The following is a 104,327-nucleotide window of genomic DNA, read 5'->3' on the forward strand; positions in this document are numbered from 1 at the left end:
GGATTTAACAGATGGGGTACCGGGGGGGGGGGGGGCTATGACATCACTCCCTGCTCTTTTCGATCTCTGCGTTGGACCGCTAGCAGACCTCATTCGATCCGAGGCGGGGTCCGCTTCCAGATGCGCGCCGGTGATGATCGGCTGTATCTGCAGCTAGGCCCCAATGGAGAGGAAGCGACCGAGAGTCGATCAATAAACCTGTCAGGCCACACCGAGATCTCAGGGATGAAATTTGCTGGATGTACCCTCTACTCGCCAGGCATGTGAAAGGACATTTTCTATTGATGGGCCCCGGCTATGGAATTGCGGACTCAGGTTTTAAAACCTTGTTTTGTTTTTTTTTAGGCAAGCTTTTTGGTCCTGGTGAGGAGTAAGCTAGTTGTTGAACTGTACATTTGTGATATTTGGCAGCACTGTTTTTGTACATAAAGAGCATTTATTTTGTCTTTTAACTGATTACATGTAGAACCACAGATAGTGTGGGCTAGAAATGTTTCAAATAAATAGCTGCCTTTTAAAAATAGACACCTGGATGACGGAACCGATAATGATCTCGCAAAAAAAAACAAAAACCCCCCAAACAGATCTGGTAACTCTTACTCACTCCCTTGTCACTAATAGGCTGAATTGTTGCAATTCGCTTTTGACTGGTTTGCCAAAACAACATTTAGTAAACTACAGAATGCGACATCCTGCCTCCTATTGGGATTCCGTCCATGGGGCTATGCTTCCCCAGCATCACATTTATCACACTGGCTTCCCATGGAATTCAGGAGTAAATTAAAGATTTTTTTTTTTTTTTTCATTTGACATGGCCAAGCACCCAGCTATCTGATGGATCACGTCCACTGTTACTTCCCTTCCACATAGTTACAGCCCTCCAATGAAATTTTACTATGCACCTATTCAGCAAATGTTTTAAAACTGGTAGCTACTAAAACTAAAGGCCTTTCCTCACACAGCTTCAAAGCTAGAATGGAGATGTTGCTTCATAACAAGTTCACAATTATCTAAGGCCAGAAAACTGTGGTTGCTGAATTATGTTGGTACCCTAGGATCGATGTGTTAGGTGAGAGAGTGCTGTTCAGATTTGAGGGTGTTAGTTTTATTGTCACTGTATATTCTTTTTCTAAGTTGCTGTAAGTTGTTTGTAATTATGTTTTTTAAATGTCTGTAAAGGGTTACGCGCGTAACCCTTTAAAAACCCGCCTGCGCGCACCGAGCCTATTTTGCATAGGCTCGGCCACGCACGCAAGCTCCGGGGCTTGAAAAAATGGGTGGGGTGTGGCCAGAGGCCTCGCCACTGCTGCTGGGCCCGAGGATTGCGTGCCGGCACGCGCAACCTACGCCTGCCCAGAGACAGGAGTAAATAATAAAAAAACAAAGGGGGGGGGGATTTAGATAGGGCTGGGGGGCGGGTTAGATAGGGGAAGGGAGGGGAAGGTGGGGGGGGGGTGCGGAGGGAACGGGGAAAGCCATCGGGGCTCCCCTAGGGCTCGGTGCGCGCAAGGTGCACAAGTGTGCACCCCCTTGCATGCGCCAACCCCGGATTTTATAACACGTGCGTGGCTGTGTGCGCATGTTATAAAATCGGGCGTAGATTTGTGTGCGCCGGGTTGCGCGCACAAATCTACGCCTGCGTGTAGGTTACGAAATCTGTCCCATTATTTGTAATGATGGCTGTTTGGAATCATCATACTGTATTTATATTTTTGTATGCTGCTATGGGCATTTTTGGTATCACCATGATTAAATCTGAATAATAATAATATGTTTGATTCCACCCTCCAGTATCCCGGATAAAGTTTATTTGGGTTCATTACACACCTCAGCACCTGCTGGTATCAAGTTACTCTACTCAGATAAATGAAAGCCAATAGCCAGTAGCCAGTTGTTTCCTTGCACGCTCAGATATTTCGTGGCTCCTGGAATGCCTCTGCTGTTATTGAATCCCAGTTTCTAAACACCAGGCTCTGTATTCTCTTTTTTTTTTTCCTGGAAAAGACGCAGGTTCATGCATGACTGATAAATGGAGATGCTTAGAATATAACTAGTAGGCAGAAAAATCTAATAAACTGCCGCCAAAAAAAAAAAAAAAAAAGATAAGGAACAATGTTCTAATTACAGAGAAAAGGCTTGTGAGTTTCATGTCCAGCAAGGGGAATTATTACTGACAGTCTTTTCACACAGGAAGGATGCTCGTGTATGTGGTCGAGGGCGAAACGAGAAAAGAAAAGGCAGGAGGTCTTTGCAAATGACTACTGCTCACACGCAAACAAACAAAAACAAGGGGTAACTCAGAGCGAGATAAAACAAAAAAGGCGCCCCCGCATAGCAAATCTTTCCAACGCCATGCGAACACATTTTCAGACGCCCTCCTTGCTTTGGAGCAGTTGGCAGTCAGGCCGTTTGTTCTCTACGTGTGACCCTGCTCTTCCTCTGCTGCTGATTTAGTTGGGATAGTGTTATCTGTACCCTTGCCCAGGGTTGCACCCCATGCTACCTGTGCACTGCTGGTCATTCAGAGGTGCGGTTTTGCAGGCCAGCTCTTGCTTTCTCCCTGTCTTTGAGTGACCCACGCTCTTCTCTCTCCTCTGAGGTTAGAGTTCTTCAGTCTGTCTCTGTGCAGCTGTGCAGCATCAACACTTCAGGTTTGTCTTCAGTTCTGGGGGACTAGAAAACAGAAACATGTCATAAGCCACAGCCAAGGACTTCAGTTTACCCCCTTTTTTTTTTGGCTTTCTTTGCTGTAAGCTACATCATCATAAGATGTGAGTCCAGTCCCATCCTGTCCAGGCTGAAGAATGATGACAATCAGAACAGCGCATCAGGGTTCTAAGAACTGAAGATAATCCTGATTTTATCAGGAGTCAGATTAGTGGCACTGATTTACGTTACGGGTATCAGTCATTCTGCTATTTCAGGCATGAAGGCCTTGGGTGAACATGGTGCTTTGTTTGAATTTACTAGGCAATAGCCACAGACTATCGGCCAATCCCCACCCCCATGGGATGTGAGTTTTTACTGAATGCTTTGTTACCTACACAGCACTTTAACCTCTGCTGTACCTTCACATCTGACGTCCCTAGCAGCCACCTCTATGTAGGTAGTTGAACCTATTTCTGTAGCTGGTTTTCTTTTTTTTTTAATTTTCTCTTTATTAAATTTTTTCAATGTTACAAATTTGTAAACATTTAAGGAAAACTTAGAGAATACAGTTCAATCTGATCAACATTTAACAAACAGGAAAATAATATATTTACTGCCTCACACAATATAGCCCACAATAAAGTCGGAGAGATCCTACACATGAAACGTCTTAGAATAAGGAAATTGACATTTTCATTTTCCCGTCGATAGCAGGGCTGAATTAGCCATGCTGTCATGGGATCTGTCAATCAGGCCCGGGAGGCGGAGCTTGTCAAAGCAGAGAACAGAGCTTTGCTCTCTGCGGCTGCGCGTGTGTTCCCGCGCAGGAAAGTAACGGACTCTCCTCAGTCTGTTTTTTCCGCGAGCGGGATCGCACGCGGAGCTGATTTCTCCTCAGTTTTAAAAACAGAATTTAAATATCAAAATCGGGTTCAAACCCTGTCACTACGACCGCTATAATAAATGTCTCGGACTGACTCATAATCGAGACAAAGGTAAGTTCGCTCTAAGATATCATCTAGAGCATTAATCAAGCGGCCACCGGCTTCAGGACCTAGTCCGCTAACTGCATCGGCTCCAACGGAAGAAAGAAGCTTTGCCGTCAAATCCTAAGTCCTCCACTCTAGGAGGTAAGGGAAAGGCAAAAAACAAAGGCCAGTGGGTTCTTGAAAATCCCCAGTGCCTACAGAGCCGCAACATACCTCATCGGAGGTGGAATCCTCGGCGCCGATGATTTATGCGCCTACGGCACCGTCCGCGCGCAGACGAACATACCGGCGCCGAGGATGGAGTCTGTGCGTAGCTCATAGCTCCAGGCGCGCATGGTGCAGAGAAAACCACCGCGCCGAACAAATACGCGCATGGCGCAGAGAAAACCACCGCGCCAAACAAATACGCGCATGGCGCAGAGGAAACCACCGCGCCGAACAAATACGCGCATGGCGCAGAGAAAACACCGCGCCGAACAGATGCGCATACGGCGCCGGAAGACCCAGCGCGTACGGCGCCGGAAGATCCAACGCGTACGGCGCCGGAAGTACCTGTGCGTACGGCGCCGGAAGACCTTGCGCGTACGGCGCCGAATACAAACCGGATTATGCGCAAGGCGCCGCCTACAAAAGGCTTATGTGCATAAAGAGGCTTATGCGCACGGCGCCGAACACATCGGCACCGATAACCCATGTGCGCGCCACATAAAAAAGATATGCGCATACAACTAAAACTGCGCAGAAATTTAATTCCGCGCACAGATTACAAGTGCGCATAAGTTCACCGTCGCGCATACGCGCATACCGCGCATAACTCTACATCCGCGCATAAACATATCTACGCGCATATATCTAACTCAGCGCAAAGATCAACATCTGCGCGTGGAATCCATAATTATTCACCTTACAAATAAATAAATAAATAAATAAAGATGAGCTGAAAGCGGAATCAATACCCTTCACACAGCTAAATTTCCAGAGACTGAAGTCACAGATACTGATACATCATCTGATGACTAATATAAGTATTTAAGTCACTCCCACCGTAATAAATTACCAAAGAGGAGTGCATCATGGGAGATAAGTCCCTCGACTTCTATGTTATCTCGTAAAGCAAAAAAAAAAAGACAAGGAAGAAATGAGAATTTCTTCCTCGAACACTTCTTCAGATTCGAAAACTTTTAAGTATTACTTCTGATAATAGACTACAAAGAGCCCGTGAAGTTTCCACAACTTCACCTCAAACAGGTATCGCACAAAAACAAGACAGTAGTATGGTTATGCCCTCTCATATAAGAGAAGCATTTTTCCAACTGTCTCAATCTTAACAGTTTTTTACGTGATACTTCCATCATCATTTAAATACCTAATATTGCTACTAAACAGCAGTTGGCACCGACATCTCCCATGTTAAACCAACCAGCCTCACCAACTCATGTCCAGGAGACATCTTTGGATTCTCCTTCAATACAAACATCCCCATCACCATAAGTGGGATGTTTCTCAAATCTGCAAGACCACATTCGGGAGTCGTATTCCCCTCCTGAAGACCTTACATACCCAAAATTGGTCTTCTATAAAATTGATACTCAGGTGGAACCAACATTCTTCCACCACAAGATATCCTGCATTCAATCTTGCAAAATCCTGGAGGCTACCTTATACAATAACAGCCATTTCCAGGAAAACTGACGTAAATTTCCTATGAAGAAAACGTCACTATATACTCTATCACAATTGCATCATACATCACTTGTAGTAGAGTTGGCGATGCAAAGGTACAAGGAAATAAGTTGCATACCACTTCCCCACCGGGGAAAGACAACAAAGATTTAGATGAGTTTGAAAGGAAAATATTCCATAACTCGATATAACCGCAAGAATTATGCAACATCAGTTCAACATGGTGCAATATCCATATGAGTGCATGCAAGCTATAAAAACTACTTATTCCTCTATGACGGAACAGATACCTCAGCTTCTTCATGGCATAGTAGAATGCTCTCGACACCTCTTGAGGTCAATCTAAGAAGCACTTGAAACATCATCCAGGGCATCTGCAACAGTCATTGCAGCCCGCACACTAACATGGTTACGTTCAAGTTCGATATGTGAAGACTTACACGAGACACTATCAAACCTCCCATGTACAGGAAATATCCTGTTCGGAGAGAAATTCCAGGACGCAGTAAGTAAATTAAAGACAAAGATCTAGCAGTACAATCGCTAGCATCGCATCCTATTTATTCAACTACACGTCGTTATGTCGGGTCTATCCGTAGGCAACCATTTGCCAGAAGACCCTATACATTTAAAGTTTTCGTACGCAGCCATGCCTTGCCTACCAACGTCCTGCTCCACATACCTCAAATCAACAAAGGGGTAAACCACGTAACCAAAGACAGCAGCCACTACATACGGCTACTGCAGCAAAACGACTTCGTCTTTTAGTTACTCAGCCGCCACCACAACAACAAGCTCCTCCAGGCAGAAGTCGTGCTTACCTGAGAGTCTGGAAAGAATAACATCAGACCAATGGGTTCTGCAGATAGTACGTCAAGGTTACCAACTCCAATTTGTTACAAAACCAATCTTGCCTCATCTTTCCGCACTCAAGACTCACAGTTCTCATACACAACTGGGGTGGGGGAAATTGCTTTACTTTGCAAACAACATGCAATTCGATAATCCACCCACACCCCAAACTAGCAGCATTTATTTCCCGTACTTTCTCATACCAAAGGAGTCTGGGGGCCTTCGCCCATACTAGATCAAAGGAAATTGAACAAATTTCTCACCAAGGAGAAATTCAAATGGTATCGTTGAAGTCAATTCTTCCTCTCATTCAACCAACGATTCGATGTGCTCCATCGATCTGAAGGATGCATACACACACATTCCAATCCATCCATCCTTGTGGTTTTACATGTGTTTTCGATACAGACATCAACACTACCAGTACAAGTTCTTCCCTTTGGACTAACGGCTGTACCCAGAAATTTCACCAAATACGTGATAGTGGTGGTAGTTTATCTCAGGAAACAAGGTATAACCATCTTTCCGTATATGTACGACTGGCTCATAATAGCCTCAACTCCGAACATCTTATAGTATCACCTCACACGGGTGATACATTGCTTACAGCAACTAAGGTTGGTGATAAAATTTCAAAATCACATTACAACCAACACAGCAATGACAGTTCATAGGCGCATGCTTGGACACTATGTGCAACAGAGCATATCTCCCAGACGAAATAATATCACATTTCCGTCAACTCCTGCACACCTTGAAACATATTCAGAGGCCGTCAGTAGAGAGTCCTGGTAAGTCGACCACGTGACAGTGACAAATTTCACGATTCCCAACACCAGGCTACACATTAGATTCCTTCAATGGGGTCTAAAGCGCCAATGAAAACTGCATTCACAACCAGTGACGCAGAAGGTTTCACTGACCGCAGAAATGAAAAAAGATATAGCATGGTGACTCCTAGATTCCACCCTATCCAAGGAGCATTGTTCAGCCTCCTCACAATGCAGTTCTAACCACACATGCATCTCGCAGGACATAGGGTGCACACCTCGAGATTTACGAAACCCAAGGGTTATGTACGATCTCAGAACTGAATCTACAAATAAATCTATTGGAACTCAGAGCGATTCGCAACGCCTTGTGAGTCTTCCAAGACCACCTGAAAGGACGCAGGGTCATGATCTACACACACAACCAAGTAGCAATGTTTACATCAACAAACAAAGAGAATTCGGTTCATGGCCCCTCTGCAAGGAGACCCTGACAATCTTCGAACACGTTCACAAGAATTGCATACATCTACAAGCAACTTACCTACCGGGAGTTGCGAACACAAGAGCGGACAACATAAGCCGCATCTTGTATCCCTGCGAATGGTCACTCAATACAGAAATAGTCCAGGACATATTTCTGCAGTGCGGGACACCTTCCATAGATCTCTTTACAACAGAGATCAATTCTCAAGTTTCCAACTTCTGCCTGATAAGACCGAGCCATTTCAGGATCGCTCATGAAACCTTCCTCATTCCATGGGAGACAAGCATTCTGTATGCCTTTCCTCCCATACCTCTCATAACAAGAACCATTCAGAAGTGAATAGAGGACAAAACTCAACTGATACTCATAGCCCCGGCATGACCGAGGCAACCATGGTACAGTTTCCTACTTCGACTATCCATCAAGGATCCAGTTCTATTACCGAATCGTCAAGATCTTCTAAACCAAGATCAAGGAACACTCCTACACCCGCTACACTCATCTCTGCACTTGACAGCTTGGAGATTGAAAGGCTCCTCCTGACAGAACAAGGAGTTTCCACTTCAGCACAATTCATCTTGTTACAATCAAGAAAATTCTCAACCAGGAAAAATTATAGCTATAAATGGAAACGCTACTCTACCTGGTGCACTTCCAAAGGTGTACCGCCATTGGACTGCTCCCCGGAATTGCTCATTGATTATCTTCATTCTCTATATGTAGTTGGACTAGCAACATCATCCATCAGAGTTCATCTCAGCGCCATAGGCGCCTATCATAGACCAATCAATGACATTCCTATATCCAATCACCCATTATTGACTCGTTTCATAAAGGGGTTAACACACATTCGTCCTCCGGTATCCAAACCTCCAGTCCCTTGGAACCTCAACATAGTTCGGGAACAGCTCATGCTTTCTCCATTTGAACCTATGGACTCAGTACACATGAAATACCTCACTTGGAAGGTGGTATTCCTGGTTGCAGTAACATCAGCACGAAGAGTTAGTGAGTTACAAGCTTTGGTCCACTATCCTCCATACTTACAATTTCATCAACAAAAGGTAGTTCTACGAACTCACCCATCCTTCCTACCAAAGGTAGTTACCCCATTCCATCTCAATCAGTCAATGGAATTACCAATATTTTTCCCTAAACCTCATGCAAACGATAGGGAAAAGCTACTGCACACATTGGATGTAAAAGAGCTTTAACACACTACAAAGAAAGGACGAACTCGGACTCCCGTGTTTCTCAACTCTTTGTTTCCTACGACCCGAAGGCTCCTGGACAGCCAGTAGCCAAGCGCACCATCTCCAGTTGGATAGCGCAATGCATCAAATTCTGCTATGACAAGCAGAATTTACATTTACAATCTACTCCTAAAGCTCACCAAGTCAGAGCAGTAGCAACATCCTTAGCACACCTGAAGAATGTGCAACCCATTGACATTTGTAAGGCAGCTACATGGTCATCACTGCATACCTTCACATCTCATTACTGCCTTGACCAGCAAGCAACCACGGATGCGAAGATAGGGCAAGCAATACTGCACTCTCTATCCTCCTGTCCACAGTGACTGCCACACTGTCAATGATCACGTCCAACCACATATGTCATATATGACGTGATCGGGAGCTTTGGACTCCCATGACAGCATGGCTAATTCAGCCCTGCTATCGACGGGAAAAAGCAAGTTTGCTTACCGTAAACGATGTTTCCGTAGATAGCAGGATGAATTAGCCATGCTGACCCACCCTCCTCCCTGGCAGTCACCTAGTCTTCGACTACACTACAGCTTAATCACAGACTGAGGAGAGTCCGTTACTTTCCTGCGCGGGAACACACGCGCAGCCGCAGAGAGCAAAGCTCTGTTCTCTGCTTTGACAAGCTCCGCCTCCCGGGCCTGATTGACAGATCCCATGACAGCATGGCTAATTCATCCTGCTATCTACGGAAACATCGTTTACGGTAAGCAAACTTGCTTTTACCACCACTAATAATTGAAAGCATTAGAGAGAAACAGTTATTTTTCCATTTGAACATTATATCCTTACACGAGGTTTATACAGGAGCTGCATCTGAATTATCTTCTGGCAAGACATTAGTTCTATCTTGTATAAATGTTTCTAGCTGCAGTGGTTGAAAGAAATAATAAGTTAAGATCTTTAATCTTTATGAGACACAGGGGAACTTTAAAAAAAATTGGGCTCCCATTTTGACTGCCCCCTCTCTCAATTCTAGAAACTGTTTCCTCCTGTATTGTGTCTCCTTTGCATAACCAGGAAATATTAATACTTTCAAACCACAAAATAACTACAATTTATTGCAAAAATACTGCTTTAGGACCCAGTCCCTGAGTTGGTTTTCATACTGCATGCTCAAGGCTGCTACTCTCTTACAGGCCGATACAGTACAGTGCGCTCCGACGGAGCGCACTGTTAACCTGCCTTTGGACGCGCGTTTTCCCTTACCCCTTATTCAGTAAGGGGCAGAAAACGCGCGTCCAACCCGCGGCACCTAATAGCGCCCTCAACATGCAAATGCATGTTGATATCCCTATTAGGTATGCCCGCGTGATACAGAAAGTAAAATGTGCAATCAAGCCACACATTTTACTTTAAGAAATTAGTGCCTACCCAAAGGTAGGCGCTAGTTTCTGCCGGCACCGGCAAAGTGCACAGAAAAGCAGTAAAAACTGCTTTTCTGTGCACCCTCCGACTTAATATCAGGTCCTGAAGAGTAAAAAAGTAAAAAAAAATTTGGAAGTTGGCCTGTGGCTGTCGAGCCGAAAACTGGACGCTCAATTTTGCCGGCGTCCGGTTTCCGAGCCCGTGGCTGTCAGCGGGCTCGAGAACCGATGCCGGCAAAATTGAGCATCAGCTGTCAAACCCGCTGGCAGCCGCCGCTCCGGGTCAAAAGGAGGCGCTAGGGACGCGCTAATGTCCCTAGCGCCTCCTTTTGCCTGTTTCTACCGCACCACCTAATTTAAATACAGAATCGTGCGCACAGGCGAGTGGCCGGTGCGCGCGCTGGGAGAGCTGGAGTTCGTCCGCTCTCCCGTGGACTTTACTGAATCGGCCCGTCAGGTTCTATGCTGCAAGACAAAATGCCATTGAAGGTTTCACGTTTGGAAAATGGAGTGGCACAGTGGGATTTCAGGGGCTGCTGTACACAAAGACAAGCAAAAGGCAGAATCACAGCTAGGATGGGACTGTATGGACTGAGGTGGGCACTCTGGGGCTGGACCTTTTGCAAGGCGTGCCCTGCAGGGTCAGGTGGGACAGCGGAATTGTTCCTTACCTTTTCTGTCTGAAGGACTCTGAGACCAAGGCGAGCAAGAGAACGAGGAAGAGGAACTTGCATAAGAGGATGGGGCCAAAGAAGGGCAAAATGATACCATTACTCGACTTCGCTAAGAATAAAAAAACAAAGAGCTTTATGTTTCAATCTGTTCATTGAAAGCTGTAATACAGCACTTTACTGGTTTACAATATCTTATCTTGGAAGCAACAGGAGTAGGCCATTAATATCTGGAGCCTCTACAGGGAGTGTGGGCTCTGCTCCTTCCCGTCGGGCATGAGCGGAGAATAGCAGTCCAGGATTTTACGTACTTTTTTTGTTTCAGTGTAATGAGTTTCAAACCCCACCTTTCCTGAAAGTTCATCTAGTCACATTTTGGAATGCATCAAACACAGAATACTAATACAAGTTTCCAAGTTATTTATTCGAATCCAGTTTCGAGCTTTAGGAGATAAACCTTGCCCATAACTGTCCCGTGTGCTCGGGAAGGTTCTGCTTTGCTTAAAGGATGAAAAGCTTGCCGCATTCTCCATTTGCAACCAAAAAATATGGAGGGTCCAAATCTCTCCACGCTGTTAAAATCGACTTTTTCCTCCTCAAGAACCCCATCAAGAATGAACAGGCGTTAAACAAAGAGCTTTAAATGCCAAAATAATTCAAATGAGACTGTAGATGACCCAAGTGCCTCACTTCTGAGGCACTTGGTCATCAGAGCAAGAGCTCTATGCTTTTTTCCGTTATGTTGGGCTGTGAATAATAAATTGAGCTACAGCCGAATAAAGTAAAACATGAAAGGGCAGGACCCAGGCCAGGTGAGTAAGCAAATTACAAGGTGGATGCCAGTTCTACACTAACTGCCTTTGCTAGCACCCTGGAAGTAGTAGGAAAACTTATCCTTTGGCAAGATAAAGGCACAGTTTTCCAAACTGCAAAGGAACTTGACTTGCAGGTTGTTTGCACTTATTTTTGCTCAGAACTTAAATGTGGCTCAAAGCCAGACCAGTTCTCCAGTTCATAGGTTTTAGAGGGTGCCTGTCACCTTAAGGTGCACCCCACCGCCAGAAGAAAAGCAAAACTGGATCCAGAGGAGCATTTTAAAAGCATTTTTTAAAAGTTATATTTAGGGGGGTTTTTTTGTTTTGTTTTTTTTAAACGTTTGCCACAGTTCCTGGTAGTAGGTTGGTTTCCAGTTTGTCACGGGGAGGTTCTGCCCTGGTTCAATGAAAGGGGTCTCTTCTAATATCACATCTAAGGAACTTTGTAATGTGAGCAAAAAGAAAAAAAGATTTTAAAGCCATGACTAGAACCTAAATGTTCCCAAAGAACATTTGTCCTTCACGTCTGTTCTAAGCATATTTTATAGAAAAGCAGCATATAAATGCACATAAATACACGTGGAACGAATCTCTACCAGCCAGCCCCCAACTTTAATAATGAATTAATGTATTTATATGCGAACATTTGATAGTCTGCCTTTAGCTAGGAATATCTCAAGGCGGATTCCAATCAAAGGTATAAATGAAATTACAATTACATTTATTACAGTTTACAATCTATACAGATATAATGAGCAAAAGGAAGGTCAGAGGTACGAGGTAGATTGTGTGTGGTCATCAGTGATGGTCACCAGTGATGAAGCAGAATGAATGAGAATCTCGTTCTGCTTGATAGGTATAGTGCAGGGATAGAGATAGGTACAAGAGTGCAGATGCATTAAGATACGGCAGGCATCTAGTGAGAGGAGTAAAGAGTCATAGATAGGAAGCCAAGTGGTAATTGTTGGTGTGATGTCATGGACAAGAGCTCTGATGACAATGAAGCTAGATGAAGACAAATAACCTTCTTCCAGAAGGTAAGGTAAGATGTTTCGAAGTGTAGGGGTAGTGGTTACTTGTCCTATAATTTTGGGGCATAGTAGCTGAATGCACAACGTCTTGTACAGGTTAATCTGACAGACGCCAGAGGAGGGGAGGATAGGAAGGCCATTTGGGAGGATCAAACTTCTCTTGTGAGAGTGTAGGAGGATAGAAACTGGGAGAGTTACTCTGGGGCTAGTTTATTCACACATTTGAAAACTATGCAAAGAGTTTTGAATTGTATCTGGCTTTCAACCAAGAGCCAGTGTAACTGATATAGAATTGGCCTTATGCGGTCATTTGTTTTGACCCCCATCAAAATTCTAGCAGCCCATACTCTGTAAGAGCTGGAGCCTTTTGAGGTTACGTAGAGATATGCTGTTATATAGAGAATGCTATAAACAGTGAACCAAGGAGTGAAAGAATGAAAAATATAGCCCAGAAGTGTGATCTCACTCAAAAAAATTATATATCTTGGATAATAGGTTCACAAGTGAAAGATTATAAGTGACCCTCATATAGCACTTGGATTCTCACTATTGCTAAACGTGAGCTAACAGTACTAATTTTTATATATATTTTTTGTTTTGCAAATTAAAGCTATAAATAAGTAGATTTATCTTGAATGTGTAGGATTGAAAGATGAAGGCAGTAAACTGTGGGCGCAGGTGCACCTTTGCAAATCAAATAATATATATAAAAATTAGTACTGTTGGCTCACGTTTAGCAATAGTGAGAATCCACACAGTGATCAATGATTATACCTTAGCACATCCACTGATCAGGAACTCGAAAGTTCTTCGTGCCTGTTTGGTCACTTATAATGTTTCACTTGTGAATCTATTATCCAAGATATATAACTTTTTTGAGTGAGATCACACTTCTGGGCTATAGAGAGAACTGTAGTAGTCAGTGTGGCTGGTGGTTGACCCATGCATCATAGCAGCAAGGCTGTATTTGTTGAAGTTAGTTGCATAAGTGGCAGATCTGTTGCATAAAGGAGGTCCTTACCACTTTTGAGATGTTAGTGTCCATTGTGAGGTTATGGTCAAGTGCAAGTCCCAGAATTCGTACTGAGTTCCTAGGTTGTAAAGAGAGTTCCTATAGGGAAGGCAGGGACAGTAAGGTGGTGTCTTGTCAGTTTAACAAGAGGACTTCTGATTTGGCGGGTTTTAGTTTGAGTTTGTGGTTGCTGAACCGTTGGGCTACTGCTGCAAGACAATTATTGAGATTAATGTCTTTCGAATTCTGAGTCAGTATCAGGGGTGGTGATGGGAGGAACGTCCTGTGGTTCTTATGGCCTAATATGCCCTGCATCTACTTACCTGTGATGACATAAACCATTCCTGATGCCCCTTCTCTCAGAATGGTGAGGCCCTCTGCAGACACACAGCAGGTATAGAAACTGCTCTTCCTCACGCCGTGGACAGAAAGGACCGATTGATTCTGGCCTTTCTCCCCGAGCATTATTGTGCTCTTGTTCCTTCCGGCGGGGTCTTCCTTGTCACAGCTAATGTTTCCCATCATCCACGAGATGACTAGATTGCCCAGGTGATCTGCTGGAAAGGTTATCACGCAGGTCAGGTTCACTGAATCCCCTTCTGTCACCCAGACAGTCGATTTCGATATGCTCACAGCAAACTCTGAAGGGGCTCAAATGAAAACAAATGTCATTATCACATCATATTTCTGCAGCTTTAATAATAGGATAAGAATCCTGGAGATCCTGAAGTGGGAAATGGGGAACACTCTATTGTTTTAGCAGCTGGGTTTTAGCAGAACAATAGGGAAGAAGCATAAGTCCGGATATTTTAATCTTAAATTTTAGTTTTAAATGTGGGAGCAAACTGCTAGGAAAAGCAGAGTGTGTTGAAAGGAAGAAGTTCAAGGCATAAAGTGGGGCCTGTATAGTCATAAGGTAGCATTGGTTGGGGAGACCTTGGATTCTCAAAAGTTTCTGACATGAGTGGATTTCACTCTCCGCAATGCTCAGAAATTACGTTAGACTGAATATGTGTGTCTTTTCACATCGCTCAACACAGGAGGGGTGGGGAAAGGCAAGAGCATAAGAAGTGCCATGCTGGGTCAGTCCAAATTCCATCCAGCCCAGCATCCTTTCTCTGGCAATGGCCAATTTGGATCATTAGGAAGTACTTGGCCTTAGAGATGTGAATCGTGTCCTCGATCGTCTTAACGATCGATTTCGGCTGGGAGGGGGAGGGAATCGTATTGTTGCCGTTCGGGTTTTAAAAATATCGTGAAAAATCGTTAAAATCGTGAGCCAACCCCCTAAAACCCACCCCCGACCCTTTAAATTAAATCCCCCACCCTCCCGAACCCCCCCCCCCAATGCTTTAAATTACCTGGGGATCCAGCGGTGGTCCAGAACGGCGGCGGTCCGGAACGGCCCCCTCAATTGAATCCTTTTGTCTTCAGCCGGTGCCATTTTGCAAAATGGCCACCGCAAAATGGCGGCGGCCATAGACAAAAACGATTCGACGCAGTAGGTTGTTCCGGACCCCCGCTGGACTTTTGGCAAGTCTTGTGGGGGTCAGGAGGCCCCCCCAAGCTGGCCAAAAGTTTCTGGGAGTCCAGCGGGGTTCAGGAAGCGATTTCTTGCCGCGAATCGTTTTCCGTACGGAAAATGGCGCCGGCAGGAGATCGACTGCAGGAGGTCGTTCAGCGGCGGCCCCGCTGAACGACCTCCTGCAGTCGATCTCCTGCCGGCGCCATTTTCCGTACGGAAAACGATTCGCGGCAAGAAATCGCTTCCTGAACCCCGCTGGACTCCCAGAAACTTTTGGCCAGCTTGGGGGGGCCTCCTGACCCCCACAAGACTTGCCAAAAGTCCAGCGGGGGTCCGGAACGACCTCCTGCGTCGAATCGTTTTTGTCTATGGCCGCTGCCATTTTGCGGCGGCCATTTTGCAAAATGGCGCCGGCTGAAGACAAAAGGATTCAATTGAGGGGGCCGTTCCGGACCGCCGCCGTTCTGGACCACCGCTGGATCCCCAGGTAATTTAAAGCATTTGGGGGGAGTTCGGGAGGGTGGGGGATTTAATTTAAAGGGTCGGGGGTGGGTTTTAGGGGGTTTTAGTGTGCCGGTTTTCCTGCCCTCCCCCTTCCCCCGATTTACGATTTTTTAACGATAAATCGGGGGAATTGGTATTGTATCGTGGCCCTAACAATTTTTGACGATTTAAAATATATCGGACGATATTTTAAATCGTCAAAAAACGATTCACATCCCTACTTGGCCTATCCCAAAGAGAAGCTCCAGTTTCCTTGCCCACTCCCAGGGTTAGGTGTTGGCTTTCCCCCAGGTCTTCTTGGCTAATAATTTTACACTAAGGGCCAGATTTTATAACATGCTCGCGGGCGTAGATTTGTTCGCGCAACCTGGCGTGAACAAATCTATGACCGATTTTATAACATGCGCGCGCAGCTGCGCGCGCATGTTATAAAATCCAGGGTCGGCGCGCGCAAGGGGGCGCACAGTTGTGCAACTTGCGCGCACTGAGCCAAGAAGCCTTCCTCCGTTCCACCCCCCACCGCACCTTCCCCTATCTAACCCACCCCCCCCAGCCCTAACTAACCCCCCCCCCCCCCCCGACCTTTGTCGAAGAAGTTACGCCTGCCTTGCGTGCGCTGACTCTCCATCCCCCGGCCCGGTGGTTGTTCCAAAGACCTCGGTCCCGCCCCCGGGCCGGCGCCCCGCCCATGGCCCCGCCCCAGGAACGCCCATCTTTTCAAGCCCCAGGACTTACATGCGTCCCGGGGCTTGCGCATGCCGCCGAGCCTATGCAAGATAGGCTCGGCACACGCAGGGGGAGGCAGGGGTAGGTTTTTGGGGGTTACGCGGGTATCTTATGCGCGTAACCCTTTGAAAATCTACCAAGAGCACAAATCATACGCAGCATCTCTATGAATCTCTTCACCTATTTGGCTAGCAGCACAGCGCAGCAAATCTTTTCAGACAGAGAGAGAGAGACCAGGTAAAGCTTGATAGGTCAAGGCGTAGATGAAACAAGACAGACTGTGCAGATTAAATAAAGGCTCAGGATAGCTACTGTAATATATCCAAATGTATTATATGTAATATCATTAATTATGTTTCTCTTTGGTCTCAAATATCTGCCTTCTCTATTCTCCCTCTCCTGAGGCTTGCCACATGTGCAGAGAGAAATGTGCAGAGTTATCGGTGTGCCCTGTAACCTCAGTGCATGACTTTTCTAGATCCCCTTTATCCGTACACACTTGGGACTGCCCTATTTTAAGGATTTCTTTTTTTGCACTTTGGACAGGACACGTAACATTACTGTTGCACACTGCATTAAACTAGAGCTGCTGCACATCTCCTAATGAGACTAGCAGAGTCAGTCAGTCACCAAACTTGGTTGGTGATACGTTGCCTGTGTTACTTACCAACCACCACTACTCTGATAATATGGCCTATGGCGAAAGGCATCTGAATAGAGGGACGTTTGGCTTGGCATCGGTATCTCCCACTGTCTTCTTTGCTAGCGTTTCCCACGATGACCTTGGTGGTGATGGTGGCATTTTCCGTGGTAGTGTATGCCAGGCGATTGATGTTCTCATGAATCTCTGGACAATTTGTAGTGGTCAGTTGTTTGCACCAGTTAATCTGGACCTTAAGGTTTCTACAAGAATTGTACGTGCAGGTGAGGGTGAAGTTCCCATCCACTTTCACAAAGATAATGCCTGGGGTATTGTCTAGGTGGTCGCAGAATTTCCCTTGCTCTAAAAATAAACATCAAATATACATAAGAAACATAAGAACATATAATATAGCAAATAGCTACAGAAAGGCCTGTCCAGTCTACCCGTTTTTCTCTGTCTCTTGTAATATGGCCTTTGATACTGTCAAACATGGGCTGTTTCTTCAGAGACTCCAAGAGACTGGGATCGAGGTTCCCCTCATTTCTTTGCAAGTGAAATGGGTGAATGAGTTATTCAGTCCTAAATGACTTTCCTGGGAATCCATCTTGTCCTCCCTGGCTGTTCAACGTCTTTCTTGCAGCCCTTGCAGAGTTTATAGGCTACCCTTGTTATTTATACAGCGGACAGCATCCAGGCTGTTCCATATTTAGATGCCAGCTCAACTGGATCACATTAAGGAATGGTTAGATATGCAGAAGCTACAAGTAAATCCACTGAAGTCTGAGGCAATCTGGATCCCCAGGAAGACATCCTGCCGCTTCTTCTTTTGAGCGCTATGGCTGCAACTGTGACAGGTGCAACTCACCTCCTCCCTTCCCCGAGCTATTTTGCACCCTACACCCTTGCCCCCTCCCCCCCTTTTTTTTTATACTGCTCCTGCGAAAGGAAACTCAATAACAAACTGTTGCTCAAGAAAGAAGCTATTTATTGGATGCATAGGTCAGCAACATACAATTCAATCAATAAATACAAATACCATCTAACCTCCTAAAATACCTGCAGGGTGACCATACCCTCATCTGCTGTATTTCAATTCATAAGCACGCAATAAGCATCACGACAAGCATTCAATCAAGCATCATGCCGCTGCAGGGCTGGTCATAGAAGCTGGCCCCTCTACACATTTCTCAGTCTAAGGACGCAGGGCCATAAAATCCTTGCCCCTCACAACTGGCCTGCAATTGGATCGTTGGTTGCAATGCAATGCTATCCTGGTCTGTAAAAGATCAGGATTCACGTAAGAGTATATGACATAATTCTTTGGGTGGTGAGCAGGCCAGTCCTGCCTGTGAAAGCCCCCACCCAAGCACCATAGACACTGGAAGGTATTCCTTGTCCAACCAATTTATAAATTAATGTTTACTGTGAGCCTTCTGGACGTAGGCAACCCTGTGCCATCCCATGGGCCTATGCCGCGAAAGGTCGAATTTCTCCCCCCACACCATTCCATACATGGATCACAGGAAAGTGGGTCTAACCTATTGAATGAGTTGGGTGGGAAAACTGCCAGAAGAAGAGGATGGTGGTAGGCTGACCCATACTTATATTGTGGTTGCTGGACCACCCCATCCTTCCCTCCCTATCTTAACTTCCATCCTACCCTCAGCCCCTGTCCAGGACCTTCTTTGCTTGGTGTCTGGAGGTGGAGCACTGTCCCTGTTGTGTCCTCCTCAACCCCATATGAGGGATGGGTCATCTCCTTATCTAACATCCTACTTATGCAGTTGATGTCTCTCCTAGGGGTTCATATTGACTAAGATTTGTGTATAGCCCCACAAATTGCATCAGTTGTAAAGAAAGCATTTTTGTTTGTATGGTACTTAAAGATTGCAACATTTTTGTTATATAAATATGTTCTAAAAATCTTGGTGCATGCTCTGGTTGCATCTCAACTTGATTAATGCGGTAACATATACTTTGGTATTCCACTGACTCAGCTAAAAAAATGTCAGTTGCTTCAGAATATACCTGCTAGGCTAATTTTATTTTTTAATTCTTTATTTATATAAACACAGTAAGAAAATAGACATTGTGGTTCATGGGAAAAAAATCCACAAAGACTTGTATCAAAACAGAACAATAATAATGATGATGACATTAGACTAGTCTTGTTGGCCTACAAAATCGAATATAAGAGAAATTCAAAATAAATTCCTAAACAGACAGTGAAACAGTAAACATATTTGCTAGTAATCATTCTCAGACCCTCCCCAGTCTATAATATCTTCTGTAACAATTCCATATGTTATCACATTTAAATGTCTCACATTTCAAGGCATATCAAAGCTACTCAAGGTCAGAAACAATGCAACATTGTTTTTTCCAATAATCAAAACATGGAGTAAATTTCCAGTAGGTTGCTATTGTAAGCCTTGTTGCAAGGAGAAGTTGCGCAACTAATAGCTTGTGTCTAGGTGGAATTAATGACCCCTCCAACCTTCCTAGCAGCCCTAAACGTAGTGTCATATTCACAGGCAAATCAATGATGTCTGAAATCTTTTGTGTTACTTTACTCCAGAAAGCTCTTATTCTAGGACAATGCCACCACATATGTATATATGTCTCTTGTTCTTCACAACCCTTCCAACAAGAAATATCAGCTCCAGGGAATAGTCTGGAAAAATAAACCGGCGTTCAATATGTTCTATGTAGCAATTTAATAGACACTTCTACTCTAGTGGTGCAAATCAAAGCTCCATGTACAGCTTTACAAATTGTCTTCCATATTTTGTCATCAAAATTAGTCCTAAGGTCCTCATTCCATTTTGATTTATCATTAACCACAACCTTACCATATTAGACTGGAGGATACCTGAATATATATGAGAAATCCCCTTATTTTAACATCTAGATTGTTAAGGAATTCTTCCATACCATTGAGTTACCGAAGAGGTCTGTGTAAATTAAAAAAACACCCATTACCTCTTTCAACTTACTATACGCCTCCTGAGACTGATCGTCCAATTTATACTCTTCTTGAAACATTGAGAATGATTTAAACCCCTCATCATCCCAAAGATGTGTTAAGACAGAAAGTCTTTTATCTCTCCAAGTTTCAAAAACTGGCCGAAAAGTGCAAGGAGCTATAACTGGATTTTTATAAATAGGCGCCAAGGGAGAAAGGCCCTCAGTTCCAAGACCCAGAAAACAATTCACCTATCTCCATATTCCCACTATATGTGCCAAAATGGAACTGGACCTACATACCAGCTGACTCAAGCAATTATTAGCTGGTAACATTAATAAAGTTGATAGTTCTACCACACCAGCCTGTTCATGTTATGTTTTTGTAAGAATGTGAACCCTGGGCTGAGATGAGAGGTGTCTCCACCCACAGGGAGGAGCCCTGTGAGTCTCACCATCAGCAGGCGTAGTTTCAGTGGCGTGGGACACAGCTAGAAGTAGAGACTTTATTATGAAGGAAGGAAAAAGTAATGTCCACAGAGTTGGAGAGATAGTAGTACACTCCTGAGCAAAGGAGAATACCCAGAGCGAGACCACAGATGAGAAGATCCAGTAGTGGCCTGAGGAGCGGGATACGCCGGGGATCCTCTGATGAGTGTAGGCACCTCAGGAATACAGGTCCGGTAGTGGCCCGCGGAGCGGGGCATGCTGAGGACAACTGTACAGTAGATGTTGAAGTATGGTAGAGATGCTGGAACCCGGAAGTGGCTCCTGTAGTTGAAGTGTCGATACTCTGCAGTGCAGGAAAGCTGAGTAGCTTCTACTGAAGAAAGGTGGTAGTGGCCCGAGGTTCGGGGTAACCGCGTAGAATCCTCGATACTGTTTGTATAGTAGAAGTCAGTAGAGGTACTCACAATAGATGGTTCCTGGTGAGAGAGAGAGACTGGAGAAGCAGGTCTAGAAGCAGGCAGGTAGGCCCTCCAAGGAGCGGATAGCTGGGAATGCAGGGGAGCCACCGAGAAGCATGTACTCAGAGCATTAGATGCCAAGATCAAAATCAGGAACAGGAAGTCCTTGAATGAGGTGGATTCAGCAAGACGGAACTCCTTGCTAACTCGAAGAAGGCAAGGGCTGGTCAGATCAAATACACTAGTGGGCTGACATCATCGGGAGGGGACGCACCTGAGGTTCCCGCCATGACGTGTTCAAAAGAGACACTTGCGCATGCCTAAGTGACTCCGGGTCCAAGATGGCGGTCGGCAGCGCCCACGTTGTCCCGGGAACGCCGGAGAGGTTGGTGGGGATTAGCAGAGACCGCCATTCTTCCCAGACTTGACGGAGCAGGGAAAAAAGAGGTGACCATGATAAGTCGCAGCCGTCTGCGACCAACATTTGTAACAGTTCACTCTCAAGGGAAAGCCATGCTTCACTTTTTATTAATAAACCAGGCTTTAAAGCACACCAATCAAACTTCCCAGTAATATAACCTTAAATTAAAGGCAACCCGCTCTGGTATTTGGGCATCCATAACTGTCTTAATTTAATCCATAAAACTCTAGCCATTATTCTATGCAGCTCATTAAAAACTAATGTTGGGATTGTACATTGAAGATGTTGAAATAAATATACTAATCTAGGTAGTATATTCATTTTTAACAGATTACACCTACCCATCCAAGAAATTGACAGGTCTGCCCATTTATTTATATTCCCCTTTGCCTTTGTGATGAGTGTACCATAATTCAACTTATGTAAGTCAGCATGAGACCGCAATACATAAGTATTTAAACCCACGCTTAACTACCCTGAATTCAGAGAGGTTAGGGTTGTTGGTCAATTTGTCACTAATGGGAAATATTTCCAACTTGTCATAATTCACCTTATAATCAGTTAGCATCGCATAAATTGAAAGGTGATCCATGAGTGCTACACCTGATGTGGTGGGTTCAGTCATGTAAACCAGGATATTGTCAGCGTATAATGAAATCTTATGCTCCACACCCCCCAATCTTATCCTGTGCATGACTACGTTCTGCAGTATAGCCACAGCCAGGGGTTCTGTCACAAGGTCAAAAAGAAGTGGAGATAAAGGGCATCCCTGCTGTGTAGCTCTAGCAATGATTTAAAAAAAAAAAAAAAAAGGGGGAGGGTGAGAGATCCTTTAATCAGCAATTTGGCTCGGGTTTTTTTGTATGTAGCTTTAACCATGTGTATGAACTTGACAGGTATTCCATACTCAGACATCACTTCAAACAAAAATGTCCATGATATCTGATCCAAAGCTTTGTCCATATCTAAAGAAAGGGCCAAGCCAGGTACACCTATCTTCTTTGCAAGATGTATAATGTTAAGAAGTCGCCTTGTGGAGACTCTCCCCTTGGCAAAGCCAGTTTGGTCAGCATACATTAAAGAGGAATAAACAGTTTCCGGTCACCTTTGCAATATCTTGACATATATTTTTACAAGCCGTAAAGCCCGTTAAAACGGGCTACATCCCTCTGTCTCTCACCTCCCCCTCATTCTCTCTCCCCTCACTCTTCACCACCCCCCTCCCCCACCCACTCCTCTCCACCCTCCCTCTCCTCTCACTCAGTCCCCCCTCTCCCTCCCTCCCTCCCACTCACTCAGTCCCCCTCTCCCTCCCACTCACTCAGTCCCCCTCTCCCTCCCTTCACCCACCTCCATTTCCTCCCGGCGCCGTAAGCGCGACTTCCCGCAACCCTCACCCGGCTCCATTAACTCCTCCCGCTCCTGCCGGCAGATCTCGGGGGGGGGGGCCGCGGGAGTGACACCCCCCCCCGAGATCTGCCGGCAGATCTGGGGAGGAGAAGCAGCGGCACCGCGCGCGCGCGCGGCGCCGCTGCTTCTCCTCCCGCTCCTGCGGCCCCACCGCCATTTTTTTTTTCTGATCGACATCCTTGCCCGCACATGCGCAGTAGAGCTGCGCTCTACTGCGCATTTGCGGGCCGTCTGTCACAGGCCATTTATAAGGTAGATATTCACTTCAACTCTGACAAAACACACCAGTCTCATTGAAGTCAGTCAATAAATATAGAGCCAACGTATATGGATGTTTTTTGAACAAATCCACCTGTTATCCATCAGGGCCCAGGCACTTTCCATTTGGCAAAGCCATTACAGCAGAATAAATCTCACTCAGTGTAATAGGTGCTGAGAATCTCTCTTGGGGTTTAGTGATTTCAGGAAAATGTAAAGAATTCAGATATGCCCTTATGTTTTCTAAATTTCATGATACCCCTTCTTCATACAAACTAGTAAAATATAAAAATCTCTCCTCAATTTGTGCAGGAGCCATGAGATTCTGTCCAGTTGTTGACTGGATTTGTTAAATATAAGCTCTGGCCCTTTTCTTTTAACTGCTCTAGCTAAGAGCAACACCTGCTTTGTTACCATGTTTGTAAAATCTGTGTCTTGTGTGCTTTAAAGATTTTGCAGGATTAATTTATGGGGCACATAAGTTCAACCACGTTGGAAGAGTGCCATTGATTGCCTTTTGTCCCTAGAATCAGGTTTAAAGCTTCTTTGCCTGACCTTCAGAGCTTTGCATTTGGTTCTCTTGCACTACGTGGCTAAAACCTTCTTGTTCTCCATTAAACTCAGAGGATATGTCGTCCATCATAAAAAGAACTGCTGAGATGATCTCCTCCAGTAAAAATTAGGTTGGAACATATATGACAATCAACTTTCAGTTACCAAGTGCCCAGGCTTTGGAATGCCTTTACCCAGCAATATCCAAACTGAAATTAATTACTTGAAGTTCAGGAATCAGGTTTAAGGCCTGGATGTTTATTCAGGCATTTTGTGATTTGTTTTATTTCTGTATTGTAGTAATGGCTATTGAATTTTAGATTGCCTGTTAAAAGGGGCACTTAGAGAAGATAAGGCCATCGCGGAAAAGATTAATTGATTTCTTTGCTTCGGTGTTTACTGAAGAGGATGTTGGGGAGGTACCCGTAATGGAGAAGGTTTTCATGGGTAATGATTCAGATGGACTGAATCAAATCACGGTGAACCTAGAAGATGTGGTAGGCCTGATTGACAAACTGAAGAGTAGTAAATCACCTGGACCGGATGGTATACACCCCAGAGTTCTGAAGGAACTAAAAAATGAAATTTCAGACCTATTAGTAAAAATTTGTAACTTATCATTAAAACCATCCATTGTACCTGAAGACTGGAGGATAGCAAATGTAACCCCAATATTTAAAAAGGGCTCCAGGGGCAATCCGGGAAACTACAGACCGGTTAGCCTGACTTCAGTGCCAGGAAAAATAGTGGAAAGTGTTCTAAACATCAAAATCACAGAACATATAGAAAGACATGGTTTAATGGAACAAAGTCAGCATGGCTTTACCCAGGGCAAGTCTTGCCTCACAAATCTGCTTCACTTTTTTGAAGGAGTTAATAAACATGTGGATAAAGGTGAACCGGTAGATATAGTATACTTGGATTTTCAGAAGGCGTTTGACAAAGTTCCTCATGAGAGGCTTCTAGGAAAAGTAAAAAGTCATGGGATAGGTGACGATGTCCTTTCGTGGATTACAAACTGGCTAAAAGACAGGAAACAGAGAGTAGGATTAAATGGGCAATTTTCTCAGTGGAAGGGAGTGGACAGTGGAGTGCCTCAGGGATCTGTATTGGGACCCTTACTGTTCAATATGGGGCGGATTTTAAGAGCCCTGCTCGCGTAAATCCGCCCAAAACCGGGCGGATTTACGCGAGCAGGGCCCTGCGCGCCGGGAAGCCTATTTTACATAGGCCTACCGGCGCGCGCAGAGCCCCGGGACTCGCGTAAGTCCCGGGGTTTTCGGAGGGGGCGTGTCGGGGGGCGTGTCGGGGGGCGGGCCCGAACCGCGCGGCGTTTTCGGGGCGTGTCGGGAGCGTTCCGGGGGCGGGTCCGGGGCGTGGCTACGGCCCGGGGCGGCCTGGGGGTGTGGCCGCGCCCTCCGGACCCACCCCCAGGTCGCGTCCCGGCGCGCAGGAGGCCCGCTGACGCGCGGGGATTTACGCCTCCCAGAGGGAGGCGTAAATCCCCCGACAAAGGTAAGGGGGGGTTTAGACAGGGCCGGGCAGGTGGGTTAGGTAGGGGAAGGGAAGGGGAGGGGAGGGCAAAGGAAAGTTCCCTCCGAGGCCGCTCGGAGCGGCCTCGGAGGGAACGGGGGTAGGCTGCGCGGCTCGGCGCGCACCGGCTATACAAAATACATAGCCTTGCGCGCGCCGATCCAGGTTTTTAGCAGATACGCGCGGCTCCGCGCGTATCTACTAAAATCCAGCGTACTTTTGTTTGCGCCTGGAGCGCAAACAAAAGTAGGCTATTCGCGCTCCTTTTAAAATCCACCCCTATATTTATAAATGATCTGGAAAGAAATACAACGAGTGAGATAATCAAATTTGCAGATGACACAAAATTGTTCAGAGTAGTTAAATCACAAGCAGATTGTGATAAATTGCAGGAAGACCTTGTGAGACTGGAAAATTGGGCATCCAAATGGCAGATGAAATTTAATGTGGATATTGCAAGGTGATGCATATAGGGAAAAATAACCCATGCTATAATTACACGATGTTGGGTTCCATATTAGGTGCTACAACCCAAGAAAGAGATCTAGGTGTCATAGTGGATAACACATTGAAATCGTCGGTTCAGTGTGCTGCGGCAGTCAAAAAAGCAAACAGAATGTTGGGAATTATTAGAAAAGGAATGATGAATAAAACGGAAAATGTCATAATGCCTCTGTATCGCTCCATGGTGAGACCGCACCTTGAATACTGTGTACAATGCTGGTCGCCGCATCTCAAAAAAGATATAATTGCGATGGAGAAGGTACAGAGAAGGGGTACCAAAATGATAAGGGGAATGGAACAACTCCCCTATGAGGAAAGACTAAAGAGGTTAGGACTTTTCAGCTTGGAGAAGAGACGACTGAGGGGGGATATGATAGAGGTGTTTAAAATCATGAGAGGTCTAGAACGGGTAGATGTGAATCGGTTATTTACTCTTTCGGATAGTAGAAAGACTAGGGGGCACTCCATGAAGTTAGCATGGGGCACATTTAAAACTAATCGGAGAAAGTTCTTTTTTACTCAACGCACAATTAAACTCTGGAATTTGTTGCCAGAGAATGTGGTTCGTGCAGTTAGTATAGCTGTGTTTAAAAAAGGATTGGATAAGTTCTTGGAGGAGAAGTCCATTACCTGCTATTAAGTTCACTTAGAGAATAGCCACTGCCATTAGCAATGGTTACATGGAATAGACTTAGTTTTTGGGTACTTGCCAGGTTCTTATGGCCTGGATTGGCCACTGTTGGAAACAGGATGCTGGGCTTGATGGACCCTTGGTCTGACCCAGTATGGCATTTTCTTATGTTCTTATGTTCTTATGGTTATGAATTTATAGAAGCAAGTTAGATAATGATTCCATAATTTATGTGTGAATAGTAAGAAAATATGGGCATATTCATTATGGTGTATTTTAATGTCTATTGCTGAGTGATGTTATTGTGACTTGTCTGTCTTGAGTGTTTATTTTTGTTGTATGCTTATTTTAAGAAATTATGTAATTTTTTTCTATGTAAACTACCTAGATTTTTCTATAAGCAGTTTAGCAAGTTCGAATAAGCTTAAACATAAACTTCTGGTAGGGGAAAATAATTTCATATGGGGGGGGGGGGAAAGAAATTGCACACAGCCGATACCTTCTGTCAAAAACACTAGGGGGGACTTGCCTGATCCTTAAATTTAGCTCTTAGATGCAAAAACTTCCTTAAGCTAAAATTGAAAAAAATATAATATTATTATTATTATTTAAAGTTCCACAATGGAAATTTTGGGGAGGGGGATGGTGCAATTTTCAGCCCAAGATTTATCTGGGCAGTTCTTTAGTTGCCTGAATAAATCCCTTTGAAAATTCTCCGCTCTGTGCATAACCTGAATAGCAGGCTGTTTCTGCACATTTTATTTATTTATTTATCGGGTTTTATATACCGTCATTCGGATTCAGAATTATAAATCCATCATAACGGTTTACAACAAATATGAAGGTTACAATAAGGCACATGACTTATGCACCCCCTTTGGTGACTGCTCACATCACAAGCCGCATATGGCAGCCCAATATTCAAATTCACCCAGGCAGACTGGTTTTTGGTATGCTTGGAAATTTATCCCCAGAAGTCCTTCTAAAGGACAGTGACAGCACTAGCCAAACCCGGCTGTCCATTACCTTCCTCCTTATGTTTCCTCCCATTTCTCTTACGCTCTAGCTCACGTTTTTGTGTTTTATTTTACACTTTTTCAGAACAAGAAATGCACCTCTTATTCTGGCCACATCCCATTTTATAACATCTCCTTTCCTGACTCTAGCTGCCCCTGCTCCATGCATGCTTTGCATGCACCAGTGTGATGCCTACGTGGGGAGGTTCTATTGCTGTGCTGTATTCATAATTTACATGGGAGACTGTGATGTCTGCCTGGGTTTCCGGTGAGATTTACTAAAGAGTAAATACATTTCCTAAATCATCCTGTGTCTCTTGTCTAGACTCTAAGCTCCATGGAGCAGGGACTGTCTCTTTGTACTGTTATTTAGACATCTTTGTACTGTGTTGCCTATGTCTAGTAGTGCTACCGAAATGAGTAGTAGAAGGTCAGCCCGGCAGTGACCTTGATTTACTCAGGTTCACACATTTGGGATAAGTAACATGAGCAAGCAGGACAGCTTCCCCTCAGAAAATAAATATAAATCAGAAACAGAGGGACAGGAATGGTTTTGTTCATCTGTTTTAACTCTTTATTTATTTATTTATTACATTAAACAAGAGGTAAAAACTTGGGGCAATGGAAAACTGGGATCAGAGCAGAGTGAATAAAATAATAGGCTCTTTTTTAAGAGCCAGAGGTTAACTAGTTAAAGATCTAAGTGCATAGTGCTTTAACTTGGAGTTGGTAAGAGGAAACATAATTTGTATTGATCGTGTGCATATATGGGTTATTGAGCTGAGAGCTGGAACAGTTAGTATGTAGGGTAATATAAGGGAGATCATCAGCGTAAATGAAAAGCTTGTTCGAACAGTCATGTTTTGAGTCTCTTTTTAAAAGTAATCGGACGTTGTTCTAGCCGGGGTTCTGGGGGAAGAGAGTTCCATTGTGCGGGGCCAGATGTGGATAGTGCACGCTTTCTTAATGAGGTATTAATGGGTGGGGCCAGGAGAGTATTTCTATACGCAGATCTTAACGGTCTAGTGGGAATATGAGGCTGGAATGGAATCTGTAGCTCCAGTGGAATGAACTTGTGAATAGTTTTGTGTATGATTGTTAGAACTTTGTACATAATTCTGAACTTAATTGGGAGCCAATGCAAGTTCATTAGGATGGGAGTAATATGATCTCTTTTGTTGGTCTTAGCTAGAATCCTGGCTGCGGCATTTTGCAGCATCTGTAATGGTTTAATGGTGTTCACTGGAAGGCCAAGTAGTAGTGAATTGCAATAGTCAATCTTTGAAAAAATGATTGCTTGCAGAACTGAACGGAAGTCTTGGAAGTAGAGGAGAGGTCTCAGGCGTTTTAGTACTTGTAGTGTAAAGAAGCCATCCTTAGTGGTGTTATTGATAAATCTTTTTAGGTTCAATTGATTGTCCATACAGACTCCGAGGTTTCTAACTTGTGGAGAGAAGGATGGTAGACTTGAAGGGATCGCGTTGGACACTGTAGGGTTGCTGTTCTCTGAGATGAAGAGAAGCTCCGTTTTATTAGTATTAAGGATTAAGTTAAGGCTTGTGAGGTGGTTGTTGATAGCTATGAAACAGTCGTTCCAAAATCCTAGGGATTTTTGTAGTGATTCAGTAACTGGAATAAGAATTTGCACGTCGTCCGCGTATATGTAATGCGTTAGTTTTAATTTAGAGAGTAGCTGGCAGAGCGGTAATAGATAAATGTTAAAGAGGATAGGGGATAAGGAGGAGCCTTGAGGAACTCCCAGAGAGGAACAGACAGGGTGCGATTCTTTATTGTTGATTTTGACTTTGTAGAATCTGTTTTGGAGGAAAGACTTGAACCAGTTAAGAGTGGTGCCTTTGATACCGATGTCCGATCCAAGAGTATTGAGTGGTTCACCGTGTCAAAGGCGGCTGATAAATCGAAGAGAATGAGCAGACAGGGTTGTTTTTTTTCAAGATTCAAGAGTATTGTGTCTGTTAATGAGATTAAAAGAGCTTCGGTGTTGCGAGCTTTATGGAAGCCAAACTGTGAAGGGGCTAAAATTTTGTTGTCGTCCAGATAATCTGATAGTTGCTTGTTGACTATTTTCTCTAAGATTTTGGAGATGAAGGGGAGGTTAGCTATGGGTCGGAAGTTGGCCGGGATGTCAGGTGATAGATTGGGTTTTTTCAGAATTGGTTTTAGTATTGCCAGTTTCAAGGGGTCAGGAACAAGGCCTTGCGATAAAGAAGAATTAATGATCTCTGCAATTGGTTTGGAGATGGTTTTTGGAATGGATATGAGTAGGTTGGAAGGGATCGCATCCCTGGGGTACGAGGCTGGTTTGAGCTTCTTTAGCATTGTTTCAATCTCTAAGGAGGACGTCAGCTCGAAATTTTCCATGCTTGTGGTCTGTTGATTGGATGCTGAGTAGGAGGGAGGAGGAAGATGACCTTTAATGGCTTTTAGAGGAGTGATCAGATCGATGATTTTATTCAGATCGATGATTTTATTCATCGATCTGAATAAAATCATTGAATAAAATAAAATAATCAGATAAAAATAAAATAAAATAATAATAAAATAAAATAAAATAATCAGATCGATGATTTTATTCTTTATTCAGACATACAACCATCATATTTTTTTTAAAATGCTTTTGTTTATCTTTTAAGTGCCACACCTGAAGAAAGAACCTAAAGGAATCATTTATATATTTCTTTCGATATTTTTACTCATCTTATTGAAAAAAAAAACCCCCACCCAGACGGGTTACAACATAACAATCATAATAAATACATACAATTGATGAATTCATATACACCATAAAACATAAAATCAAAACAAACAACTTGTATGCGGTACTATATAGTCCACTAATTTTTTTTTTTTTATATAGAAACCATAAAGGCAGAGGGGGACAAGATGGCCGCCGCCTGAACACCACGCTAAGAAGGGCTCTGCCGCTACCCTGAAATTGCCTCTTAATTCAAGTACTTCTTTTTGATATGCCTCACACAAAAAGGAAGGCTCGGTGAGGGAGATCTTGAGTTCGTCACCGAGCATATGTAACAACAGCGGATAGAATCCTTTTTCATGGCACCCTTACCAACAATGTTAAGAGCTGCTGCGGAGGCGAAAGTGGAGCGAACAACGCCTTCCTTGGCCGAAGTGATATCCTTGAGTCCCGGCGAGCTGTGTGCTCCCCCACCGCCTTGTTTGTTGAATTTGGAATTACTGCAAGGAGCAACTCCAGCCAGTACTGCCCTGAGAAGGGGAAATTTTTTCAGACTCCCCTTCGGTGAATCCGCTGTCTGTGGATTCCAAGGGCCTGCTCACTCTACCATTTTCTCCTGATGCCAAAGAAAGTGGAGGGGCCCCCGAGAAGGAAAGAACAGAGACAGACCAGGTATGCTTACCTTTAAATTTATTTTCCAAAAAAACCCCAATGAAATAACGTTGGAAACCGTATGGAATGCACTACTCTCGGTGGAGAAAGCAATATCGTCATTAACAGAAGCATTGATAGAAAATAATCGCCGTGTCTTGGTTGCTGAGCAGCAAATTAAACCTTTGGAAAATAAAGTTACTGAAATGGATATAAAGATGGCAAGAATGGAATTGGTACAACATAACTTGGCTCAGTCAGCTTCAATTTCTTCAAAAAAATGTGAAAATAATATGAGGTTGTTAAATTTAAGAATATTAAATGTCTCCTGTCTTCAGATGATATCTGCTAAAGAATTATTTAGGAGTTATTTAAAGCAAACTCTTAAATTTCCAGAGGAGACTCTCCCTGTTATAACCAGAGCTTTTTACTTGTTTCAATCTGAAAGAGGGGGTCGCTAAAGGCCCCCAGAGTTCTGATCCCTGCTCATCAATGAATATTACCCAAATTGTTGGAGTTATCACACGAAATGAATATCCAGGAACGCGCTACCCTCTTGGTATCCTTTGCCTTTCTTTCTGAGAGGAATTCGGTGCTGAAGTTCCTCTTTCGCAATCGTCAGCATCTTTATTATGGTCAGAAAGTATGAGTTTTCCCGGACGTCACTAGAATAACCCAGGACCGTTGGAGGAAATTCTTGCAAATGATAGATGAAGTTATAAATAGATCTGCAAAATTCGATTTAAGATACCCTTGTAAGTGCCTGATTAGGAACCAGGACTCCAATTATATATTCTTCAAACCTGCTCAGTTGAGAACATTCCTGGACTCTCATTCCTAAAATCCTCTCGATGGGGTTCGGCTTAACCTTAGTACGTAAGGGTTTGTTTCAGGCTTTATATTGGACTCTATAATTTTCTATTACTATTTCCCTCATATACAAAATCGATCCCCCTTCCCCTTGTATTGTACTCATAAAGGATGACAAAGATTGAAAATTTTCTTTAGGTTAATTTGATTTTCTTTGAATGTAATATTAACAATTGTCAGATTTCTGTTACAAGTGTACTTGTGTTACATATGAAAATTTAATAAAAAAGAAAGAAACCATCAAGGCATAAAGTGGAGGAGTAGCCAAGTGGTTAGAGCAGTGGGCTGGGACCCAGGGAAACCAGGGTTCAGCTCTCACTGTCGCTCCTAGTGACCCGGGGCAAGTCACTTTACCCTCTGTTGCCTCAGGTACAAAATTAGATTGTAAACCCTGTGGGATAGGGAAATACCTATAGTGCCTGAATATAATCCGCTTTGATATACACTTTGAAGTGTCAAAAAGCAGAATGTTAAAAAAATTCTATAAAAAATCTAAATCCAGTTTCAGTCCCTCCCTGAATGCTTGAAAAAAAAAAAAAAAAGTCAATGCATCTTACCTTTGTCAGCCCTGGCTGCCCAGATGAGAGCTGTAAGGCAGCCCCAGCAGTGAAGAAGTCCCATTGTGCTGACCTCTGAGCAGCAGCAGCAGCAGCTTGTCACTGTGTGAACTACGGCTCAGCAACACAGAACAGGATGCCTGTAGCTTTGCCAGTTGTGCTACAAACCACCAACCAGCCCACATCTGGAAGTGCGACAGATCTGAGCACAGAAAGCAGCATTTTGTTTGCCTTGAAGGAAATGAACGTTAGAAGGTGATATCTGGGAAAGCAGCTTTGTGATGGAGTGACCCTGTTTCCCCTCTTTAACTTGTGCAGGACCAGGTATTTAGCCTGGCCCACCTTAAATCCTATAGAGGGAAAGAGCTCTGTGGGCGGGTTCCTGCTGGGAGGGGAATAAGATTGTGAGCCCAGCTGGGATCAGGAGGGCCCCAGGGCTCCAGGAGTAGGCAGCTCCTGGACCCTCTCAGAGAAGGTGTGCTGGAAATATACAGCAAAGGTAGGTAGTTAATGTTAGTATTATTTTTTTGTTTCTGTTAGTAAAAGTTGAAAGTGCAAGAGAAAAGGCTGGAGTCAGCGTGGTTCCTGCTCCAACTCACAAGGGCTCGCTCAGTCATCCTCATAAGCTCCTTTATCTGCTGGAGCTGCCATGCTGCTAAAGGAGCCAAATGTGAACCTGCCTGGCACACATGGTATTAATAATTTATTTGCTCTTTCTGGGTACTATTGGAAGAAAGATTTTGGTTACCAGAAAACCAAAGGCTTAACAAGAGGACATGATATGAAAATACAGAATTGTGGATAAAATTATGCCCAGAGGCAAACCAGGCTTGTCATGGCTCCAGTATCATTTAGTACCTGGCAGCTAGGTATAGTCTAGTGCAGGACTATGGAGTTGGCAGCGCTGAAATTGTAATGGAAGGATGTGTAAAAACCTCCATTGATTATTATTGACTATTATCATTCTTTCCCTTTCTGGTAGCAGCTAGGGACAAAACCAATGCACTTCGGCACCTGGATACCCCAAGGCAAATTACCACTGGCAAATCTGCAGTTGTGCCCCTGAATGCAAAGTTGCATTGTGTATTTTAAGCATGCCCAAAACATGGATGGTTTTTAAATACAAGGTGCCCGCCTAAGTTGCACTTGAATCTTGGGTTGCCATGCTGCTAACTGTTCATGCAATTTTATGCGTTTCAAGTCGATGGCATCAATTATTTGGTGTTTCACTTGCACTTCTCGAGAATGTCTAAGTTATGTACATAGATTCAGAGCAGTCCCCTGAAACGCTTCTATTTTATTTTAATGTACAGATTTAGGTGCGGTGCAGGTTTATGTGCTCAGGTTCAGGGGACTGAAAGTACACTAATTTATTTATTTAAAAGTTTCTTCTACACTGCCTCCCTCATGCAAAACAAAACACATCATGAAAATGAGCCATACTGCGAACAGTGCTGACATCTATAATACACATAAGATGTCTTCCACCAGGGATTCTTATGTGAAGGTAGGATAACATCTGTATGTTCTGCATCGGCTGTTATAAATAGTTCATCTAAGGATTATTTTTGTTGGACTTTAATTTATTATGGCATTTAAATATTTTTGTATTGAAGACTATGCTATTTTGAAAGCTTGCACTTTTTTATACTGATTTGAAATCATTGAATATGCTCTAATAAAAGATGTATTATTTTTCCATTAGTGTTCTGCAATAATAACCTTTAATTCTATAAGAAGTTTTGAATCCTTTAGGATTTTGTTTGCTAGTTTTTTTGCTTTACTGTATATATATATGTTTTCATGTATGGCTCATTTTCATGATGTGTTTTGCATGGGGGAGGCAGTGTAGAAGAAACTTTTAAATAAATAGATTAGTGTACTTTCAGTTGCCTGAACCTGAGCACATAAACTTGCACCGCAATAATAACCTTTATTTTTACATATATATATATATATATATCCAAAAGACAAATAACCAATTTATACCATTCTGCCTCCCAGACTAAGCATTGATTCATCAATGTGTGCTAAAAAAAAGATAAAACAAAGCCCAACCTAGGAAATCCTGGATACTCCAAATATTCCCTTCTCAACCTCAAGGAAGAGCGGTAATTCCAATCCTATCAAATCTCAATCGGAGCTCATTCCATAGCACAGGTGCCACACCCACGACAGAAAAGGACCTCGCTCTTATCCGGGCACATTGCTTCAGTCAGTGTGCATGCGTAACTCCTCGTTTTACCTACACAAGGCCCAACTAAGCTTTTTAAAAATGTGCCCCTCTATTCCAGTGAGGCCCAGCCCTTCTGAAAACCCGCCTGGGGAGCATATTGACGAGTGATCCCAAGATAGCTTCTCACACGGGGATGGAAGAAAGTGATCAATATTTACATTTACAGCATGTTGGGAGGGGGACTCAGTCAGTCAGATTGTTCGAGAGTTGTGAGATAGATACACAGGAAATGGCAGGGCTGAGAGTGAGAGAGAACACATGGGGATTATTATATGTTACTGATGTGAGAAACTTTCCTTCCTGAAGCTCTTATGGACTTGAAAGTTAGCAAACCCTGAATAGCAATCAACTGTGAAAATTCTGAACACTTGGATGCGGAGTAAAATGGTTGCCTATGTCCTTCTATATGACTATTTATTTATTTATTTTATTATTTGCTCTATTGCTAGAAAACTGTGCACAAAGCAAGCTACAACCAAATGATCCCAAATATAAAAATACCAATATCATCCTATTAGAACAGTCAGGAAAACTACAATTAATTAACAATTGCCAGCCTCACCATTAGGAAAACTTGCACTTGAATTGAAGAAGAATCACAAATATTTGTCATTTTATCAGGTCACACAAACTTTCCATTAAAGTTGTGTCACCCCAGTACTGTTTCAATGCTCATCCCTTGAGCCAGTGATCAGTCTGACAGTACCATACAGATAATGGTGCTAGCCAGCCTGCCCAGCTGAGATTCCTCTGCTTTGGATAGACGAGCATACATATTCTCACATCAACTTCCCCCCACTATCTTGTCTTTTCTACTTGATATCACACCCCTTTACCACAACTGGTCTTCCAGGACCAATGAACGTGATATTAGGTGTCCTGGCAAAGCTCCCCAGGCCTTCCCACGCACAACTAAAAATTATGCAGTTATAACAGATTTTACATGGAGAAAGGACATTCAAAGTTCAGTCTTCTAAGGTAAAAATATGACTTACAACATGTATATTACATTTACTGTTGTGGTCCAACCAGAAAACTCACGCTTGTAACCCATATGGAATTAGGCTTATTGTAACGCATGTTGGGTTTTGGTTTGGCCCTTAAATGAAATTTCAATTATAATATAGTAAACTTCCCATTCCGAAACAGCACGAACCGCCAGCACTCAAACAGTAAAAATCCTATCTATGAAAAGGCAACACTGCAAATATTACTCCAGGTCCTAAAACACCAATACATCCCCTATTAAGAAAACTGAGCAAGCCAAGCTGCTATAGATCTTTGCACAGAAACTTCACACTAGCAGAATACCTAACCTTGGTCACAAGTGGAGAACACAGAGGGACCCTCAGCAAATACAGAATAAAGTGTTTGCTGAGGGCCCCGACTTTTACGCTCTGGGGAAGTGATAAGCATGTGAGTAACTTGCTGGTGTGGCAGTTACTACCCTTAACCAATAAGCCTTGATGCTTTTGATGCAATTCCAACATTGCTCTCTGCTTCAACAGCAAGGGGAAAAGGGAATTGGATTCAGGCAGCAAACAATGAGGGCTCTGACGTTTACAGTCTGAGGAACTGATAAGCATGGGGGTGACCTGCATGGAGCAGTAGTTACTACCCTTAACACTATGTTTATGTTACTAAGTGACCATAAAGTATAAATAGAAATGTAAAATGAAAAACTGAACTGGAAACCCCCAAAAAGCCAGCTCTGTATGCAGTGCAACAATGGAAAAATAAAATCTTTAAACTTTATTAACATTTGTGAATCGCTTAGGGGTAGGTTTTAAAAGCTACGTGCATGTGTCCATGTGCGCACGCTTCCCAGCGCACACACATGGATGTGCTGATTTTATAACATGCATGCGCTAGTGCACATGTTATAAAATCCGGGGGCCGCACACACATGCACCCCGGATTTTATAATCCCCGCGTGCATGGGCATGCAGCGTGCTCAAGGAGGGGATGATTTATGCTAATTTCGCACGACGATGCATCCCGGCCTTCCCCAGTTCCCTCCCAGTCCACTCCAATTAAGGAGTGGAGCAGTAGCAACTTGAGCGCGCCTTCAGTATCTTCCCTGGTACAGCGCAATGGCCACTGTACCGGCTGCCTTCAGCCCCGTCCCTCCCCAGACTGCCCCTTTTCTTTGGCCTGGCACTTCTGCGCGTAATGGGAGTTACGCGCATGGCTGGACCTCTTTGAAAATGCGCACGGCGCGCTCAAGGCCTAGCAAGCGCGTAACCCCCGTTTTTCACGTGCGCAGCGTTTTGAAAATCTACCAGTTTATGTAAATCTAAGCGATGTACAAAAGAACAAGCATAAAAGTGGTGACTCACAAAACGACGCATAAACATAAATCTCTGTATCAAATCTTACGTGTCACTCTGCTCTTAAACAAGATTAATAATAGGTCTGCTTAAAGAAAAGCGTCTTTAACAAAGTCTTAAATGTTTTTAAACTGCCTGACAGGCGAAGAGCCTCAGGCAAAGAGCTCCAGAAAATAGGGGCTGCAACTGAAAAGGAATAGTCCCTTGTTGTATTGAGCCAAGCATGTCGTAGTGATGGAATATCCAGCTGACGGGAAGGGCAATACACATGTAGCAGTGCATTGCACCAAGGAGAGGCTAAGGGAGAAATCAATCTGAAAACTGTGGTGCCAATCTTATACTGTACCTGTTGGATAATTGGTAACAAGTGAAGGTCAATTAAAACTGGTGTAATTTGGTCCTTGGGCTTGTTACCAGATACTAAGCGAGCAGCTGCATTCAAGAGTAGCTGCAACGGTTTTTAGCGTCTTTGCAGGGAGACCTAAGCAGGGAGACCTAAGCAGATAGAACTGCAGTAATCATCAAGGGGGCAGATTACAAGTCTGCACAATCGCCCAGAAGTCAGACTTTTCCAGCAGATGTTTTAGACGACATAGTACACGTAGCTTGTAGAAACCCGATTTAGTATCTGCTTTGACTTGCGGATGAAATGTTAAAGAGGAGTCACGAAGTATACCTAGATTTTTTTTATATTGGGGCTCAAAGGAAAGCTCATATTCTCTAATGTAATGATTGTATGTTGAACTTTAGAATGAGGTCTCTCAATTAGTAAAAATTGGGTTTTGGAAATATTTAGCGCCAGTTTATTGTAAAAATGCCATTTCTGAATGGTTGACAAACAAATGTGTACCAGCTCAGCTCTTTCTGACCAAGATGGATGGACATGAATAAAGAACTGGATATCGTCAGCATAGAGTTTATATCCATCGCAAAGGCTGGCAAGAATTTTACATAGCTAGGTAAAGGTTGAAAAGCATTCTTGATAAAGCCGAGCCTTGCAGAACCCCTGTAATGATATCAGACGAATTTGAACAATGATTGTTGAACTTGACGTGTTGAGTACTTTGAGAAAGAAAAGAGTTGAACCAGTGCAAAACAGAACCAGCTGCACCGCATCCTCTCAAACGGTACAGTAAGATGGAATGGTCGACTGTGTCAAAGGTGCAGAGATGTCTAGGGAAACTTAAAGATAGCTGTTGCCTGTGTGAAGGCCTCTCCTCAAAGTATCTAGCAAAGATAAAATTACAGTACTGTGAGATTTCTAAACCTGTACTGGTGGGAATCAAGAACCTGTTTATCTTCTATGAAATCTGTAAGTTGTATCAAGACCACGGTTTCAATCAGTTTTGCGGAAAAACAGCAATGAGGAAACTGGTTGGTAATTGTTAGGATCAGACGGATCACGCCACACTTTTTTAAAAGAGATCTTACAGCGGCTCTCTTCCATACAGCTGGACATTTATCTTGAGATAGATTGACCAAGTCATACAGAACAGTGTAATGATGTCCTTAGCTGTTTTAAGAATTGGTATACTTCAAGGATTCAATGATGTCTCATTTTGAAATTTAATTTTGAAATATTTTGAGTAATCTCAGTAATGGAGATCTTGTCAAACTCATTCCGAGTGGAAGTTTGATCAATGTTCTCATTTAAATTCAAGGCAGGAACTGCTGCAAAACCAGCAGTGATCTTTGAAACCTTAGATTTAAAATGCTACATGAAGGCCTCGCTACGAATATTGATTGCTGCAGGGATAGATTTCGCAGTTAAGCTGTTCGGATCAGTTGTCAATTTCTTTGCAATGCTAAACAGTTCTTTGGGGTTGTAGCCAATTTCTCTAATGCATTTAGAGAAATATTCTCGTTTGGTCTCATTTATCAGAGAATGATAAGATTTCAATAATAAGAACATAAGAAATTGCCATGCTGGGTCAGACCAAGGGTCCAAAAAGCCCAGCATCCTGTTTCCAACAGAGGCCAAACCAGGCCACAAGAACCTGGCAATTACCCAAACACCAAGAAGATCCCATGCTACTGATGCAATTAACAGCAGTGGCTATTCCCTATGAAAACTTATTTAATAGCAGTTAATGGACTTCTCCAAGAACTTATCCAAACCTTTTTTGAACCCAGCTACACTAACTGCACTAACCACATTCTCTGGCAACAAATTCCAGAGCTTAATTGTGCGTTGAGTGAAAAAGAATTTTCTCCGATTAGTCTTAAATGTGCTACTTGCTAACTTCATGGAATGCCCCTTAGTCCTTCTATTATCCGAAAGTGTAAATAATCGATTCACATCTTCTCGTTCAAGACCTCTCATGATCTTAAAGACCTCTATCATATCCCCCCTCAGCCGTCTCTTCTCCAAGCTGAACAGCCCTAACCTCTTCAGCCTTTCCTCATATGGGAGCTGTTCCATTCCCTTTATCATTTTGGTTGGCCTTCTCTGTACCTTGTAGTGAGCTAATGAGTCATCATTTCGTAGTTTACCCCACTTACACTCACTTCTACGAAGTAACTGTCTGTGTGTCTTAACTACAGGAGTCAACAATGTAAGAAATTCTGACTGGGACTTATGTTTCATCGAAGAGGAGCAATTTTATCAATTGTCTTAGATAATATAGATATAGAAACTCCAGAATCAATATCATCTGGATGAAAAGAGCTGACTTCTGCTCCTATCAGATCTGAAAATTCCTGGCTGTCAACATAGCCCTTGCAAAGAACAGGGTCACAAGAAGAACTATTGAATATATGAGCTGCTTTGGAAAGTGGGCCGTGAAAAGTAATAAGGGAATGGTCGGACCATGGGACTGACTGAATTGTGAAAGAGCTCCTACATCTTTTGATATAGACTTGAATAAGAAATACAAGGTCCAGGATATGACCATGCTCGTGAGTCAGTTCTTGGATAAGTTGTTTCCATCCTAGAGAAGATAGGATATCAAGTAACAGAGAACAGTGTGCTAAAATATGATCAAGGTCAATATGTAAGTTGAAATCTCCAAGGATAATCATATTATTCAGATTAGCCTTGGAGGAAATCAACTGTTCAAAAAAGGGGGAGAGATCTTGTTGCAACAGGAAAGGAAGTCAATATATTTATTTATAACTTTTCTATACCAAAGTTCAAATAACAGAGTTAATTATCACTCCGGTTTACATTGCAACCATAAAAAACAGTGACAAAGTTGTCTTACATAGAACAGGGGGAGAGAAAAACTTGGATACAGCTTAAGCATGGGGAGTAACGTGTCAAAACTGGTAAGAACTGATAAGAGTTGGCTTTTTGGGGTAACAAGGGATATATATAATACAAGCCGTTAAGCCCGTTAAAACGGGCTACATCCCTCTGTCTCTCACCTCCCCCTCTTTCTCTCTCCCCTCACTCTTCACCACCCCCTCCCTCACCCACTCCTCCCCACCCTCCCTCTCCTATCACTCAGTCCCTCCCTCCCACTCAGTCTCACTCACTCCCTCCCCCCTCTCTCCCTCCCTCTCACTCACTCAGTCCCACTCACTCTCACTCAGTCCCCACTCCCTCCGTCCTCTCCCTCAGTCCCACTCCCTCCCTCCTCTCCCTCAGTCCCACTCCCTCCCTCAGTCCCACTCAATCCCTCCCTCCCCCCTCCCTCTCACTCACTCAGTCCCACTCACTCTCCCTCAGTCCCACTCCCTCCCTCTCTCTCCCAGTCCCACTCCCTCCCTCAGTCCCCCCTCTCCCTCTCACTCAGTCCCACTCCCTCCCTCTCACTCAGTCCCTCCCCCTCACTCAATCCCTCCCTCCCACTCAGTCCCTCCCTCTCACTCAGTCACTCCCTCCCACTCTCTCTCTCCGTCCCTCCCTCCCACTCAGTCCGTCCCTCCCTCTCTCTCTCTTCTCCCTCCCTCGCTACCGCCCGCTACCGCAGTCGCTACCGCCGCCGCTCGCTACCGCCGTCGCCGCCGGTACCGCCGCCACTCGCTACCGCCGTCGCCGCCCGCTGCCGGTACCGCTGCCGCCGCCCGCTGCCCGCTGCTGCCACTGGACGCCGCCATTTTTTTTTCTTTCTGAAGCTGCCTCAGAGCGACGTGCTCGCCCGCACATGCGCGGTAGAGCTGGTCTCTACCGCGCATTTGCGGGCCGTCGGTCACAGGCCATTTATAAGGTAGATACCAGGCATAAATTAAATTCATTCAAATGAAGAACTAGCATTTCATAAGGCAAATCACCACTCAGGTCCTCATGGGCCCACTTCTTCCAATGTTCCCTGTAAATGACCAACAGACAACCACCTCGCCCTCTCTTCCTTGGTTGGTGGGAAGCAATTAGATATCCAAAAGGACTAATTTGATTAAGAAAAGCAAAATTGAAATTTAAAAGCCAGAACTCTGTAATGCAAAAGAAATCAGGTTTGTTTTTGCTGATTAAATCATGAATAATATGTAATTTTCTTTTAACAGCCTGAGCATTTATCATCATTACTGAAACATCTGCCAGGTAGGAGGGAGAGACCATACAGGAGCATTGAATATGAACTAGGCAAGATGGACAACGAGTTCTCCATGGATGGCCAATGCTATGGAGGTTGCCAAAGCTCCCTTGATTCATAATAACAGAAATAGAACAAACACGTAATACATACATAACTGAAACCAAACAGTTTGAAATACGATCTACGTTTATAAAGCCTACAATATTTATGTTGACAATCACATGAATCTTTGGAAACTATGTTAAACATCGAAACTTTTGTAAACCGTTGTGATGGCAAAACCGAACAACGGTATATAAAACTCGACAAATAAATAAAATAAATAATCTGAATATTTAGATGGGCACATTGGTAAAATTTCTGGCTCACTGCTCTTCATCACATATGAAGGAGCAAACACAGAAGCTCCTTTGTCATTCTCCTTCGTGTGACAGAAAACATGCACCACTGCAGTGCCTCTGGCATCGACCACTGGCTCTTGCCCCCCCCCCCCCCCCCGCACAGCTGACATCAACGGGGGTAGGGGCGGGCTGAAGCCTGATGATGGATTAGCCAGCGGGAAGGTAATACTGGAACCAAGGCAGTTTCTCTCACTAAGGAGGCAGGGTAGTGAAAGCACCAATGGTCCAGAGAGATTGAATAAAAGCACCACCATTCCTCACAAAACATCAAACAATAAAATCAAGAAATTTAAACATCAATAATAACAAAACCATAATAAAAAGGAATAAATACAGTATTTCAAAATAGCTGTCAAATAAGAACATAAAGAACATAAGATATGCCATACTGGGTCAGACCAAGGGTCCATCAAGCCCAACATCCTGTTTCCAACAGTGGTCAATCCAAGTCACAAGTACCTGGCAAGTACCCAAACATTAAATAGATATCAAGCTATTACTGCTTATTAATTAATAGCAGTTTATGGGTTTTTACTCTAGGAACTTATCCAAACCTTTTTAAAACCCAATTACACTAAATGCCGTAACCACATCCTCTGGCAATGAATTCCAGAGTTTATGCACTGAGTGAAAAAGAATTTTCTTCAATTTGTTTTAAATGAGCTACTTGCTAACTTCATGGAGTGTCCCCTTGGCCTTCTATTAACTGACAGGTCTATCCTGTAAAGTGCGGCCGCGTTTACCCTGCTCCTAAGCCGCATTCTACTCACTTTCCGGCCGCGTTATCCCTTCCTGCGATCCCGAATCCCCTTTAACCTACTCCTACCGTGTCCTAAAATCCCCGGCCAACCCCTTCCGCATGCGGCATGTATATTGCATGCAAACGAGTGAATTAGCTATTCCCTAGCATCCCGTAACCCGCGCCCCGACTATCGCTATCTTTCCCTGCCGTTTTGTCGCGCGTTTAACCTGCTAACTTACCGCCTACCCTTACCCCTGCAGTAGAGGCAGGGGTAAGGGTAGGCGGCAAGCTTTCCCCCAGCCCCCGCTCACCTGCCCCGGCCGCGATCATGGGTGCCGGTCTCCGGGGCAGCCCCAGTCCTCTCCCCTCCTCCCAAAGCAAAAAAAAAAAAAAGCGAAAAAAACGTTACTGCAAAAAGTAAGTCGCTTCGCCGCTTCACACTGTCAGTGTCTCTTCTTCCCTCCTCCCGGAGCAAGGCTGCTTTTCGCGCCCTGCTTCGGGAGGAGGGAAAAAGAGACACTGACAGTGTGAAGCGGCGAAGCAACTTACTTTTTGCAGGCGTCCATCGGGCCTCTCCTGCCTCCCGCTGCGCGACTTACTTTTTTTGCAGCCCTCAGGAACGGATCGTGGCTCCCCTGCCTCCCGGCGAAGACGGACGCCTGCACGGGGGAAAGTGGCCCCTGTGCCTGCAATTGGCCGCTCAAGACGTGACGTCACATGCCGCGACGCCAAACGTCGTGACGTCACGTCTTGAGCGGCCAATTGCAGGCACAGGGGCCGCTTTCCCCCGTGCAGGCGTCCGTCTTCGCGGGGAGGCAGGGGAGCCACGATCCGTTCCTGCTGATGGCCGGACGGCTGCAAAAAAAAGTAAGTCGCGCAGCGGGAGGCAGGAGAGGCCCGATGGACGCCTGCAAAAAGTAAGTTGCTTCGCCGCTTCACACTGTCAGTGTCTCTTCTTCCCTCCTCCCGAAGCAGGGCGCGAAAAGCAGCCTTGCTCCGGGAGGAGGGAAGAAGAGACACTGACAGTGTGAAGCGGCGAAGCAACTTACTTTTTGCAGGCGTCCATCTTCGCGAGCAGCTGGAGGCAGGAGAGGTCGTCCGATGTCCGGAGGGGGGTGCAAAAAGTAAGTCGCTTCGCCGCTTCGTACTGCCAGTCCCTTCTCCCCTCCTCCCGGAGCAAGGCTGCTTTTCGCGCCCTGCTTCGGGAGGAGGGGAGGGGGGACTGGCAGTCCCGACTTCCTGGTATCTGTCATTTCAAATGGCATTTGAAATGACAGATACCAGCGTTGGGTGAAGCGTTAGGCCCGCACACCCAGGATACTGTATAGGCGCTCTATCCAGTAAAATGGGTTGCGCGGGCCTAACGCTTCACGGATCCTTCTTAGACGCGGTTTACATTTGCATTAAATTATAGTTCAGGATCGAGCGGTAGGTGAGCTGCACTGTGCGTGCGGCAACCGCGGGTGCGCCGGGCACTAATGCAGCTCTTCCTACCGCTCGGTACTAGATAGACCTGTGAGAGAGTAAATAACCAATTTACATTAACCTGTTCAAGTCCTTTCATTATTTTGTAGACCTCTATCATATATCCCCTCAGCTGTCTCTTCTCCAAATTGAACAGCCCTAACTTCTTTAGCCTTTCCAGTGCAACTATATTTTTTTTAGATGTGGCGACGAGAATTGCACACAGTATTCAAGTTACAGTCTCACCATGGAGAAATACAAAGGCATTATGACATCCACTGTTTTATTTGCCATTCCCTCCCTAATAATTCCTAATGTTTGCTTTTTTGACCGCCACAGCACATTGAGCTGACAGTTTCAATGTATTATCCACTATGACTCCTAGTTCTCTTTCCTGGGTGGTAGCTCCTAATATAGAACCTAACATTGTGTAACTACAGAAAGGGTTATTTTCCCCTATATGCATCACCTGGCACTTGTTCACATAAAATTTCATCTCTCATTTGGAAGCCCAGTGTTCCAGTTTCACAAGGTCTTCCTGCAATTTATCACAATCCACTTGAGATTTAACTACTCTGCATAATTTAGTTTCATCCACAAAATTGATCACCTCATTTGTTGTACCCCCTTCCAGATCATGTAAAAATATATTAAAAAGCACCGGTCCAAGTACACATCCCCGAGGCACTTCACGGTTTACCTTTTTCCACTGTAAAAACTGACCATTTAATCCTACTCTCTGATTCCTGTCTTTTAACCAATTTGCAATCCACAAAAGGACATCCCCTCCTATCCCATGACTTTTAAGATTTTTTAAAAGCCTCTCATGAGGGACTTTGTCGAACGCCTTCTGAAAATCCAGATACACCACATCTACTGGTTCACCTTTGTCTACGTGTTTATTGACCCCCTTCAAAATAATGTAGGAGATTTGTGAGGCAAGACTTCCCTTGGGTAAATCCATGCTGGCTATGTCCCATTAAACCATACCTATCTAAATGTTTTGTGATTTTATTCTTTAAAAAAGTTTCCACAAATTTTCCCGACACTGGTCTATAGTTTCCCAGATCATCCCTAGATCCCTTTTTAAATATCGGGGTTAATTGGCCACCTTCCAGTCTTCAGGTACAATGGATGATTTTAATGATAGGTTACAAATTAATTGAAACAGGTCTGAAATTTCATTTTTTGGTTCTTTCAGAACTCTGGGGTGTATACCATCTGGTCCAGGTGATATACTACTCTTCAGTTAGTCAATCTGGCCTACCACATCTTCCAGGTTCACCGTGATTTGGTTTAGTTCATCTGAATCATCACCCTTGAAAACTGTTTCTGGAACGGGTATCTCCCCAACATCCTCTTCAGTAAACAACGAAGAAAAGAAATCATTTAATCTTTCCGCAATGGCCTTATCTTCCTTAAGTGTCCCTTTAACCCCTCGACCATCTAACGGTCCAACCGACTCCCTCACAGGCTTTCTGGTTGGATATATTTTTTAAAGTTTTTATTATTAGTTTTTGCCTATACAGCCAACTTCTTTTCAAATTATGTCTTAGCCTGTCTTATCACTGTCTTACATTTAACTTGCAATGCTTATGTTTTATCCTATTTTCTTCTGATGGATCCTTCTTCCAGTTTTTGAATGCAAATCTTTTGGCTAAAATAGCTTCTTTCACCTCACTTTTTAGCCATGCTGGTAATTGTTTGACCTTCCTTTTGCCTTTCTTAATGCATGGAATACATCTGGACTGCACTTCTAAGATGGTATTTTTTAACTATGTCCATGACTGTATCACACTCTTAACCTTTGTAGCTGCATCTTTCAGATTTTTTAAAAATATTTTTCTCATTTTATCAAAGTTTCCCTTTTGCAAGTTTAGTGCTAGAGCCGTGGATTTATTTTCTGTCCCCCTTCCAGTCATTAATTCAAATTGCCAAGCGGCCATTACCTCTCTCACTAAATCCTGCACTCCACTGAGAATTAGATCTAAAATTGCTCCCTCTCCCATCGGTTCCATCCAGGAACTTTATCTCTTTAACATGTCCTGATGTTTCACTTACGCAGTCAATATTGGGATAATTGAAGTCTTCCATTATTACCGCACTACCAATTTGGTTATGTTCCCTAATTTCTCTTAGCATTTCACTGTCCGTCTCACCATCTTGGCCAGGTGAACGGTAGTATACTCCTATCACTATAGTCTTCCCCAACACACAAGGGATTTCTACCCATAAAGATTCGATTGTGCATTTAGTCTCATGCAGGATGTTTATCCTGTTGGAATCTATGCCATCCTGTTGGAATCTATGCCATCCCGGACATAAAGCGCCACCCCGCCACCAAGATGCTCCTCTCTGTCATTGCGATATAATTTGTACCCCGGTGTAGCACTGTCCCATTGGTTATCCTCTTTCCACCACTGTCCCATTGGTTATCCTCTTTCCACCATGTCTCTGAGATGCCAATTAAGTCTGTCATCATTCACTGCTATATAGGGATGTGAATCATTTTTTGATGATTTAAAATATCGTCCGATATATTTTAAATCGTCAAAAATCGTTAGAGCCGCGATACAATAACAATTCCCCCGATTTATCGTCAAAAAATCGTAAATCGGGGGAAGGGGAGGGGAAGGGGGAGGGCGGGAAAACCGGCACACTAAAACAACCCTAAAACCCACCCCGACCCTTTAAAATAAATCCCCACCCTCCCGAACCCCCCCAAAATGCCTTAAATTACCTGGGGTCCAGAGGAAGGGTCCCGGTGTGATCTTTCACTCTCGGACCTCCATGCGTTGTAGAAATGGCGCCGGCGCTACCTTTGACCTGTCATATGACAGGGCAAAGGTAGCGCCGGCGCCATTTTGTTTTTTTGTCCCCCGACGGCAGGAGCGTAGGAGATCGCTCCCGGACCCCCAGGGACTTTTGGCCAGCTTGGGGGGGCCTCCTGACCCCCACAAGACTTGCCAAAAGTCCAGCGGGGGTCCGGAACGACCTCCTGCAGTCGAATCTTGTTGCCATACGGCCGGCGCCATTTTGCGGCGCCATTTTGCGCAAAATGGCGCCAGCCGTACGGCAACACGATTCAACTGCAGGAGGTCGTTCCGGACCCCCGCTGGACTTTTGGCAAGTCTTGTGGGGGTCAGGAGGCCCCCCCAAGCTGGCCAAAAGTCCCTGGGGGTCCAGCGGGGGTCCGGAACGACCTCCTGCAGTTGAATCGTTTTTCCGTATGGAAAAACGATTCGCGGTAGGAGATCGTTCCGGACCCCCGCTGGACTTTTGGCAAGTCTTGTGGGGGTCAGGAGGCCCCCCCAAGCTGGCCAAAAGTCCCTGGGGGTCCGGGAGCGATCTCCTACGCTCCTGCCGTCGGGGGACAAAAAAACAAAATGGCGCCGGCGCTACCTTTGCCCTGTCATATGACAGGTCAAACGTAGCGCCGGCGCCATTTCTACAACGCACGGAGGTCCGAGAGTGAAAGATCACACCGGGACCCTTCCTCTGGACCCCAGGTAATTTAAGGCATTTTGGGGGGGTTTGGGAGGGTGGGGGATTTATTTTAAAGGGTCGGGGTGGGTTTTAGGGTTGTTTTAGTGTGCCGGTTTTCCTGCCCTCCCCCTTCCCCTCCCCCCCCCCCCCCACTGGACCCCAGGTAATTTAAGGCATTTTGGGGGGGTTCGGGAGGGTGGGGGATTTATTTTAAAGGGTCGGGGTGGATTTTAGGGATGTTTTAGTGTGCCGGTTTTCGATTTACACGATTTACACGATATTTAAAAAACCCAAACTGCGACGATCCGATTCCCTCCCCCTCCCAGCCGAAATCGATCGTTAAGACGATCGTTAAGACGATCGATCACACGATTCACATCTCTATACACTCTTAACTCTCCCATCTTATGTCTTAAACTTCTGCTGACAACTCCCACGGGGGAAGGTCCGTGAGGGGCAACAAGTCGGGCTCAGCTCTGGACACACAAACACAGATTATATCTTTATTTAGATAGTTTGTGAAGCCACCAGAGGTGGCGGTAGTGAGTAGAAGATGGAGCCCGGCTGGGCTAGTATTCCTCAGGGCGCTGGAACAGCGGTTCCTCCAATAGCAGTGCTATAGTGAAAAGAACTGAGAGAATGAGTACAATATGACATTCACAGAGTCCCCAGTATAGAGGAGCCCTGAGATAGGGAGAGCTGGCCCTCAAGGAGTGAGTACCAGATCCCTGGGAGCAGAGACTCGTTGGCAAGTACTCACGCAGCGGTTCCACGAAGGAGATAGCGCTGGAACGGAGGCAGGCCCTCGAGGAGCGAGTACCTGGTTCCAGGGAAACAGCTCTGAGGAGTAGATGATAGTAGTACTCACAGATGGTGTCTGTAGCGAATTCTTCCAAGTAGAAGAGGAGATGGACACAGGCAGTGAGTCAGGGAACATGGGCCCTTGAGGAGTGAGTACCGGTTACCTGACAGCGACCTGAAAGAAGGAGAGAGGCCCCCGAGGAGGGGGTACCCCGTTAGCAGAAAAGAATCCAATAGAAGTTGGAGGCAGAGTTGCTGGGTACGGAGAGCGAATCCCATCCGTAGGAAATCCCTTGCTAACTCAACGGCTAGCAATAAACAGTAGGCTTAAATATCCGGGCAGCGTGACATCATCACAGGGGGACGCCCTGAGGTTCGCGCCATAGAGGAAATAAGAATGAGGGCCGCGCGGCGTGCGCGCCCTAAGGTACCTGAGGAGCATGGCGGGAGGTAGTGCCCAAGCCGGTCCGGGGACGCCAGAAAGGACGGCGGGCAGACACCGCGGCAGCCAGATGTCCGCAAGGAGCAGGAGGAGTCGCCGAAAAAGAAAGGTAGGTGGAGTGAAGCCGCTGGGCAGCGACGGTTGCAACAATCGGGTCACTGACTGATCTATCCTCCGGTGGTGAGATAGAGAGCAGCAGAATCTTCCCTACCCCTTGCTCTAACCTTACACATTCCCCAAATCCTCTGTGACGGGGTACCAAAGGTTCTCACAGGGAAAATTTCCAGAAAGAAGGCTTAAAAAGAGTAAATAAGCAATGATAGGTCAGACAGAAAGACTGACCCACAAGAGCACAACTCAAGAATCCAAAAGAGCTGACAAAATAACAACAGAAACGAGAACCTCTTGCACTCTGAAAGATTAACTGAAAAATACAACTAAGAATCCTCACCCTAAGGTGGTGGCAAGGGTTTATATACCGCTAGAGCACACCACCTGCAGCTCCCACTTGGGGGAGTCAGACCCAAAACTCTCTTCACTAAATCTCTCTGAACCTCCCCAGCTAGTTAGTCCATTTCTATTGGGTTCCTTACACTCATACACAAATTTTAAAAAATTTCTCAAAACACCAATAAAATATTTCAAAACAGAAGACATCAAATAACACCCAGTAATTAAAACTAATAAGGAATTTAAAAATCCTTTTGATTTCCAGTTACCCTGACAATGTCATGGATTAGCGGTGCACATAAACTTTATTTTCTCTTTCTCATATACACACACACTTTAACACACACACATTTATTCTCTCACACATATACATGCTCCCTCTCACTCTGTTTCTCACACATGCTTCCACACATTTCCTCTCAACCTTCCTTTCACACACACACATGCTCCTACACATGCTCACTCTCACGCATACACACTCCCAGACATGTTCCCTTCCACACACTAACAATTATAAAGGACTCACGTTCCTATTCACACAGATATTCTCAGACGTGATGACTTTAGACCATTCATAATAGGCATCATTGTGTGGTATATTTATACCGATCTCACTCTGCCTTATGTTTAATCATAGGTCAGTCCATATAATTCTTATTTTTTTCTTTTTTTCGTGATGATACACCTCGGTGAATATATTCAATTTAAAAATTGTTCATGTGCTTTTACACCATAATGATCATTAACTAAACTTATCTGTATATCGCCGTTACGATGCTGATTGTTCTCTTCAATCACTCTCCACGTAAGCTCTGATGCCCTTAATTTCGTCAGCAATAAGTGAATTCTTCATATTGCTGAAGTATGCCCGACATTGCACAATGTTTCGGACCTGTGTTCAGTCCTTCTTCAAGGGCTTAATCTACGTCGCAAAAACAAGAAATTAATAACTCACGTTATCATGTTCCCAACAGTTCTTACTTAATTCTTCTACTCACATCTTGAATAGCATGGCAGCTCACAGCGTTTTTCTTAGCTTTCTTTTCCGGTCGCCTAACCCCACTGAAATTTAAATGTCCCGCGGAAGTGACGTGAACTCTTACGTCATTCTATGCTTACAAAGAATACCATTCTATAGTGTTGTTCAGGCCAGTGGGTGTCATCGTACCTATTTTAAAGATCCACTGTTGTTCTCTAAGATTTAAATAAAAATTTGGATCACCACCACGTGGATTTAAAGGTACTACATCCATGACTCTCCATTTTAATTGTTGAAAAGAATGGCCTTTTTCGATGCAGTGAACCACCATAGGCGCTGCCACTTTCTCCGTGGTGATACAACTCCTATGTTCTATTAAACGTGTTCTTATCTGACATTTAGTACGTCCAATATAGTACAATTCACATGGACAAATGATTAAATATATTACATTTGTAGATGAACAATTCGTAGATTGCCATGTTTTATATGTGGTACCTGATTTATCCAACCATTCTGTGCCTTCAATAGTTTGGGCACTCATGGAGCAATGATTGCACTGCCAGTGACCCTTTTTCAATTGTGGATCCCTCTGTACCTCCGGTAATAAAAAGGAATGTACAATATTATCCACAATATTTTTGCCTCTCCTGTAAGCAATTATTGGAAATTCCTCAAATGCTTCATGTAATTTTAAAACAGGCCAATGATAGCGAATCAATGAAGCAACTTTCCCAGCTTTGTCTGAATACGGAATGGTGCAAACAATGTGTGGCTCATTTTGTGTTGTTATTTTGTCTAATAAGAGCCACTGGCGTTCAGCGTTAAAGGCACGTTTATACGCTAGTTTAATACACTTAGGAGGGTATCCACGAACTAATAATAGCCTCCTTTTTAAATTCTCTGCTTGTACTTGAAACTCTACTTTTGTATCACATAGTCTGCGTAACCGCAGAAACTGTCCTACTGGTAAATTCATTCTAAGATGATACGGATGGAAACTTGTATAATGAAGCAGAGTATTTCTGTCACACGGTTTTCTATATAATGATGTTGACAATCCTCCTGCTTGTTTCTTGATTAAAATGTCCAAAAAATTGATAACTGTATTATGATATGTTATGGTAAACTGTAAATGTTGATCTAACGTATTTAACCAGTTGAAAAATTTCAATAAACCTTCTTCATCTGCATGCCAAAGGCAGAAGATATCGTCGATATATCTAATCCAGTTGGACATAAATTGAAACTCTGCTGCTGCCACACACTCACATGCTCCCACACTCACACTCACATGCTCCCACACATGCTCACTCTCACGCATACACATTCCCAGACATGTTCCCTTCTACACACTCACATGCTCCCACACATGCTCACTCTCACACATACACACTCCCAGACATGTTCCCTTCTGCACACTCACATGCTCCCACACATGCTCACTCTCACGCATACGCACTCCCAGACATGTTCCCTTCCACACACTCACATGCTCCCACACATGCTCACTCTCACGCATACACACTCCCAGACATGTTCCCTTCCACACACACACATGCTCCTACACATGCTCACTCTCACGCATACACACACAGGCCAAGATGGCAAAAATAGTGAAAAGAAACATGAGAATGACAACTAAAATTACAGCAGTATCTTTATCTATAATCGTATTTCTTCTTTGAGCTGAATCATTGTCCTTTGGACCTTCCCTGGGAAAGATGGGAAGCTCTGGTTCTGCTTGGATCATGAGCCGCCAAAACTAAATTGAAGAAAAATAACCCCTCTCCCAAAATGTTTGGTCTCCACTGTTAACTGATTGTAGCGAATCAAACAATCTGGGCTGCAGTCCTTCCTGGAAGGGGTGATGTATCTGACCAGTCACACTCAACAACATTTCACAAACTCTCTCCAAATCTCAAAATACGTCCTTAATTGGCAGAATTTGAGATCTACCAAAAGAACAGCAAGTTCAGACCCTGTTGGTCAAGATCTGAGTGCATCTCCTACAAGATCTCCTGAATCCTCTGAAGCAAGGGCATTGCCAACCCATTCTATAGGAAGGCTACAACCCATCCCCTCTAAGGATGGGACCAAACCAGAAGACGGCCCAAAAAATGAAAAACCTCTCATAACCTGGAAAACTGAGATGTTACAGAGGAACAGAAAAATCACATGACCCACCTACTGGCACACATCTGGAATTGTCTGATCTGAGCCCACAAAGTAGTATTTTGTTTACCTTGAAGGAAATTCAATTTTACATATCTGCAGCGCTTTCAACCCATCTCTGGCTCAGTGGGACACTTGACCATCCAGTTCACGTCCAGTTCTTTGGTACCATTTTCTAAAATGGCCTGCTTTGCCATTCTGTCCATGTTAACATGACCTGGATAGGAAATTATCCTCCCTTTAGGTACTGCTTTCAACACTTCCCATCATAATACGAGACTAAAATCAGAGGGAGGATTATATATGTTAAAATCACTTATAGCCTCCACTGTCTCTTCTTTAAATGTCTCCCTTCCCAACCATGGTAGATTGAGTCTCCAGGACATGTATGGTTTTATTTATTTATTTAAAATCATTTATATCCCGTGCCCACCAAAGTTCAGGGCAGGTTACAACAATACAATCATAATTAATTGTCATAAAAACATAAAATAAAAATGAAATAAAGAACAATATAAAATAAAGATGTAAAATAAAGAATCTTAAGAACCACATATTAACATAAAATATACGATAAAGTCAATAATGCCTGAGAAAATGGGATTGTACCTATTTGGATTCACATAAGTCTGCAAAAGCTTGTTTAAACAAGTAGTGTTTTAGTGCTTTTTTAAATTCTTTTGGCTTGCCTAAGCCTCTCAGAGGATTGGACTTACGATAGAGAATGCACACTCACAAGTTGTTACAAATCTTGTAGCTCTAGGAGAAGGGATTTGCAAAAGAAACTGATTTTTTAATCTTAAATTTCTAACTGTGGTATATAAATGAAGGCTGGCAGATAGCCAGACGTTTTTGTTCTTAAAGATAAGATTATGCAAAAATGGTTAGAATTTTGTATTTTAAATGCCATTTAATAGGTAACCAGTATAGATTAAAAAGAACTGAGGAGATATGATTGTGTAGTTTTGTGTTGGACAGTAGCCAAGCTGCTGCATTTTGTATTAACTGTAGCGGACGTATAGTTGATAATGGGAGCCCATCATATAGTGAAGTACAATAATCACTGTCTATTAATATTAGCGATTGAAGGACTGTGTGAAATTCAGGTGTATCAAATATTGATTTAATATGTTTCAACAAATGGAGTTTATAGAATGATGATTTTACCACAGATTTAATGTGACATTGCATGTCTAACTTAGAGTCCAATATAACACCAAGATATTGAATATTTTTTGATATGTTAATTGTTATATTATCAAAGGAGATATTTGGGATAATTTCATTAACTGAGGGTATCTAAGAATCATAATTTCTGGTTTTGACTGGTTCGAGCTGATTTTATTATGGTAGACAAGCATAGGGGTACATTTTAAAAGACAGCGCATGCGCGTACTTTTGTTCGTGCATCCAGCGCGGCAGGCCCCCGACACAGACTGCTGTGTCAGGGCACTTGGCCACACCCCCGGACCGCCCACACACCCCCAAACACGCCCCCGATATGAAATCACGCCCCCTGGCCGCCCCTTTTTGCAAGCCCCGGGACTTACGCTCGTCCCGGGGCTTGCGCGTGCCGCCGAGCCTCTGCAAAATAGGCTCGGCATGCGCAGGGTTTTTTTTAAAGGGTTACGCGCGTACCTTATGCGTGTAACCCTTTTAAAATCCGGCCCATAGTGTGATAAATTGTGCTGTTTATTTCTAACTATGTTGGTAGGAAAATAAAATTGTATGTCGTTGGCATAGAGACGATAAACGACACCTGGGGCAGAAAGAAGTTGACATTGTGGTATGAGATAAATGTTAAATAAAACGGCAGAAAGAGCAGAGCCCTGAGGTACTCCAATCTTTAATGGGAACTGGGAAGAAGTAGTATGATTTATATGTATCTGTTGGGTTTTGTCAGATAAGTATGAGCTAAACCATGAGTGTACTGTTCCTGAAATTCCGATGTTAGATAGCCTATGGGAGCATCCTTGCACTGTCCAACCAGTCAATAGAAAGACAGATGCGACATATCTGGTCCAACACACTCCAGGTTTTCAGATCCCTCGGATGGATCCCTCAGATGGATCTTCCTGGCTTTGACTTCGGACCGGACTCCACGCCTCTTTCATAGTTGATGGTGTTGAAAGCTGTGGATAAATCCAGAAAGATTGAAATATATGAAGTACCTTGATCAAAGCCACAATGTATAATATCGGTACTAGATAATAATAATATTTCAGTGTTATGATTGGGTCTAAAACTATATTGGTATTGATCAAGTATAGAGTAGTTATCTAAGTAATCCGTAAATTGCTTTAGAATGACAGATTCAATAAATTTGGCTAAAAATGAAAGAGAAGAAATTGGACAATAATCTTTGTAATCTAGATCAGCGCTTCTCAACCAATGTGTTGTGACACACCAGTGTGTCGCCAAGCAGCGGCAGGTGTGTCGTGTGCTACCGGTCTCCCGCTGCTCTTCCCCCTTCTTCCTTCACCGAGCGAGAGGCAGGTTGTCTTCCACTGCTGCCGTTACCGCCCGGGTTATCAGAACGTTCAAGCCTGGATGGGAACGGCAGCAGTGTTAGTGGAGGCTGGCAACTGCGACTGGGCCTTTTCTTCTTCCCACACCTGCCCCCACCCTGGCTCGGAACAGGAAGTGATGTGCAGTGGGGTGTGCGGGAAGAAGAAAGAGCCATGCTGCACGAAAAAGTAGCATCAGCAGTGGCGGCCCCGAGCAGTAGCATGGGCCCGAAGCAAAATCAGAAGCAGCCAGAAATCAGCACAGGAGACAGCAGAATTAGCCTCCTGTGGCCGATGGGATTCTTCTTTCTTGGCCTGCGGGGTTTAGAGGAAGAGGCTGCTACAGCTACCATTTGTGCTCGGGGGGGGGGGGGGGCCAGGAAATGAGAGAGAGAGAGAGCCGGCCAACCTGTCTGTAAGTGAGAGCATGTATGTGTGATTGAGAGTGTGCATGTCTAACTGTGACTGAGAGCCTGTGTATAAGTGAGAGCATTTGATTGAGATCATCTATGTAAAGTGAGAGAGAGCATGTGTGTGATTGAGAGAAACTGGTCAGAGAGGTGATGTGTGTATATAGGAGAGACAATGGAAGTAACTGGTCAGGGAGATGTCTGGAGTGTGTGTGTATGAGAGAGAAAGTGATTATGGGAATGAGAAGCCTGTGCATGTGGAGAGAGCTGGCATAGGAGTGAGAAACATGGGTGTGTGTGAGACACAGCATGGGAGTGAGAAGTCTGTATATGTAAGACAGAACATGAGAGTGGGAAGCCTGTGTGTGTGTGTGTGTGTGTGTGTGTGTGTATGTGTGTGTGTGGAATCAAAACAAAGAATAGCCGAGAGTCCTTTAAAAATCCGTTTATTAGTTGCCCTGGAAATACTATTGGATTGATGGGCAACGTAGATGGAAAATCTTGGAATCTTGGATTGAAAAAAATATTTGAATGAATCACATAGTGCTTGTGTAGAATTAGCTTCAGGAAATTTATTCTAGCAGTATGTTGTGTTGTGATAGATTTAACAGTATGAAATAGGATTTTGGGGTTATTATTTTGAGAAACAACTAAAAACATGGCTGTTTGTACAGGCTTTCAACAGCACAGTATGATTCCTTTTAGTGACTCCCCCTGTGACATGTAAACATGTATAATATCTATTTTAACCCTATTTTTTAGTTTGATTTTGAGTGAACTCTATGTATTTTGTTATTTTAGAATGATTAGGATATAATTTTACATGTTTTTACTATTTATAGGGTTCTCTTATTTTAGTATTATTTTATTATTTTATTTTATTTTAGTTGTTATTTTATTTCTACTTGAATGATTTTAGGATATGTCGTTAAAGACTGTCCAATATATTATGTAAACTGACATGAGGTGTATACAATATGTTTCGGTATATAAAAATACCTAAATAAAATAAAATAAATTATTTGTTTGGGAATGCGATTAGAAAAGTAGTTTTTCTTTGCAGAGTTAATGGCGGTTTGTTATAAATGAAGTTGAGTTTTAAACGTATCTAAGTTGGTGGTAGTTTTATATTTTTTCCATGCATATTTTGCTCTGCGTACCTTTCTCTTATGTAGAACTAGGTTGTGAGTGTATCCTGATATAATTCTACAGCAATAGACACTAGGTGATGATCAGAGATACTGCAGGATAAAATAGCACAGTCCTTAACTGTAGAATTAACACTTTGATCACAGACAAAATCTGTGCAGCTGTATAATTTTTATGGTGCAGAATAAAAAGTAAAGTCCCTAACCTGAAGGGTGTCTCTCCCTCCCCATGTCCCTAAACAAGGAAAAAGGCAATAGGAGCAATAAACTTAGGTAGTGGCAATAACAGGGAGTATAACGTTATATAAGCGTATAGCAGAGAATAAACATAGCAAACATTATAACATTCATTAAAGTAGTATAGCATAAAATAAGAATAAATAAAAGGGAGATAGGGTGGAGGAGCAGGGAGGATTATGCTGGGAATGCCTGCTTAAAGAGCCAGGTCTTTAACTTTTTCCTGAATTTGTACAGACAGGGCTCAATGCGAAGTTCAGCTGGAAGAGCAGTCCAACGGGTGGGACCTGCAACTGAAAGGGCTCATTCCCTCCTAGAGGAGAGGTGGGCGTTCTTAAGGGAGGGGGTGTAGAGGGTGCCTTTGTGGGTGGTTCTAGCGGGGCGGTTATGGAGGGTGAATCGCTGGGGTTCTTCAAGCCAGTTGGAGTTGTGGTTGTAAAGTGTTTTGGGGATAATGGTTAGGGTTTTGAAAAGGATATGTGAGGGTATAGGGAGCCAATGAAGTCTTTGAGGACAGGGGTTATGTGATCGGATTTGCGGGAATTAGTGAGGGTTCTGGCTACCGCATTCTGTAGCATTTGAAGTGGTTTGATGGTAGCGTACGGAAGGCCCAGAAGTAGGGAGTTGCAGTAGTCCATCTTTGGGCAAATGGTTGCTTGTATGACTGTACGGAGATCATGTGAGTGTAGTAAGGGTTTGAGTTTCTTCATAACATGCTGTTTATAGAAACCTTCTTTTAGGATGGATTTGATGTCTTTTTTGAAGTTTAGATGCTGATCAACCATGACACCGAGATCACGTACTAATGGCTGTATAGAGGTACTTGGGTACCTCTATACAGCCATTACAACACAGCCTTCCATCACAGCCATTGCCCTCCGGGGTGTGAAGGGCCTGATCATGAGGTGGAGATAAGAACATAAGAAATGCCATACTGGGTCAAACCAAGGGGCCATCAAGCCCAGGTAGATTGAGTGCACAAGTCTCTTAGCTGTAACTTACAAGGGGACAGGATCAAGGAGAGTGCTGGGAGCAGGGAGGGAGAAAGGGAAAGAATACGGGGGTCATCCCTGAAGGGGAGAAAAAGTGGTGGTGGTAGTGGAGAGAGTGTGGATTAATAGGGAGGGGTCCCCTTCCATCACAGCCTCTGCCCTCCGGGGTGTGAAGGGCTTGATAAGAAAATGCCATACTGGGTCAAACCAAGGGTCCATCAAGCCCAGCATCCTGTTTCCAACAGTGGCCAATCCAGGTCACAGATACCTGGCAAGCACCCAAACATAGTGGGTTTGATTTTACAAAGTGTGCATGTGCGTGTCTATGTGCGCGATGATTTTATAATCCGCGCGCGTATGCGAGGGTGGCGCGCGCAATGGGGGAGAAATTATGCAACCTCCACACGGCGACGCATTTGGTCCATCCCCAGTCTGCTCCTATCTAAACTCCTTCCCTCTTCCCCTCTCCTCCCCACCCCCTAAACCCTACCTTTTTTTTATTTGTATCTTTGTTTCGCAACTTACTCCAGCTCCCGAGCTGAAGTAAGTTATGCATGCCAGCCGGCTGCCGGCGCATGAGTCTTTGGGACAGCCAACAATGGCGCTGTCCTGGCCCGTCCCCCCGCCCAGAACACGCCCCTTCGAAGAGGCCCAGCACTTATTCGCGTGCTAGCCTTTACGGGCGTGGCCGGGCCTCTTTGAAAATTCACCCGGTGCACGCAAGGCCCGGCCACGCGCGTAAAGGCCGGAATTTGCGCAGGTAGGGCTTTTAAAATCCGGCCATAAATGAATAGATCCCAAGCTACTAATCCTTATTGATTAATAGCAGTTTATGGACTTCTGCTCTAGGAACTTATTCAAACCGTTTTTAAACCCAGCTACACTAACTGCTGTAACCACATCCTCTGGCAATGAATTCCAGAGCTTAATTATGTGGTCACTAATGTTCTCTCTAAGAACTGGATTGCTGTGTGCAAAAATGTTTGCTCGTGAGCAAATATTTTTTATTTCATTATCCTGTGAGCACTACTTGCTTTGAAGCAAAATGCATATAATTTTTATGTTCGCATCAACCCAATCCTTAGAGGGAAAATTGATAGCAGCATGCGCACAAACTTTCTCACACACACACACACTAACTAGCGCGTCCCTAGCCCCTCTTTTTGGACAGGAGCGGCGGCTGTCAGCGGGTTTGACAGCCGACGCTCAATTTTGCCGGCGTCGGTTCTCGAGCCCACTGACAGCCACGGGTTCGGAAACCGGACGCCGGCAAATTGAGTGTCCGGTTTTCAACCCGCAAGCCGCGGGCCCATTTCAAATTTTTTTTTTTTAACTTTTTTTAACTTTCGGGACCTCCGACTTAATATCGCCATGATATTAAGTCGGAGGGTGCACAGAAAAGCAGTTTTTACTGCTTTTCTGTGCACTTTCCCGGTGCTGGCAGAAATTAGCGCCTACCTTTGGGTAGGCGCTAATTTCTGAAAGTAAAATGTGCGACTTGGCTGCACATTTTGCTTTCTGAATCGCGCGGGAATACCTAATAGGGCCATCAACATGCATTTGCATGTTGCGGGCACTATTAGGTTTTTTTTTTTTATCGGCTGCGCCGAGCCTTTAAAATTTGTTTTTTACTATCCCCCTACCCTCCGGACCCCTCCACCAATGCCCCCGGGCGCAGGGAGGCTCATGCGGCGCAGCGATGAGGCTGAAGACAAAGATCGCATTTAAATGAGCTGATGCTCCTCCTCCTTCCTGCCTGTGCGGCCCGGAAGTAAACATAGCCGGAGCCGCGTGGGCAGGAAGGAGGCGAAGCATCAGCGCGTGCAGAAGAGGAGCAGCATTTGCGTTTACGGGCTGCCGCGAATTCCAAGTCACAGCGGTCCGAGAAGAGGAAGAGGCCCGGTAGCAGGGCCACCGCAGCCCGAGAAGATCAGGGCCGCTGCAGAGCCCATCCTGCGGCAACCCGCGAAGAGGAGGCCCACAGGTGAGAGAGAGGCTGAGGGTCTGTAGAGTGTGCATGTGTGCGTGTATGAGATGAATTGATAGATTGTGTGTGAGAGTGAGGACCTGAATGTTTGCAGAGACAGCATGTGAGAGCCTCTGTGTGTGTGTGAGAGAGCATGTGCCAGTGAGAGCCTGTGTGTATGAATGATTGTATGAGAGAGAGAGCATGTGCCAGTGAGAGCCTGTGTGTATGAATGATTGTATGAGAGAGAGCATGTGCCAGTGAGAGCCTGTGTGTATGAATGATTGTATGAGAGAGAGCATGTGCCAGTGAGAGCCTGTGTGTATGAATGATTGTATGAGAGAGAGCATGTGCCAGTGAGAGCTTGTGTGTATGAATGATTGTATGAGAGAGAGCATGTGCCAGTGAGAGCCTGTGTGTGTGTGAGAAAGAGAAATGCATGTGAGAATGAGAACCTGACTGTGTGTTTGAGGGAAGAAGATGGAGAGAAAAGAAACAGAAAAAAAGACAATATTAAAGGAATTGGCAAAAAAATAAGAAAGGGAAGGTGGGGAAAAAAAGCCTGTGATCAACCAATTAGAAAACTAAGATCAGACAGCAAAGGCAAAAAAAAAATAAATTTACTTTTTAGTGATTGGCACATGTAATCTTTGGGAATGTGCAAGAGTAGCACTTTCTCTATGCGGATCTCACAATGTACGAGATCAGCATGGAGAAAGTGGAAGCCCACGGGGCCTGCACAGAGGAGGCAGCAGAATGGGCTTCAGTGTCAGTAGCAGCAATTGGCGCCTCCCCAATAGCCATGTGGCAGCAGTGACAGTGGCAGCAGAGGAATGAGAGAGGTTCCGAGATTGCTGGCAAAAGAGAGGGGTTCTGCCTTTAGTGTGTGCATGTGTATGAATGGGAGCCTGCCTGGGGGTCTGTGTGTGTGAGAATGAATGTGAACATGCCTGGGGTTTGGGGAGGGAGTGGTGTGAAAATGAATGGGAGCCAATAAAAGAAACCGACTGACAGATGAAGTTTTTAACACTTGCTTGGGCTTGAAGTGTACGAAATACCAACCTTCAATTGAAGATTTAGTCAATGAAATTCAGCAACAAAAAAGTCACTAAGCAGGTAAGGTAAAGAATTATTTGTTTTTGCTTTATTAATAAATACAGTACATATATTAAAATTATAACTTTTTGTTATTGATTAGAGCTACAAATATCACAAAATTATGGATTTTTCTAGAAGTGACACACCACCCGAATTATGCTCGTTTTTTTACTTTTTTTTATGAATTTTGACACACTGAGCTCAAAAGGTTGGCCATCACTGACTTAGATGCAGCTCCAGCACTGCTGTCTGCATCGATGGTGGGGGTGGAAGGGAATGGGAACCAAAAAGTTACCAATAAGGGCCCTGACCTCAGCGGTCAGAGTAACAGATAAGTATGAAAACAAATAGGTGTGAAAGCTTGCTGGGCAGACTGGATGGGCCGTTTGGTCTTCTTCTGCCATCACTTCTATGTTTCTATGATTCACTCTCATACTCTCACACATACATACTTATTTTCACAAACACACACACATTCACTATTATCATTCCTCTCATTCACTTCCCAGACTCTCACGCACATGCACACTCGCTCAGTCCTTCTCCTCTTCCTACGCTCACACGCATTTCAGTAACTGCAAACCTTTCAGTGCCAAACACTTTGAGAAGTAACACACACACCACTGCAAAAAAAGAAAAAAGACATACCATAGCAACCATTCCAGCACTATCTCAGGACTCAAACAGCAGCAGCCTTATTTATGACATGGCAGCAATGCAAATATTATACCATGCCCTAGAACACTAATACACCACCTACTAGTGTTAACAGAACAAGCCATATTGCCACAAAGCCCTACAGAAAAAGTGCATGCCAGCAGAAATACTGCACCTCAGTTACACAGGCAGAACACAAACCTAAAACAGAATAAAGGTCTACAATTCAGAAACAGAAACATGCAGACAAAAATAAAATGGAAAACCCGAGAAACCAGACTCTGAACAGTGGAATACTGAAAAAAGAATAAAATACAGAATACAAATATGTAATGCATATTTCCAAAGATAGCATATGCTAATCACTAAAAATTCAAAATATATATTTTTTTTACCTTTGCTATCTGTTTATGAGAGTAAATTTGTGAGCATCCGGTCCCACTATGTAGTTGCCCTCCCCCCGCGAATCCATGGTAATCTCAGGTTGATCATTGGTTGATGGGAGGGATCATTGGTTGATGGGAGGGAGTGTACGGAAAATTCCCTACCTTAAAGAACCGGCACAGCTCTCTTGCCACATCCTCCTTAGGGTTGATACCCAAAGGGAATCCTGGGTGAAGGGAGGAGCCCTTCAGCAGAGTACAAGACCTCAGGGCCTAGAAGGGTTACGCAGGTCCCGGGGGAACAGGCAGAGACTCACCGTATGCTAAGATCTGTTACGTGTGAGGACTGTGTATTACCCGAAGCTAAGGTGAGCTGAATTTTTTGTTTTGAGTTGACTTTTTCAGAACTGTTTATTACCTGAAGTTAAGCTGAGCTGCCTTGTTTGTTTTGGGTTGAGCTTTTCACTGTAAATAAAGTGCACCAAAGGAGCAGCCACGGTCTACCTCCGTTTCCCTCTAGCTGTTCCCAGTCCGCTACCACTCAAGTTAGCAGCATACCTGGGAACTTTTGACTTCCACTCACCCTGAGATTACCATGGATTCGCGGGGGGAGGGCAACTACATAGTGGGACCGGATGCTCACAAATTTACTCTCATAAACACTCTTACATGTTCACACTTACTTTCACTGCTCATTCTCTCACATTCTCACATGTCCATTTACACCTTTCTCCCACCAACACCCACTCACTCACGTCTCTCCCTCTTCCATACACACATGCTCACTCACTTTCACACCCATGCTCACTTGCACTCAGCTCTCTCCTACTCACCTACATACACTCTCAGATCTCTTCTTCCTGCACAAATGCACACTCACTCACTCTCACAGACATGCTCATTCATTCTCTCTCCCCCCTTTCAAAACACACTAGCAACAGCAGACTCTAACTTGGGCTCTTGGAGCAGCAGCAGCCTCTTCCTTCTCCTCCTGTGCTGCGGAAGTGGACGCTGCCTGTTTCTTACTCCTCGTTTGATGCACGGGCAGGAAATCGCAATGTCGATTGGCCAAGGCAAACAGGATGGGGCGGGCAAGTGGCTGGATACAGGAAACAGGCTGTGCAGGAGCAGGTGGTGTCACGAGGAAGTGAAGTTAAGAGTTAAAAAGGTCCGGAGATCGTAGAAATCACTGTCGAGTTCCTCCTCTTTCAGCCGCGCAAGACCAATGACGTTCCTTTCTTCTTTCCGGGTCCAAGCAGATTGGTTTTGCGGCAGCACCCGGAGATTTCCGGTATTGGCCCGGAGACCCGGTAATTCTTTTAGAATTCCGGAGTCTCCGGGCCAAATCCAGAGAGTTCCCAGGTATGGTTACCAGTGTTGCTCCCAGGCCTTTTTTTTCCCATATTCTCTCTTGGTCTTTTCCCAATTCCTTTTACAGTGTCTCTTTTTTTTCTGTTTTTTTCTCCACTTTCCCTTCCTCCCTCAAACACACACTCAGGTTCTAATTCTCATATGCTGTCTCTCTCTCTCTCACACACACACACACACACACAAATGCTCTCACATGCTCTCTCGCATACATGCAGGCTCCTACGCTTACATGCTGTCTCTCACACACTCACACACACACACCTCTCACTCATACATACAAATCGGCCCTTTCTTTCACATACACAAACAAAGCCACATCACACTCAGCTAAACCAAAACTCTCAACTTTATTTCTGATTTTACAGCCAGTAGCTATGTACAGGAATAGAACTGGGAAGGCATATAAATATAGAATACTCAGGATTTACAGGAGATAACAGTAAGAGTCAAATCTCCCAACAGAACCCTGTCTGGCACCCCAAAGATAAATGTACAAATCGGTAAGTCTTCAACTGAACAGCAATTATGTCTCCCCGCTCTCCACATCAACACTTTTCTGAAATGTATGGCTTCATCCCTTCCCATTGCAGTACTTAAAATCACACATTATGTACACTTCCCATCTCATTTCAACCCACTATAACCACACAGAAGAGGCACATTACTCCCAGATTCCGCCCCGTTTTAAAAACCAGGGTCAATATGGGACAATAGGATTACATCTCTTACTTATGGGAGCTCTCACGTCATACCTCATACTGTTACTCACACCTCCTTGAACTTCCCAAACGTCAGTGATAGGGCTACGCCAGTCATTAACATTATCCCTATGTGGTTTTTGTATCTAGGGGCAGTAGGAGAAGTTGTGATAATTTTGAACCCCCTTTTTGGGAGATAGGCTTTTTGAAGTATAAAGTCTGATGCATCATGCCCAGTTCTTCAGTGGGTTAGTGGGTGAGGAGCAAGGTTGGCGAGAGGAAGAGTGAGGAGCTGAAACCTTCCCAGGGTTTCAACAGAGAAAGGATTGACGAGCAAGAGATTTCCACAAGATCTCAAAGCAAGGTGGTTGGAGAGCTGGAGATTCCCCCTGGATCTCACAGAAAACAATTCAAGCATTTGGCAAGCGGTTTTGAGGAAGAAGGTTTGAGAAGACTTTTTTTGATTTTGATTTACCAGTGCCTGAGGGAAGGGCATAATTCCCCGTACTCAAAGGGCTGGGACAAAGATATTTTGACCTATTCAACCAGTTGTTAAATTGGGTGAAGAGAAGGAAGTAGACTTTTGAGTCACTAACTTAAGAGGCCTGTATTTTTGATAGCTGAATTACAATTGAAGAGTTTAATATTTTTGAACCCATTTTGGATAGTTTACTTGGGCTACTGTTTTCTAGCCCACTTCATGCCAGAAATGGAACTGCACTCTAGTTATTCCACTTTCATTGGTGAGGATATTTTCAATCAGGACGAAGGTGCAAGAGCCAGAAGGGAAGTGAAGAGAATAAGGATGACTAGAGAAACCATTTGCTTTTTATTGATCATTGGATGTATGCTGATTCTTATTTTTGTAATCCTGACATGGATCCTCTTCTTTAAGTTACAGGAAAGACTATCTTTTATTTGAACACCAACCAAGGGCTCCAGTGTTTTCTTTGAGTGTTCCTCATGTGGACTTACTAGGGGATGGCTAGACCCTTTTATGATTCCTGGTTTCTTCCTGTGGTGGTAATTTTGGCTTCCCAGGTCTTATTTTTCACTATCTGGCACCTCCTGGAACTGTTTGATCTAGAGTGTGATGTGGTCCTGGAAACTGTGATCAACAGTGCCAAGAGCCCTGGAAGAGAAGTCTTCCTTCCCATCTGGGCTTGAATCTAGACCCGTAGCACCCCTAGTCTTGGATAAAACACCAAATGGGATCCCCTATACTTCTCATTTGTCTTTCCCTCTCCATCCTTCCAGCAGTATCATAATGCCTCTGTATCGTTCCATGGTGAGACCGCACCTTGAATATTGTGTACAATTCTGGACGCCGCATCTCAAAAAAGATATAATTGCGATGGAGAAGGTACAGAGAAGGGCTACCAAAATGATAAAGGGAATGGAACAGCTCCCCTATGAGGAAAGACTAAAGAGGTTAGGACTTTTCAGCTTGGAGAAGAGACAGCTGAGGGGGATATGATAGAGGTGTTTAAAATCATGAGAGGTCTAGAACGGGTAGATGTGAATCCTTTTTTTACTCTTTCGGATAATAGAAAGACTAGGGGGCACTCCATGAAGTTAGCATGTGGCACATTTAAAACTAATCGGAGAAAGTTCTTTTTTACTCAACGCATAATTAAACTCTGGAATTTGTTGCCAGAGGATATGGTTAGTGCAGTTAGTATAGCTGTGTTTAAAAAAGGATTGGATAAGTTCTTGGACGAGAAGTCCATTACCTGCTATTAATTAAGTTGACTTAGATAATAACCACCGCTATTACTAGCAACGGTAACATGGAATAGACTTAGTTTTTGGGTACTTGCCAGGTTCTTATAGCCTGGATTGGCCACTGTTGGAAACAGGATGCTGGGCTTGATGGACCCTTGGTCTGACCCAGTATGGCATGTTCTTATGTTCTTATGTTCTTATGTTCTTAGGCTTCCTGGTTGCCTTCATTATATGGAACTCACTGGGGCCTTCTTCATCTCAGATCTACCTCTTTTTTTTTTTTTTTATTATTTATTGAATTTTACAATAACACAAAGATAACTTTGTTTAGTAATACTGCAAAGGTTAACATATAAGTAAAATATTTCTTGCAATGTATCTAACAACAGGCAATACATTTCCTTTTACATTTTCCAAAGAAATATGTAGAGGGAGAGATAGAACAATAGAGGAGAAATTTCAAAGAAACAAACAACATGAAGAAAGGCTCTCTGTTATTACCCTCTCTCAATCTTTACGCGACTTCATTAGATAGAGAAGGAGTGAGCTTCTTGGTGTTTATGAATTCCCTTAAGTGATCAGGATTGTAAAACACATACACATTTCCTGAGTATCTAATTACACATCTAGCTGGATATCTCAGCAGAAACTCTGCTCCCAGTGCACGAACCTCTGGGCGCATTTTTAAGAAATCTCTCCTTCGTAACTGAGTGACTCTGGATAAGTCAGGAAATATACGGACAAGCTCTCCCAAATAAGTAACATTTAAAGCTTTAAAGTATTACTTCATAATCAATGCTTTACCATATTCTGAGTAAAGTGAAACAAACAACACCAATCTTTCTATTACTTCCAGACCTGAGCTTTCTAGATATTCAGACAGATTCTCAAAATCACCTGTAGCCCCTATAGGGGATATCTGGATTGGTCTCTGTCTCTGTTTTAGAAAAAGAATTTTCTTCGGAGTTGGTATCATTTCCTCCGGGATCTTTAGAATTTCCTTTAAATATCTTTTAAATGTAATTAATGGCATTTCGCCAACTATCTTGGGAAAATTTAAGATCCTTAAGTTCAATTGTCTTAGATAGTTCTCCACAGACTCAAGCCTCCGCATTGAGGCTGCTTGTTCTTTTAAAGATGTTACAGTTAGTTCAGATATCTGTTTCAAGTCATTTTTCACTTGCACTACGTTATTGGTTTATTCTTCACTCTCTCTTTTTAGCTGGTTTTCCAAGGAGGATATTTTCTGGGAGTTCTGATCCATCTCTCAGGTGTACTCATTAACTACCCGGTTCATTCCTACTATCAAATCCCATAGGGACTCCATGGTGATAACAGCCGGTCTTATTACCTGTAAGGGGCTTCTCAGACCACCTCCAGCTCCATTTCCTCCTTCACCCATCGATGTTACTTGGGTTATTCTCCCGGTATCCTCCTCCCTCCTTACCGAGTTTTCCGGGGTCATGGAAGAAGGTGGTGTGCTCCCCTGCCCAGTCACCTCGTCAAAACTTCCACCCACTTGAGGCATTACTGCGACATCATCTGCAGTCGACTCAGCATGTTCAGCGGGGCCTAGAGTGGTTGTCCTCGGCTGCTCTTGCAGTGTTGGCGGGGTCAATGATACTTCCCCAGGCGGGGACGGCTCTCCTCTGTCGTTCCCGCCGGCGGGGCTCAAGACCCGAACTGGAGGTATCGGCGTCGCATATTGCGGGATGACTCGCTGTCCCGTCAAGAGTGTGGGTTCGGGTGGATAAACCCTCACTTTGCCCTTTCTCTTATGGGGCATTACAATTCAAGGTAAATTTCTTACTGCGGTAAAAGGAAATTCTGGGAGCGTCTGTAAACGCGACCGCTCAGGGAGCCATCTTGGATCTCTCCCCCCTCAGATCTACCTCTTATCTTTCCTACACCAGCTTCTCCCTCAAGTAGAGGAAATGCCTTGGTTCTCAATTGTTCCTTTTTTATGTCCCTGGGAGGAGGAGGAAATCCTTCCTTCACATCATGGCCTTGGGCCTTTTCTCTTGAAGGGAACAGCCCCTACAGAGCCCTCTCCATACTGAAGAGATGCCTAGGCCCTCCCCCAAGTCCATGAGCTGAATACTCCAGACTCTGTACATTCTGGAGTTTCCTTTCTCTTCCAGCTCCATCCTAGAAATGGCAAATTCCTACCAAATGCCCATGAATATATACCTTCATCTAAACCCAGACACTTAAGGGGATCAGGTCCATCACTAACATTCACAACATTAACATATCATATAGACCTATCCAACAACAAATGCCATCCCGAGGTCAGTTAGGGGTATTGCACTCACAACAGTTGAAACATTTTAGATAAAACTTTGACCAATGAGAATATTGGGTTCCCTGTATGTGCCCGGACTCCTGGGTTTTGCCTCCCCTCCAGCAGATGGAGACAGAGAAATTTCAACGGACTCTGTCGTATAACCCTGAGGTACCACCTAGAGTCTGTCAGTATTTCTCTGTCTCTAGCAGATGGTGGAGGTGCATCCCTTTAGTCTGGTAGTTAGTCAGGTTTAGATTTGGATTTTTGGCTTGTAGGTATCCACTTCAAAAAAAAGGAAAAGGACTAAGTTAGATTTTTTTTGGCTTAGGATCCCTTTTAGCCTCCCAGGGGGTTGCCAGGTCCTGGTGGGAGCATCCCCGCTGGTAGTAGAGGCTCCGGAGCAGAGGATTGAGAACCCTGTGACTGCCCAAGACAGAGGGTGATACCAGGGAGCCCGGATCACTCACCCTCCAGAAGACGTTTCACAGGTTTTCTTAGGTTTTTATACTTAAAAAAAAACAAAACAGGTACTGTAACTTTAATTTCTCCTGCTCTGCCGGCCTAACTCACTCTTCACGCGGTGTTAGGCGTCCGATCCCCTTCAGACTGCAGACAGCTCCCGATCGCTTTTTTGTTTTCTTCGCGCCATTTTTTCTCCGCTACCGCTTCTAGATTTAGCCGCTGGTCATGCCGCTTGGTGTGGCCTGTGCTGCATGCGGCAGCGCGTGCGTGCGGCTCTCCCGTGCCGGCATTTGCACGGACTTGTATCGGGAGGAGAAGGGTCCTCGGGGGTCGCAGCACCGTGAAAATTGCAGGGCAGTGCGGCGCGATCACGTTGGGGGTCTCAGACACCCGTTTTGCCGTGTCAGCCTCCTGCTCCGTTCCTGCTTAGGGCGGGAATGGAGGTCATTTTGAGTGCAGGCAGGACACAGGAGAAAGCTGCAATGTGGGGAGGGTTTTCCCCTCCACCATTGTCGCTGCGGCCTGAGGCTCCCCGGGGGGCGATTTGGAAGGGGCTGCGGATGATTCCTTAGACGAGGGCACTGGAGGGTACTCGGAGGGGTCTTCCTTCTCATTCACCTCAGATTTTGTTCTTTTTTTTTTTTATTTTATCTTTATTACTTTTTATCAAAAATTACAAAGAAATAAACTTTGCAAATGCAATAATAGGCTGAACATGTGTTATAATCTAAACAGATAAAAGAAAATTTTAACTTTTCTTTTGAAATTTTTCTACACATATTCAGCGCTTTTTATCATAGAGGTAATGTGCAGGAGATTAAACATTGTAAATGAGGATTAATAAAAAAAGAAATATTAACTAACTTCCTACCACAGATAACTATGAAAGGCTCTAACTTAATAATCTAATTACCTCCATCATTAATAGAAACTAGCATCCTAGCATTCAAGAATTCTTGTAATTGAGTGACTTCAAAGAAAATATATACATTCCCATGCAGTTTTAATACACATTTACATGGATATTTAATAATCATAGTTGCACCTAAAGCAATAACATTAGGCTTTAACGAAAGAAAAGCCCTACTTCTAATCTGTGTATTTCTAGCAAGGTCGAGGTAGATCCTAACCGAACCTCCCAGAAATAATGTACCCATATTCTTAAAATATGCCTGCATCACAGAATTTGTTTCTTGTTGGGTCTGAAAAGACACTAAAAGAGTAATACGTTCCACAATCTCAACTTGTGTTTCCTCTAAATATCGGGTAAGATTTTTAAAATCTATCGGTTCCCTAGGAACACTATTGCTTATAGGGGTTTGTTTAAATGGTAAATGTATTAATTTTTTTATTTCAGGAATATTGTCTGAAGGAATTTTTAAAGTTTCCTTCAGATATTTTTTAAAGGTAATCAACAAACTCTCCTCTTTCACCTTAGGAAAATATAATATTCGAATATTCAAGTGTTTAATTGTGTTCTCAAGGAACTCCATTTTCCTAGATGTAGCTAATCTTTTTCGGGTAATAATCTCTGGTAAATCTTTTAAACCCTTTACCTCCCCTTCCAAGGATAGAATCTGTGTACACTGTTCTGAAAGAATTCGCTGATGGTCTTGCGTTACAGAATCAAGCTTCTTAGAAACTTGCTGTAATATTTTTGATTGATCCTGAATACTATTTGCTAGTTTCTTCATTAAGTCTGCTAAGGACTCCAGTGTTACAGTTGTTTTTTCTTCAATCCCAGCTAGGAAGATATTAACTGCCCCCAGAATGTGTTTCTGATCTTGACTGCTAGAAGCATTAAAATTTACCTCTAGGGGAGTTTCCATTCCCCGAGGTAAATTTAAACTCAGATCTGGAGTGGGAATCCTAGCTATCTCTACTAATTCCTCGCACTTTCCAGCTAGCTGGGTTAGTATAGTAGAAGTATCTCCAACTACAACAGCATCTGAGGGGAAGCTTAGAGGGGAAGCTATAATCAACTGGCGAGGTACAGGAGGACTCAAAGATATTTCCCCAGGGGACAGTTGTGTTCCTCCCACAACTTCCCCAATGGGTGTAGCCAACTTCCCCAATGGGTGTAGCCAAACCCTCCTACTGATGTCAGAGTCACAGCAAAAGGCAATTCAGTGAGTTAAAAACTCACCCGAGGTATGGAAACAGTCCTGCCAGTCTCCCGGAGGGTTTTTCAGAAGTAATTATTTCTCCAGCTGCCCCAGATTTTGTTCTTTTAATGCACAAGGCATTCAGGGCCCATAAGGCAGCTAAAGCTCAGAGTTCTAAGTTGGTGCGCAAGTCTGCAACGTCTGTGGGGGCAGGGGAGGGGTCCTCCTCAGCCCGGAAGCGAGCTCAGGCGCCAAAGGTGGGTGGTGCCCCCAAGGATAAGCGACCACTTAGGTCTTTTGCCTGTCCGGTGGACAGTTCCTCGTCGGACCAGTCGGATGATGAGGAGTCTCCCCCACAGGCTCCTGATCAGGGGTCGGATGCGGATCCAAATATACAGCTTCAGCCATCCAAGCAGGTGGGCTCGCTTCCGTTGGAAGGTGATGACCCCAAGGTGGTCCACTTGTTCAGGAAGGACGAATTGGGACCCCTGATACCGGCAATCCTGGAGGAGCTAGCAATTGAGGTTCCTCAGGAGGATTTCCGTTTTGGCGTTATGGATCCAGTGATGGTGGGGCTCCGAGGTCCAGCTCGGTCTTTTCCCTTTCATTTGTCGGTGACTGACCTCTTGTATAGGGAGTTGGACACTCCTGACTTGGGTTTGAAGGTAAGTCGAACTATGGACAAGTTGTATCCTCTTCCAGAGGATGCGCTGGATCTCCTCAAGGTCCCTAAAATGGTCGCTGCCGTGTCAGCGGTGACAAAAAAGACCCCCATTCTGGTGACGGGGGCCAAGGCCTGGAAGGACTTGCAGGACCACAAGTTGGAAGTGCAACTCAAGAAAATATTTGAAGTGTCAGCTCTAGGAGTCCGGGCCACCAGGTGCAGCAGTTTTGCGCAGCGGGCCAGTCTCCGCTGGGTGCAAGACTTGCAGTCGACTGTGAATCTACTGGACGCTCAGGCGCAGCAGGCCGGTCAGCTGGAGGCCGCAGTGGCTTAGAGTGCTGATGTATTGTATGATCTTTTGAGGACGTCCGGAGGGACGATGGTGTCGGCGGTCACAGCCCACCGACTCCTGTGGCTGCGGAATTGGTTGGTGGATGTTTCCTCTAAAGCGCAATTGGGTTCTCTGCCCTTCAAGGGAAGATAATAGAAGGACCAGGGGGCATGCTGTGAAGTTAGCAAGTTGCTGATTTAAAACAAATCAAAGAAAATTCTTTCACTCAGCGCATAGTTAAGCTCTGGAATTCATTGCCAGAAGATGTGGTTATAGCAGTTAATGTAATTGGGTTTAAAAAAAAGGTTTGGATAAGTTCCTAGAGGATAAATCCATAAACTGCTATGACGGTAATTAATAAACAATAGTACCTTGTGATCTATCTAATGTTTGTGTTCTTGCCAGGTACTTGTGACTTGGATTGGCCACTGTTGGAAACAGGATACTGGCTTGATGGACCCTTGGTCTGACCCAGTATGGCATATCTTATCTTATGTAAGGGGAGACTGCTTTTCGGACAGCAATTGGAGGATATGAAAAAGTCGCTGGGGGAGAACAAGGTCCATAAGCTGCCGGAGGACAGGCCCAGGACGAGAAGCTCCTTTCCTCAGCTGGCGAGATTTCGGGGGAATCAACATTTTTAATCCTCGCTGTCCACCGGATCATCCTTTTGTCAAGGACAAGGTCACCAAAACTCGTGGAATCAGTCCTTTCGGGGCAGGAGGCCCTCCAGGGAAAGAGCTCCCCAGGCTCATGGGGGTCCCAAGTCCACACAATGAAGCAAGGCCGGTTCACTCCTCGGTTCCAAGAATAGGGGGCAGGTTGTCCTTGTTCCTAGAGGAGTGGACCACCATGACATCGGATCAATGGGTCCTAAACATAATAGAACACGGCTACACTTTATATTTTGCACGTCCGGTCCAGGAGCACTACATGGTTTCTCCGTGCTCTTACCGTCAAAAGCAGCGGGCCGTGCAAGAGACCCTGCAGCGGTTACAGGCTCTGGGTGCCATCGTTCCGGTTCCCACAGGAGAGCTCAGGCGAGAACGTTACTCCATCTACTTCATAGTGCCAAAAAAGGAGGGCACTTTTCGCCCCATTCTCGACTTGAAAAGGGTCAATCGGACGCTAAAGGTGCCTTGTTTTGGATGGAAACTCTGCGCTCAGTGATAGTGTCCGTGCACAAGGGAGAGTTTCTGGCATCACTGGACCTGACAGAAGCTTACTTGCACATACCCATCCATCCAGATAATCAGAAGTATCTACGGTTTGCGATCCTCAGCCAACATTTCCAATTTTGCGCCCCTTCGGCCTGGCGACGGCACCCAGGGTATTCACCAAGGTGATGGTGGTAGTGGCAGCAGCTCTGAGAAAGGAGGGCATACTGGTGCATCCCACCTGGACGATTGGCTAATTCGAGCAAAGTCGGAAGATCTTTGCAGAGCGGCAGACCAGAGGATACTACAGAGGCTGACCTTGTTAGGTTGGGTGGTCAACCCCGACAAGAGTCATCTGGTTCTTTCCCAGTCTCTGGAATTTTTGGGCGCCTGGTTCGATACCGTCTTGGGCAAGGTGTTTCTGAAGAGAGACTATCCAAGCTTGTCGCTCAGATGGAATCCTTGAGATCCATGCTACCGCCCAGGGCCTGGGATTATTTGCAGGTTCTGGGGTCGATGGCTTCCACACTCGAACTGGTCCCATGGGCATTTGCGCATATATGTCCTCTTCAATCCACATTGCTCTCCCGCTGGCATCCGCTTTCCAAGCAGTTTCAGCTTCGCTTGCCACTGACAGACTCGGTGCGCTCCAGTCTTCTCTGGTGGCTTTCTCCGGACAACCTGCATCGGGGAGTGGATTTGGAGATTCCATCCCGTCTCTCTGGCTGGGGAGCAGTGTGCCTAGGGTCGGCGGTACAAGACCAAAGATGGAATCATCCTGGTCAATCAATCGTATGGAGACCAGGGCGGTTTGGTTGGTGCTACAGGCCCTCCTACCTTTAGTAGCGGGTCGGTCGGTGAGGATATTGTCTTACAATGTGACGACGGTGGCTTACATCAATCGACAGGGAGGAACCAGGAGTCATCCAGTGGCAGCGAAAGCACAGCTGTTGATTACCTTGGTGGAGCAACACCTCTACAAGATTGCGGCTTCCCACATTGCCGGGGTAGACAATGTGCAAGCCGACTTCCTCAGCTGTCACCAGTTGGATCCGGGGGAGTGAGAACTCTCAGATGACGCCTTTCATCTTCTGTGCAAGCACTGGACCAGACCGTCTTTGGACCTCATGGCCACATATCAAAATACCAAGGCTCCTCGCTTCTTCAGTCGGCGACGGGAACCAGGAGCAGAGGGAGTGGATGCTCTGGTCCTTCCCTGGCCCAAGGACGTCCTGTTGTATGTCTTCCCGCCGTGGTCGTTGGTCAGAAAGGTGTTGTGTTGAATCGAAATTCATCCAGGCAAGGTGATTATTGTGGCTCCAGAGTGGCCGTTGTGCCCATGGTTTGCAGATCTCCTGAATCTGGCTGTCGATGGACCACTGTTTTCTCAAGAGCTTTTGCTAGAAATGTCAAGTTGGCTATTGGACGATAGTTGCCCCAATTGTCAGTTCTACCACTTTTACTTTTTAGTATCGGCTTTATTACCGCTTGTTTCAATCCATGTGGTATGATTCCTTCTGGTAGTGAGTGATTAATTAAGGTAGTGATTGTCGACGTGATAACTTGGTGTACTTGTTTTAAGAAACTGACTGGAATAGGGTCATGTGGGTGAGTCGCAGGTTTAATTTTAGCAATGATTTGTCTAATTTCCAGCTTAGATACTCTGTCGAACGTTGACCACTTAACCATGCCCTTTGGGTCTTCAGGTTCTTTTGTTGGAGAACAGATAGGGAATTGTTTTTTCAACTTATTGATTTTGTTTAATTTCCATAAAAGTGTTGATAAGTGTAAGTCACATGTACCACCATAAACAAGTCTGAAAAACCATAATGAAGCATTGACTTTGTGTGTCTGTTTTTCTGTTAACCAAGCTTTAAGCAACCTTCTACCCAACCCCTAACCACACTCTCTTTAACAACCCTTCTGCTAACATTATTCCCTCCCCCCCTCCCGCCAACATCCACTTCTCTCCACCTCCCAAACCATCCTTCATAAGCAAGTTTCCCAAGTACTAGAATTTCCGTCCAGGATGAATATTACATTACAAACCAAGAACTGTGTAATTCACGAAGAAGGGTCCTGGAAGATAACACACTTGGCCCAAGAATCTCTTCTTGCTACCAGCACATTCTCCCTAACATTCCCACCCTATTATTGTATATCAGACAGGATAAAGCTCCCAATACCCTTCCCGTCCATCACCCCAGAGCCCAAACAACCATAAGCATCAAACCCAGTTCCAACACTTCAAATCGCCCGAGAGCTCAATGAGCGCAATCAACATATTGTGAAATGTGACCACCAGGCTTGCCACTGAGACAGCCTCTAAACAAATTCTGAAGCTGCTCTACATGAGGAGCTTGAAGGAATCAGATTTGAGTCCTAAGAAACCCTCTCTGGCCAAGAACTCCACTGACAGTCTCTGAACAAACGTAAATGAAAAAGAATCCCCTCCCCCACCAAAGAAAGAAAAAAAACAAAACACCTGGTAACGAGTCACATCCTTTTGTAATTTCCACTGCTGTTTATCCAATAGGGCCTTCATCTATATTACCCCCATCTTGAGCAACCTCCACTGGCTACCCATCAAACAGAGAATCCTATATAAAACCTTAACCATCATTCATAAAGCAATTCATAACATCGCACCTATATCTCTACAAACTCAACTTCGTCCACACTTATCTTCCAGACCCATCAGAAGCGCCTACAAAGGCACATTAGTCGCAGCGCCTGCCAAATCAACACTAAGAAAAAGAGCACTCTCCACTGCGGGACCACACCAATGGAATGCGCTCCCACCAGACCTACGACTCGAACCCAATCTACCAGAGTTCAAAAAAAGGTTAAAAACTTGGCTCTTCAGGCAAGCGTTCCAATTCCCAGAGTGTAACTAGGCACCTCCTCCTGACTGTCAGATCCAACCATTGCAGGGTGTCACTAACACCTTGACACTTAATTTCATACCCGTACTTGCTTATTCGCATGTCTATTTAACAGTCATTATTCACCTTTATATAACCGCTTACTGCAGACCACATACGCTACTAAAGTTGCTTGAAAAAAGGTGAACACACACATACTATTCAATACATGAATAAGGTTATTTGTTATTTGGTTAAATATTATTGTTACTTTCAATGTTCCTTGTAATAATGTTCAATGGTTGATTGTTATTGTTCAATGTTCTATGTAAAAAAACCCCGGTCTAACCTCCCAGACCAGGGCAACCTTTTCGTTACTTGTAAACCGGATTGATTTGTATTGCATACAGGAATTCCGGTATATAAAAATTAAAAAAAATAATAATAAATCTAACAGCAAATCATAGGGCAATTGAACCTCACTGCTGAAATAAGCAGAAGGCTGATTGAATAGGGTTTTATTAAATAGCACATTCATCTGTTCATTTACTCAACATCATTCCATCTAGGCAAGGCTTTCCTTGGCTGATTCAGAAATCTCTGAACTTCCACTACCAATTTAATGATCGGTTGTTTATTATCAATTATCTCCTTGAGTCTTGCATACTCACTCTTTGAGATCCTCACAGAGAGGGCATGCTCGTCTCATAGAAATGAGGGAATGTGCTTTCTCTGTGGCAGCCCCCATATTGTGGAACTCATTTCCAGAGGTAATGCGCTTCTCAGACTGTCTAAAAACATTTAAGGTTTCTGTTAAAAACCTCTCTTTTCTAGCAGGCTTATTTATAAATTGGAACATATCAACTTGGCATTTTTATTGACTTTTTTAAATCTTTTGCTGTGAATCACTCATTTGAATTACTTTTGTTTCTAAATGTTCTGAATTGTGTATGTTTTGTTTTGTAAATCGCTTAGTGCATTTGCCTTTAAGTGATTAACAAATCCTAATAAAGATATGTAAGGCCAAGCTATTGCAAGGCCTTTTTAACCACCATAAAACCAGTGCGCTTCTTCTGTACTGTTGCCAAAAATGTCTTGTTCACTTTGGCCAAGCTTTGACCAGGATTTTAACTTTATATGTGAGATTATGAAGGTGCATGATCACAATGAGCGGTCGTCCACTGGGGGCTTGGAAGATGAGCATCCTCTATTTTTACACAATTGTCTTTAAACTCTATGCTACTCATGCCGTCCGCGGCAGACCCGCGGCGTGGCCCCCTCACCTTCTTACCAGACTCCAGCTCCTGGTTCCTCCTCTCTAGTGGGCCGCCGGCCAACCCCGGTGCCTCCGGCTCTGCCATGGTCCCCAGTGTTGGAAGTCAAGATGCCATTGCTTGTCAGGCCTCTCCGCGTGGTCCGTGGAGAGATCCCACTACATGCATCGCGCACCTCCCTAGGCGTGTGCGCATCACCGATCCTTATGAAGGGCCCGCGGCGGGAACCTGGCCATGGCCCCAGATGATGACATCAAACTCTTCAGTGTATTTAAGCTCATGCCTCGCTCCATAGCGTTGCCTTTGCAACAGGTCGCCTCGCTATTCAAGTATTCATTGCTGCTAGAGAATCCTCTCTACTCTTCATTCCTGACCTTTGTTGTTCCCGGTTCCTGTCTTCTTCGTTCCTGCCCTGTCTATGTTTTGGACTGACTCTACGGATATTGACTTTGCTTTGCTTGACTACGCTTCAGCCTATCTCCAGCCCCAGACCTCCGCTACACCTGACTACGCTACTGCCTATCTCCAGCCCCAGACCTCTGCTACACCTGACTACGCTACTGCCTATCTCCAGACCCAGACCTCCGCTATGCCTGACTACCCTATTGCCTATCTCCTGATAGCGACCTGAAAAGCAAGTGAGGCCCCCGAGGAGCGGGTACCCCGTTAGCATTAAGAGTCCAATGGAAGATTGGAGGCAAAGTAGCTGGGTATGGAGAGCAAATCCCATCCGTAAGATTCCCCTTGCTAACTCAAAGGCTAGCAAACATCGTAGGCTTTAAATATCCGGGCAGCGTGATGTCATCACAGGGGGACGCCTCTGAGGTTCACACCAAGTAGGAAATAAGAGTGAGGGCTACGCGGCGCATGCGCCCTAAGGTACCAGCGGAGCATGGCAGGAGGCAGCACCCAAGCCGGTCCGGGGCTGCCGGAGAGGATGGCAGGCAGACAATGCAGCAGCCATAGCAAGAGGAGGTGCAAAGAAAGAAAGGTAGGCGGAGTGAAGCCGTCGGGAAGGGACGGTTGCAACACTCACTCACCTGTGAGATTCCATACCTCTGACTTATTTCAGTACTTTTTGGTTCTCTGTGTGGAAGCAGTCGCTCTGCTGCTATATGAGTGAGGAAATCGGAGGTAGTTATTCTATCTGGTGATTTACTATCTAGTTTGATATACTTGCTAGCACAGGGGTCAGGAACCTTTTTGGCTGAGAGAGCCATAAACACCACATATTTTAAAATGTAATTCCATGAGAGCCATACAATATGTTTAAAACTAAATACAAGTAAATGTGTGCATTTTATGTAAGATCACACTTTTAAAGTACAATAAGTCTCTGAAAATATTACACCAGGCCTTAAGACCAATACATCTATTAGGAAAACGGACCAAGTCAGGCTGCTATAGAGTCCTACACAAACTACACGCCAGCAGAAAACCTCACCTGAATCACGTGCTGACCCTCACCTAACATAGAATAAAGAGACCAAAATGCATAACTAGAAGCATGCAGAAAAAACTGAATTGGAAACTGCAACAAGCCAGAGTCTCTGTATGCAGTGTAACAAAGGAAAAAAGAAACATCACCCATCCTTATAAAACAAATCAAGAAATATAAAATCATCAGCAGTAAAACTGTACTAACAAAAGAACATATTTCGAAACAGCTGATGAGTGGAATATCCAATAATTAAAAACTCATATAAAACATTTCCAGATACCAGGGGGACGCCTCTGAGGTTCACGCCAAGTAGGAAATAAGAGTGAGGGCTGCGCGGCACGTGCGCCCTAAGGTACCAGCGGAGCATGGCAGGAAGCAGCGCCCAAGCCGGTCCGAGGCCGCCGGAGAGGACGGCAGGCAGACAACGCAGCAGCCATAGCAAGGCCACGGCAGGCAGACAACGCAGTCCATCCATAGCAAGAGGAGGTGCAAAGAAAGAAAGGTAGGCGGAGTGAAGCCGTCGGGAAGGGACGGTTGCAACACTCACTCACCTGTGAGATTCCATACCACTGACTTATTTCAGTACTTTTTGGTTCTCTGTGTGGAAGCAGTCGCTCTGCTGCTATATGAGTGAGGAAATCGGAGGTAGTTATTCTATCTGGTGATTTACTATCTAGTTTGATATACTTGCTAGCAGAATGATGGGATGGGCATCATCTGAAAAGGGTGTAATTCATAGGTGTATTAATTGCTCATAGCTTAGCTTAAGTGAATCAGTGATAATTTTCTTAATAAAAAGGTATTGGGTTGGGGCCAGCGGCAGCTTCCACCTTCTACTTTGTCCCCATAGCATGGACGGATTTAACCTTCTGCCACCCCGAGGCACCGATTTAGTGCCAACCTACCCCACCATGGCAAACCTTTCAGAATCATATCTTTGGTTCCGGCTCCAGCAGCAAGTACATTTTCAATCTTTAGTCCAATTTCTGCTGCAGGATTATCATTTCATTTTAAAACAGATGAAGCCCTCTTCATTGTCCTCAGTGGATCCTTTCCCTTTTCCAATTAGGAAGGTTGATATGGGTTTAATCGCCATGCTGACGGACATCATCAGTTCTAGTCTGCAGCAAGGTCTTGTGCCTGATTTGTTGAGAAATGCAAAGGTTTGCCCTATGCTCAAGAAGTATATTACAGATCCTGGAATTGCTGATAATTACAGAGCTATTTCTAATCTTCCAGCTCTTTCAAAAGTATTAGAAAAGGTTGTTCATTTCCAACTTCCATCTTTTCTTGACAGTACCTTAGTGTTCCATCCCAGACAGTCTGGTTTAGAAAGGGATGTAGCACTGAGTCAGCACTTGCTGCACTATTAAACTGAAATAAGCTTAAATCTAGATAAGGGAAAGCAGTGCACCGCTCACTATCTTTTTAGATACGAGGGCAACTTTTGATATTGTTGACCACTATCTTTTAATTCATTGGCTTGCAGAAATTAGAGTCATAAATTCACCATTCAACTGGTTTGTTTCATATCTCACAAACTGCTCGTACAATGTAGTATGGCAATCTCTGTTTCTTCTCACACACATCAGCCTTTCCCGGGGTGTTCCGCAGGGATCCATCCTGTCCCCTACATTGTTTAACATTCTCCTGGCACCACTGGCTACAATTAAACACAATTCAGGGTATGGATGATATCTTTATGCTGATGATATACAAATTGTGGCTCCTAAAGATTTAAAATGTTCAGACTATAAAGCAGGTTTTAACAGTTGCCTCTCTGTTGTCACAGCTTGGCTCCATTCCCCTAAAGGTTAATCAGGACAAATCTGAGGCAGTATGGTTTGCTAGGCACGTCGACGCCCAAACCCGTTCACCTCCAGTAATGTCTGTGTTGTCAATTGCACTAAAAGAAGCAGTTTCAGCACTGGGTATAAAACCTGATTCATTACTCAGTTTTTTCCCCCAAATATCTGCTTTAGCTCAGCGGACATATTTTTTTCCGATGTCTTAACTGTCGCTTAAAACAATTCTTGGATATTAGCGACCTTAAATCTCTTGTATATCAATTAAATTACTGTAATGTTCCTTCAGATGCAATTTATAGACTTCAATTAATCCAAAACATAGGTGGGAGACTCATCTTTGGAAGAAAAAAAGAGGTTTGATTACCTTACTTCCCTGTTAATTGAATTGCGCGGGTTACCTATCTCTTCCCATACTTTGTTTAAAATGGGATGTTTGGTCTTCAGAGCACTATGGGGTGTTCCCCCCCCATATTTAGCAAATCTTTTAACTCCATACCATCCTGGCGGTACACTAAAATTCTCACAGCAAGAGTTGCTCAGAATTCCTTCTCCCAGGGAGATTAGATTAGATAATCCTCCAGAGTCAGCCTTTTCTTATTTTGCTCCCAGTGTTTGGAATTCCTTCCCACTATCTTTGCATCTAGAAAGGGACTTTAACAAATTTAAGAAGCAATTAAAGTTATTCTCACATTTGAACTGTGATTTTATTTTTAGATATTATTATTTTATCATTCTAGTGATACACTACACATCCTCTGGTTAGAAGTCTTATTCTTTCTTCTATTTTATTTTTATGTACAATGTTTTTTTTTTTGGTATTTATGAATTTTGTAAATTAGAAATTATTTGTTACATGTATATGTATTTTATTATCATTGATGTTTTGCTATGTTACTTTTAAGAATTATATATATATTTCTTTTTATTGTGATATAGTAAAGGTGCTGAAGAATTAGAAAGATAATATTTCACAACATACACATCACCAGACCTTCACAATCGAAATTCTTAACCATCTACTGTGGCCATCATAATAGGCACTCCCAGTATTAAACACCTTTTTGCCTTTTGTTTACATAGAAACATAGAAATGACGGCAGAAAATAAACAATCGGCCCATCCAGTCTGTCCACAAGCTCCCACACTTATTTTCCCATACTTATCTGTTTCATCAGCCACCAAGTTCAGGGCCCTTGTTGGTAACTGTTTGATTCAAATTTCCTGCCATCCCCTGTCATTGATGCAGAGAGTAATGTTGGAGTTGCATCAAAGGTGAGCATAAGGCTTAATGGTTAAGGGTAGTAACAGCCGCATCAAGCAAATTACCCCAATGCTTGGTTACCCAGACTGGACAGATCAATGCCTTGTTGGATGTTGTCTGAATATAAATCCTGTTTTCCACATTTCCCCCTGCCGTAGAAGCAGAGAGCAACGCTGTATATGTATTCAAAGTGATGTATCAGGCTTAATTGGTTTAGGGTAGTAAATGCCATAATAAGCAAGTGACTCCCACGTTTATTTGTTTACTCAGATTATGAAGTTCAGTCCTTGTTGGTTGTTTTCTGAATGCAAATCCTCTTTTCCACATTTCCCCTTGCCTTTGAAGCAGAGAGTAATGTTAGAGTTGGGAGTGGAGTAGATGTAACTCCATTTACAGGCCTGATGAGGTTCATCCCAGGATACTGAGGGAGCTCAGAGATGTGCTGGCGGGTCAGCTGCGTGACCTGTTCAATAGATCCCCAGATTCTTCTTCTTGCTAAACACTTTAGATATCAAATGGTTGCCTCTTTCGCCATTATTTCTTTCTTGGTGCCAAAGTTAGACTGGAAGTGACCTCATAATAGGATGAAATCCTCCTGATGAAGATTTTCAAAACAAGGACCTGTGTCGGGGAGTTCCTATATATCTACCATATAAATGGGCTTGGACCGACCTGCCAAGAGCACGTCGGTCAGAGGGCAGCAACATGGTGCTGGGAAGGAATGAAGCGGCGGGGAGGAGAAGCGGCGACGGCGGCAGCACAGAAGGTCTCTGGGGGGGGTCTCTCTCTCGCGCGGGGAGAAGTGGCGGCACAGACATAGAAATGGGAGGTCTCCAGGGGTCTCTCTCTCGCATGCGCGCCTCATCACCGAGCGTCAAGCGGGCCAGCAACGAGCCCAGTGGAGAGGCGTGCGAGAGAGAGAGATCCCTGAGCAGCGGCGGTATCTAAGCGTCAGGCGCTCGTTCTGGATAAGAGAAGAAGGAGTGGAGGAGGGCTGAGGGAGAGGGACGGGGTTGTGGAGGAGGTGGGAGGGGAAGGAAGAGGATGTGAGTAAGTGGGGAGGGTAAAGTGGAGTACAGAAAAAGGGAGTGGAGGAAGGCTGAGGGAGAGGGAAGGGGTTGAGGAGGTGGGAGGGAAAGGAAAGGGAAAATGAGAAGGGATGGAAGGCCTCCCGCACTTCATCTATGCCGACGACGTGCAAATCCTTATACCTGTAAATGACACATTTCTCAAAGCCACCGAGACTTTGCATTCCACCTTAGCCCTCATTAATACACTACTGAAAAACAACTACCTCGCACTAAACACTGCCAAAACTGAGTTGCTCCATATCACACCGCAAAACATCCCGTCACCCCTGCAGCTACGCAGCACTTCTCACGCGCCGGAACCCTCGCTGAACGACCTCCTGCAGTCGATCTCCTGCCGGCACCATTTTCCGTACGAAAACGATTCGCGGCGGGAAATCGCTCCCTGACCCCCGCTGGACCTCCAGGAACTTTTGGCCAGCTTGTGGGGGGCCTCCTGACCCCCACGAGACTTGCCAAAAGTCCAGCGGGGGTCCGGAAGGACCTCCTGCCGTCCAATCGTGTTCGTCTATGGCCGCCGCCATTTTTCGGCGCCATTTTGGAAAATGGCGCCGGCTGAAGACAACAAGATTCAGGAGCAGGAGCCCGTTCCGGACCGCTGCCGTTCCGGACCGCCGCTGGACCCGCAGGTTATTTAAGTCATTTGGGGGGGGTTCGGGAGGGTGGGGGATTTAATTTAAAGGGTCGGGGTGGGTTTTAGGGGGTTTTAATGTGCCAGTTTTTCGATTTTTCGATTTTTAGATTTTTCACGATTTTTCACGATTTTTCACGATATTTTACCCCCCCAAACGGCAACAATACGATTCCCTCCCCCTCCCAGCCGAAATCGATCGTTAAGACGATCGAGGACACGATTCACATCCCTATTACTGCCTCCAACCAACTGGTGCGCAGCCTTGGCATTACTATTGACAATCACCTTACATTCAAAAAATGTATTAACAACACTCTCAAAGATTGTTACTTCAAACTACACTGCCTTAAGAAACTTAAACCCCTCCTACACCTCAGCGACTTTCGCACCATTCTTCAAGCTTTCATTCTATCGATCGACTACTGTAACGCCTTACTCATAGGCTTACCCAAAAGCATGCTGCAACCGGTGCAATTGCTACAAAATGCAGCTGCACGGATCCTTACAAACGCCCACAGGAATGACCACATAACTCCAGTACTGAGACACCTACATTGGTTACCAGTCACCACTAGAATAGCATACAAAATTCTTACGCTAATCCACAAAGCTCTACACAACCAAGATATGCAATGGTTCACAGAACACCTGAGCTTTCACAACACAAGTAGACCCACAAGACAACAACATAAAGCAACACTACTCACTCCATCACCTAAACAATTTAAACTATGCTCCACCAAAGCTCGGGCCCTATCATTAGCGGGGCCCACGCTATGGAACAACCTACCATCCTCCCTACGGCAAGAATCTTGCTCCAAAATATTTAAATAAAACTTGAAAACCCACCTCTTCAAACAGGCATACACCTAACACCTCATTCTAACTCATATGACTTTCTGACTTTATTCTTGTAAATACTTATTCTCAGGTCTATCCAGTACCGAGCGGTAGGAAGAGCTGCGTTAGTGCCTACGGCACCTGCGGTTACCGCCCGCACAGTGCAGCTCACCTACCGCTCGATCCTGAACACTAATTATATGTAAATGTAAACCGCGTCCGTAATGCCTTAGTCCCGCGCAACCCATTTTACTGGATAGAGCGCCTATACAGTATCCTGGGTGCGCGGGCCTAAGGCTTCACGCCACGCTGGTATCTGTCATTTCAAATGTCATTTGAAATGACAGGAACCCATGCGATCGTAGCTCCTCCCGACGAAGACAAAGATGGCCGCCTGCACGGGGGAAGCGTACAATTGGCCGCTCAAGACGTGACGTCGTGACGTCACGTCTTGAGCGGCCAATTGCACGCTTTCCCCGTGCAGGCGGCCATCTTCGTCGGGAGGAGCTACGATCGCATGGGTTCTTGATGATGGCTTCAGAAAAGTAAGTTGGCAGGCGTCCAAAAGTGACTTACTTTTGGGATCTTGACAGATCCCAAAAGTAAGTCGCTTTTGGAAAAAAAAAAAATTGTCGCTTTTGAAAAAAAAAACCAAAATTGCTTTTGGTTTTTTTTTGCTTCGCCACTGTCTTCGCCGTTGCTTCACCGCTGTCAGTGCCCCCCCTCCTCCCGGAGCAAGGCTGCTTTTCGCGCCCTGCTCCGAGAGGAGGGGGGACACTGACAGCGGCGAAGCAAAAAAAAACCGAAAAGTCGCTTCGCCATTGCTTCACCGCTGTCTTCGCCGTTGCTTCGCCGCTGTCAGTGCCCCCCCTCCTCCCGGAGCAAGGCTGCTTTTCGCGCCCTGCTCCGAGAGGAGGGGGGACACTGACAGCGGCGAAGCAAAAAAAAAACAAAAAGTCGCTTTGCCGTTGCAGTCTCCGTGGCAGCCCCAGTCCGGACATCGGAGGGGGCTGCAACGTTTTTTTCGCTTTTTTTTTTTTTTTTTGGCTTCGGGAGCAGGGGAGAGGACTGGGGCTGCCACGGAGACCGGCACCCATGATCGCGGCCGGGGCAGGTGAGCGGGGGCTGGGGGAAAGCTTGCCATCTACCCTTACCCCTGCCTCTACCGCAGGGGTCAGGTAGGCGGTAAGTTTGCAGGTTAAACGCGCGACAAAACGGCAGGGAAAACTAGCGATAGTCGGGGCGCGGGTTACGGGATGCTAGGGAATAGCTAATTCGCTCGTTTGCATGCAATATCGAGCTAATTCGCTCGTTTGCATGCAATATACATGCCGCGGGCGGAAGGGGTTGCCCGGGGAATTTAGGACGCGGTAGGAGTAGGTTAAAGGGGATTTGGGATCGCAGGAAGGGCTAACGCGGCTGGAACGTGAGTAAAAAGTGGCTTAGGAGCAGGGTAAACGCGGCCGCACTTTACAGGATAGGCCTGTCTGTTAGTAGTATAATTCGGACCATTATATTGTCATTATGCGCTTTATTTTAATTTTATGTAATTGTATGCATATTGTTCTCTGTTTCACTGTAAAGCTCTTTTAGCTGCATTCTGTTTATTTTGAACCGATGAGATGTTCCCAACGTTCATCGGTACATAAAAGCTTCTAAATAAATAAATACAAATAAATAAATATGCAAAAAACTGAATTTATCTTACTAAGTAGGAGATCGATATATAGTAAACCTTTCTTTTTTAATACTGGTTTTATGCAGATCAAATCATCCAATACTATTCATGATTTAGGGATTTTAATTGACTCTGAGTTTAGATTAACCACTGACATAAAGCGGAAGACGAGAGACGGCTACTTTAAATTACACATCTTAAAAAGTCTGAAACCTTTATTAGATTTTGCTGACTTTAGAACCATGTTACAGTCACTGCTCTTTTCCACTGTGGATTATTGAAATGCTATCTTGTTAGGTTTGCCAAGTTCCCACATTAGACCCCTGCAACTACTTCAGAATTCTGCGGCAAGAGTGCTTTGTGGAGGAAGGAAATATGAACATATTACCCCAACTCCAATAGACCTCCACTGGCTTCTGATCAAACAAAGGTTCGAATATAAAATCTTATGTACTTTATTCAAATCCATAAACTGCGAACATACGGAATGGTTAAATGCTTCACTACGCATACACACACCCCAACGAAATCTTCGATCCGTGAACAAAGGACTATTCGTGATTTCATCCATTAGATCTGCCCATCTTTCTTAAGTTAAAGAACGCACAATCTCCATAGCAAGTGCAAAGATATGGAACACCTTACCCTTCGAACTTAGAATACAGAAGCTTAAAAACACTTCTGTTCAAACAGGCCTATGATTTAACTAATACGCAACCATCAATCATTTAACTGACAGTTAAGTTAAATCACCTTCTATAATTAGATTAATAAAAGAGCTTAACAGTGCTGCTATACAAGCTTATTATAATTGATAATATGTGTCTACGACGGTTATGTTACATTATTTTATGTTTATATTATACTGATATTAATTTGTATCAAATTTGCGGATGATTCAAAACTATTCAGAGTAGTTAAATCACAAGCAGATTGTGATACACTACAGGAGGACCTTGCAAGACTGGAAGATTGGGCATCCAAATGGCAGATGAAATTTAATGTGGACAAGTTCAAGGTGTTGCATATAGGGAAAAATAACCCTTTCTCTAGTTACACAATGTTAGGTTTCATATTAGGAACTACCACCCAGGAAAAAGATCTAGGCGTCATAGTGGATAATACTTTAAAATCGTCGGCTCAGTGTGCTGCAGCAGTCAAAAAAGCAAACAGAATGTTAGGAATTATTAGGAAGGGAATGGTTAATAAAACGGAAAATGTCATAATGCCTCTATATCGCTCCATGGTGAGACCACACCTTGAATACTGTGTACAATTCTGGTTGCCGCATCTCAAAAAAGATATAGTTGCGATGGAGAAGGTACAGAGAAGGGCAACCAAAATGATAAAGGGGATGGAACAGCTCACCTTTGAGGAAAGGCTGAAGAGGTTAGGGCTGTTCAGCTTGGAGAAGAGACGACTGAGGGGGGGATATGATAGAAGTCTTTAAGATCATGAGAGGTCTTGAATGAGTAGATGTGAATCGGTTATTTACACTTTCGAATAATAGAAGGACTGGGGCATTCCATGAAGTTAGCAAGTAACACATTTAAGACTAATTGGAGAAAATTCTTTTTCACTCAATGCACAATAAAGCTCTGGCATTTGTTGCCAGAGGATGTAATTAGAGCAATTAGTGTAGCTGGGTTCAAAAAAGGTTTGGATAAGTTCTTGGAGGAGAAGTCCATTAATGGCTATTAATCAAGTTTACTTAGGGAATAGCCACTGCTATTAATTGCATCAGTAGCATGGGATCTTCTTAGTGTTTGGGTAATTGCCCGGTTCTTGTGGCCTGGTTTAGCCTCTGTTGGAAACAGGATGCTGGGCTTGATGGACCCTTGGTCTGACCCAGCATGACAATTTCTTATGTTCTTACCATTACTTGTTATTTTTTAAAGTTAATATTAGATTATATACAATTTTGATTTTTTTTGTTATTGTATTTTAAGGTTGTTTTAAATTTTGCAATATGTCTTATTATAGGTTATTTTAAACTGGCTTAATCAGACAAAATTTTGATGTATATTATATGACCGCTATGTACACCGTCTTGATTGCTCGTCAGACAGACGGTATATAAATTAGATAAACAAAATAAATAAATAATATACATGTTGTAATATTTTTACCTCCAAAGTCTGTTCTTTGTCCCTTTTCATATAAAATCTGTTATTATAAATGCATATTTTTTTTAATTGTGTGTGTGTTTGTATGTGTGTGTGTGTGTGAGGATGTGACTGGTGGCGGGGGCAGAGGTGGGTGTTCCTGGCAACCTAGGTTCACCTAAGGGCACCTAACACCCTAGCACCAAGACATCTGAAAAAAAAGGTATTGTAAGCTGAGAATTGATTTGATCCACCATCCAGCAGTGTGGAAATTCTTTAGGAGGAAGCTCAAAAGCTGCACCTAAGCTGTGAGGGATCTGTTATGGTTATCAGGTGTTGGAGTGGATTCTTGGGTACTGCAGTGATGGCCACTCCCACGGGGAGGAGCCCCATGAGGAACCGCAGTACTAGGCTAGGCTCTTTACACGCAGACACAGAGAAGTTGTATTTATTGTACAGCTCGATGGTACTGCCCGGGGAGCGGGCAGCAGTGAAGGTAACCCAGTGAAGTAGTACAGGGGTCCTCAGCAGAGGAGACCAGTCTCACACTCGAGAAGGTGATAGGCAGCACGGCTTAGCAGGGACAAGTCCCGGATGTAGACACTGAGTGCTGAAGCTGAAGGTGAGACAGACTGAAAGGGTTAGTACTCACTGAAGCAGAAAGCTGTATGGTTGAAGGTCCCGGCAGGCAGAAGTAGTTCAGTGGCAGGCACCAGATTAGGGAGAGCAGGCCCTCGAGGAGCGAGTATCCGGTGTCCCAAGATAGGTACCTGAAATACAGCAAAAGGGCCCCCGAGGAGCGGGTACCCAGGTTAGAGAAGAATTACCCCGAAGGGCAGAGAGAGTTTCCTGTGGCAGCTGGGAAGCGGCAGAGCAGCTTAGACCGGAGGCAATCCAATCCTTGCAAACCCAGTTTGTTAGCAAACGAAGGGCAGGCTAAATACCAGGATGTGATGACGTCACTCGGAGGGGACGCCCCCGAGGTTCCTGCCATGATGTGGATAAAGACGTGGGTGGCGTGCGCGCGCGCACCCTAGGAGGCCCTCAGGAAAATCATGCAGAACACCGTCACCGTTGCGGGGACACCGGAGAGAGCGGCATGAAGACACGGCAGCAGCCATCTTCCCAGGTGAGGTACAGAGGTCGAAGCCGTTTGAGACCAACGGACGCAACAGGATCTGGTTGGGAAGGAGGAGTGGGAAAAAAAGTAAAGAGTCGCAGATTTGCCGGAATAAAGTTGTGTAATGGACTGCATTGAGAGAGGGCCAGTAAACAGTGCTAGACTTCCTCTTAAAACTCTTCTATCAGTAAAGTTATTTTTTTATGTGTTATTTAAATGTTTTATATACCGTCATTCCAGGTGAGAATCACTAGATCATAACGGTGTACGGGCTTAGGCTGGAACCTGATCCCGAGTCCAACAGGATTATTTCTATCTACTACAGAGACTGTGAAAGAACAACCAGGGCCTTGAAGAGTATATTCTCAGTCCTCCCCCCCCCCAAGTCCCCCCTCCCATGGAGAATCCTGGGGACCAGGGGGGGCTGTATGAGAAGGGCCTACTTCATTCCAGCTCCTGGGCTGCTTCAAGAGACTATTGTGTGAGTGTTACCATCAATGTTCTGTTCCTGAACTCTGCATCCCCTGCCTGCTCACCATATCTCAGTTTCTCTACAGCTCAGCCTCCAGGGATCGCTGTTCCAGTATCTGAGGGACTACAGCCCAGCCGGGCTCTTCCAGCTCACTACTGCCACCTCTGGTGGTTCCTTAAAACAGTTTAATAAAAGAACTAAGTGTGTGTCCGTCTCCCATTTGATGCACAATCATATTTTCCAACCGGGACACTCAGAAATCCCAAAATGATAAAGCTGAGCCCCTGATGCAGCCCCATTGTAAGAGGGCGAAACTCAGCCTGAGTCGGGCTTGTTTAAAGTTATCTGTCTCTGTCCAATAAAGAATCCAGATCGGACATTTGGCTTCTAATTCTGTATTGTTGCCTCCTTGGAGAGTATATTCTCACTCCCCCCCCCAACCTCCACGGAGATTCCTGGGGACGGGGGAAGATAGCTTAAGCCCCAAGATTAATCGAGTGCCCATGGACTTCTAAAGAGGACCTCGGCCCAGGGGTTACCCTCATAAGCTGGCCCAATGTCTTGTGGCATGAGCAGAAATGTCCATGGCTTTCCATCTGTGCTCTCTTTCGCGTTCGCGCGTCTCTTACAACTGCAGAAGCATCTTCGCCTACCCTTCTCCCCAGTCACTGTGGCCTCTTTGCAGCAAATGTGCCACTCTCCTCCCTCATACCGTGAGAAACATTTTCCCTCCTGCAGGGGACGCTCCTCTTCTTCTCGATAAAACTTCGCCATGCCAAGGAAGCAGCTTGCCCGCAGAACTGCCTCTGAAGCACGGCGGGGGAAAAAAAACAAACCATGGCCCGTGATTGCCGTGCGCCGTTCACCTGCATGGAATTAAGATAATTTCCCATCTGACGAACAGAGTTTGGGCCAGGCGCATTTGCTTCTCAAAATACCCTTTTCCGACAGATCCCCCCCTCCCCCCTCCCGCTTATGTTATATGTACACATATTATGTTACCTGACAACAAAAACTAGCCTTTGTCGTCTCAAAACGTTGTGGGAGAGCCAAAGGAAATCTTTGTCAGCTGTGCCTGCAGAAAGAAAGACAGTGGCCCTGGCGCTGGGATGATCTTGAGCCTGAGAGAGGGCTCAGGTTCGGTTTGCGTGCCTGCCTGCGTGTGTAGGAACAGGTGCAGCTATGCAACAGGTGCCAAGGGAGAGACAGCTCTCCTCTCTCCTGGGAGGAGCCTGCTCTGCTTCCCTACCTCCGTCTCTTTCTTCCCAGCAGTATAAATCCTGTAGACATCAAATGCTTTCAGAAATCTTCCCCCCCTGGCAACTGCTACAGAAAAAAAAGACAAAAAAAAAAAGTTGTGTGTTCCTGCACCAGAAGCGAACCGGGCTGTGAAGTAAGTTATCCTAGCTTCCTCTTTTCATGTTTCCTGCCGACTAGTGCTTGCCAGCAGGGAGGCTAGAGATGCTCAGACCAGGTTCACCCGAGTGAAGGATGGAAAGCTAACATTTGAATCGTGCTTAAGAAATAAAAAATCTGATTCCGCTGATGCATGCATGAGTGAGATTATACGGGGAGATAGCTTGCAGTCGGCTGTAGAATCTACTTCATAAATGAGTATGACTTCTTGTAAAAACTGGAAGTAATATCATGATATTAGGTCTCATCTAGTCTGACCTGTCCAGATAGCCAATGTTCACCTGAGCACTGCTGGCCAGGTGAGTTGCAGTCATGAGCATTTCAAAATGTCACAGGGTTTGTTGTGTGCAGAAAAAGCTGCACCTGTAGATTGTACTGAGGCAAGGCGTCAAGCTCCTCATCTGACCAGTAAGGCATCTGGCCCTAATAGCTTTGCCCCAAGAAACGGTTGGCTGCTGGGCATTGAGAACAGTGCAAGCAGGCCTTGATTTTGCATGCAGGGACTTTGCAATTCTGATTCCCTGAAAAAAGGGAGTGTTCGTACAGCATTGCGTGTGCACCGGGATATAAATAGGACTGGTCCAGCTTGTTTCGGGGTTGGTTTGGGACTTTGTGATAATCCTAAAAAACTGGCAAGCTCTGTATTCTACCCAGCCTGTGAGAGTTTTCCTCTGCTTCTGAAGTGAAGCCAAGTTGGAGAAGCAACAGAGCAGCTTTTGTGAATCTAAAGTCGTGGAAGGCAGTCACTGTCACAAAAAAGACAAGGAAATTATAATTACTTCACAGTGAAAAAAATGGCATTGTACGTTGGTAGCATCACAAATACTTCTGGGCTTTTTTTATCCGGTTAAAAAATTACATTTAATAATCAAAGTTGTGTTTGGGACATTGCCTGCTAATTCTGCTTGGCCACTGGAAAACACAGTGAGGACAATATTAATCTACTGCATGCAAGTTCAGCCACTCCCGCCACACATTTTATAAAATGGTAGCAAAAATCTCCACAGGCACCCTTACAGATGCATGTGGTGACTTATGCAGAGTATTGAAAACTGGGCTTCTTAGTAGTACTAACTGGTAGCAGATTCAAAACAAAGTTAAGCTATGGAATTTGTTGCTGGAAGATGTGGTTAATGCCAGTTCTTTTTTTTTTTTTTTAACTTTTTATTTGTAAATTTTTCCATCATACATATAAACACCCCAGTAGGATACATAATACAGAGTACAGTTCAAGTGTTTATCAAACAGCAGTAATACAGAAACATCTGTCAACCTAAAGGTTGTCAAATATAAAGGAGAATAATGTCATCAACAGCAAGATACATAGAGAAATAAAAGGATAAGGAATACAGTTAAGTGTCATCTGAATTCTTTATATAATCATGGTAGGGGCTCCAAATAGCACGATATTTAAATTGCTCGTGGCATAGCGCATATCGAAGTTTTTCAATATCTGCGATTAGCCAAACCTAGTGCTGCCACTGTTCAAAACTTAGGTTTCTATTCCAAAAAGTCGTGATGGTGAAACATGCTGATAAAAGTAATTGGCCCACTACGAGATTTCCTCGGGACTAAAGAAGCAACCCACCTTCCAAGCAAGCCCGTAACAGGGCCTAGATATATGGGAACCCTGATTATATCAGCAATGGTAGCAGCCACCTTCCACCAAAAATCACGTACTCCTATACAGTACCACCACATGTGTAAGTAGGTGCCACATACACCCCATCCCTTCCAGCAGTACGGGCTATACTCTGGAAATATATTAGGGTAGTAGACAGGGGTTCTGTATGTTCTATGCGTAATCGGACCATTAGTTCAATTCTCCGCTGACAGTAAGAGCTGCGATGAGCAGTAGACCATATAGATTTCCATTTGGATGTAGTTAGAGATAAACCCAGATTGTCGTTCCACTGGCAAATTAAATTATCAGGAGTAGAGGAACCAAATTTGCCCTTTTCAAAAGCGTCAGGATCAGAAATATAACATTGTAGGCCGTTTAACTCCAGAAGCGGAATTGTTAAATCAAATATCTGAGATAAAGCTGCCCGCAACTGTAAGTAATTAACATGGGTGGTTACAGGTAGATCAAATTCAGTGCTAAGGTCTTCAAAGGTGAGAAATTTCCCGTCTTCCCATAGCTGCGCTAAGCTAAATATACCACAATCTCTCCACTCCTTGAACTCAGAAGCAAAGGTAATGGCCGAAATCATCGTGTTACCAAAAATGGGTCCCATTATAGTAATAGCTTCCCTGTTGAATTCCAGATATCTCAAGAGTTGGCTACAAACCCTCAGTGTATGAGCTATCAAAGGGCTAGTCCGAGTTACCTTCTTACGAATCAAAGAAATTAAGGGGAGAAATGGGAGTAAAGCCAGGTCCATTTCGTCTGATTGGAGCTGTTCAAGGAACCGCCAGGAGGCACCGGTATGTTTGAGCCATACTTTAAGTGGTAAGGAGTGGGCTGCCCAATAATAAATTCTAAAGTTAGGAAGCGCCATCCCCCCTTGTTTCTTAGGGAGCCATAGCTGACTAAGTTTAATACACGGATGTTTATACCGCCAAATGAATTTGGAGATGTGGCTATGCAAGGTGTCAAAAATTTTAACAGGGATGTCCTGGGTATGTGTTGGAAGCAGTATAGTAGCCAGGGTAACACGCTCATTTTTATTAAATTTATGTGGCCCGCTCATGAAATTGGCAAGTCCATCCATTTATGCAATTTTTGACATATATCAGCCACGATAGGGTCATAGTTTTGAGTATAGAGGTGGCTAAAGTCCCGAGATATATGTATACCTAAATAAGAAAATCCATCCCAGACCACCTTAAAATTTGCCATACTAGCTGGGATGACAGCTCGGGGGCCTATAGGACAAATTTTGGATTTGTCGTAATTAACTTTATAACCAGAAATATCCCCAAACCAAAATAGGGCGTCCAGTAGGGCTGGGTCCAATTCCTGGGGGTGAGACAGAAAAAGCAGAACATCATTCACACAGAGTGATATAAAGTGTTCTTGTTTGGCAAAACGGAACCCAGTGATATCCTGCTGTTGTCGGATCTAGGCCACTAAGGGTTCAATAGCCAAGGCAAAGAGAAGTGGGGAAAGAGGACACCCTTGATAGTCCCATAAGAGATAGGAAAGAAGGGACATAACATGCCATTAATCAAAAGTCAGCTTTAGGAGCTTAATACATGGCATGTATCCATTGCATGTATCTATCAGGGAAGTTCATCCTCCAAAGGACCGAAAAAATGAAAAAGCCAGGAGATACGATCAAATGACTTTTCCGCATCTAACGAGACAATAAAGCCTGTCTTCCCCAGTTTTTTTGAGAGATGTAGGATGTTGAATACTCACCTAGTATTAGCAGTGGATCTCCGCCCTTTAATGAAACCCGTCTGAGCAGGGTGTATCAAGTAGGGTAGTATGCTTTCCAGTCGGAATTGCAGAATTTTGGCAAGTATCTTCAGATCAGAATTTAATAAGGAGATTGGGCGATATGAGCCATATTCAGGAGGGTCTTTTCCAGGTTTATGAATATAATGGCAGTTCTTTAAAAAAATATTCTAAGACATGTTGTGGAGGGTATGGGGACCATTAAAAACTGTTACGAAGATTTGGGGAACATAAACCTTTAATTGCTAGGTTCTGGGCTAGAGCAACAGGCCATGGATCTGTCCATTAGGAGCTGTTGGGTGTTTCTTCCAATCTACCCAGAGTGGCCACTCTTGGAGGCAGAATGCTGGGTGGATGGATCAGTGGGCTGACTCAGCATGACATTTTCTTATTTTCTTATGTAACTATATTACTAATAGTTTGAAAAGTCCACTGAAAGCAGTTTATCGGTTGACATTCTTACAGGATTAAACTTTATGGGAAAGTACACAGTAAGCCCAAATCCATCATAGATCTGAGTATTAAGCATTCCATTAAGTCAGATATTTTTTCATCAAATTTAGCCCCCTATCATGGGTGGTTCCCAGTACAGAGAAAATGTCCATCTATCTTCGAACTGCAGAACTGACAGAACGATTCAGAGTAAAAGAGAAATGCACAAATCACAACTGGAAGCCAAAACGTTTTGATTTCCAGCCCAATGCTCTAACCAGCCCACCCTCACTGAGTTTCCCATGTGAGAGAGCCGTTAGCAAGCTCTGTTCAGATCCTTCCAGAATACCCCCTTTCAATCTGAGCATTATTATTTTCTTTGCAGAAGAATGACTGGAGCCAATCCAAGGCTGGTAGTTTTCCAAGGAGATGCCTTTTTCTGCTTTTATTCAGTTTAAGGGTGTTGAGAATGGGGGTGTTTAGTGTGCCCTTGGGCCTCAGCCTGGGCCCAGACCTTCAGGGCCGAGCCGAGGGTTGACGGTGGCTCCGCATGGCTAACGGGCTGACCCTCTGCCAGGCCTGCAAGATCCCAAGGCCAGCATCCAAAGATGTTGGAAGTTGAATGGTCCTCTGACCATTCCAAGCCCTTTCAGATCTGCTGCGAGCAGCATGGAGCAGCAGGCCTGGCCTGAGGTTGAGGGCAGACAGAGGCCTTGACACGAAGACAGGACTATGGTCGATGCGGCGGCATCGCAGACAAGACACTTGACAACAGCTGGGTTGATACATCGGCATCACGGACGAGGAACTCGACAACAGCAGGGTTGATGCATCGGCATCCTTGACGAAGACACTTGGCTGATGCGACGGCATCACAGGCATGACGAGGACTTTGATATCCAAACAGGCAAGACACAAGGCATGGACATTGGCACTGTCTCTCAGGGCGCCCTACTCAGGCCACCCATGGGACTGAGTCGCGGACCACCCTGTCCCACTACACGCCCTACACAGCCCTTGCAGGCTGGTCACGGACCACGAGGAGAACGGGACAGCGCAGGAAAGGTCCATGCAGAGAGGGACTCCAATGACGAAGCCGGTGTCACCCGAAGCTCCCTCTAAGGCTGGCGGGAACGGAGGCTCAGGAGCACAGGACACACAGTCCACCTGTAGGCTGGTCCACTCGGGCACAACCTCATCCGAGGGACCCCCGGCCTCACAGGTACTAGAAGGCTCAAGAGCACTGCAGACGAAGGCGCAGGGAAGAACATCCTGGACAGGAAGACACAGCAAGACTTGGGAAATCATGGCGGAACATCAGAACATGGTCAGGGACCTCAGGCAGGACATCGAGACATGAAGACGTAGTTCGAAGGCAGACGAGACAAGGAGCTCCACGAAGAACAGAAGACCTTACAAGGCTCTGGCAGGCAGGAGCCTCCAGAGGGAAGTCACCACGATGCAAGGCCAAGAACAGACTGACGAAGCAGCCCTTTATAGGGCTAAAGCAGGAAGTCCACTTGAAGGTGGGGCCAGCACACTTCCTGTGCCTGGCCCTTTAAATCTGGCAGAGAGGCGCTGGCCGGCGCCTAAGGAGCAGGAAACAGGGGCTGTGCAGGACCATGGCCAGCGGCCTGCACAGCGTCTGTGTGTCAGATGCAGGCAGGGCCTGAGGAGCAGGCCCTGACGTTGGCAGCGGCTCCAGCTGCTGCGGGGAGCCCTAGGGGCGGCTCCAGCCGCCGGATGGCACCTGGGCTTGCGGCCTAGCGCCGTGAAGATGGAGGAAGCGTTGGGGGCAGTCCCAGCCCCACAGGAAGAGGCAAGACAGCCGCGGTTCCGACCGCGGAAGTGGTGATGATCCAGGGCGGCCTCCGGGCCGCAAGAGGCAAGCGAGACCGCGGCTCCAACCACGTGGAAAGGCCCGACGGCGGATCGAGGAAGAGCGCTCAATGTCATCTACTTGGATTTCAGCAAAGCTTTTGATACGGTTCCGCACAGGAGACTGGTGAATAAAACGAGAAGCTTAGGAGTGAGTGCTGAGGTGGTGACCTGGATTGAAAACTGGTTGACGGATAGAAGACAATGCATGATGGTAAATGGAACTTTCTCTGAAGAGAGAGCGGTTTTAAGTGGTGTACCGCAAGGATCGGTGTTGGGACCGGTCCTGTTCAATATTTTTGTGAGCGACATTGCGGACGGGATAGAAGGTAAGGTTTGTCTTTTTGCGGATGACACTAAGATCTGCAACAGAGTGGACACGCTGGAAGGAGTGGAGAGAATGAGACGGGATTTAAGGAAACTGGAAGAGTGGTCGAAGATATGGCAGCTGAGATTCAATGCCAAGAAGTGCAAAGTCATGCATATGGGGAGAGGAAATCCGAATGAACTGTATTCGATGGGGGGGGGGAAAGGCTGATGTGCACGGAGCAGGAGAGAGACCTTGGGGTGATAGTGTCTAATGATATGAAGTCTGCAAAACAATGCGACAAGGCGATAGCAAAAGCCAGAAGAATGCTGGGATGCATAGAGAGAGGAATATCGAGTAAGAAAAGGGAAGTGATTATCCCCTTGTACAGGTCCTTGGTGAGGCCTCACCTGGAGTACTGTGTTCGGTTCTGGAGACCGTATCTACAAAGAGACAAGGACAAGATGGAAGCGGTACAAAGAAGGGCGACCAGGAAGGTGGAGGGTCTTCATAGGATGACATACGAGGAGAGATTGAAGAATCTAAATATGTACTCCCTGGAGGAAAGGAGGAGCAGGGGTGATATGATTCAGACTTTCAGATACTTGAAAAACTTTAATGATCCAAAGACAACGACAAACCTTTTCTGTCAGAAAAAAATAAGCAGAACCAGAGGTCACGAGCTGAGGCTCCAGGGAGGAAGACTAAGAACCAATGTCAGGAAGTATTTCTTCACGGAAAGGGTGGTGGATGCCTGGAATGCCCTTCTGGAGGAAGTGGTGAAGTCTAAAACTGTGAACGACTTCAAAGGGGCGTGGGATAAACACTGTGGATCCATCAAGTCTAGAGGGCGTGAATAAAGTGGAGGCAGCAAAACACTGCACTGAGCGGCAGTAGCCTCAGCGGCATTCAAACACTGCACGGAGCGGCAGTAGCCACAGAGGCATTCAAACACTGCACGGAGCGGAAGTAGCCACAGAGGCATTCACGGAGCGGGATGCCAGTGGCCAGTAGTTGGTGTTCCACCTTCACGGAGCGGAAGGATGGAGGGCTGCTATCTCCAAAAAAAAAATAAAAAAACAAACAAAAAAAATAAAAACAGGGGTGGGTAAGAGTATGGGGCAAGGGGGTGGCCTGCTTGTTACAGTGGTTGCTACCCCTAATTGAGCTGGATGTCACTTGGATGCAGATACGGAGCTGCTCTCTAAATTGGTGGTAGGGTGGAGGGGAATTAGGGCTGGAGGGTACTGGAAGCCAATAGTAACAGGTGGGAGAGAGAAAAAGGGAAAAAAATGGATAAAGTGTGTAGCTTGCTGGGCAGACTTGATGGGCTGTTTGGTCTTCTTCTGCCGTCATTTCTATGTTTCTATGTTTATGTTTCTATGTCCTGCCATGTCGGGTGAAGACAGCGTGGGAAGGTGAGTCTGCTCGCGGGGAAACCCGCGGTCAGCGCGGTTCATAACAAAGGGTGCATGGCATGGTCACGTTCTATTTCTTCAAAGTAATATATAGCAAAGGATGACAGATAGCACTGCCCGGAAAGTTGTTTGGGTGGCAACTGCTTCTCCATGTAGATTCACACCACCCATTCCCACCTTCTGTTAAGATTATTTCTTCCTACTCCTATATCTTCCTCACCTCCTCATCCTTCTGCATGACTCTGCTTCTCTCTCTATTTCCCCCTTTCTTTCCACTGCCAAAGTTTGGAGTAAATAGCCTTAAAAAATGTAAATATGAATTTTAAAAACCTGCCGCACGCATTAATTAGGGGGTGCGCGAATATGTCGGGTTTGCGTGCGCTGGGCAGATTTCAACAGCAGACGAAATACATGCGGATCTCACGGAGCGCCCACATCTCGGAGGTTTTCCAAAAGGGGTGGGGTATGGGCATTTCGGGGCATGAACCTGAGATGGGCACATAAATACTTAAGTACCCCGGTGCGCGCCGAGGTCCCCGGCTGTGAAACCTTACCTCTGCTATGGATGCCATGTAAGTTAAAAAAAAACCAAAAAGAAAGAAAAATAGGCAGATCTGCAAGGTTTTAAGAGTTGGGGGATAACCGGGGCAAGTAAGGGCTATTAAACTAGGGGGAATTTGGAGGACCTCTCTCTTAACTGCGTAAACTGGGGACAAATTAGTAAAACTGGGAATAGCGTTGGCCCCTTTTAAAATCCCTGTTTTATGCGCTAGAAGAGGCATTTGCACGAACATGGACGCCCACTTAAAATTTGGCGCTTATGAATGCGCGGTCAGGCTATTTTATAACATGCGCGCATTTGCATGTGCATGTTATAAAACAGACGTGTCCCTGGGCACGGGCCAATGTATGTTACAGTCCATATGATTAAGTAACAGCCATTCCAAGGGTCGATTTGATACAAATTCTAGTACTTATTTATTTATTTATTTATTTATTTAAAGCTTTTTTATACCGAGGTTCAGGTAACAGAGTTACTAATCACTTCGGTTTACATTTCAACCATCAAACAAATGACATGAGATATGTCTTACAGTGAACAAGGAAGAAAATAACTTGGAAACAAAATTACATGGTAGAACAAGGAGTGACAAGGTGAGGGAAATGATCCAGTGTGGCCTAAGTCAACTAGAATGAGGAAGGTTGACTGCGAGAGGGGTAGAAGGAAGGTGCAATTATTATAGCTATATAAAATAAGTTAACGGGTACTTAAGGGGTTGCTCTGGGTAAGGGAGGTTGATATTATTTAGCACTACTTAGCCAGATAAGTAAGGATTTATCTGGCTAAGTGGCAGCCGCTGAATATCCAGCTATGTTCAGTGGCTGCCAATTAGCTGGATAAGTAATTATACAGCTAAGTAGATAGCCGGATATCCCGGGGGCTCGGTTATCTTAACTGGATAAATGCCATTATTCGGACTTATCCAGTTAAGTTAACTGAATAAGTTAGACCTGCTCGATAGCAGGTCTACAGTTGGCCAGATATAACTTATCCGGCTAACTAGAACTTATCCGGGTATATTCAGTGGCATAGCCGTGACGCTGAATATCCTTTCTAAGTTAGCCGGATAAGTTATATCTTTATTGCCACATGCTCTCTGACTTTTAAGGCTAAAGTTTCAGTGTGTTTGGAATTATGAAACATGCTATCAAACAGTACAGTGTTTCAGTATGGCGCCTCATGGATAAATGGGACATAATAAGCTCATAGACCCTACCCCCAGTGCATTTAAGCCTTTGAGAACTAGGTGCATGGTGAAGATTAGAGGAGGGAAGGGGCACAGCTCAGGCCCGGCACGACTGGGTGTGTCTGCCAGAGCTTGTGTGCATGTGTGTGTGTGTCAGAGCTTGAGTGTGTATCTATGTCAGAGCTTGTGTTCATGTGTTTGTTTGTAGGTCTATATGAGAGCTTGAGTGCATGAGTATTTATTGTGTCTGTGTGAGAGCTTGAGTGTATGTCTGCTTCAGAGCTTGTGTTCATATGTATGTGTGTGTGTGTGTGTGTGTGTGTGTGTGTGTGTGTGAGAACCTGTGCGCTTGTGTGTGTGTCTGTGTGAGAGCCTGTGTGCATGTGGATGTGTGTGCGTCTGTGAGAGCCTATGTGTCACATATAGGTTCTCACAGGCATGCTCACATACACATAATTGTTGTGCGGGAGAGAGATCCAGTGTGTGTGAGAGCATAGGCAAGTATATAAGAGACAGAGTGTGTGAGGGAATGAATGAATGTGTGTGTGTGTGTGTGTATGTACGTATGCGTGTGTGTGAAGATATAGTTTGTGATGCCCTACCCCTCCAATCCACGACAATCTCAAGGTGACTGGAAATCGAAAGATCCCAAGTATGGAGAGCAGGAGATTTTTTAATCCTTATTAGTTTTAATTATTGGGTGTAATTTGATGTTTCTTCTGTTTTGAAATATTTTATTGTTTCTTTGGGAAATATTAGAACTTTTTTTTTAATGTATTATTTATTGAATTTTCAAAATAAACAAAGAACAAAGTTCTCAGAAAAACTGACATCAATTAACAAAAGAAAAACTTTAAAGAGAAATCTATTAGGGTAATCTCCTTTACAAACATTTTTGTCATCATTTATAGGAAATTGGGAGACCAAAATTCACAATATAGCAGTTTACAAGGTAATCTCAAAAACTTCTAATAATAATACACCCCCGTGTATTAATTTTATTTATGTATTTATTTAAAACTTTTCTATACCGTCGTATAGTAGAGCACCATCACAATGGTTTACAGTCAGGCACAAATTGTTAACTTCGTGGACCCTTGGACCGATCGGAACTGAAGGATGGAAGGTGGCTGAGCGGTACTCAGCACTGGTGCCGATCGGAAGGCGGCAGAAGCGGACTCAAGGGCGGCTGGCGGATGGAACCGCGGAAGGCCCTATGCGACCAAGGGCCTGTCAGGGAGTTGAGGAGAAGGTGAGACTGGCCTGGTGGTAGAAGGTCTTCGCCCTGGAGGCCGGTACTCCCCCGAGAGGAGCTCATAAGAGTCCGGCCGCTGGGACTTAGGAGATTCACCCTGGAAGCCGGTGTTCCCCCAGGAGGAGCCCGTAGGGACCCGGCCGCTGGGACTTAGGAGATACCTCGAAGACGGAGTCCAGAAGAAGTCCAAGGTCGAAAGCCAGAGGGACATCGCTCACCAGGCCAAGTCGAAACCAGAGAATCACCGCTAGCCGAAGCGAGTCAGGAGCCAGAGAATCGTCGAAAGCCAGAGCTGAGTCAGGAGCCAGAGAATCGTCGAAAGCCAGAGCCGAGTCAGGAGCCAGAGAATCGTCGAAAGCCAGAGCCGAGTCAGGAACCAGAGAGTCACCGAAGCCAATCCGAGTCAGGAAGCAGGAGAAGAAGCGAAGAAGCAGGAACTGAGCAACTGGGAGCAGGCAGGACCTGGGAACCTCGTTGCAAGGCGATTTAGTCTTGTAACTGCAGGGCTTAAGTAGCCCTGCAGCGTCTGACGTCAGTCGGGGGCGGACCCTGGCTTTCCCACGCTGGCCCCTTTAACTTGGGAGCCTGAACGCGCGCGTGCGACTAAGGGGCGGAGCCAGCCGTGGAGAGATGCCGGCTGCTCCGCCGAAGCGAGGACGCGACGGCAGGGGAGCCTGCAGGCCCGGGCGAGATGGGAGCGTGCCGGGCCTGCGGCGGCAGAGGCCCCCGGAGGCGCGGGGAAGGCGGCCAGGAACCGGGGCTGCCACGAGATAAGCGGCGATTCCGGGGCCGACCCGGAATCGCAACAGTACCCCCCCTCCTACGCCCCCTCCCGGGGGGTCGCGGCTTGTCCGGGTGCTCGGAATGGAATTGGCGAAGAAGGTCCTTGTCCAGGATATGGGAAGAGGGTTCCCAGGAATTCTCTTCTGGGCCATACCCCTCCCATGACAGAAGGTATTCCCTCCGATGGCGGCGACAACGTACATCCAAGACTTCCTTCACCGTGTACGTGTCTCCCTGGGCGGTGGAGGCAACTGTGGGCTCGGGCGGACTGGTCCGGAAGCGAGAGAGTACCAGCGGCTTGAGAAGAGAAACATGAAAAACATCATGAATCTTCAGCGTGGATGGGAGGCGTAACCTGTAGGACACTGCTCCTATGCGTTCGGCTACCGGGAAGGGTCCAATGTAGCGAGGCGCTAGTCTCATGGAGGGAGTCCGCAACTGGATGTGTTTAGTGCTCAGCCAAACCTTTGTCCCAGGTAAAAAAACTGGCGCGGAGCGTCGAGACCGGTCTGCATATTCCTTGAACCGGGCCGCGGTCTTGCGAAGTCTCTCCTGAGTGGAGAGCCAGAGCTGATGGATCTGGTCCACTGTCAGCTGTGCTGCCGGAGAGGAGACCGTCACAGATAAGGGCAAAGGAGGCTTGGGTACTTTCCCGTAGACCAACTGGAAGGGGGACTGTAACGTGGCAGAGTGTTTGTGTCGGTTATAAGAGAACTCGGCCCAGGGAATAAGCGAGACCCAGTTGTCTTGGAGGTCCCCCACAAAGGCTCGGAGAAAGGCCTTGAGGGTACGATTTGTCCGTTCGACCTGACCGTTACCCTGCGGATGAAAGGCTGTAGTTAGATCCAGCTGTACCCCGAACTTCCTGCAAAGGGTCCTCCAGTACTTTGCTGTGAATTGGGGGCCTCGGTCCGAGGTAATATGCAGGGGCAATCCATGTAGCCGAAAGATATGATGGACAAATAGGTTGGCCAGTTCAGGAGCTGAAGGCAGTTTGGCCAGTGGCACAAAGTGGGCCATCTTTGAGAATCGGTCAATGGTGACCCAAATCACGGTCTTCCCCTCAGAGGGCGGCAACTCCACAATGAAATCCGTGGATATGTGCGTCCATGGTTCCGTAGGAATGGGAAGCGGCTGAAGGAGGCCCCAGGGACGACCTGGTAATGGTTTCTGCTGGGCACACGTAGGACAGGACTGTACATAGAGGCGGACATCCTCCCTCATCCGTGGCCACCAATAGAACTCCGTTAAGAGCTCCAAAGTCCGGGCAATCCCTGGGTGCCCGGCCGTGAGGGAATTGTGTGCCCATGCTAAGACCCTCCTCCTGGAGCGGACTGGGACTACCGTCTTTCCTGCGGGTCCGACGTCAGAAGCGGCCAGACATACTTTAGCCGGATCCAGAATGTAGCGGAGCGGTTCTGGGGTATCGTCCGTCTCAGTAGCACGAGAGAGGGCATCTGCCCTTACGTTCTTGGCCGCTGGTCGGTAATGGAGGGTAAAGTTGAATCGGCTGAAGAAAAGGGACCAGCGTGCCTGCCGGGGGTTGAGCCTTTGGGCACAGCACAGGTATTCCAAATTTTTATGATCGGTGTAGACTATGATGGGATGCTGGGCTCCCTCCAGCCACTGGCGCCACTCCTCAAAGGCTAACTTGACGGCGAGTAGTTCCTTGTCACCGATACCATAGTTCTTCTCGGCGGAAGAGAACTTACGAGAGAAATAGGAGCAGGGCCAGGTTTTCCCATTCTTGGAGGGTTGAGCCAGCACAGCCCCCACCGCCACGTCGGAGGCGTCCACTTCTACAATAAATTGGCGCAAAGGATCAGGGTGTCGGAGGCAGGTATCCCGTAGAAAGGCCTTCTTGAGTTCCTGGAAGGCTTGTATTGCGGTGGGGGTCCACTTACGGGCATCGGCTCCTTTACGGGTGAGGGCCGTTAGAGGCGCCACCAGGCTGGAGTAGTGCGGGATGAAGTGGCGATAGAAGTTGGCGAAGCCTAAGAAGCGTTGGAGCGCTTTCACCCCGTGTGGCTGAGGCCAGTTCTCAATGGCTGCGACCTTATCCGGGTCCATCTGAAAGCCGGTTGAGGAGACAATGTATCCCAAAAAAGGCAGCGACTCTTGTTCGAATTGGCATTTTTCCAATTTGGCGTATAGCTGGTTCTCTCTTAGTTTCAAGAGTACTTGGCGGACATGTTGACGATGAGAGGCAAGGTCCCGGGAGTAGATTAGGACATCATCCAAGTACACGATAACCGTGGTATGCAGCAGCTCGCGAAGAACCTCGTTCATAAGGTTTTGGAACACGGCTGGGGCGTTACAGAGACCGAACGGCATGACGAGATATTCGTAGTGACCGTCCCTGGTGTTAAAGGCGGTCTTCCACTCATCACCCGGACGGATCCGCACTAGGTTATATGCCCCTCGGAGGTCAAGCTTGGTGAAAATGCGGGCCCCTTGAAGGCGATCCAAGAGCTCTGGAATCAAAGGCAATGGGTAACGATCACGACGGGTGATTTGGTTCAGACCCCGGTAATCGATACAGGGGCGAAGGGACCCGTCCTTCTTCCCTACAAAAAAGAACCCGGCCCCAGCCGGGGAGTTGGATGGTCTGATGAAACCCCGTTCCAGGTTCTCCTTAATATAGGCTGACATAGCCTGAGTCTCTGGCAGGGACAGTGGGTAGACCCTCCCACGGGGTGGAGTGGTCCCTGGCAGCAGATTGATAGCGCAATCAAAGGGTCGGTGCTCCGGGAGTAATTCGGCTTTTTCCTTGGAAAAGACTTCCCTGAAGTCGTGATACTGTGGTGGAACCGTCAAGGGGGTCGTGAGGAGAGGTAGCGTCTGCAAAGGACGAGTGGGAAGGCAACGATGGAAACACGCCGAACCCCAGGACGTAATCTGAAGCGAGGCCCAATCGATCACTGGCGAGTGTTCCCTGAG

The 104,327-nt window shown here is 45.1% G+C and overlaps 1 protein-coding gene across 1 annotated transcript; it reads right to left on the reverse strand.

Moving 5' to 3' along the window:
- Positions 1–1,720: 1,720 nt before the first annotated feature.
- On the reverse strand, positions 1,721–66,684 carry LOC115097615. The gene is made up of 6 exons (XM_029613555.1): positions 66,604–66,684; positions 32,054–32,165; positions 17,014–17,349; positions 13,915–14,241; positions 10,734–10,845; positions 1,721–2,673 (listed from the first exon to the last, which is right to left on the reverse strand). Exons 1-6 carry the CDS (start codon positions 66,682–66,684, stop codon positions 2,640–2,642), a joined length of 1,002 nt encoding a protein of 333 aa, XP_029469415.1. The 3' UTR covers positions 1,721–2,639.
- Positions 66,685–104,327: the final 37,643 nt, after the last annotated feature.

Source organism: Rhinatrema bivittatum, chromosome 8 (genome assembly GCF_901001135.1).
Source record: "Rhinatrema bivittatum chromosome 8, aRhiBiv1.1, whole genome shotgun sequence".
In the NCBI taxonomy this organism is placed as follows: Eukaryota; Metazoa; Chordata; class Amphibia; order Gymnophiona; family Rhinatrematidae; genus Rhinatrema; species Rhinatrema bivittatum.

Excerpts from the sequence above, each read along its gene's own strand:
- LOC115097615 (XM_029613555.1), bottom strand. The coding sequence starts at position 66,684 with ATGCCTCAAGTGGGTGGAAGTTTTGACGAGGTGACTGGGCAGGGGAGC. Across the intron at positions 10,846-13,914 it reads AATGGTTTATGTCATCACAG|CGAAGTCGAGTAATGGTATC; the intron begins GTAAGTAGATGC and ends TTTTATTCTTAG. Across the intron at positions 2,674-10,733 it reads GAGTCCTTCAGACAGAAAAG|TCCCCCAGAACTGAAGACAA; the intron begins GTAAGGAACAAT and ends TCTGTTTTCTAG.